Source organism: Cebidichthys violaceus, unplaced genomic scaffold (genome assembly GCF_023349555.1).
Source record: "Cebidichthys violaceus isolate CVI_PGR_0920_01 unplaced genomic scaffold, fCebVio1.0.p SCAF_26, whole genome shotgun sequence".
NCBI lineage: Eukaryota > Metazoa > Chordata > Actinopteri > Perciformes > Stichaeidae > Cebidichthys > Cebidichthys violaceus.
The window spans coordinates 1,238,723-1,368,319 of NW_027176439.1; the positions used below are offsets into that span (position 1 = coordinate 1,238,723).

At 42.1% G+C, this 129,597-nt stretch overlaps 4 protein-coding genes across 9 annotated transcripts; 3 read left to right on the top strand and 1 right to left on the bottom strand.

Moving 5' to 3' along the window:
- Positions 1-8,874: 8,874 nt before the first annotated feature.
- On the bottom strand, positions 8,875-102,204 carry wdfy3 (WD repeat and FYVE domain containing 3). 5 transcript variants are annotated; one of them, XM_068720771.1, is made up of 67 exons: positions 102,009-102,204; positions 85,129-85,339; positions 82,518-82,641; positions 80,843-80,952; positions 75,931-76,170; positions 75,413-75,605; positions 74,221-74,407; positions 73,958-74,124; positions 70,238-70,717; positions 69,497-69,607; positions 67,302-67,495; positions 63,767-64,038; positions 62,514-62,711; positions 60,476-60,559; positions 57,456-57,645; positions 56,958-57,172; positions 54,040-54,152; positions 51,763-52,000; positions 46,477-46,577; positions 42,829-43,047; positions 41,861-42,042; positions 39,089-39,320; positions 38,822-38,982; positions 36,440-36,551; positions 36,163-36,353; positions 35,913-36,065; positions 35,550-35,623; positions 35,277-35,438; positions 34,975-35,069; positions 34,699-34,819; positions 34,245-34,462; positions 33,191-33,387; positions 32,413-32,547; positions 31,608-31,787; positions 30,903-31,136; positions 30,703-30,802; positions 29,711-29,871; positions 27,577-27,806; positions 26,366-26,475; positions 25,118-25,300; positions 24,272-24,429; positions 24,098-24,175; positions 23,045-23,275; positions 21,415-21,583; positions 21,159-21,322; positions 19,953-20,101; positions 19,194-19,314; positions 18,723-18,808; positions 18,189-18,269; positions 17,856-17,910; positions 17,633-17,752; positions 17,424-17,541; positions 17,094-17,200; positions 16,268-16,421; positions 16,083-16,174; positions 15,794-16,006; positions 15,353-15,494; positions 15,031-15,185; positions 14,067-14,225; positions 13,797-13,976; positions 13,430-13,612; positions 12,658-12,751; positions 12,355-12,498; positions 11,522-11,788; positions 11,258-11,369; positions 10,901-11,098; positions 8,875-9,825 (listed from the first exon to the last, which is right to left on the bottom strand). In XM_068720771.1, the coding sequence occupies exons 2-67, from the start codon at positions 85,306-85,308 to the stop codon at positions 9,705-9,707; spliced, it is 10,698 nt and encodes a 3,565-aa protein (XP_068576872.1). In that variant the 5' UTR covers positions 85,309-85,339; positions 102,009-102,204; the 3' UTR covers positions 8,875-9,704. The 5 variants fall into 5 exon arrangements, with proteins under 5 accessions (XP_068576872.1, XP_068576871.1, XP_068576870.1 ...); XM_068720770.1 differs by lacking the exon at positions 102,009-102,204 and adding an exon at positions 94,356-94,536 and having other exon boundaries at positions 33,197-33,387; XM_068720769.1 differs by lacking the exon at positions 102,009-102,204 and adding an exon at positions 94,356-94,536 and having other exon boundaries at positions 26,366-26,472.
- Positions 102,205-112,884: 10,680 nt separating this feature from the next.
- On the top strand, positions 112,885-114,132 carry LOC137879959 (C-C motif chemokine 19-like). Of its 2 annotated transcripts, none has more exons than XM_068720948.1 (4): positions 112,885-113,027; positions 113,141-113,255; positions 113,438-113,502; positions 113,686-114,132. In XM_068720948.1, exons 1-4 carry the CDS (start codon positions 112,967-112,969, stop codon positions 113,748-113,750), a joined length of 306 nt encoding a protein of 101 aa, XP_068577049.1. In that variant the 5' UTR covers positions 112,885-112,966; the 3' UTR covers positions 113,751-114,132. The 2 variants fall into 2 exon arrangements, with proteins under 2 accessions (XP_068577049.1, XP_068577048.1); XM_068720947.1 differs by having other exon boundaries at positions 112,891-113,027; positions 113,438-113,551.
- A 1,159-nt stretch (positions 114,133-115,291) lies between these two features.
- LOC137879960 (C-C motif chemokine 19-like) lies at positions 115,292-116,487 on the top strand. Its single transcript, XM_068720950.1, has 4 exons — positions 115,292-115,438; positions 115,552-115,666; positions 115,792-115,905; positions 116,040-116,487. The coding sequence occupies exons 1-3, from the start codon at positions 115,378-115,380 to the stop codon at positions 115,898-115,900; spliced, it is 285 nt and encodes a 94-aa protein (XP_068577051.1). The 5' UTR covers positions 115,292-115,377; the 3' UTR covers positions 115,901-115,905; positions 116,040-116,487.
- Positions 116,488-123,641: 7,154 nt separating this feature from the next.
- LOC137879896 (monocyte chemotactic protein 1B-like) lies at positions 123,642-126,183 on the top strand. Its single transcript, XM_068720847.1, has 4 exons — positions 123,642-123,808; positions 124,993-125,116; positions 125,253-125,367; positions 125,793-126,183. The coding sequence occupies exons 1-4, from the start codon at positions 123,745-123,747 to the stop codon at positions 125,823-125,825; spliced, it is 336 nt and encodes a 111-aa protein (XP_068576948.1). The 5' UTR covers positions 123,642-123,744; the 3' UTR covers positions 125,826-126,183.
- The last annotated feature ends 3,414 nt before the right edge of the window (positions 126,184-129,597 follow it).

Genomic DNA, 129,597 nt, shown 5'->3' on the forward strand with positions numbered 1-129,597 from the left:
AGTGTTAATTTCACTTCAGGTTGATAGCAGACCACCTCAAGGTGTCACTCAGAGAAAACCAGGATATTCTGATGTAGCATTTCAAAATAAAAGCCCTTCAAAATTTCATTCATGAGACAAATTTGTCTAATTTCAGATTTGATGTTAGAGGAAATGGTGCATAGTTAGATCATTTCACTTCAGGTGTTAGTGTCGTCGTCGTCCCCCTACTAGGAGTATAACTTACCTTTGGTAGTCCAATGAGTGATGTCCAGGCCTGAAGTCACCACCACCAGTCGGGGGGGGAGAAAATCAAAGAAAATTTAAAAAAAACACATTAATATTAAGGGGAGAGGATTGTCTTTCAGTGTAAAGCTTGAGTTGTGTTTGCTGCTGCCTTTGATTGAACCAGATTCAAGGATATTAATCAATTTCTGCATTTTACTACTACTGTATTTTATTTCTTAAACTGCACTGCAACTATTATTCTGTTTTTAGCTTTTTAGTGTTTTAATGACTTTTCTTTTGCATCTTGTTTTGATGCTTTTAATGGTTTTACGTGAAGCACTTTGAATTGCCTTGTTGTTGAAATGTAATATACAAATAAACGTGACTTGCCTTGTGTACGGTTTAACTGCATTACTACCTCACCCGGTAACGGTTTGTGTAAGGACCGAGTGAGAAGACATAGCAGCAGTTGACACAAACACGCTTACCTTAACGTTAGCCACCATGACTTATACATGTGGCGCTTTCTCCAACATAAACACGAAGGCAGCCCCGTCACTGAGCCTTCACGCCTCCGTGAGGTTCCAGGGTAGTCCAACAAGTGTGACCGCGCGGACCCTGTAACTAGCTTCTTGGTAACAAGCTAATGTACGCCTCACCCAGCTCAGAATTGCTGCGCTATTGTGCTAATAAGCGACACAACATACCTCCGCGCATGCACGAGAGAGGCATTGTGTTTACATTGGAAACCACGCAGGTGGCGGCAGTAAAGTCAGGCTTTCTGAAGCAGCGAAGACACAATTTCACCTAACGTTACCACATCACCTTGAGGTTCTGGTGTCGTCCAAGAAAGTGTGACCGCGAAGACCCTGTAATTTGCTTCTTGGTAACAAGCTAATGTAAGCCTTACCAGCTCAATATCTCTGCGCTAATGTGCTAATAAGCAGCTACACCGGTACACAACATGCATACACAACTTTCAGTTAGAGCATTGAAGCACGACAGTCCCGCCCGCAAACATCTACGGTCTGCTAGCGAGCTACCAGCTGGTCTGATGTTTAACCGCTAGTTCAGGCTGCAGGCCCGCTAGCGATATGCTAACTGGCATAGCAGCAGGGCACTAACATTATAGACATTTTAATAGCTACTTGCCGGCGAAAGTATCTCTAGGCTGTTACTGTAAATCGAACACATCAGTGGATTAAAAATAAAGCTATAACGCATTTTTCACAAAACGAGCGAAATTAATCTTAACTGTTAATTTAAAACGCGCTAACATTAGCATGACAATAGCTGGTTTGGTTAAGTCACTTTACTAAATACTTAACTAGTAACTTAATACTTAACAAAATGTAACCAATTCAGGAGAATCATTTTACATCTAACATACTACATTATTTGTACAGACAAAATACAATTTAGCACTAGACTTACCTTCTATCCGAGTCACCTCAACAAGGGAAAATGTGGAAAAGATGCGGACGTCATGGCGTCACACGCATTCTAAACGTGATGTCATGACATATGTCTCGCCAAACAGTGCCTTTATGACGTCACTTCAGCAGCTTCCTAGATCAAAGCCACCAAAGGCAGAGCCTATAGGAGCATTGAACAGAATCCCTTATCCATTATACTACAGAGATATTTTCACATTATGGATACAACAACTAAAAGACAAGAAATGGCCTCACAATCAAATCATACTAATGATGACCGTTTTCAAATAGAAAACGGTCAAGTTCTGTCTGGTACATTCGGTCAGTATCGGATAGAAGAGTTTCTGGGGGAGGGTGTTTATGGAGAAGTGGCCATGTGCCTAAACTTAGAAACCAAGCAGAAGATGGCAGTGAAGTTTGTGCGGAAGGAACTGTACTTGCATGGCCAATATGAAGTGTTCATGCTTAATGAACTTAGAAAGCTTGACGAAGACAAGAATAACTTGGTCAAGTTAACCGATTATTTTGAGCACAAGGGACACCTTTGTCTGGCATTTGAAGTGCTGGACATGACCCTGGATTCACTAATGAAAAGCAGATTCGGCAAGCCACTGTGTTTTTCAGAGATTAGAATAATCACACAACAGATGCTGGTGGCTTTAAATGCCCTCAGTAGCATAGGTATGGCACATACAGACATCAAGCCAGACAACATAATGCTGGTAAATCATGACTTACATCCATTCAAGATAAAACTGATTGACTTTGGTAATGCCTGTGAGGTTTCACAGCTACTGCCTGGCACCCTTATCCAGCCCCTTTCTTACAGGGCCCCTGAGGTCCTCTTGGGCATCCGACCAAATGAGGCTGTAGATATGTGGTCCCTCGGCTGCATTTTGGCCTACATGTGCCTGGGCTGGCACCTGTATCTACCAGGCTGTCCATATGAGCACATGAGATTCACCGAGCAGCTGCAAGGTCGGCCCGCTGTTCACCTGCTGGATTCTGGGATTAATACCAAGAATTTTTATACCAAGAAGAAAAAAATGTGTAGGAAGAAAAACATGTGGAGGCAGAAAACACAAGCTGAATACAAGAAACAAACAGGCTACAAGTTCCAACGCACCCAAATACGTTTCTCCGAATTCACCAGTCTTGATGATGTGATAAAGAGACACCCAGAAAGGAATGATGTCATTAACTCATCAGCCTTTTTATGTCTCCTCAAACAGATGCTTCATGTGGATCCTGAAAAAAGAATCAGCCCCAGCGAAGCTTTAAAGCACCCTTTCATCACAATGAAACAATCTAGGGACACTAATGATGACCAAGATGCCACAGCTGATAGAAATGCTGATGGCGCCAAAGACGACCAACAAGCCACAGCTGATAGTAATGCTGATGGCGCCAAAGACGACCAACAAGCCACAGCTGATAGTAATGCTGATGGCGCCAAAGACGACCAACAAGCCACAGCTGATAGTAATGCTGATGGCGCCAAAGACGACCAACAAGCCACAGCTGATAGTAATGCTGATGGCGCCGAAGACGACCAACAAGCCATAGCTGATAGTAATGCTGATGGCGCCGAAGACGACCAACAAGCCACAGCTGATAGTAATGCTGATGGCGCCGAAGACGACCATCAAGCCACAGCTGATAGAAATGCTGATGCCGCCAAAGACGACCAACAAGCCACAGCTAATAGTAATGCTGATGGCGCCAAAGATGACCAACAAGCCACAGCTGATAGTAATACTGCTGGCAATAAAGATGAACCACCAGCCACTGCAGCTGGGACTTATGAGAAACCACCAGGCGCAAATGATGCTGCTGACTCTGTTACTCATAATTCAGATGGTGACAACACCAGCAGTGATGGAGGAACCAAACAGTCCGTTAAAATCAAAAGTCGGAAGAAGTCCATCAGGAGGTTCTTCTCCAGGATGTTTAAGTTTCTATGTTGCTGCAGAGTTGATGTTATTGAGTGATGACACACATGTCATCATTCAAATACGGTGGTGCAGCACTGTTACCGGGGTGACTCACTGTGGCTAAGTGGAGAGCAGGGTTTGATCCCCGGCTCCGCAAGTCACATGTCGATGTCCTTGAGCAAGACACTTAACCCCAAATTTGCTCCCGTAGCTGTGCTACGTGTGTGTATGACTGTGATAGAATCTGATTGGCAGGTGTCTGCCATCAGTATGGTGAGTGATGACAAGTAGTGTGAAAGCGCTTTGAGTGACCACACACAGCTAGAAGGCGAAGGTTGTTCCTGAGCCTCTCTCACTTTGTGTCCACTTGTGGTGGCAGGATCAGGGTTTCTCCGGTGTGCTCCGGTTTCTCCCACAATAATTGAAGGTGAGCTTCTCTCCACAATAATTGAAGGTGAACTTCTCTTTAAAAAAAAACCGTATGGTCCACACACAGCTAGAAGGCGAAGGTTGGTCCTGAGCCTCTCTCACTTTGTCTGTGTACTACTATGGTGGCAGGATCAGGGTTTCTCTGGTTTCTCCCACAATAATTGAAGGTGAACTTCTCTTTAAAAAAAAAAGTTGTGGTCCACACACAGGTAGAAGGCGAAGGTTGGTCCTGAGCCTCTCTCACTTTGTGTCCACTTGTGGTGGCAGGATCAGGGTTTCTCCGGTGTGCTCCGGTTTCTCCCACAATAATTGAAGGTGAACTTCTCTCCACAATAATTGAAGGTGAGCTTCTCTCCACAATAATTGAAGGTGAACTTCTCTTTAAAAAAAAACCGTATGGTCCACACACAGCTAGAAGGCGAAGGTTGGTCCTGAGCCTCTCTCACTTTGTCTGTGTACTACTATGGTGGCAGGATCAGGGTTTCTCTGGTTTCTCCCACAATAATTGAAGGTGAACTTCTCTTTAAAAAAAAAAGGTGTGGTCCACACACAGGTAGAAGGCGAAGGTTGGTCCTGAGCCTCTCTCACTTTGTGTCCACTTGTGGTGGCAGGATCAGGGTTTCTCCGGTGTGCTCCGGTTTCTCCCACAATAATTGAAGGTGAACTTCTCTCCACAATAATTGAAGGTGAACTTCTCTTTAAAAAAAAAACTTGTGGTCCACACACAGCTAGAAGGCGAAGGTTGGTCCTGAGCCTCTCTCACTTTGTGTCCACTTGTGGTGGCAGGATCAGGGTTTCTCCGGTGTGCTCCGGTTTCTCCCACAATAATTGAAGGTGAACTTCTCTCCACAATAATTGAAGGTGAGCTTCTCTCCACAATAATTGAAGGTGAACTTCTCTTTAAAAAAAAAAACTTGTGGTCCACACACAGCTAGAAGGCGAAGGTTGGTCCTGAGCCTCTCTCACTTTGTGTGTGTACTACTATGGTGGCAGGATCAGGATTTCTCTGGTTTCTCCCACAATAATTGAAGGTGAACTTCTCTTTAAAAAAAAAAAACTTGTGGTCCACACACAGCTAGAAGGCGAAGGTTGGTCCTGAGCCTCTCTCACTTTGTGTGTGTACTACTATAGTGGCAGGATCAGGGTTTCTCTGGTTTCTCCCACAATAATTAAAGGTGAACTTCTCTTTAAAAAAAAAAACTTGTGGTCCACACACAGGTAGAAGGCGAAGGTCTGTCCTGAGCCTCTCTCACTTTGTGTGTGTACTACTCTGGTGGCAGGATCAGGGTTTCTCTGGTTTCTCCCACAATAATTGAAGATGAACTTCTCTTTAAAAAACAACAACCTGTAATATGGGTTTCATCTTGAATCCAACAAGGAGCTCCAGTCCTGCATCACATCCGGGTCTGCTCCTCTGCCCTTCATCATAGAGGGGTCGAGGCCAGTGGAGCAGGAGGTTACAGATGTGGAGCAGGACTCGAGCTCTCAGAGCCACCTCAGTGGTCCACACACAGCTAGAAGGCGAAGGTTGGTCCTGAGCCTCTCTCACTTTGTGTGTGTACTACTATGGTGGCAGGATCAGGGTTTCTCTGGTTTCTCCCACAATAATTAAAGGTGAACTTCTCTTTAAAAAAAAAAAACTTGTGGTCCACACACAGGTAGAAGGCGAAGGTCTGTCCTGAGCCTCTCTCACTTTGTGTGTGTACTACTCTGGTGGCAGGATCAGGGTTTCTCCGGTGTGCTCAATTATCTCAATTACATCAATAAATAAAAAAATTAATTGAATTTGCTCATGTCACTATTCATTTTTCTGTAATATTTGGAATGCTGATTTAGCATGAAAGTGAAAAAGATTTGAAACCGAAATTATTATTTTTTTATCTGAAAATATAAAATCTGAAACTGAAAAATACAAGACCTCAAATATCAAAATATATATGAAAATTAAAAAAAATAAATCAAAATTATATTCAACCCATTCACTTATTTTTATTTTGTGAATACTTATTCAAATATTGTTATCTGAATCTTTATTGTTGGAATGCTGATTCAGCGTTCCAAATATTGTTCTTCACATCTTTATTCCGACTTATATTTCTATGGGGTTAGATCAGTCTCAATAATTACAAATGCATGCAGAACGATTCACAAATACATTCCATTGCACACATAAATAAATAATGATTGATATAAATGTAAAAAAAAAAAAAAAGGTATATATATATATATATATTGTGACGTCTTTGGGCAGTAGAAGCCACACTGTCAAAATTAGTAGTTATAGAATATGATGCAGTAGACAACTACCACTAATAACAAGAGTCCCAACTTAGACCCCTTTAAAGGTCTAATATTGTAAATATACGAGGCAAATAATTGTGTTGCTTTCAAGGGCTATACTGTAAAACACATTAACTGATTAATAGTTATAACATTATTTGAAGTAACAGAATGGGGTTACTTCAGATTAATAAAAACCTAAATACAGGTGAACCATAACTAATTTACCAATTCATTCGATTGTTGTATCTCACAAATTAAATGTTTGTTTGATAAATCCATTACTGCAACTAGCCATTTGTGATCCTGTTTTTATATTTTTATACTGTATTTCTAGTGATATTCTTCACATCCTGAAGACAACTTGCCCCAAAATAAAATGAGTGAGTCAGTTATTTGGTGGTAAACAGCAATTATTTATTGAAATTAAATTAAAAGGAATAAGTACCAGATCTATTGCATTATTGTAACATTTTGTTTCTGTAAGGGGGGGGGGGGGGGGGGGGGCGTTACTCTACTGTTTGTTTTTTTCACTCTTGTAGGATGTAGTGAACACAAATATACAAGGAACATTCATCTACCACAGATTGCACACCAGATACTGTAGTAATGCAGTCTAATACAAGACCACCAAAATAAATCCAACATTTTCTCTTTTTCTTCTTCTTCATCATTTGTCCTTAATCTTCCCATAAAGAGTACAAAAGTCCACCCAGAGTTGGGGACAGGATCTCCGGCTCTGTACACTGAACTCATCAGACAATGCCTCCCCAAAAGAAAAACAAAACAATGAAAAGACAAAAAGAACATAAAATAATGCTGAGAACATGTACAATGCACTGACACAGAAAGTCAGCTGTGTTAATAGACATGCAACAAGTAACACAACTTGCTGAAATCGCAATAATCATGAAAAAAAATAAATCTAAAACCAGTTATAATTGCATAAATACTTTGTACAGTTCATTTATCCGCTGTGAAATGCACCTTTCTGTTAAAATGACAACGTAAAACTGCATTCAATAAAATCCTGTGATTCCTCTCGACTTTTTTTTGTACACGTGAAGGTGCAAAGAGAACTCTTGATTGATAGAAGACGACTCCTTTTCAGTTTGATGGCATGATTGCGCGCTAAATTACAGTACATGAACGCAGAATGATATAAGGGCAATGACGAGAGTGCATATTATTATTATTATTATAACAACGTGGGGGTGAATATTTAAGTGTTTTCTATTCGTTTACATGTTTGGGACTTTGTGCAGAGCAGTGGGAGACAAAAAGAAACCAGTTCTCTCTGGGAAAGACAGGAAGGAAGGAAGAAAGAAAGAAAGAAAGGAAGCAGCACTTGAATGCACAGTTGTCCACAGAACCACCACCAAAACATCAACGCATGTGTGACGAGATAGGAGGGCAAAGAAAACGTGCAGACGTAACATTAAAAAACACTTCCTTAATGTCCAGCTGTTGAACCCAGCAGCAGAATAAAACACGCGTTTCATGGTGATAAATTATAAATTATCAACGGACAAAACCGTTGAGTAAGTCACGTTAAACGACAGAGAAACCAATGAAACGCCTCCCAAGTCAACATGGCCGCCTGGTACGGAGGTCAATCAGTGCCAAAACGAATGCGCTGTATACCGTTCGTAGATCTTAATGCGTGTTTTACTGGCGAGTTTAAAGTTTAACATTTGACAGGAAATCGGACACACAAGGTTACATTTGTGCTTGAATTTGAATATTTCGAACTGTGGTGAAAAGACATTTTTGGACTAACAAAAAAACATATGCAATCATAATAATTTGAAAGATGCTGATCTCACATATACATGTTAAACACGTCTTTCTGTATTTGCCTTGTCATTGTTGTGGTATTGTGTCTTTACTGTTGCCGTCCATCACAATTAGTGTTGCTTTTAGTTTTCTGACCACAAAATTATTTAATAATGAATGTCTTCTGGGTTTTCTCTCTTGGCCCATGTGTTGTTTTGTCTGTTCCAATATGAATTCATAGGACGACTCTAAAATGAACACAGCAGCAGGAATAATAACCAGGCGTTCTTACAACAACAAGCCTTAACAAGTGAGAAACGGTGAACCGTAACCTCATAAATTTATCCACAGATATTTGGAAAATCTGAGCTAAGGTGTTGTCCTGTTTGAGGGGATTTCATAATTTCATAAAGTGTGAATAAAACGGTTCAAATGATTATTTACATCTTCTCCCGTGTCTCTGATAACGTCTTTCTTAAAGTTGCTGCCAACAAGGAAATAAAAAAAAAACTCCACAATATACACAAAGAGTCCCTTTTTTTTTAGTGTGCATTCAAAAACACCGCTTTGACGCTGGAAAACAAAATGTGCAGCAACATTAAGTAACGTATCAGTATTCTCTCTCTCTCACATATGATGAACCCATGATGGCTTCTCTCTCTCACAACAGAGAACATCTTGAAATAAACGTGATATGGTTTAAAAATACAATTAAAATAAAATCTAGAGTGATAATGTGTCCAGTCTTCAGACAGCAGCAACAAAAGAAATCTCCAAAATGGGAATTCATATAAAGGACAGAATAGATGTAAAAAAAAAAAAAAAAATAGAACGTAATCATAATTGATACATTAAAAACATTTTGGCAAAACGATCTGATCATAAATCTCTCTGTAATGGCGATGGCTTGACACTGTGGGCAATAAACTTTGTAAACAACAACAAAATGATCAGGAAATGAAAAAGAAAATAAGTCATTTTGCATAACTAGACCCACGAGTAAAGTCGACCCACGGACATTAATTATTGACATTCATAAATCCCTTCCTCTGGACTCGCCGTGACTCGTGACTACACACACACCCACACACCCACACACCCACACACACACACACACACACACACACACACACACACACACACACACACACACAATCAATTTTAGTTTTTTCTCTTAAAGCCAGGAGTGGTTAGTCACATCGCTATATTACAGACAATTAGTTTTTCCGTATTCATATTTTTTTTTTGTTCTGTGTTTGTTCCTCGTAAAATGAAAAAGGCCATGGTAAGTATTTACAATATTAACAAGTTTGTTATGTGGCGAAAGTAGGAAGGAGTTCTCCCTGTTCTTGATCTCAAAGCGACAGATAGCGGGTGATTGATTGAAGCGTGCCGCGGCGACGGTGTTCTCGCTTTCTTTTTTTTCCCTCTTCCGGGTGAGTGCAGGTGGTAAAAGTGGTGATTGAGGTTTTTTTTTTTTTTTTTTTTTTTTTTTTTTATACACTTCCTTTTAACATTTCCTCGTTTTTTTTCCTCTCTCCCACCTCCTCCGCTGAGACAGTCTGTCAGTGTGTTACAGTTCATGTGTTTACTGGACGTACGACAGGATATTGGGGGGGGATGCTCCTCGGTGTGTTTCTCTTCAGTTTCTGCAGCCGTCCTCGGAGCTCCGCTCATGTTGAAGGTTGTAGTAACAGTTCTGACAAACGCGCACCGGCGACGAGATCTTCAGCCTTTTGATCTCTGATTGGAAGCGACTGCACCTGCAGAACAAGGTGAGACGAGGAGTCAGTCTTTTATTTTTGGGAGGTAGGAAATTCAGGTTGTCACAGGTATGGAAGCCCATTTCTGACAATGTGATGAGAAAAAACAAAAAAGATCCTGTATGTCATTTTAAAGATAAACATTCTCAAAATAATGACTTAGTACCTCATAATGAGAGTCGTTCTCAAAATAATGACTCAGTATCTCATAACAATGAGTCAGTACCTCATAATGACTCAGTACCTCAAAATAATGAATCAGTACCTCATAATGACTCAATATCTCAAAATAACGACTTAGTACCTCACAATAATGACTCAGTACCTCATAACGACGCAGTACCTCGAAATAATGACTTAGTACCTCATGACTCAATATCTCAAAATAACGACTTAGTACCTCATAATGACTCAGTACCTCATAATGGCTCAGTACCACAAAATAATGACTTAGTACCTCATAATAATGACTCAGTACCTCATAACGGCTCGACTAATGATGACTTAGTCATTATTATGAGGTACTAAGTACCTCATAATAATGAGAATAGTTCTCAAAATAATGACTCAATATCTCAAAATAATGAATTAGTACCTCATAATGACTTAGTGCCTCATAATGACTCAGTACCTCATAATGATGACTCAATATCTCATAATAATGACTCATTATCTCAAAATAACGACTTAGTATCCTCATAATGATGACCCAGTACCTCATAATGATGACTCAATATCTCAAAATAATGACCCAGTATCTCAAAATAATGACTCAGTAGCTCAAAATAATGACTCAGTACCTCAAAATAATGACTCAGTACCTCAAAATAATGACTTAGTACCTTATAATAATGACTTAGTACCTTATAACAATGACTTGGTACCGCATAATAACAAGAACCTCTCAAACAGAGAGATGACTTGGTACCTAAAGGAAATTAGAAACCTTCTCAAAATAATGACTGAAATAATGATCAGACATGCGGCTTCCTCACTAAGTGACATTCTTAGTAGAAGGAGTAGAAAAAGAGTGAAAGAAGCAGGAAAGCGTGCTGTGCTGCTGTAAACGACTCACTTTTGGCAGAAGAGCTGGCCGCAGTTCCTGCAGTGGTGTCTCCGCTCGGTGAGGGAGAATCGGACCGTGCAGCCGGAGCAGCTGTCCACCACCTCGTCCTTCACCCAGTGGTCGGCCGCCGAACGGCCCGGCTGGTCGCTCACCGACCAGCTGAAGACCCGACCGCGACCGTCGCCCACCAGGATCTTACTGTGGTCCCTGAGGAGACGGCGTCACAGAGGAGGAGAATGACTTTTCTAAGATGTTTATGTTCGATAGTGTCGAAGAAGCTCTCCACACGAATAAAAACAATTACAAATCTACAAAAGTAAAGAATTCGTCTTTGTTGGCCTGGTGCCAGACGCGCTGCTCTCTTACTTGGAGATGGCGAGCGACGTGATCTCGGCCGGTTGAGCGTTGTCCTTGCGATCGAACGCCGTGTGCATTGTGAGTTTGCTCCGGAAGACCAGCTGGCGCTCCCACCTGTAGCCTGTGGACCCACAGAAATAAAACACGTCAACACTGTGATCAGCGTACTTTTTAAGTTTTTGTTTTCTTCTTGATCAGAGGAGAACCCTCGTTGCGTCACTGACTTTAGAGCTAAAAAAACAACAACAACATGTTCAATCACTGGACACCCACCGGCCCTGAGCTGGTTGTACGTCCGTGCGTCCATTGTGGAGGGCTGTGGCACCGAGCCCTGACCTGGGTGAGCCGGGTGAGGGTGGTGGTGAGGGTGGTGGTGGTGGTGGTGGTGGGGGTGGGGGTGAGGGACCTTAGTTTGCCCCTCGGAGTAGTTGACGAACACGAAGCCGTCCTTCTCGTCGATGCTGAGGGTGTCCGACCAGCGGTGGGAGTCGTCAGAGCTGCTGTCCATCGACCACGAAGCTCCGGTTCGTGCTGAGGGACCTGGAAGGGAACGTTAGCGTGGGTTGAGGTTCATGCCTCGAAAAGGGAAGTCAACAGAATATGTGGTAAATAACTAGACAGACATCTGGCTCTGGAGCTTTACGGGCGTGTGTTGTCAACTGACAAATATCCAAATTTTCTTTTGTATTAGTGATGGAATCAATGTCTGTTTTACTCCTATTCTATTTCTATGTACAAAACATCAAAATGAACAGAAAGTGATGCAATATTAACATATGGTGCTTTAAAAGGTACTCAAAGGCACTTTACGTGGTAAAAATAAACAGTAAAAGCAATGACAGTTAAAAAAAAGCAAAAAAAGGATTGTTTTGTAGGTGGCAAGAGAAACTTTGTATATAGTCGGACGAATTCAGCTGAGATTCAAAAACATGACGAGTTAAATGTATCCGCGTCAGTGTTTTTAAGCCGTTTCTGCGTAACATTTGTGTTCAATTTCAGACAGCATGCTGCTCTCCCCACTTCTGCTCGGTGTATTCACTGTGAGCAGTGCACTCAGCTCAACCACAGACCGCCCGTGCTGGTAAGAGGAGCGCTTGGTTGCGTACCTCTGGGTCTGTGGACGGCGCTGCCCGGTTGGCTGCCTCCACCCGTCGACGGGTTGCGTGGAGCTTTGGGCTCCTGACTCAGACTGGGCTCGTCTCCGTCCGACTCGCTGCTGTCCTCATCGCCGTTGTGATTCTCGCTGCCCTCTGTGACGCCAACAAAAACTTTATGTTTTACAATTTCATAGTGAGTTTATTATGCAAAAACTTGAATCAAATATGAGCAGTTTGTTTTGGGACATGTCACTGTATCACTGGACAAAAACATCAGTTTAACCGTTACTTGATCCAGTTTTCAGGACTCACCAATCTTCTCCTCACCACAGCAGTCAGGCACATCTGGCTCTACCGGCTCTGGAGCAGGGGTTTCTGGGACTTGGAGGAACTCCATTCTCCAAAACTACAAGAAATATATAAAGACATAGTTTGGTTAAACTAAGGGTGCTTTTACAAGCCACAGTCTTGGTTTGTTTTCTATTTAGTTTGGTTAAAGTGGACCAAATTAAAAAAAAACTAAAAGGACTAAAGTTGTTCCGTCTGCACTGCTCTACTGTTTATCTCTAATCACTTAATAAACGCCACTATTTCTGTGGACTTTATTTAGCATCTTCTGTATGTTCTCACGTTAACTTGTGTCCATCCAGACAAATACCTGCACATTTGCTTCACTTCCTGCATTTGGGCCGGATCACGTTCTCACTGCAGTCAAACCACACTAGGGTTCGCTGGGAAACGGTCCGAGACCGCATCTCTGCACCGTCTCTGGACCGGTTGTTTCGGTTTGAACCAGAGTGTGATTACCGTGTTCACAACCGCCCAGAGTTTGATTAAAACAAGACTAAATATTGGCTTGTGAAAGCGACTGAAGTCACACAGCACAATTAAAAAGAGCAGGTGTTAAGTTGAGCTCCTCCATAACGGGTGTAGATGGATTTTCTCTATAACTTGGCAGGAATAGTGATAACAACAAAGTGCTATTCAGAACTCTTAATTGTTATAATCTTGTTTTTAAGAAGACCTACACACACGTCAGTGTGATACAGCTGATATTCTGTAAGATTGAAGAAGGCACAGTTACCCTGACCACGCCGTCCGAGTGGCCGGTGACGATGACGTTCTGCGTGTCCCACTCGTTCATCTCCGACACGCAGCAGCACAGGATCTGCTGGCTGCGTCCCGTGAAGGTGTTGGCGCTGGCGATGGGGCTGCCGTTGATGCTCCACACGTGGATGTAGGTTCCTGCACAGGACACAATGTCCCCCTGCGCACGCACGCACGCACGCACGCACACACACACACACACACACACACACACACACACACACACACACACACACACACACACACACACACACAACATGTTTGTTTATCAGCTCAACAGCTGTTGTGAATCATATATTACGCTTTCCGTGACTCCTCAGCTCATATTAGAACTGTGAGCTCACCGTCAGCTCGTTGATGCACAGAGCGGAGACCGGCGCTCGGTGTCCCCTGAGCTGCGTGACGAAGGAAAGCTTGTTGAGGTCCCAGATGATGCAGGTTCGATCCCGCGAGCCGCTGACAACGATGTGGTACGCCGACGACGCCGTCAGACACGTCACGGCGTCCGTGTGGCCCAGTAACGCCTACGAGGAAAACAGCCGAGGACAAGGACATGAGATCGGACTCAATACTTTAAAACTGACACTACATTGTTTCTTTTTGTTTTTGTTTACCTGTTTGAGCGTCAGGGACTTGGCCCTCTCCTTGGAGATTCCCGTCTCCCACACACAGATGGCAGTGCTGGTGCCGCCGGTGATGACCAGCTTCAGGTTTGGACAGATGGCACAGAGGATCTGACCCCACTCTGACAGACACTCGTACACCACCAACGCCTGAGGCAACATCCGAGGTTGGAGGTTGGTGTCAGAGGTGGAAGAATGAAAGTTTAGGACATTAACTTTGTCTGTATCTCAACAACACTTTCATCCTCATTAACACACACACACACACACACACACACACACACACACACACACACACACACACACACACACACACACACACACACACACACACACACACACTCTTCATTGACTGAATGACTTGAACTCCTACAAACAATTTTACATATTCAACCCTTTCCCCGATTTGAAAACTCCTCTTAAATTTGCAGACAAACTACATTTCTAATACAGCATTATATTACAATCCTCGGAGTGAAAGTGAGTACTGCTCACTGCATAACTTTTAAATTATTACATTTAAAAAACAGTATTCCTAATCAGCCTCGTTTCTAAAGCCTGATTTATTCATTGAGGTTTATTAAAAACAGAAAGTTGTCCTCCACATTTAGTAAAAATAAGACCGTAAAACTTCTGTAATGGCTGCTGCTGTAAAAACTGAAGGACCAGTGAGGAAAGAGCATTTTTATTCAAGCACCAGCAGGGGGAAACATTGTCTTTAATCATTTCTCACATTCACTTCTCAACTTCAAGGTGAAATAATTAAGGAAACCTACAGGAGTCCATGTTTTAGTAGAAGTAGAAGTCTGTAAGTAACTCTGGAGGAGGAAAATACTAATAAATATATCTATAAAATCAAATAATCCAGTACGTATATCCTGAAGATTAAAGGACTGAGTTTAAGAAAAGGAGTTGCAATTTGAAATCTCTGCGTTTCTGCTTTAATAACCGTTACCTTGTCAGATTCGTAGTTAGCCAGACGGCAGCTGAGGTCGGCGTAGCCCCAGGCGAAGGTCTTGCTCCAGGTGGGGGGAACCAGAACTTTGTTTTGCTCCACTGCAAGTATGCCCTTGTCGGTGCACATGATCTGTCCCACGGGCTCCTTCAGCTCTGGAGACACAAAGAAATGTGTGAGTCTAACGGGAGTCTTGCGCCGTCTAATGTACATGAGCGTGGCGCCGGTTAGGGGTTCAGTAAGAGCATGGTTGGGGCTTAACTGCTACTTAAGACTGCAATGGATTTAACACAAAAGACAGAGTAAGTGTGTGTACTTGTACCTTTAACTGGTGCTAGAGAAGGTCTGAGATTGTCCAGGTGATGGAAGAAGATCTTGTCGCTGTTGGAGCTCGGAGGAACGCTCGCTACGTCACCGTTGGCTTTACCGCGTACCCGTTTAGGAGGATGGGGCTTCTTAAACAGCTGAGACACAAACGCATCGACAGTCAGTGAGGATAGAAAAGGACTTTGACATCGACCAATAGCCGGATGCTGTGAAAGGTAAGTTTGTCCAGTAAGGGAAAGATGCAGAGCATCCTCACTGTGGATTAAAGCTCCACACACTTAATGTACTACTCCTGTCCGTCTTTCTAAACTAGTGGTGTTCAATCCCACTTCCAACAAATCCGGACTATCCCTTTAAACTAGCCTGGAGATTTAAGGTATCAGCATTAGTGGCGGCGGTGCAGCAGCAGCGACGTCATCACCAGCCAGTATCTGACCTGTTTGGGGATTTGCCCGAAGTTGTTGATGAAGCCGATGGTGGCCGTCTCTTTGAGCGGGTCGTTGATGTTGTAGATGTCCACCTGGCCCTCGTAGAACAGGTGGTGGAAGACGTTGACCGCCTCCACGGCCGGCGGACCCTGCTGCTTATACCCGAAGATCAGGTCGATCCATTCGTGGAGGTGGGCCGACACGTAGTCGCACTCCAACGCCTGCAGCCAGACGAGAGGTTAACGCATACTCACTGACAATCAGACCCAAAATGTCACAAGTGGGTTCAATTCTTACGTCTCTGTGGACTCTGATGAACTCCCGGGGGTCGCCCTTGGCCCACGGCGGCAGGATGCAGTCGCCCAGCTTGGTGCCATTCTGCTTGGCGCCTGGTAGATCCAACAACAGAGGGCAGACAGAACATTAATATTATTATATTAATATTCATGCACTCAGATTGACTCGTGCTTCCCGGTACTGACCCAGGTCGAAGTTGTTGGCGTTGAGCAAGAACTCGGGCAGGTAGAAGAACTCTGGGATGAGCTCCTTGACGTCGGCCATGTTGTGTTTGGAGGCAGAGAGCCAGGCTTCACGCACACTGTGGAACATCCTGTCGGCCAGGTCGAAGTGGCCTCCCTGGTAAGCACACAGACGCACAGTTTGACATCAAGTCCAGACACTTCGACGCGTCAGCAGTTTGTCGTCTAGGCTCTCACGGTAAAACGTCAAAATGCTGTTATTGTATTTTTTTTTCCCAGTGCGTTCTATTTTCCTTTGCAGTTGGACTAAAAACAAACCATCCATGTTCATATTTAATAAATAATGTATTACTCTCTGTAACTGTAACTTTACAGAAGCCCTGAGAGGTCAAGTCTGATCTAAATCATTTTTTTCTCCTGTATTTAGCATTACTATAAATATATTTATCATAAAAGAATGGGTAAAAAAAAGCACCACTACCACGTGTTATAAATAGAACTAAAAGCGTTCATGTTGTATTCCAGGTGAGTTTAAATTTACACAACTTATTACACAATAAATGTAATTTGTGTTTAGAGTGCATGGAAAAATATGGCAATATATATATATATATATATATATATAAATATATATATTTCCTTTACTTGTTCTTAAGTTATAAACACAGGGGAGAAAACTATTTAAATCAGATCACTAGCATTTCACTCCTCACTTGCCTCTCAGAGCTTCCGTTGTGCTTAATGTCAGCAGCTTCTAAAAAAACACACCCCTCTGGTTTGTGTTGACATTTGAGAAATGTCAGGGAGGCTGAGAGAGTTCAGATCAAACCTGAAGTCTGAGGAAGATCTGTGTGAAGGGCTCCATCCGGACCAGGTAAGAGGCTACGATCATGGCGGAGGAGTAGTGGGTGCCGTAGTGGTACGCTGGGGTTTCACCTGGTGGGACAGAAAACAACACTTAAACTGGCCCATGACAACATGTACAGTGCAGTCAAATGGTACATTTGGCTCTGGCTGTTGTGTTGTTTGACATTTTGAGTGTGACTAGCATGAAGTAAGAGCTAGCCGGTTAGCTGGATCTTTTTTTCTTAACTCTGTGTCTATTTTAACTTGACATAATGTAAATAAAAAGACTCGATCCTGTGAAATGAGGTCTCACCGGTGGGGTCCTCCCAGTCCTTGTACCTCTTCTTGTACTGCGTCAGTCTGTCATCGGTCTGAGCGCCCATCGGCTTGGCGAGGTTACGGAACGTCTTGGGGTTGTTCAGGTCCAGTTCCTGGTGACCAGACGTTACAGAAACGGGATCATTACAGGGGAACAGACACGTGTGTTCTTATCGCGTGTCGTCTCGAAAACCCCGCAGTCACCTCTGAGTCGAAGTCGGCCAGGATCCAGGGGAAGACGGGGTACTGCATCAGGTCGTTGTAGGAGCGCCCTGCTAACGTGTTCAGGTGCATCAGGTACTGGAAGTTACTGATCTCTCCTCTCTGGATGGAATAAACACATCAGTGAGGCTTACAGGAGCTTAAAGAACGACACTTCTATACTTTTGAGTTGTTTCACCGTAGAGCAGCGAGGCGAGGTTCTTACCTCCCATCTCTGAGTCACTGACTTTTCCCCGACCAGTGTGCTGAGGAGCCCAGATCTGACCAACACCAGGACGGAGAGGAGGTTTAGTTAAAACACATCAGTATTCTCTCTTTTCTTTTCTAGGTCATTCATGGATTAATCACTACAGCAGCCCACATCCATCATTTAGGGAGATACCATTAACACACAGATTAAAAACAAGTTAATAAATATGTATTCGCAGATCCCATAAATCATCTCACAACCTCTTGAAATGGTCAAACATTTCCCAGAGAACCAGTGGAGTTAAAAATGATCATGTCTGTGCTGGATGAAGCATAGAGGAGGCGTTACCCTTGTTCCACGCTGGTGTTGGGCCTCTGGCCTGAAACCGACTCCGAGCTGTCAGCCAGTGAAGGCACCACCGCCAAGAACCTGCAAGGAATTAATAACAAAATAAAAAATAAAACTTCTATCTGACTTTCTTTTTTTTTTTTATTGATTTTTTTTAAATCTATTTTCCCTCTGCATTTGTTTGCAGCATATAATAGAAAATGAAAAGCTTAGGACAGCTGCATTATTATTGATATTTTGAAAAACCTAACCCTCCCCGCTTGTCCCCGGAAGTCCAGATCTTCACAATGATCGTCTGTCTTTCTTTACGCTGCATATAAACCAGTGTAACCTGATAGATATGACAATACTGGTCTGTTATTGTAGTGACATGATGCTTTATACTCTCTAGGGCAGTACAAAGCTAAAAGAATTCAGTCTTTTTCTATTAAATTAACTTGATTTGATTCATTTTGTTTCAATACATTTTGACTTCATTAGACTGCTGAAATGGAGCAGCAGATCAAGCTCCGTGTTTCTGTTTGTATTCAGTACCTTTGGTAAACTTTGTTGCGGACTCCTTTCTGGAAGGCCAACAAGTAGTTTCTCCCATCTGCTGAGAAGACTTCCACCGCCATGGGCTGAAAGACGACGACATACACGACGTTCAATGATCAAAAAAACAAGGTGGTGAGTTAAACACTAAGAAACGCAAGAGGTAACTTTGGTATCTTTCAACCTGGACTCTAGTTTGAATGTTTTTGTGTCTTAGTGAATAAACCAATGTCAATAACTGTTTGACATTTGACTATTAGTCACTAAGACACAACACTAACATGGGAAAATAGCGTCCATGTTGAAAAATGACCATGAAAGCTACTCAATATAAATGTCTTCTAAGTGTCTAACTCAAAGATGTGTATTGGTTCTGCAGCTTGTGTGTGTAATGTGTGTATATATATATATATATATATATATATATATATATATATAAAAATATGTAAAGTGTGATATGTGCATGCTGACCTGCAGCAGGTAGCGTCTCTTGTGCACTTCCTTGATGTCCTCGTAGGCGAAGATGCTGCAGGTTCTCTTCAGCTGACTCTGTCCTTGTCTCGCTCCTCTGGGGATGATGGCCTCGTGCAAACTGGACACGGACGACAGAGAGCGAGGACTCAGTTCTACGTTACGTTTTCACCCAGAAAGCACTTGTGTCAACAAAAAAAAAAGGGGTTTATTTCCTCACACAACAAACATCTGGACAGTCCAGTCAAACCTTCAACACCTTCACCTGTCACAAATGTTTGACAAATTGTAATTCTAAGAAGTTTTGTGTTTTTATCTGATGAATGACAATTAATTGATTATAAAAATTGCCATCCATTCTATTATTATTAATTGACTTCTAAGCTCATTGAATCCTCATTTCAGGCCTCGCAGACACCACGTTCAGACTCAGTTTAACACCTGAGGGTGACACAATGAAATCAGAGCTGCAGCTGTTGCTTGTTTTCAACTGAGCGAGTTTCCTAAAAAAAGATAAATATGTCACATCTCTGCAGAGCTTCACGACACATGCTCTATCAGCAGCATGACATCATTCCAGCAGCAGAAACTCCCACTGCAGTATCCAGACAGCATGATGTCATTTTTATTTATTTTGTAATGCAGGGACGGAAAGAACGGTAACCGCGTCAGCCTCAGGATAAATAATGCAGCGCCGGTGTATAAGCGGTGATTCCAGAAGCGTGAAGCGACGTGACGGATGCAGAAGCCTGGACCTACTTGGGGGGCAGCGTGTCGATGTCCCTGATCTCCCTGGAGACGGTCATGGTGTAGCCGTCGATGACGTAGAAGTGCTCCTTCCCGAACAGCAGCAGACCCTCGCTGGTGTCCAGGCCCTGAACCCGGGCACAGCGGTACATGTGCTGGATCTGGAGCGGTGAATGTGAGGAACAAGAGAGCATTAATTACATACAGTTAAGAGAAAGAGGGTTTTTCTAATAAATAAATAGTCACTCTAGTCCTCCGGGCAAAAATCTGTTAACGAATGAAACGAGTGGGGAAGATGTGCTTTTACTTTTACTCAGTAACTGCTGGTGAAATGCAGCAAAGGACTTAATGAGACTTAAAGAGGTGAAAATATTCAGAAAACAGTGAACACTTAAACTGGTATTGATTCGTTTAGGAGTCTAAAATATACGTCCACAGCAGTACATTTCTCTGGTACTCCTGTCTGTTTCTCTAAACTCCATCTACTGTAGTAATACACTGTACTTTAAGTACTACAACCACACTACCAAACATCCACTTAACCCTTTCAGTGTAAAGGCCTGTTGCTAAATATAAGGCACACATCATAAAACAACAAACATCCCTCATTTTAAGTGCTTTATGACGTATCGTGTTTAAAGTCGTGATTGGTTTTCATTTTCTCACAGTATTTTTCTGAGGATTGAGGTCTTCAGGGTTAATAGATGCAACTGAAAGGTGTCACTTAAGAACACATATTAATAATAATATTGCAGTTTTTTCATGGAAGTGATGTTTTCATCTTTTGTGCCGTTCTCTCAATAAACTATTTGTGAAACAAGCTGCAGGAGTTTGGATTCATTTCTACACAGTAATCTAAATAAAACAAACAATGCTGCAATTTTCTCCACACTTTTGGAAAAACAACCAACGGCACAAAGATAGCGCTACACCATTAAAATGATCGATACAAAGTTAGTGCTTGTACTCTTCGATGAACTCCAATAAATTCTACGAAATTCACAGAAATACTAAGAAAATATTAAAATAACAGCAAGGGCAGTAGATAAGGTTATACAACAGATATATATTTCTGCACAGATAAACTAAATACATCTTCTCCACCATATATTATACAAGAAAAATACTGTATGTAACACTGGAGACTGATTTGAGCCCTGAGCCGTTCTAAAACTGGAGCAGGAAACGTGGTGACTTAAACAGTCCGGACTCGCTGACCTTCTCTCCCTCCTCCAGGAGGCGCAGCAGAGACGTGTTGTCCGTCCTCTGCTCCTCCTCGGGGCCTCCCGACTCCAGCAGCTGCTCCTGAAGCTGCTCCTGACTGTCCTCGTCCGCCCCGTCCGCTGTGGACCGAGACCTCTTCAGAGGAGCCTTCACCAGGCCTGGAGAGCACAGCGGAGCGTTAAGACACAGTGCACCAAGAAGATAAGAATACAAGGTAGGAACAAAGTGTTCCCTGGTGTTGCGTCTGTACCTTTGACTCTTGCGATGGTGTCCTCTCCGTGCTCGGGCTCATGCTGTGTGGTCTCTCCTTCGGTGTTGTGCTCCACGGAGTGCTGGTACATGCCAGGGTTTCCAGACAGCAACCGCACGTAGTACTCCTTACTGTCGTAGCTGATGGCTCGCCGGTAACGGAGAGGCTTCTGCGTATACAAAAATATATATATATACACAGTCTCTGTATACTGCATGTATATGTACAACTCTTTGTTCACATCTTCTTAATTTGTTTACCTACATAATAACTTACTTTACTCTGATATATCACCTCTGCTTACAATATCACAATATAATGTATCACAACCCCTCAATCATTATATGCATCTCCAGATTCTTGCCATTACTGGGATGATGCGCAACCACTTACATGCAAAAGACATAAGAAACGTCACTTCTGGTTAGTTTTATCACAACGATGTTCATTCTGATAAGGTGAACTTCACATAACGTGAGATCCAATCCACCAGCCTCATCTGTAGCACCAATAACACGGTGTTCATGTAGAACACGTTCACATGCAAACGCACATAAAACCAAACGCGTTCACAACAGCACAAGAGAGATTTCCTGTTCCTTAAAAACGTGGCAAAGCAACCCAATTCACAAACAAACAGCTGTCCTCCTGCCAGCACACGTCACACAGGGCCGTCGACTCCACAGCAGAGCGTTTACTGCAAGCGCTGCAGAAAAAGCCTTCGAAACCGTCAACTCACAGAGAGCACAGCTTCCTAATTAATACGATTTGTGTTACTATCATGCAGTCACATCACGCATCAACGGGAGCTCGGTTATTTTTTTTTATCCTGTGTGGCTCCAGGGAGGTACCTGAGCTCGGTCAAGGACCCAAGCCAGGGTTGAGGGTACCAGGGGAACCAGAGGGGGAGGAGAGGGCTGGAGAACGTGAAAAGAGGGAGGATGAGGAGGATGAGGAGGAGGAGGAGGTTTTAAATGTCACTTCAGATCCATGACGACATATTTGTGAAGTCTGTGCTGTAGAGATTAACACTGCAAAGGCCAGGGGCAACACCAACTGGTACCATGATTCTCAATATTGTCATATTTCCATAAATCCAGAAAGTATTGGCACTTTGAGCAAGGCAGGAAAGCCACAACTGCTGAGCTGAAACACACAAGTTGTACACAAGGCACTACACTCCCTGAGCCTGTTTAAATTATGTGTTATGATTAAGCCTCGAGGACTTTTGGAGTTAATTATACTTGGCCAATTTGATGAGCCAGAAACTTCTCCCTAGAAGGGTTTCTGCTGAATTACATGAACTCATGGGGGGGGGGGGGGGGGTAGAGCAAATGGGCACTACTCTTCAAAAGTTATTTCTAAAAATATATATATATATTTCTGGGGCTAATAAGTGTTTTAACTACAGGTGTTTGTGCCAGTATATCTATCACGTCACATATCTTCCTTTACTTTGCTTTAACAGTCTGGTTTTCATTTTAAAAATCACTTAAAACTCTCTTCTGCTGTTACCTCTGTTACTAACAACTAACAGGATTAGTGTGCTGTCACACAGACACTGAATATTGTTACTTCTACTGTAGGGGATCATGAGAACGTATTAATTGGGATTTAATGCTGAATATACCTGCGCTGAGTTGGTGTTTGGCTCTATCTCGGGGATGTATGGGTAGTGGATGTAGAACATGTCGTTGCGGACCATCTTCTTTCTCATCCGGCACGGCCCCTCCGTCATCTCCAGCACAAACTTGTCCAGGTGGGAGCCGATGGGCGGGCCCCAGAGGCCCCGTTCACGCAGCAGCTCGTATTCGATGCACGCCCAGTCCTCTGTCACGTACTTGAGGGCGTTCTGCTGTCGCTGGGAGATAAAGGGACGGAAGAGTCGCTTTAAAAACGTTGTTATAAAGCATACGTGCAGTCAGAACTGCTAGACCAGCTGGTGAAAATGTAGGTTACTTAATCTGTTGGCTTGTCTGTGTAAGTGTGCTGTAATAAATCATCATCAATAAACCAGCCTGATTTTCTTTGTTCAGCAACTGTGTTTGGAAGCATTAAATAAGTTGTATCTGCTTAAAGTTACTATGAGGAACTTTCACTTTGTGTTGATTTTGGCACCAGGCTCCCTTTAGAAAACCTCTCATTTTACTGCAGCAGGGTCTGACACTCTGCCCCGCTCAGTCCTGGTTCTCCCGTGCCTCTCTTCCCTCCAGCGGGTCCAACAATACGTCCAGGGTCTCCAGCAGCATGGTGTCAGAGAGGAGAAGCTCTGCTCCTGGAGGAGGAGGAGGAGGAGGAGATGCTGCTGTTGCCGGGAGCTGAGCTCTCCTCCTCCCTCCGGAGCTCCGACTACAGATCCAAGGCTGCAGGTGAAGCTGGATCTGGGTCTGTCCACGGTGGACCAGTCTCTGCTGGAGGATCTGGGTCTGTCCACGGTGGACCGGTCTCTGCTGCAGGAGTTTCTGGTGAACCTGCATGATGTCATCTGATTTCACCAGAATCCGACCCGGTGTCACAAATCAAATAACTACATAGAAACAGACCATCTTCTCTCTGATGGTCTCGTTTCCTGATGGAGGTCTGATAGAGGATCAGGACTAAACTGAGACTGGTTCATAATCAGTTAAAAGTTCCTCACAGTAACTTTAATTCTATCCCTGGAGGAACGATGGAAGAGCAGTACCTCCTGATATTCTTTGTACTGCATGGCCACCAGGTCTCGAACCACAGCGATGTGCGTGAACATCCACTGGAAAGTCTCCTGTTGGGTCAGAAAGACGGGATTGTATCAAAGCGGACTAAACACACACTTATATATACACTTCATACGCTGCGTCAGCTGCTTTAGTGTGTGTACCTGAGCCGACAGGCTGTTCTTGTTCAGGCTGTTCTCCCTCTTGTTGCGGCGGACGCCCGTCAGCTTGGAGAGGCCGAAGCCGCTGCTGACTCTGGACAGTTTGGACTGGGTCGCCGGCGCCACCGCCTCACCGCGACTGATGCACTTCTTCTCATGGACTGAGCAGCAGAAAAAGGAAAGAAGAACCAGTCACATGAGTGAATATATAAAAATGGAACCACGAAGCCATTTGAACAATCACACTCACTTTCAAGCGAGATAAAGCAGAGGTAAGATTCTGACAAAGTCAATACATCATGTTGAATGTTTTTGATCAAACGTATCTGCGTAAAAACACATAAAAAAAAATATTTGTCCCCTAGATTTCTGTCTAGCCTCCCCCAAAAAATAGTACCAAGAATATATAAACTCTTCTGTTATGACTTGACCAGATGTTTGCAAACTTAGAGAAAACTTCTAACAACATCTGGTGAGCTGCCAAAGTGTGTCTGGTTCAGCAGACCGAGTCAAAACTTTGGCAGGAAGTTGGTGGTAATTCACCGCAGAAGTACGAGACCGACGGAGTGAGCAAGAGACAGAGAGAGCACATCAGCAGTGGTGAGGCTGATTGGCGGGGGTTCAGTATTTCAGGAGCTCCCAAATAGCTGATCTAGGTCTGTAAACCTGGAGGAGCCACGAGGGGAAAACAGGAAACCTCAAACGCAACGCACACATGGCTCACCTCAAGTGTGCGTGGTTCATATCTCGGTGTGTGTGTGTGTGTGTGTGTGTGTGTGTGTGTGTGTGTGTGTGTGTGTGTGTGTGTGTGTGTGTGTGTGTGTGTGTGTGAGAGAGTGTTTCCCTAACCTAGGTGGTTCTGCCAGCTCTTCAGCGCCGGCTCCTCCAGGGCGGGCCGGGCCGTGGCGATGTCCACGTGGCCCCTGTCGTTGCAGGGCAGGGACACTTTGAATATGTCCTCGAGCATCTGCCGCTTGCTGTGCATCAGCTCCGTCCACACCCGGTTCACCGCCTTCAGCAGCAGCTGTCGCCCTGCAGCGGGAGCACAGCAAACAATTATTTATTAAATGGTAACTGCAGAAACACCTGTATGTGTATGTGTATGTGTATGTATATATATATATATATATATATATATATATATATATATATATATATATATATATTACCTGACATATTCATTGCAATCTTTCTGCCTCCCTGATTGCAAAACACCTCAAGCCTCCATGCAAACACACACCAACACTAAATGCAACATTGTTGCATTTTTTCTCATTTGTAAACGAATGTCTATTAGGACAGAATATCAGAGCGAAACTCGCTGAAACTTCCTGCTCTTAGAAAATATTTTAGCAACACCATATTCATGCGGTCTTGGGTTTTTTGATGTTGCTTTGGTGTCTCTATCAATAAAATATTTTTAGAAAAAGCTGAACTATATTCACAATAAACACTTGATAGTGAAATGAGACCCACATTCTCAGGCGGACCACAGTTTGGTTGGTTGGTTCGGATCAGAACTTTCACGTCATCTAAAACCAACCGGACTATCATACGAAACGCTCCCTAAGCTACGCAGACATACATATATGTGCACCAAATGTTGCTGAAACACATTCATTTTAATAAGAGTTAAACCCCTGACACAATTATATGGTGCTGAAGTCTGAATTTGTCACATAAAATAACTTAAAAAAAATAAAAATAACATAAAATGACAAATTATTTGAAAAATAGCCCATCCAACACGAGTGACCATGGAGAGAAATCCTGAAGAAAAATTGGAAGAAAATCCCCAAATGAAGGTGTATCAAATGACATAGACATATCCAAGAGCAATACATGTATTTAATGACAAAGACTGTTTCAAATGAATAGTTTATGTGAATATATATTATAATCTAATGTATCATTTTCTTTCTAAAATGTGTCTTTCTCTACAGAGGATATGTTTAGATGGTTGGATGAATAACTGGACACACACACACCCCCACACCTCCACACACACACACACACACACACACACACACACACACACACACACACACACACACACACACACACACACACACACACACACACCCCACAGTGTCTCACCCTCGCTGACGTCGTGGCTGTGCGTAGCGTCAGCCTCGTTCTCCGTGGGCATCATGACATGCCAGGTTGTCATCCTGGCCTCCGCCTCCAGACCAAAGCCCTCCACGCTGCTACAGAGAGACACACACACACACACACACACACACACACACACACACACACACACACACACACACACACACACACACACACACACACACAGCGACTTAGACAACCTGCCACGTAGACACCTGAGGGGTGCGGTGGCACAGGGAGAGTTAGGTTGTTTGCTCTCTGTAGTCGAACAGTGTGTCGTGTTACAGCATATTGTGTCCCCAGCAAGGTAGGAAACTCTCTCCCCACCTGCTGCACTTTTGGAAATGATCAGTACTTCTTGCAGGACACAAAAAAACAAAAAAAGAGCTGCCACAACTTCACTACAAAAAATAACAAATATATATAGAGATATTTCGAGATTGAAGTCATACATATCCAAGAAAAATATCTCACGAGTCACGAGTATTTCCTTATTACTTAATCCGATTGAAAAGTATAAATTGATTTCGTCAACCTTGCAAAGTGAAGCGATGTGGTTCCCCAAACCAAAAAAAATTATTTGTGACTGGATATCTCAGAGAATATTTTGTTCTTGTAAGTCTGTGATTTTATTGCTTGTAAATTTACGACTTTAATATCGGATATTCAGATTTTTAGATGCACCAACATTCATCTGCAATTACACATTAAAGAATTGAGACAAAAATACTTAGAATTAAACAAAACATGATAACAATATAGTGATGAATTTGTTCACTCACATTCAACTCACCTAAATAGCTGTAAGCTAGGCTAACCAGCTGAACTCCTAATAAATTATAATTATAAATGAAATGTTTCACTTTCTCCCTGTTTCATTCAATGTCCTTCAGTCGGACAAGATTTCACCAGGAAACAGCTGAAACATGGTCAGAAACATGTTTGCCCATCTTTTATCTCGTCCTTCATCTCATCCTCCACACTGATTAAATGTACAGCAGCCGTATGATGAGTCTGTTATGAATCATACATGTTTCACACAACCACATTTGACACTTGGACAGATTTGTATCCAACATAAAAAGAGCTTCAAAAGAGCTCATTTCCTGCTAAATGTTGCAGACACAAACAAACAAGTAACCACTGATCTTGATCTTTTAACCTGCCACCTCAGACAAAGCCTCACGTGACCTCACCTCCCGCTGTGCAGGCAGATGAAGCAGTGAGCCAGGCAGGCCACAAAGTCCTGGTCGTGGTTGCCCGGCCCGAGCACCAGGTTACGGTTGACGGTCAGGACCCGCAGGGCGTCCAGCAGGGCCACCTGCTGAGCGACCGTCTTGTGGGGTCGGCAGAGCTGGTAGAGCACCGTCCGGTTCAGACAGTGGTAGATGGTGTCGAGGGAAAGACCCTGAGAACGCCTCTTGGACTGGAGGAGGAAGAGGAGGACAACAAACAGGTGGAGGAGGTTAGAGGGAAGGTAAAACGGAGCATGTTGTTCGGCTGCTGCGCTCTGGATGTGGATAAAGCTGCTGTGGAAATATGTGTTTGAGCAACCGGGGGCTGAACTGGGTTAAGTCTTCAGGGGGTTGTGAGTGTTGCTTTGTTGTTTCAGAGTCAGAGGACTGCTGAAAGTTGAAACCTATTAATAAAAAACACAACAGGCTTCTTTCACTGAATGAAAACTAGTCCTGGTTTGTACACATGGACGGGATACTTCTATTTCAAATCACTTCAACGCAGTGAAAAGTAAATATTCCTCCTGTACGCCTCAGCGTGAAGTATCTGAAGCACGAAGCACACAGGGACAAACAAAAGGCGCATTATGGTTTGAAAAAATGAATTTCAGAACATAATCCTCCTAATCTTCTCACTTGCACAGTAGTGTGCACAGAAGGCGGTGCATAGAGAGTAGAATACAAAGTCCAGACACATGACTTTAAGTCAAAATAGTCTCTGTTCTTTATTTATCTTTTTAAACTCATTTTTGTCATTTTTGCATTCTGAAATATTGCAGTCAATCAGTCAAAGAATTACTAACCCAAAATATAAACTTGATCTTACATATATATATATGCATACAAATCATCCACATATAAAACATTTATGATACATTCATATATACACACACACAGACAGACACACAAGTCAGTCAGGCTCTAAATGGACTAACAGCTAAATTACATTTCTGTGAGTAAGTGAGGTCGCCTGCAGTCAGACGGATGCTGCTCATCTAATTTAATCCACTGGTTACATTAACTGGAAGAGAAGTCACAGACGCACTGTTTCATGTCTGCATCCGGTGCATTTAGCTGGGTGTGATACGTTTGTCTACTATAATTTGACCCATCAGTTCTGGTGTAAATGAGGTCTGGTTTCATTTTGCCTCCAGCGACTGTCAGTAGGTAGAGGAGGGGGAACCGTGGATAGCCTGAGAGAGACTATGGGTGTAGTTTGTTGTGGCGTGACCACACCCGACAATGGTGTCACCAGGTCCGTCACTGAAGTTCAGAGAAGCTAAACGGCTGGAGGTCAGCAAACACCAGCTTTTTCAGAGGGCCTTAGTTTACTCTTTCAGAAATAATAAGATTCCTTTGTTGATGGGATTACTCTGGTTTTAAACGCTGCATTTACAGTTTGAAACCGTTAGGGCCGTACTGAACAGATCGAAGCTTTACTCAAAACGTTGACATTCAAATTCTAAATTAACATTGGGATACTGCACATCTTGTTTTTGATTGTCTGTTCATTCTATTCAAAGCCTGGATTTCTGCACAGTTGCAGATAAAGATCAGGCACACTAATATCATTAGTGTTGTACTAGTTGTAGGATTGTTTACGACTCATGTGATTCAAACATTTCAAAAAACTGTAATGTAATTATTTTCTAAATTCACGACATGTTTTTAAGTAACGAAATATTCTGCTTCAATCCATATTTGTTGGCGTTGACCCTTTTAAAAACGACATTTTCACTGCGTCCCACACACAAAGGGAGGCACCTGTATTAACTGGGCTGGTCCAGCAGCAATCTAACAGCACAATAACTATTATCTATACACATCAAATTGTTTTCCTCTTATTTTAGGGCGAGACGTCATAAAATATGACGACAGACATTTGAAGCCTTATTGGAACCTTTGAAAGTAAAAAATGTAAAAATAACATCTCGCTAACATGGCCTTTAAATGTTATTCTGAGCTTGAGGAAATTAGGTTGTTACTACGAACTAGCAGCTGGAAGGTTGTGTTGCTGCCTCAACACAATGATATGTATGAATACTTAGTGTTTGGGCTGATTTGTCCACTCTGGCCCTTGGGTTTGGTTTCTCACCTGTCCGATGAGCTGCACGATGAAGTCCACCACCAGCTTGGAGTCCTTGTTGAACATGCCCTGCCACAGCTTGTCCACCACTCTCTGGGTGAAGTAGAAGACGTTGTTGACCAGAATCTGATAACTGCCTCCGCTGCTGAGGGGCAGAGAGGCGTCTTCGCCTGAAATAAAGAGGAGCAGCAAGAGAGGCGGTCAGCTGATTCACAACGTCTCCCTTAGGTGCGTTTCACCCAAATGTGACACTGAGGGATTTTACATCTTACAGTAGAATCACATTATCCAAATATTTACACTGATTTTAATTTCTTTGTGACTTGTAGGTGAAATATTCTCCCATAAGGATAAAGTGTGATGTCTTTATAACAGACATTACCTTCCATATTGAACAACGTAGCATGCTGATGTACTGAATTTGTTTGTTTTCTTATCGTGCTATAGATTATATGCTTTAAAAACATGTGCTAAAATGTAGGTACATTTAGAAATGAGGTCAGAGGTGTTCAAAAGACAATACTGTTTGAAATATACATTTATATTGTCTTATAATTCATATTTGGACCCCAAAAAAACAGACTAAAGACTAAATATAACACAAGCGGCCATGTAAAATGCTGAAGATGCTTGCTGCTTTCTGGGCTTCAGACTGTGATTTGCTGACTCATGATGCATCAGAGCATCTCACAGAGCCAACTCAGGAATCGGTCCAAGCTGTCCTGCAGCGTGCTCATCCGGGCCGCTTTCTGCAGAATCATCAGCTATTTTTGTTAAAAGCCTCTGGCCTCTGGAGGGTTTGTCTTCTCTACTAGTTTGCTACTCAGGTAGTGAAACATCGGTAAGCTGCATGAGGAAATGGTTTGTTGTTCTGTGTTCATCCTTAAACTATAGATCACTGGAAAACAATGAAGTGGGCAGGTGTGGTAGGTAAACAACAAACTGTATGAACTAGATAGACTGGGTCTCTCTGTATGAGAGCTTGAAGACTTGCTTCTCACCTAGAAGGACATCAGCAGCCAGAAGATGCTCCATGACGCCGTCCAGGATGTTGGACTGAAACTCCTTCTGCTGAGTTCTGGTGGAGCGCTCCGGGGAGGCCTAGTACCAGAAAAGGCACATTTAGGACCAGTATTTATTAAGGATTAGGATGAGTAAACGGGTCAGTGGGTTATCAGACGACGATCGGTTTCATCCTCACCTCCAGCAGCAGGTCAATGATGGGCGTCTGCTTGCTGGCCGGGGTCATGCAGAGGTTGTCCATGATCAGGACCCTCATGAAGTCAAAGACGTACTTTTTGGCCGGGTGGTTGGTCAGCGACGTCTTGGAGCCCACGTTGCAGTATTCGGACTGGCTGCGGTTCATACCCGAGTCCCCGGCGAAGGCCTTGAACTCCTCGGTGGGAGACCCCGCCTCGTCGTCCAGATCACTGACCTGGAACAGGGTTTTTATTTACAGGACAACACTTCAGAAAACAGACATATCTCTATTTTCCAATCTTACAGTGCAGCCAAGCAATTATCTTAATAAGTAAACTGTCTGAAAACACATTTTTGCTCTGAGGGAAACTGCAGAGTCTTGCACTTTGTTTTCTTGAAACTGCAGCAGTCGAGATTACAGTGCCAATGATTTCAAATGAGATTCCAAAGGGACAATAACTTACAGTTGTTACTGCCCCATAAGAGAGAATCACAATATATCTGCAGTAGGTTTCTAGGGTTACTGATCAATAACCTGTGATTACTTGCTCCGGTGATGAGATTTTCTGCCTTTAAACCAAATTACAAACCGACTGCGCTTTGATTTAAAGTCTTGAGAAAAGAGATTTGTGAAGGGGAAGTGCTATTAGAGTTGCTCAACATCCTTCTAGTCACAGGTTTTGTCCTATTGCTTCTGGAGCCTTACCATCTCAGAGTAGGGCCTGATGTTGAAAGGGAAGACGGTGGCTGCCAGGGCACAGAGGAACTCCGCACTGTGCCACATGGGTGCCAGGTCGGGCACGTTGTGGTAGAGATACCTGAAGAACTGCATGAGGGTGACCGGGTACTCCCTCAGCCAGGAGCCCTCCTCCTCCGACTGCCACGGCTGGAAAGAAAAAGAAACGAACAAATCAAGCACTGACTCGACACAATGGTGTGTCGTGAATGAGAGAGAGTGAGAGAGGCGTTTGGGTCCCAGGAGGTCGACTGAAGCTTCTCAGCAAGCAGCAGCGAGCGCCGTGAGATTCCCTGAGAAACTCCCCAGTGTGCGGATGGATGAGTGAGGATGAAAACAGCATGTGCGCAGAGTCATTTTTGTTGGATTAATTGGAGCTTAAGAAAGACGACTTTCAAAGAATCCGGGCAGCAACTGCTGTGAAATCAGACATAAAGAACCACTTAAAAAGGACTAATGAACATGAGAAAACAAGACGCGTGTTCAAAAGCAATCTGCTTTTGGGACAAGGTGTCAGATTTAATTAGTCAAATTATGGGTAAAGAGGTTTCTCTTCAGCCTTAAAGCAACTTTTTTTGGCTAGCTGTGAGAAGAAGCTAGCTCTGTACTCTCTGTCTGGACACCGTGGCAGAGGGGAGGAGACACAAGACGATGTTGAAGGAAGGGACGAGAGAGTGACTGAGAGCAAGAGGCCGCAGGGCTAATCTTGTAATTACAACAATGATAGATCTAAAAATGTAGTTTTTCACAGCGTCGGCTGGAGGCCGCTTCTCACCAGGTTGAGCATGCTGCGCAGCATGGCCAGCAGCAGGAAGGCCGCCTCGGTGTACACGTTGTGGATGGAGCCCACGACGGTCCCACTGGAGGCCGGTATGCCAAAGATGAACGTCCAGATGGAGTCCAGGTCAAACTGAGAAGGCAAACACAGACACTGGGGTAATATACAGTCAGATAAACACAATATATATTATTATATGTTACTGTTTTTCCTCCTATGTGTAAAAATATCTGTATATCTGCCATCTGGAATCTATTTCTTTATGTTGTTACAGTTGCAATTGATGCATTTCAGCTTTTTCTACTGATTGCTGGTTAATCATGCTGGATAACAGTGGGTTTAGTACTAAGAGCTGCAAATGTAAATTACCCTCAATATACAGCCTGACTCTGATGGCTATTGAGCCATCAGAGAACATTTTACTAAACGTATGTAATCTTAGTTAATGCCTCAAAGGTAGCAATGTCCCCATTTTCCACTGCATCGTTCCCACAGAATAACTATTATTTTTAAAGTGACTTTAATTTAAAAAGGAAGACAGAAATGAAGTACATTACAGTCACATTTTCTTATTTAATGTTTACTGATCTTTATGGAAGCCCTGAGAGGCCAATGAGAACAAATAAAACTGCTTTAAAGAACTCAGAAGAAGCAGTTTTATTTTTTCTCACTGGCCTCTCAGGGCTTCCATAACTATTAGTGTATAACACTCATCAAAATACTGCAGAACCATTAGCATACGTAGAAGAAGAAAGAAGGTAGTGGGTATACTAACATGTACCTGCAGGCTGTCCGGCAGCTCGGTGACGGGCTGCTGCAGGAACAGCGCCATGAGCAGAAAGTAGAGCTCCGGCACGTTGGTGTGTTTGGGCAGCAGCGTCTGCAGCACGGGCAGCCCCGGGAAGTGGCACGCCTCCCGGTTGATCTCTCGCAGCGTGGAGCGTCCACCGGCACTGCGGCCCACGTTGAAGCCTAGAGAGGAGGGATTGAAGAAGGAATAAAAAAGGTGTTTGTTTTTAGTTTTTTTACCAGACACGCCCTCTGACTACGGGCATCTACCGGCTGTTGGGGCGGGTTCATCAAGGAGGCGGTTATAATTGGAACCAAAAGACTGTAATTCTCTAACTGAGCTAATCAGGCAGGATTTAAAACTGGAAACTGAGCACTAGCAAAAATAATTTCAAAGAATAGGATTTGGTTGAATGACAAACTCCGAATCTATGGGCTTCATTTTGACAGCACACATTCTGACAATGCTAATGGTAGGCCATGTCACTACTCAGCGAGGTTTTCATAAGCGAGGTCAATGGTTCTCAACCTGGAGGCTGGTGAGATGAGGAGGTTGGGAAAAAAAAAAAAAAAAGGAATCTCACACACAAATTAGAGAGCACATCCTTCATTTTTGTCTTAAATCGTTAATAATTAGAGCTTAAAAAGTTCCTGCAGAGAGAAAGCTAATTTCCCAGGTTGACAACCACCGAGCTCAGGAGGGACTACGGTCGCAGCAGCAGCAGGGAGAGCAGGGAGGCAAAAAATGAGAAGACGAACCCTTGGCTGTGAGGCGCACAAACTGCGCAGCTTTCTGTTTACTGAACGACGGCCAACTCCGACGGAAAGCGTTGCCAGAGTGAGGAGAGGCGTCTGCTGAGCCATATTACAACATACAGTACATACGCTGCACATCATCACGGCATGCTTCTGACTTCTTGATGTGGGGAATGTTTCAATTTAAAGAATTAAAGAGTTGACACTGTGTCTCAGATTTTGTTTTAATGAAGTGCGATGCCAACGGCGGCCGTGAAGCCTTCCCCCGGGCACCGTGCACTCACCCAGCACTGTGCCGATCTTATTGGTCAGGACGGAGTCGGTGTGGTCCAGCCAGCCTCCTCCGCACAGGCCCTCCTTGAAGCGGTTGAGGATGGACTGGTTGGAGAGCAGCACCACCAGGATCCACAGAGCCGCCGTCACCGTGCTCGAGTGAAGGTGCTCCTCCATGAACATCAGCAGCCAATCGAAGCCCAGCGTCCGCACCAGCTCCTCACACGCCCTGCAGTAATTATTGTTTCATTACTCTCACAGCCATTTAAGATTAAAGTTTAGTGTTTAGTATTAATTAATAGCTGCACACTGTGCAAAGTGTCTGGTAGTGCAGAAAAAAAACAACAAAGTACACAGAAGAACTAGGAAATTTAAAACATATTTGATACACTTTTGTACATATTCAAGGTTTACGGTTTAAAGCTTTCAGGGTAAGCAGATACGTGAGGAGGCTTTTCGACTCACTGGGCGTTGACGGTGCACTTCTCTTTGGTGGTGAAGAGCAGTCTGAGCAGGTTGTCCAGCAGCCGGTTTCTCAGCAGAATGAGGTTGGCTGACAGGAGGCCGCCGAAATCATCGTCATTGCCTGGAGACACAAAACAGTTTTCTAAAGGGAAACAGTCGGGTTAACAGCCAAAATAAGCTGAATATGGCTAACAACTCGACATATATTTAGACATTTTACTAACCAAATTCAAAACACCTGTTTTTGTAGTTCCACATATGTATATTTATTGTTACCTCCATCGATCTTCTCCTCGTTATTGATTTCCATGATGACAAACTTCTCACACACGGCAAATGTTGGCAAAGTAGAGGAGATGAACTGGCCAAAGCTGAGCGGCGACAAACAAGAAGGAACGTTTTTTTTATTTGCCGTTTGTTCCTCAGTTTTCTGGCATCAAGCATACAATAAACGCAATTTAAAAAAATCAAAACTGCCTCTTGCAATTTACATGTTCCATTGTTACTTCATCCTGCGTGAGTTAGATTTAACAACAGGTTTACTCTTGGAGAACTAGTACGTGTAAACATGTGTTTACCGCAGCAGATCGTAAGGGTTGGGGAAGCCCTGCAGCAGCAGGCTGAGCACGTTGCTGATGGCCCCTACGGTCGGCTGGGACAGCGAGGTGTCCCTCAGGGTCAGCAGCAGTCTGGGGATCAGCTGGAACTCCCGCAGCAGTTTGGCGTTCTTGGCCGCCTCGCTGTTCAACACAGAGAGCGGTGACACGCGGGTCAGATCAGAGTTTGAGTCGCTTCACGATTCACTTTTTAATCATTTCGGGGAAGAAAAAAAAAAATGTTTGAACACTTGCCTGGATTCTGTCAGCAGTTCGATGAAATGCTCAAACAGAGACAGATGGAGCTCGTAGGGAGCGTGGAGCCAGACCTGAGGAGCAGAAGGAGCAGACTGAGACCTCAACGACACAAATGAGGTGGCATCTTGGCACAGAGGAACCCAGTTTCTAAAAAAGGTTCAACCGCCTTGTAATTACTTTTTTACCCCCTCTCATTCGGTCACAGCAGACTGTGCATCCCAAAGTACACCTGCAACTAAAATGGTTCTTTCAACCGCTGGACTGCAATAACGCTGTCGGATCGAATGGGTTTGGTGAAGAGTACTTTATTTCATCAGCATCTACTGGTTCCATTTGCCCCCCCCCCAACAAAGCCCTCACCTCGAAGTCACAGAGCAGGTCCTGGAAGGCGGTGGAGTTGGGGATGATGGAGGTCTCGTGTCCGCTGTCGACCGTCCCCACCAGAGAGAAAGTGAGGTGCAGGATGTGGCTGTTGAGCAGCGAGCGCTTCTTCTTCAGCAGCATAGCCAGCAGCTGCAGAAGGGACCGGAAATTGTATGTAATCTCATTGCATTGTATTTAATATCACGTCACTTCATCTTTATGCAAACTGTGCAGACTTGTATCTAACCTGGTATCCTCTGATGCGCTCCATCTCCTTACTGGCCAACGGGTTGCTTTTCACGACACACACCAAAGCCTTGACGGCAGCGTACAGCCCCTCCACGTCCGACGCCATTGCGACCAGGCCCAAAATGGCCGCCGCCCCACCCACATACTGCAGGTTGGTGGCTACGGGTTTGGCCACGAACGCGCGGACGCCTGAAGGGATGAGAAACGCAGTACAGCTGCAGTATAACTATGACAATTTGAAATGTGTGAGCTGCTGATTTTAGGAGTGTGTTTACCTAAATATCCGATGACAGCGGCTCCGATGGTACGCGCTGGTCCGTTGAGGTGGCCCGCGGCGTTGTGAATCAGCTTGACCGGAGTGGCGTTTTCATGAGAGGACACAGTGAGCTAGAGAGGGACAGAAGAAGATCAGTTAAGGCAGCAGGGGTGTCAGACCCGGACGTATGTACTGGATGACTCTGTGAAAGTGTGAAAAATCATTAATTCCAATTCTTCAATGGGGGGGGGGGGGGGCAGTGTGCTTGGTGTGTTCGCAGCAACTTTTAGTGCTCAAAGAAAATATACGGCGTTACAATCAGACTCATCGTGGTGAAAGATACAAGAACTTGCGAGGAAAACAGAGAAAATGAATGAATAAATGACGATTGAATTGTCTGTTTTTAGCATCGAGACATCTCATCTGTTCTGTAATGGATTTTTCATTAATTGTGCAGGTTTTCAGAATGTTCTTGTACTTCTTAACCCTAAAAGAAAGGAAAAGCTTTGGGGGTGTGGCTATTTATAGGTTATTAGGACATGGTTTTACTGGTCCCGCCCATATGAGATCAGACTGAACTAAAATTTGTTTCACACCCTAGAATAAGAAACCAAATAACACACACACACACACACACACACACACACACACACACACACACACACACACACATACTGTTGATGTGCTCGTCTCTATAGTTTCCAGATGTGTTTGTTTTGCTCTGAGGAGGGTTTGAACACAGCTTGTTATGGATATTGTTACATAAAGAGCATCAGAGTTTAGTGTTGAAAGCTGCAGTCTTGTATCAAGGTCTGACCTTTTTAAAAAGCTTTTTTTCAGCCAGTGAAAATGAAACATGGGACCAATTTAGCAAGTCGGGAGGAAAAGAAAGACGCCACACTCTGTTGCTCTACCGGAAAATACTCCATTTATTCATTTTAACTTCATTTAGCGAGTGACAAGGGTATGAAAAATACTATCTTTGTGTGTCATTTACCTCGTTCTAATGACAAACGAGAGATAAAAGTTACTTCTAAAACAAGAACACCGACGTATTTTGCTATGAACGACCCTCCTCCCGCTCTACAACACGTCCCTGCGGCAGCAGGAATGCTGCCTCTGCACTTCTTTCTTTGCCGTCTGCTTCCCGCGGGTCGCCGAGAGCCGAGGCTCAGCGGGGGGAGAGCAGTGCAGGCTGGGAAATGACTGGACAGGTGGGGAGAGAGATAAGGACGGAGGAGGGAACTCATTTGGAGCTCAAACACACAATAGGATGGTGTGCTAGCTGCATATATATGCGTGTGTGCGAGTGAGCGTTCATGCGAGTACTGACTGCATATATTCTGTTGAAGAGGGAGGTTGACCGTTGCACACTAGTATGTACCAGTCTCTGTGTGTGTGTGTGTGTGTGTGTGTGTGTGTGTGTGTGTGCAAACTAGTGACAGTTATGATCTGTTGTGATCAATCTTTACAATGGAACTTCAGGAATATATTTGTTGTATAATTTAAGGCTAGATGAAGTACATTTTGTTGCTAATATTGCACTCCTTGATATCCAAGAGAAGTGATACTTTCTGAAAACGTTACGGTGCTCGTTATCAGAAAGTACCTCAAGCACCGGCGACCAGGGCTTGAGACCAAGGGCGTCCCGTCACCCCAGAGACAGTAGTAAATGCTCCACTGAGAGCACCAAATCTGTGTCTAAATCAGCAGCAGAGCTATTAACGTTAGCTGTTAGCTGCACAGTCCTGCTTGGCTAAGTGACGGAGCTAACGGCTAACGTTAACGGGGGTTGCATTGAGTTACGTTATGATGCGTTCAAGCTCCATCATCATATGTTCAAATGTTATCTAGTAACATTTTGTTTCGGCGAGAAACTTGATTATTACCAGAAATTAATAATTGATTTGAAAAAAAAAAAAAAAAAAAAAAGAAGTAACAAATGACTGTTCAAGTAAATGGGATTTTTAGTTTTTTACCATGGCATGTAATTGGGTATCGAGAATCGTGGAATTCCACTGCTACTGGTATCGACTGCTGAACTTCATGTATTCAAGGTTCAACACCGGGGTGAGTAGTTGATATATAAATCTTTACAATAAACCAGATCATTACCTTCTAAGGAGAAATAATCTTAACTATTTTAAACAGCAGCTTTAGGGGATCAACCAGCATAAGTTTCTCCAATAATGATATTTAAAAAGTTAAAACAAAACTTTGTGTGGCTTTATTCAGGTGAAAACAGTCTATATTTTGCTTTCAGTCCATTCCTCTCAGTCTCAATGCTTTCTTTTGACAAAGTTCCCACAGACGTGCATTCTGAGATTCTCCACAGTGTCTTTCATAAAACCCAACACCATTACGCTGACTTTCATTCTACCGAGCGGTGGTAATGTCGGACCTGTTTGGCGATGGCTTTGCTGTCCAGTTTGTTGTAGACTTTCCTGATCTTGGCCACAGTGAGAGTGGAGACGGAGAGTGCGTAGAGACTGAAGGACACCTTCTCCTCTGGTACCAACGCCACGGGGGAGGCCGGAGATACCTCCGTCTTAGAGTCTTTACCTGAGGTGTAAAAAAAGAGAAAGAAAAGATAGAAAACAGGGAAGATTGGAGACTAAAAGAAAGAATATGAGGATTGAAGGGTGAACTTTTCAAAGGGTAAACTCACAGGGCAGGTAGACGGCCTGGAAGCTGCCCACGTAGATGGGTCCCAGCTCGTAGATGGCGGCGACGCTGGCGGCGGGCAGGACCTCCTCCAGGAAGTGGCTGGGCCCCAGACGCCAAACCAGGCTGGAGAGCTGGCGCTGGGCCGGCGGCGTCCCCACGTACCCGTAGACGGTGCTCAGCACGGGGGGGTTGGTGGAGCCGGAGCCGCCCGGCGCGCTGTGGACGTAGTGGAGCTGGAGGAGAGGGGGGGAAGACACAGGTGAGCCACTTCTACAAAAAGATTGAGAGAGAAGCTTTTTACTCTCATGTTTTACATACACTACGTAGGAAACATTTTGATTCATTATATTATAATTGCAGCAGTGTTCATTTAGGCTGCTATTTTAGATGCTATTTAAATCGTCTTTAGACAAAAATGCTTTTTAGTTTTTGTCACATTTTAGTCATTTAGTCTAGTTTTAATCGACAGTAATTACATTTCATAAAATTTTTAGTCAAAGTGTTTCCTCTTAATTACTTTTTAATTTAGTCTTAACCTTGTTTCAAAAGTCCTTCTTTAACATTATATATTTTAGTCAATCTAGTGTTTTACAAACACTTTCTTTTTCATCAACAATATTGCAAGTTTGATATCGTCTCATGTGTTTAATGACATCGTCTCGTCATCATCTCGTCTTAGTCATGGAAAAAAAAAAGCATGTTGACAAACACATTTCGTCATAGTTTTTGTCAGAAATGAATTCTGTTGCAGCAGCAGGAAGTCTAAAAATAAACACAACTACCAATGTGCAACAAGTAGAGTAACTGCAAAATAAGAATCCAAAAATCAAAAGAATAAACCTTTTATATCCGTTTTAATAAAAGTGATTGATGTTTGTGATGTAATGATCAGTTAATTCATCAGGTGACAGATGGTTTATAGAATGCAAATTTAAATTTTTTTGTTTTAGGCTGTTGGTCGAACAAAAATACGACATTTAAAAACATTACGTTTCACTTATTTTCTGTCATTTCACGACCAAAACCATGAAATTACCAAATCCACTAAGCCAAAAAAAAAAGATTATAAGACTAAAACATAATGAAATTAGTTGTCGGTTGCAGCCTTTACTGATACACAATAGATGGTTAATATAGAGCACTGATATATAGCTAGTACTGTGCAAAAAGGGTTCAAATTTAATTTAACGGATCTTTCAGCAAACATCCATATGTTCTGAAATGTGTAATTGATTAATGAGTAGTCAATAGAAGCTACTACTGTCCCTGTTGTTACAGAATAGAAACTAGTGGGAGAGAAGATTTGTGCTTTACAGAAACCCATTCCCAGAGGGAAAGAAACAAAACCACAAGTCCCCTCTTACATGCACACAGACTCATAAGAAACGTATGAGCGGCTTGTTGTTTCTTGTGCGACGACCTCAGCAGGAAATGAAGCCGTTGTTATCAGCAGTGCTGAGAGGAAGCTGATGCTTGTGGTGTCTGGTCGCGCTCTAATCTCAGAGGGGAATCTGAAGTCACTAAACCAGATCTCAGTCTGCTGACTGCGAGGTTACGGGTTTAACCCCTGGTTCAGAAATGAGTTTCTGAGCTGCTTCTGCATCCGAATTCCCCATCAGAGCAGCTGGACCCGAGGATTCTTTAAAAACAGAGTTTATGTTGTGTTGTTTCATTTCACCGGGACAGAATGCAATTAAAACTAACTGCACCAGAGTTAGCGAGAGGCTAATTAGCATCTGTCCCTGGAAAGATATTTCACTATATGTGAGATCGGTCAGCTATCTACTCTGTGGTTCTATTCATATGCCCATCTACATTCTGTGGTAATGAGAAGAGCAAATGGTAGCGCTTTATATTACAGCTCGGTAATAACATGGTAGTAGTGTGGTAATAAAGGTTGGTATCATCAGTGGGTATATCTGGGTAATGTTAGACTGAAATGTGTGCAACAGGGTACTAATAGTGAAACACATTTAAAGAACTACGAAACCTTTTAGCAATAGTGGAGTAATATTTTGGTAACAATATGCTAACCTGCTAACACTATATGGATTAAAAAAGGGTAATATGCAATTACCAAGGAAAGTGTTATGACGTGTCTGATGCAAATAAAGCAAGGAGACGAACAGGAAGGAAATATTTCCACATTTTTTAAAATTATTTTTTATGTGCGACCCCAAGTATTGATACATGGTGCTCCCTTTATTATTTATTAATTTTATTTTTCACTTGTCTCCACATTGTACTGTGTGGTCTAGCATTTGTGCCATTATGTTTGTATGTATTGAAAAAGTAAAAAAAACAAAACGTTAATTACAAAACAATAGTAATATGGTGACATTAATGAGTTAATAACCTGTACTATATAATAAAGGTTTACTATAGACTACTAACATCGATTAATCATTTAGCTAATTTATCAAGAGGAAAATATCAAATATTCACTAGTTTAAAGATTCTTAAATGTGTTAATTTGCTGCTCAGCTTTAAATTAAATATCTTTGGGTTTTGGACTGTTGATCTGGAAAATTTGAAGAAGTAGTTTTTAGTATTCCGTCGTCGGCCATTTTCACTTTTTTTGACATTGTATGGACTAAATTATGAGCCGTTTACTTGAATAAATAATGTAGAAAACCCCGTATAAAATCATGAGTTGCAGCCCTAAATCAATCAATCAGACAGGACCCAGGGTCTATAATAAATGTCGGTGTTTCCATCATATGCTCAGACTCTTCCTGACGCGTTGTGCACATCCCTCAGTGTGTGACTGTACCTTGACGGTGTTGATGAGCTGGCCGTCGATGTACAGCGTGGCCATGCTGTTCTTCAGCATGCCTTTGCTCATGACCAGCACCAGGTGGTGCCACTGGCCCTCCAAGATCAGCTCACCGCAGCGGAAACGAGCGCAGCAGGGCAGGATCTCATAGAAGGAGGCTTCTTCACTGGACTCATCCGCTGTTTGAGGGGGGGGGGGGGGGTAAGAACATGACCTCTGGGTTACTGACTGAAACCCCAAAAGAGACAGCTTCATAGATAAATATACAAACTAATAAATAAAATGGACCAAACCATTGAAATGCCACATTGTGTGCGTATGTCGAGTTTACACAAACATACTAAATGTCTTACTTCAGGCATACTCACACAGAGCCATGGTGAACATGCCTTTATTCGTTTAGGGCTTAGTTAAAAGGTCAACATCGACCCACACGGGTTCTTCTTCAGGACATGCTGGAAAGACGACTAGTGGCCAGGAGGCTAAATAACACCAGCATATCACACAATGAATGTACCACAAACAGGCTAGGGAAAGAAGTTAATAGTCAGATTAATGACTATAACCACAACAATAAAGTAACCTCAATAATAGCAACAGAGCCTAAGCCTGTTCACAAAAAAGATCTAAAAATCTTTTTCCTCATTTAAGACCTGGAAACACCACAGCATCAAATCTAAAAATGTCTCTCTGAATATTTTGATAAACCTTTGATAGACTGCTCCAGAAACTCCATATTCTTCACTTTAAAAGCTGTCGTTGCCTTTATGACAATTATGAAAGTGGTGTTCCACAGGGTAATCTACATTGTTGGTTCTTATGATATATTCATGTTCTGTTAGATTAATCTTAATAGCTCAGAGTTGCGTGTAAATGTTGACCTCCCTCTCGGTGGCCGATTGAAGTATAAAAACACTGAAGCAATGAAGAGGACAGGTCGTGATATTTAGCTCCACTGTACTCACAGTGGGACTGCAGCAGCTCCTCCTTGGTGGAGACGGTGAGCGAGCGGTCTTTGGCGGACAGCACCACGGCCAGGCAGACGTAGTGCTGCTCGGAGGACGTGGCCCGCCGCACGACGGTCAGCAGCCGCACCGGGTGGGCCTGGGGAGCCGCGCTGAAGCGCTCCACGCAGAACCAGGTGGAGTAGCTCAGGCCTGACGGGGGCGGGAACAAGCGCTCCCCTGGAGGTGTGAGAGAGAGAGAGAGAGAGAGAGAGAGAGAGAGAGAGAGAGATCAGAGGAGGTCCGACCATTTCATGAGTCAAACAGGACACTCATTCTTTTTGCCTACAGGGACCATTGGTGTGTACAAACACTTTGGGTTTCCACCATGTGGAGCTCTCTGGGAAAACTTCCCGCCCGCGAGACATCTTCATTTATTTACCGAGTGCCACAGACATTGTCGTTTTTGGACAGACCGCATGCTTACTCTTGTTTAGTTGCTGCAGGCGGCGACTTGATATCACAGACGAGATGGATAGCGGTAATAATAAGTGAACTGTGAATATTATTCATGCGCTACAGCTGCTTGGATTTATTTTGCTTTTATATTGTCACTCTCATTTTGTCTTGATGTAGTCTATGATGTTGAATGCTTTGTTTACTTCTTTCTTTTTGAGTCATTTTATCTCATCTGTACAAATGAGTCTATATTTCATCACTGCAGTCATTCATCTTTTTAAATCACTTCTAACCAAACGAAACGATGTCAGTATTCATACAGAATTGAAAAATCTGCCCCGTCTCAATGTCGTAATTATTATATTTCAACACAAACACGCCCATGATGTTCTGCAGCTGAGTGCAACTCGCCCCGTTTCTGTTTTTTTATAATAAACATGTTTTTCATTCTTTTTTTTTTTCCTTCTTGAGTATTGCAGGGCAGCTTTATTCGTTTAGTTGTCATGACACAGCTGTTATTGCATCACAAAATACATCAGTTTGACCGGAGCGTGACGATGACGTCGCCTGGCTCCAATCACTGCCGCCACGATCGGTGGAACGTCTCGCTGCGACACCCCTAATGAATGCACTTCAGTCACCATCAACTCCCTGAAGAAGCTAACACTTTCACTGTAACTGCATGTGGCTGTTGGCGCTTTGTGTTTGTAATGAGGCTCATTTGCATAGAAAAGGGACAATTTTTGTGCTAAAATGTCTGCAAATGACTTAAAAATATATACTTGATTAAGTATAAATAGCACAGGAGCACGAGGCTATATTTGATTGGTAGAGGAGTTCAGGCTTTGAGAATGACTCGGTTTCTTTTTGGTCTTTTTTTTTGTGCAGGTTTAGCGGCCCGCTAAAGTCGCTCGATCCTCCTGAGAATTAGCCACTGGGTGCGTCGAATAAATCTCAACACTCAGCCTTAAAAAAAAGGAGCTGACATTAAGGAGTGACACTATGTTGGACCGAGCCTTTGAGCCTCACAGGATTGCAAACTCACTGTGCCTCAGGACCAAGCTGTCACTCAACAGGTTATCAGACAGAACCAAATTAAAACGGACCAGAAAAGCCATCGTTCACCGTCTGCTGCAGCCACATAAGCTAGCATTGATTTTTGTATTGGGACTTAGGAGGAGCACAGACCAAACTACCAGCTAAATGCAAGTTCACTGATCCAATACATTACTGCTTGTTGGTGTAGAAGGAATACAGACTCTTTGGAATAACAGGGGAAAAAATGCATTAATGCTGCAAGAACAGAGGCAGTGTGTGAGGGAATACATGTATTTCTTATGTGTATCAGTCGATGGCTGACACAACAGAGGGGCTGTGAGTTCCTGAGCACACCGAGGATATTTTGATGAATGATGTCCGATGATGTCATCCAAAGATATGGGTCAGATAGGAGTGAGATACGGGAGGGAAGGGAGGAAGGGGATTGAGACAAAACGAGGCAAGAAAGGAGACAAGGAAAAAGTGACAATAGAAGGAAGGATGGAGGGAGAGAAAAGAGAAAAAACAGTAAAGGAGGAACAAGTAATGAGGGGAGGAAGTAAGACAAAGAAAAGGATTGTGGGCTGGAGGATGAGAGACGAAAAGGACGGAGAAAAGGAAGATGTGAGTGACAAGAAGAGACGAGGGAGGGAAAGAGAGAGGACTATAAATAGTGTTGTGTGACTGGATGGAGACGACGAGAGGAAAGAAGGGTGGATGAGTGGAGAGAGAGCGGATGAATAGGTAAACAGATGGAGAAATGATAGTAATGAGGGAGAAGAGGAGGAGGGAATTAAGAGAGGAGGAGAGGAGAAGACAAGAGAGGAGGAGAAGAGAAGAGGAGGAGAGAAGAGGAGAAGAGAAAAGAAGGGTGGAGGAGTGCAGATGAATAGGTAAACAGACAGAGAAATTATAGTAATGAAGGAGAAGAGGAGGAGGGAATTAAGAGAGGAGGGGATGAGGAGAGGAGAAGACAAGAGGAGAAGAAAAGAGAGGAGGAGAAGATAAAAGAGGAGGAGGATAGAAGAGGAGAGGAGAAGAAAGGAGGAGGAGAGGAGAAGATAAGACAGAAGGAGGAGAAGATAAGAGGAGGAGAAGGAGAGAAGAGGAGAAGATAAGAGGAGGAGGACGAGGAGAGGAGAAGTGGAAGAGAGAATAAGCGAAAAGTAGAGAGGAGAGGAGAAAAGAGGAGAAGAGAGAAGGAGAGGAGAAAAGAGGAGAGCTGGAGAAGAGAAAAGGAGATGAGAGGAGAAGAGAAAAGGAAAGGCGAGGAGAGAAGGAGGAGAAAGGAGAGGAGAAGAGAAGAGGAGAGGAGAAAAGAGGAGGAGAGAGAGAAGGAAAGGAGAGGAGAGAGAAGAGGAGAAAAGAGGAGAAGACAGAAGGAGAGGAGAAAAGAGGAGAGCAGTAGGAGAGAGCAAGAGGAGGAGTCAGCTAGCTGTGCTTCATAAATACTAAACGAGTCTTCAGACCAGAAAACCGATAACGTCACATTAATGTGAACTCTGCCTCCAGCCCTTTGGCTGGTTTGGGTTTCAAGTGTCGTAGTTAGTTTTTCTTTCACATGAACAAATGATGGAAACTAAAGACATGACAGCGAACACACACTGTGGGTGAGATTAAAGAAATCCTGAGAGGTAAAAAAAAACACAACAACTGTGCTCCAACAAGAAGAAAGAAAGTGAGAATCAAGAGGAGGGAAACAAAAGGAAGCCATGAGGAAGATGGTGCACAAATAAAACACCACAGATGACACAAGCTAACACAAATATATGAGTGTGTGTGTGTGTGTGTGTGTGTGTGTGTGTGTGTGTGTGTGTGTGTGTGTGTGTGTGTGTGTGTGTGTGTGTGTGTGTGTGGTTAAACATTGTTAGGAACAGGTGGGAGGAGATTTTCACACATTAGAATCTTTTCTTACTCTTTCACTGCTTGAGTACAGAAATATTTTTATACCTCAGTCCTTTCTGAACAGTGAGGGAACATGTTAATACTATGCAGGCAAAGAAAAACAAATAGGTAACAGATATTGGCTGTGGTCAGATTCTTTTTTTGGTGCTTTTCTTCCCGTTGTTTGACAGTGTAGCTGAAGAACGGAATGCTTCTCGTTAGTTCCCCAACTCGTCCTTACAGTCGTCGATACGTCTCCATATTCTAACTGATATGGGCCGTCCTTACCTGTGCCCATCCCGCTCAGCACCGCTCCGTCGCTGACCCCTGAGGCGTTGGTGTTGTTGGTGGGGGCGTTGTGGGGCGCCAGGCTGGGCAGAAACAGGCACCTGCACGGGACGACACGGGACAGACGAACGTTACAAATCGGGTGAAACAAGCTGGAACGGATACAAAACAAGCTGACACGTGTAGTAGTCGGGTTTGCTGAATTAGTCTGGCTCCCTGAGATAAACTATTAGAGAGAACAGCCTGGTAATTCAAGCGATGGAGACACTGGAGCTTTGTGTTATAATATGGAAATCTCTACTGCCTGATACTCGAGGATTAATTATGTATGAGAGAAGGATGAAAGCGTACATTCAGGCCCAGTTTTCAAAAGGAATTGGAGTTGCATCTCCTTGCACTTTCGCTGAGGTCAGTGCTGGTACTGATTATAATGACAATATGAAAAGGTTTCAAAGTCTCCAGTAAGCTTCCTGCTGAAACGATGGACCTTTATTTCCTTTGATAAAGATTTAAGAGCGACGTCTGCGTACGCTGTCCTCCTCTTTCAAGGGCTTCTACAGCGGACAAAGACTGACAATCATTCTAGCAAAAAAAAATGACAGAGGATTTGACTGGTGAGTCGGCGCTGTGTTCTGCTGACTCACTGCCTCTCGGTGAAAGGTGCTATTTTCTGCTCTCTAATCATCCTGAAACAGCGCTGAAGACACTGGTGCTCTGGGAAATGAACATGGGGATTTTGGAGGGGGATTTGTAGGGATTGAGGCCTGAACCGAAATACACTAGAGGAGAACCCTGATGACGGCAAGCAGCTTGAATCACTATCACGAGATGTCCACACAGATATATATATATATATATATTCCTTTATTGTATGGTACTTTTTGAATGCTAAGCACTAAAAACTAAGTTTATCTCAAAACTTTGGATATTTGTCTTATTTATTTATTTCTAGGAAAGAAAGCCAAGCTGCAGCAATAATTCAGGACAAATCGGAGGAAATGAGCACAATTCTGGAAAGAGCTCCTGTAACGTTGCATTCAGTGATTCCACTACTGTCAAAAGCTCGGACAAACATCTCTAAAGATAAAGATGAAGAACTTATAACTGGTGTTGAAACAATTAGTCAGTTAACTCACTGGTTCCTACTGAACCAATCAGCTTGGGGCTTTAAAAATCTTTTAAAAACGTCACAAAAATATTTCCATTTTAAAAGCGACTCTTAAAACAGCTGGAAATGAGTGCATTTATAAGTCATTTTTGGGAACAACCATGGAGCTCTATGGCAGAGACGGCTTTGGAAACACTGCCAATAGTTGGTGGTAATGTAAATTCACTTGTTTTGGCCAACAAAGAAACAAAGAATGTCATTGTTGCCTCATCTTGTATTAAACAAAGTACCAAATAATTCCCTGGTTTCATCTTCTCAAACCCAAGTAAGTAAAAACATCTTCAGGTTTTGGACGGTCGGCTGGACAAAACTAATTTGAAGACATCCCCCTGGACTCTGGGCGGATTGACAGAAGCATTTTTAAAACTCATCTGACATTTTATATCATTAATAATTGATTATATGCATTAATCGAGTGACTGTTGTTAAGTCACAGGGTATAATATGCGAGTATAATTTATGAGTATGAGAAACGAGAAAGTCCACTGAGGGCTTGTAGGAATAACAGGACTCTGACGCAGGAGCCCGTTGTTTGTGTCCCGTGTGAAACCAAAAGTAAACGATAAAGTCGTTTAGTTCAGTCGTAAATAACTTTTCTATTTGTGGCAGTTGCATGGTTACAAATGTTATTTTACCACAAACCATGATCTTTTTTTAAATACTTCCTTTAAATGAAGTAGTTTCGTTGCCTAAACCTAACCAATCGTTTCACAACATTACCCACAAGGCATTATGTGTTTCTGCAGCGTGACACGAGGCTGACATGAATTGTAATTTAGGTTCAGAACCGTCGGCTGCGTTGATCTTTTTTTATTCTTTGTCTACAAATTATGCATTTTGAAAGAGCCGCTGATCGAAGCTCCAAAATGACCAGATTGTTTTTGTTTGGCTCTCTCTTTGTATCCCTCTACCTGGACAGGAAGGTCCCGGGTCAGGGTCAACTCCGGGACAGCGTCTCTGAATCTGGCAGGAACTCAATGACTCATTCAAGGACACGTCTCAAGGACAGACAGGTCCTCAGTTTAACAAACAGACTGTCAACAACACCACCACCACCATCCTGCTGCTGCTTCATAGTAACATGTATGCTGTATTTTTAGTCCTCACCTAGATTAGGTTAAACAAAAAACAAAAAAACACTCCAGGGATTTCACCAGCTTGTTATGCTAATTCTTTCCTTTCCCCTCCACCCACACTGGATGGGGGGGGTGCTTGTGAGGCGGCTGGCTGCGTGGCTGCGTGTGTGTGTGTGTGTGTGTGTGTGTGCGTAAGCATGTTGTTAAAGATAGAGAGTGGAAATGTGAACGTGTGTGCAAGAGAAGAGAGAGTGCCTGTGTGTGATTCCTAATAGCAGCAGGGGCATCAATATTTCATGGTGACAGATGGGAGAGGAAGGAGGGGTCTGGGTTTGTGTGTGTGTGTGTGTGTGTGTGTGTGTGTGTGTGTGTGTGTGTGTGTGTCCTCTGTTGATGGTGAGGAGAAAGTGGGCCAGTGCCTCGTCGCCTGTGTGCTGCTGCTGCTTTGCCGTGTTTCCAGGAGAAACTCCATGTTCTATTCTGAGGCGGCGGCTGCGACGAGTCAAATGGGTTCTTGTGGGTAAAAGAAACCGGAAAGCTGAGAAATTATGAGGCAGGATATATGGTCACTGAGGGGGTGAGGGGGTTCTAAAAGTGGTGAGCCAAAGGGAATTGATCTGGCTGTTGTGTTTTTTTTGATACTGAGGAAAGATGCCTCATTATGTCTCGTATGTTTTCACAGGAGTTTGTTCCGTTCAGTAGTGAAAGTAGAGAAAGATGAGGATTAATTATTTCCTTATAAACATGAGGACCTGAGCTGCTGGAAAAGCAAACACAAAGAAATGACTTTAGACACGATCTATTGAAAACTAGTAAATTTTCTCATTTATGAAATCTTTGTATTGGAAAGAAAGAAGGAAATTACATTCGAGGAAATTTGGGAAAAGTGGAAAATGCATATAGATACATGTCCTTTGTTTATTTAATTTTTTCTTTAAGAAAGCAACACCCTATGTTGTATCTTGTGTTCTTTAATTACATGGAAAAAAAGCTGAAAAGATGCATCATTCTGCAAAAGTATCTCACTAAAGATGATTTGTGAACTGCTGCTGTAACGTGATCTCAAATAAAGAAAAAAAATGTCCCAAAAAAAACGAAAACAAAACATGGACGACGCCTTGAATTTCACAGGACGCTTATGCATCTTGAAATCAATCAATAATCGATGATCCCAAAGGTCGCATTGCACTCCGAGTGAAAGCTCAGTGTTGACTTTGGCCAAAAAAAATAACTCTCGGTCCATTAACTGTGAGATGTTGGTTGAAAGCTCAGATTATTTCATCAGAAACGTCGCATCTATTTCAGGACGACGTGATGCATTTACCTTCATAAGTATATTCTATAACGAAACAGCACTGAAAACAAAAAACAACAACGCTACGTTAAGCTCACACCTCAGGGAAGAACAAAAGAGAAACCACAGAACTGTAAGTGGAGCACAACATTGAGCAGGAAGAACATGATGACAGGTGGCGTAAGACATGCATCAAATCACCTACAGTCTGCCGCGGGCTATGGTATATTTCATGAGCAATCTGACACACTGGTGGTGTTAGACGCAGTATGCTGCCTAATGCTACATTAACATATGCCACCGTTTCATCTCCCAGCTCCAGCAATCTTATCAATTTAACTTGCCACATCTCAGATTCTGCGTGTGCGGCTGTGCGGTGTGTGTGTGTTGCTCTTGAAACTGCGTTTGAAGGAAAAAATGTACAAAAGATTCAGGGACATCTGAGCATAAAGGTCTAACAGACTAGTTTATATGAAATTCATAATGTATCCCTTTGCTGCCTTGCTCTGTAACAGCGTCACACAATCAAAGAGACGCTACGTCGCTGTTCAATGCTGGTCAGGTAGTCACAGGAAGTAACCTTTGGCACTTTGCCGCTAAACTGACACAAAACGTCTTCAACGACCTTTCACAAAACGTCCGCCCTTTTTCTTAAACCTGCCTCTTTATGAATATTAATGAAGAATAAAACACATCAACAGTCGTTTGCTGCGTGTCAGCGCTACAGTTGCGCACGTATATGTTGCTAAAAGTGTGTGGGCAAAGCGCCAAGGTCATATTCCACGCGCCGTCCTTTCCACTGACCCCCGACATTCACCGAGCGGCTAACATACAAAGCGGCAGCAGCAGCCACAAAGCGCGGGGCGTCGTGTGACATAAAAGGCGGAAAATGAGCCTATTTGTATGCGCAGCTCCACAACTGGAGGCGACTAACAGCCTCCTGCTGAGACAGTCGCTGCAGAGAGGTACAAAAAAAAAAACCTCACACACAACCTGTTAGATTGCAGGGTTAAAATAACATGAGGCACCCTGAGGGGGGGTGTGTGTGTGTGTGTGTGTGTGTGTGTGTGTGTGTGTGTGTGTGTGTGTGTGTGTGTGTGTGTGTGTTACTGGTGAAAAAGACTTCTTGAAGACAAAGATTTTTTTTTTAGAGAAAATAAGTTTACAAAGGAGAATATAATCATCTGTTGCTGCAACAGCTTTTTAAAGTTATGATGATTGGTGCATTCATGGAGTTCTAAAGTTCCTCATAAATATGTATTATATTAATAATGGATCAACAGACTAGATGTAATGAATGGAAAAATGAAAGGTAATGGGATGAACTCGGTGCTGCGATTCTCCTCAGCTTTACGCATGTTTTTAGCCTCTTATTGCTCATTGTTTTACAGCACCATTACTGTCTGGTTCAGTCTCAGCGCTCTCATATTAAAAAATGAAAAGACTAGCTGGTGGAGAAAGTGGAGCATTTAGCGGCTAAAGAGCCAGATATTATTCTCACGAATTGGTGGAGACCAAAACGGAGCAAAAAAAGGAGAGAGAATGTTGGACTTCGACAGAAGCACAACTCGAAATAGGAAGATGGGAAAAGTTGGCCAACATATTAGCAATAAGAAGAATAAGTTTGTGCAGTTTAGATCAGGAGTGTAGAGCGCATGTGACTCCGCCCCCTTTCTCTTGGTAACAAAAAACTAAAGAGATAAATAAATGCATATTATATAGACCAGATATGTTTGGTGCAGACTAACCCGAAGCCCTCCAGCGAGGTGTCAAACTCCACGAACGCCGGCGTGACGGCCGACCCGTGCAGGCGGATGTCGTGGGGCGTGGTCATGGACACCAGGCACTTGACTCGGGTGAGGGGCACGGTGCTGCCCTCGGCGGAGCGCACCAGGCTGCGGCTGATGCGATACTGGCCGTTGTCCTCCGCCGGCGTGGCGAAGACGCTGTCGGGACCGAAGCCCTCCATGGACATGGTCATACTGTCTGTGAAGTCAGGACGGACAGGTTCAATTCAAACTACATCCAACATCTAGTTTAGCTGTGGTTAGTTCACATGTTTTCTCTTGGAACATGAAGACGCCTTTCCTTACTGCTGCCTGCATACTTAAGTATTATGTTTCTTTTCATATTTATCCCAATATAGAAATAGCAGAGGTTTCTCCATCTTGTTATGGCAGCAATTACAGCTTAAGTCATAACTCAGTCCCGTGTTTATCAGTAGAGATTCTTTATGGTCATATCCAACATTATGGAAGCCCTGAGAGGCCAGTGACAGTCCTGTGTTTATGACTTCATAACATGTAATAAAAAGGACAATCTATCTCAGTTCTTTTAAAGTGTTTGTTGTTGTAATACTACTTTTGGCCACATGAGGCTAAAATGCACCCCAACCCCATGTTCTAAATAGGACTAAAGGCATTCATGTTTTCATCCAGGTGAGAAGGAAACATTTAAGTTTAGAATTTTGTTTCACCTGGTAATATATATATATATATATATATATATATATATATATATATATATATATATATATATATATATATATATATATATATATAACATAACATAACATAACATGTACCCAAAGGTGCCAATTCTTCTTTCTCTCAATTCTGTACCGATCACACATCTCCCTCTGCTCAGGCACTACAATGATCAACTGCATTTGTTTTGAACGCATAATATGAACAGTAGATGCATAAAAGAATTTAAAATATATATTTATTTTTTCATTCAGAAATTTCAGGTAAAAAGGCCTTTAGACTAACTGGATAACAGGAATAAATCAAGCCTGGGTCGTTATCATCCTAGAAGGACTAGAATTAACGTCGCTGCTGTTATTTATTAGGAGCACATCTGACAAAGACAAATTCGATCAGCGCAGGAACTACAACACCGAGCAGCGGCGGCTAATAAAGCATGCTAGATAGCAGTGTGTTCTAACAGTGGCAGCTTGTAAAGGAGCAGTAATTAGTCATGACTCTGAATTCATTCGCAGCTGGGAGGAGACACAATAAGCAATTAGGACATGCTGAGGAGCCCACGAAATTACAAACATTAACGGCTGTAAGTAGAAAAACAAACCATCTGCAGTAGACTCTCAGTGGCAGGACGAGCTTTGTTTAAACGGGGAGTTCAAACTGTTTCAGCTGCAGATTAATCAGAGGCTGAAAGGACTACTTTGTGTACAATTTGCTTAAAAATTACTGTTTACCGTCAAATGTAAGAGTCCTACATACTAAAGTCAGGTTGTTCCGCCGACTTTGCAGTAATCTGAACCTTTCTGAAAAAAACCTACAGCCAAGCCGGTAATTTCAACTGGCAATTAAACGGCAATCACAGCCTTTTCACTGGAGGAATGGTGCCGGTGAGCTCGCAGAGAGAGCGAAGGAGAACAAGAAGCAGAATTGTTTGAAGATTGATGGCCTGTTGCCAAGCTTTTAGCACAGAATGAAACTTTCTCCCAGGAGGAAGCTGCATCACTGTGGCTCCCAAATGACATTATCATTTCATAAAACGTACTGGAGGACGGCTATGGACTAAACTCCTTCATTCTGGGCCGTTACAAACTGAGAGGTTCACTTGTAAAGACACTTCGCCCACAGGTTCAATGTTTGCTCCCTAAATTCTTGGTTTGTACAGAATCTACACTGTTTTTTGTTATTCACTAGAAAATGTTAAAGCAGTTTTAGAGAAGGGAAATTCAAAAACTGCCTTTTTTTTACCACTTATAACATAAAAATGTCTGACTTTTATTCAGCAATTAACCAATAGTTACGGTACAGGCTTGTAAAAATCCGCTTTGACAATATTAATTTGAAAACTGAATACTTTATATGGCATTAAACTCATTTATAGAGCACTTGAGATGTTCCTTTAAGTGGCCCCTGGCTGTTACGGCCCCTCAGTCAATCTTTTTGGTTGTTAAACGGGTCTGATACACGGCGTTTCCTCAGAGCCCCCCCCCCCCCCCCCCCCCGGCACAGTGACGTATCGTGCGATGAGAGCCGTTCTCGTCTTACTTCTCATCTCAGCATCGTAGCTCAGAGAGCTCGGTTTATGAACCCGGTACTGCTTCAGCAGCTTCTTGTCCCAAGCGCCGCAGTTCAGAGGGTTTCCGAGACGCAGGAACTCCCTGGAGAGGAAGAAGAGCAGGGAGTCGGGATTAAATATACAACCAACGAAGAAGAAAAGACACAGGAGGAATCAAATATAATAGTACTTTTCCTCTGTACTCATAGTGTACAGTATGCATACTCCAAATGTTAAATAGTGTATGAAAAATGTGTTGGTTAAGTTCATATTCACTTAAAATACTTCAAACTACAGGGACAGTAGCTACAAAATTAAGAAGCGTATGTGACAGTAAACAAATCATGACACATCCGGGGATAACACAGCTACCTTTACATCAACAGCTACAGAAAAAGAGAGGCGTTTTGTTACATTTAATGGAACGTTATCCACTGAAGATTAATGCATCAATTATTTAAATCAAACACTTTTTTATTAATTCCATAACTGTTGAAACGCTGGATTTTTATGGTTATACCTTTCCGAGTTACCGTACAATCCTTTTGAGTATAATTCACCATATTTATGTGAAAGTATTTGATCAGCCCTCATTTACTGCATTAATTACTGCCGTTTGGTGTTACAGCAAACGCAACATCCACCTGTATCAAAAACCTTTCAGTGGCTTTAAAGTGGAAGAACTTGTTGAGCCCAGGATTTAAACTAAGCTTGACCACACTCACTGGAACAAAACAGCCTGCAGAGGAACCAAATGCATGCGACTTTTGGATAGCCAATCGTGTAAGCAGTCCTCTATGTTCTCCTGAAGCTGTGAAGGACTCTGGATAAAAGCCTCCATCTAACTGTGTGCACATGTTCAGTCATTAGCTACATCGCAGGTTGACTCCTACTCCTCAACAGCTGTGGTTAAGGGCATGTTTGAGTCTGTTTAAAAGTCAATGATGAGGCTGACTTGAATGTAAAGTGACGGTCGGTGTCAGCCGTCAGTGAGCGACACCGACGGCTGGAACAAGTCCAAACAGAACGACTCTGGAGATTAGCTGGGGCTGATGTTAGCAGAGAAAAAAAAAGAAACGCAGGAAGGAGGAGAGGAATTATAAAGGAAGCGGAAGACTGACAGCACAAGATTGAGGCAGAGAGACAGGAGAGGACAGATTGACAGCTACAGATATGTTAAACTCCAGCACAATGATAGGGGGGGATCAGCCAGGGATTTACATATAAAAAGAACCGACCATGAGCACGTCAAATACCCCCCCTCCCCTCCTCAATCTCCCATCTCACTTAACTAGTCAAGCGGAAAATGAGAAGGGCTCAGTTTAGTTTGCATACGTAGCGTTTTTCTTTCACACTGTCAAAGCAGATTACACTTCTCAAACCGAAAAAAAACCCCTCTGTGCATATCTCATTAAGTAAAACTAAAAGTTAGCATGTGACCATGTTTAGATGCTAGCAAGATGCTAAATATTGTACTGTATACATGTTGGCATTAGCATATTAAAGAGCCGGTTCCCCAGTGGCAGAAGAGAACTTTGGTTCCCATCTTCCTATGCTACGAATTTTCCTGTCATCTCTCTCCTGTCGACCAGCAAAAAAAAGGCATTGAACGCGCCCAAAAATAAGAATATTTAAAAAACAGCAACAAAAAGCATGCTGCTGAGCTACCATTTAACATTTTATACTAAACATTAGCAATTTCAAAAAGCAAAATGTTGTATGCCAATGTCCCGTTTTTATCCATGTTAACATGTATATTAGCGGTTTCCTATTAGCATGCTAACATCCCTTTTTTAAGCATGTTTATCATTTATATTTGTGGTATCCTATTAGCATGCTAACTTCCTTCTTTATGCATGTTTACATGTATATTAGACGTATCCTATTAGCATGCTAACATCCCTTTTTTATGCATGTTAACATTTATGTTTGTGGTATCCTATTAGCATGCTAACTTCCTTCTTTATGCATGTTTACATGTATGATAGCAGTATCCTATTAGCATGCTAACATCCTTTTTTATGCATGTTAACATGTATGTTAGACATGTTAACATGTATGTTAGACATATCCTATTAGCATGCTAACATCCCTTTTTTATCCATGTTAACATGGATGTTAGACATATCCTATTAGCATGCTAACATCCCTTTTTTATCCATGGTAACATGCATGTTAGAATGCTAATAGGATATGTCTAACAGTAGCATTCAGCTCAAAGTACAATAGAGGCTGCCAATGGAGGAAGGTGAGTTTTCTTGTAAATAAAAAAGGTTATCTTTACATGAATTGTTACCAAAAACACACTGTGTATTCTTGAGGCAAAACAAATGGGGTGAATTATTTTGTACCTCGTAAAGCATTTGTAATTTGTGACATTTTTTTTTTTTTTAATCCTCCACTGTTCTTTTTTTATTCAAATGTCTTTGTTGAATTCCGAAAAAATGGCCACTATACAAATGACCAACTTGATAAAATTAATAACATTGTTTTTCTTCAAGCGCTTCTCTCAGGCCAAATGTTTTTGAGTTTTTTTGCTGGAGCTAGGAAAGTAATGTTTGGTAATTTTGGTAATTAACGTGATTAGCTAATTTAATATGGACATCAGAGTAGCATTATGATTGTATAATAAATGTATGCACAAAGACCAGCTGCACAGTGTTTAGTGTTTGTATCAAAATGCAAATTTTCAACACCAGTCCAAAGGAGGCTTTAAAAAGAAAGAAAATTGAAAGAAAGTACATACATCCACAAGATACCAACTGCAGGTGTGTCTACAGCGGAATAAGGTGTGAGAACAATGTTGGGTCCCTTTCAGCCATGATATAATACCTCCATTAAAAATGGATGTCTTAAGGGTTGTAGTGACCCAAATGAGAAAGCTTCAAATCTTAGCCAGGTCCAGTACCTGAGCGCCATCGGCTGCAGGGCCTGAGAAGCCAGCCTCTCGAACATTCTCTGCAGCGGCGGGTGCAGCGGATGGTCCTCGTCGCCCAGGGCCTGACTGCAGCGCTGTAACAGCCGCTGGTGGAGGCACGCCTCACACAGCACCTGCTGGTTCCTCTCACTGTTCACCAGCAGCTGGAGGATGTTGGCCACGGCCAGCTGCAGGTCCAGGGCGTGCTGGAGGGGAAACACAAGGAGGATTTCAGTATTTACTATCATATTTGATTTACAGGATTGTTGTGTAAATATGTTGAAATTACCTCGATTTTTCAGCCATCATAAACATTTCTAAATTCACTACCAGTAAAACGTAGCATATTATTATTTTTGTTTAAAGACACACGCACATGGCTCAATATGTAAAACCCCGGTGTCTGACATCCCTGCTCTGCACGTAACCCCTTCACCCGCTCTAACAGGAAGCGCATGTGAGCACATTTCCTTGCCCGCGTTTCCTCACCTCTGGCTGGCTGTCTGAGCAGACGGAGGGCAGCAGGTCCAGGATGGCCAGCACGGCCCCCGGGTGGATGACCACCATGTCTGACGAAGACGAGGAGGAAGCCGGGTGGGAGGTGTTGGCCAAGTGGAGCTTCAGGTCTGTCACGGCTTTGACTGGGGCGGGGGGCCCCGACGTACCGTAGTAGCCTTGTCTGGGAGCGCAGAGAGAGGGAGAAAGAAGGTCACATTTAGTTCAGTACAGTTGAGTCAAACCAAAGATATTTATAAAAAGGGTCGGCCATTAAGTGCTTTCCAGAAAACGCAGATTCATTTATTTTTAGGGGTCTTTTTGTCGAGCAAGACGAGGCAACACTAGTATAATTTTAAAATGAGTTTAGCATTTTGTTCTGCCACGGTGAACCCAGCTGATCCCCGTTAATAATGGTTATGAGAATATGCTAATTTAAGGAACATAAAATCCCCTACTTTCAGTTCAATCTGAGGTGGGATAAAAAACACTTGCTAGTCTGTTTACCCTCAAAGCCTCCACCTTTATTTCAGAGGCCCGACTTTACTGTAAAATATGCATCTGTGGCTGCTAACTATTCAGATTTACAGCTACAGTGTTTCCCAGAAACCGTTCAAAGCTCGGTGGAAACATCGTCACAATGAGGACTGAAATAATGGCGTCACTTAATCACTTTGACTCCAACTTTACATAACGCGAGTCCTCACACGTCAAGAGATCGAGGTGTCAGTCGGCGACGGTTTGATCTACATCACTGAGCCGAGAGCAGGAGATCTGCCGGGGCCCGCAGTCGGCCAATTAGACAAAAAGGCTTGTTGCTGCGATGCAAATTACAGAGCGGCAAATCCCCCCCACCCCCCGAGGAGAGACGCAGAGCTGGAAAAAGGCTGGAGTCAGCAAGAAGTGCTGGAGGGGTTGGATGTGGGGCAGGAAACTAACGTTCACGGTGGCTGGAAGCCTCTTCGGTTGTTTTGTTTTCAGTACAACTGAACCTCTACATTTGTGTCTTCTTCAGGACAACGTAGACGCAGCTGACGTGCGATTGGCTGCTGCTGGTGGAATACGTGAGGAGCTCCAGCAGTAATTCAACGCGGTGGTAAAAGCTTGAGAAAGCAACGAGCATCGAGTCTGGATTCCATATAACATACATGCATGCATACATATAAAGTCTATTACTAAGTACTAACTGACTCGTCATACTGGTTTTTGCAGTTAGCATAAAAATGTAAAATAAACCCAGGAAATGATACAATACGTGAGAGCCTGGGTACTGTACTTAAATCTTAATTTGGGAATCTACAGCTCTGGCTGCATCACCGTCACAACTCTGATTGCTGCAATTTGCACGTCGCAAGCTGCTGCTGCTGCCATGTTGTTTTGAGGCAAAAGCTCATTCATCGCACGAGGCGACAAGGAGCCGGCGAGCATCATTTGGACGGAGATTAAATCACGGGAGATGTTTTCATTTGAATCAAACCAAGCAAATCCTGAGCAATTAGCATTGCGCTTTGCTCACATTTTGAGTGCTGAGATCATTTAGAGAACAGAAAACTGTTTCATAATCCACACAAAGGATACAAACATTTTAGGTTGTTGAATGATGGCAGTGAGGTAGGAATTGTGGTTTTGGAAAAAAGGCAGAAAAAAAGCAATTAAGTCCACAAAGAAGAGCTTTAATTATCTATAATTGTCACATTATTCCAACCTCATGAATATGCAGTGGGTCCAGACTACTGAGAGCAGATCACCAGTTTCACCTTCACAGTCATTGTAGCTCACAGAGGCAGAGTACATTTAAAACGTTTTCCTTTTAAATTAAATTCTAAGAGTCTGGGTTGAGGTGTGAGAAACGTCAGCTGAGAGGAAAGAGAAGAAAAAGGAAACGGGAGGAGGAATGTGATGAGAAGGAAAATGCTTCTTCAGCCTGAGAGCAATTTAACTGATTCTGTTCACGTTTCGTGCTCGAGAGAAGCGGTTCACATCGAGCGTTTAGACAGGAAACAAGAAGATCCTTCACTTTAGTCTATCATGTGATACCGTAGCAGTATTAGGAATTAGAAGAGATCAACACAATCGAGAGAGAATAGAGTTGAGCTTTTTTAAGTGTACAGCAAATTGAGGTTGACGAGTTTATAGTTGATGAAGCCAACTAGTCATTAATGAACTGGTTGATCAACAGAAAATATATATTTTTGTTGAAGTTATTTATCAGCAACAATGCACAAGATCATTTGGTCCCAGCTTCTTTTAAAATATAAAGATTTGCTGATTTTATGTGATTTATAGGCTGCAACAGCATGTAGCATTTGGGGGGGGGGGGAGATCTATTAGCAGAAATGGAAAATAATATTCAGAACTATGTTTTCATTAATGTCTAATCACCTGAGACTAAGAATCGTAGTGTTTCCGTTAGCTTAGAATGAGTCCTTCACATCTACATATATGAAGCAGGCCATGTTGCACCGCCATGTTTCTACAGAGGCCCAGCTGGGACAAACCAAGCACGGCTCTAGAGAGAGCCTTAAACGTTTTTATGTTTCCTGAAGGCCGAACTGAAAACTGTGGAGCGGAGGGGTTTCAGTTCATGTAATCTGTGACCTCACTGCTAGACGCAACCAAATCCTGCACACTGTCCCTTTAACCAATAACGTATTCGTCTTTTTGAGACCAAAAAAAAACAACAAAAAACGATTACTGGATAAAAAAAAACAAAAAAACACAGGTGCTGATTCATTGTACATACAAGTTTCGTAGATCAACTAATCAATCTACTGGCTAATAGTTTCAGCTCTTACTTCATGTAGTTTGAATCTTTGACGTTCGGACTGGTTGTCGCACAAAAAGCGCAATTTGAACTTTGGCTTCTTTTTTCATTATAGTTTGACATGTTATATAATAAATGATAGATCAGTTATTCTTATTATTCAAAAATACAATTAATAGATCATTTTTTGGCCACTAGTGACTGAAGGTGAGGGGTGAGGGTGAGGAAAGTGGCAGAGTGCTGTAGCTACCTCTTCCTGGCGAGTGCTGGCGTGCCCCACGGCGAGGGCAGCGAGGTCTCATGAGTCAGGCAGGGAGGCACCTGCTCCGCACGACTGCACCGCGCACGCACGCACACACACACACACACACACACACACACACACACACGCGCGCACACACACACACACACACACACGCACACACACACACACACACACACACACACACACACACACACACACACGCAGCCGCGCAGATGGACCAGGCCGAGGATGAACAGCCAGACAGCATCAGAGGTTAGAGGAAGAAAAAGAAAGAAGGACAGAGGGAAAGAAGCTGTTAGTGGAAAGCTGAAAGGAGAAACAGGATCAGAGCTGCAGCTGGAGAACATGCAGATAGAGCTACACATGAAGCCCCACACGCGGCGTTGTGCTGTTTCTTTGCGTCACAGTAGTAACGCATTTCTAAATATCCCTCATTCTGCCGTCATGAGAGCACCACCGGGCTGTGCGGCTGAATCAGAACCAGAGTGGAAGCGTCTGTATTAAATCTCTTCTACGGTTCAGCCATGTGCGTCTCAGATGGAGAGGTCGACTGAGCGAGAGCAGTGACCACGAGGCAGGACACAGCTGTGGACCTGACTGATCTGAACCTACAAAGAGAACCTGGATATATATTAAAAAAAAGGGTTTTTGAAGCAGGATTCACAAGCATCTTTGTCTGCTTTAGTACTAGATTGGTAATACATCACATTTTGGGACGGATCTTCACTGTAGCTGAGAATAAAGCTGGAATAAGATGCAGTAAATTTAAACTTTGTGTCACAAATAATCTACAGGAGGAACAGCACGGGAGCAAAGCAAGCGAAACGGAGTTTAGACGTTTAAGTGGACGCTGTATTTAGAGCTTTCACTGCTTAAGCGTGCTGTCAGACAGCAGCCGTTATATCCATCTGTTCTCTCTCCAAAGCCACAAGACTCCTTTGATTCATTTTACATTGCAGAACGTAGAAGTTGCTGGTCTACCGCCGCCTCCTTCGGTTAGCTCGTTTGTGTTGTTGTGGGACTTCGGGTGATTAGAACTAACCCGTAAAAAACACCAACACCAGCCAACAACACAAACAAGCCCACCGATCGAGGCAGCGGTAGACCAGCAATAAGCGTGTGCTGCGAAGGAAAATGACTGTTTGTCAATGCAGTCTGTTGGCTTTAAAGAGAGCATAGATGATGCTTCAGTTCCCCGTCAGAAAGGGCAGTCTGACAGCAAGGTAAAGAGGTGACTATATTCTACATACAGCATACAATTAGACTGATATTGATTCTTTTAGCTGTATAAAATACATCAGCAGTACATTGCTTTGCTCTCGTGTTTCTCTAAACTCCATCTTCTGTCGGTAGAACTCTGACTAACATCCAACCTATCCCTTTAAAAATGACCATTTCTCACTTCAGTTTTTGTAGGTCATCTGAAAACACTGTTCTTCAAACAATAACTCCTCTTGAATGTTCCTTGAAAGGTTTTCTTAAGGTTCAAAAGAAGGCCAAACAAGACGTGGATCCTCGTGAGGAAAAGACACGTTTCATGGAGAACATCTTACAGGCTTGTGGAAAAACGTGAGGTTCTCGTTCTACTTGAGAAATGTTCTCGAGGAACATGCGGCTGCAATCTGCTGAACTCCAACCAAAAGGCTCCTCGAGAACCCACTGACCCTCTCTCACACAATAACTCATTCAGCATGACAAGTACTATTAAACTGTTGACTTATTTAAACAGTAAATATAAGAATAACGTGTTGACAGTGTTATTTATTTAGTAGCTCAATGGCCTGACTATCAGCAAAGACATGCACTTGACCTGATTTATGGTGCAATATATTACTGCAAGTCTCCTAACTCAGTAAAAACACAAGATGTCTGCTGGATGTTGGTGAACAGAGGAGAGTGAATTCCTACTGTACATTTTGGCATTTAGCTCGAGGACAACACCACTTTAGAGACATGGTAAATGTATTATCTGCAGAACAGAATCTCACACTGTGTGCGACATAAACTGGTTAATTCCTCTGACCTGTCAAAAGAGTCGGTGGCCATCTTGTACAGGTAGATGAAGAGCTTGCTGCAGTGTTTGAGCGTGGGACAGACGCTGTCCCCCGCGCAGCCTCCGGGGGCGGCCTCGTCCTCCAGCAGCCTCTGGAAAGGCTGAGCGTTGGAGGGGAAGACGCCCGTGGGACCGAGCTTCTTGGTGTCGGAGAAACAGCCCAGCAGCCTGGTGGCAGGGAGACAAAGTGCTTATCACGAGGACAGTTCGCTTTTAAAAAAAGAGCCGATTACGTCATATGCTGCTACAGAAAGCAGAGAACAACTAAAGTGAAAACAGTTTTTCCCATCGCAAGAAAAGTAGCAACAACTTCAGCCATTTTGGAGGTTTTTCATGCGTTTTCGTGCCTCTATGCTGCATTAGTCTGGTAGTAAAGTATCACTACATAAAGCCCAATCTGCACTGATCTTTAACTATTTGAGAACCCTTTGTGATTCAGGAATTCATCCGCCATATTTATGTTTGGTGAAGTGGTCCACAAAGCAAAATCTGAATAGAATTCAAATATAAATTCTTTAAAAAGTTAAATTTTTTTGATTGTAAAAATATAACTAGCAAAAAATCGAATGTTCTGTGTGTTTGTTATTGTTAATAACACACAATACTATTTTAATCATAGGCCTAATCTGTGTTTAGTGTTGGGGAGTAAATAGTTACATGCAACAATGTTACGTAGTTAAATTACAAAATAAATGTTTCTGTAATCTGTTACAAATACTGACAGTTTCAAAATGTTGGTTTTGCCATCTCTATTTTTTATCAACCAAAGGCCAAGAAACGGTTGCCGATTTCTCAATATTGCAACAGCTACTGCCGCGCCTTGAGCTTCTATGTAGAATATAACATTCATTCTGTTGCTTTGCATCCTTTGGACGTGCAGGAAGGCCTTCTTTTTCAACAACACCGGTCCGCAAAGTCATTGGGACAAATTTGAGTCCAACACCGCAGGATGACGGGACGTTAGGGTGACTTACAAGGAGCCGTCTCTACGTCCAGACAGGCTCCATTCTTCTGGTAGTATCAAATTATGAGCGCCATTTTTGATTGGCTCTCTAGTTTGAATTTGCACCTCCTCTCATCTGCCAATCAAATCAAAGCATGTGGCCAAGAACGCCTTTCAATGCCGTTATATTCAACAATATCTTCCATTCTGAAATCAGAAAAGAGCTCCAACCTAACTTGTATTTTTACCAGTTGCCACGTTTAAAATCAGCCCTCTTTACCTCACGGCGTCGGCCAGCTTCTCGTACTGGATCTCGGTGCGGAAGAAGTGCGAGTTGGCGGGCTCGTAGCGCATGGCGGCGGTGAGCGTGCAGAACACGGTGTGCAGAAGCTCGAAGACCTGGTTCTGGTTGACGCGCTCCCAGCCGTGCCGCGGCGGCTGGCACAGCGAGCGCTCCATGGCCACCAGCAGGGACGTGAGGTAGACGAAGCCGCCCACCTTGCGGAACACCGTCCGGGTCCGGTGGCTCTCGCGCAGCACCGCTAACAAAGCCTAGAGAGGATGGATAGAGAAGAAATAGATGAGATTCATACAGTTCAACTTCTTTAGCTCAACAAAAAATAATGAGCTGTTTACAAAGACGTTACATATTCTGGGTCGATATAATTCATCCTGAAGAAGTCACACATCCTGTTTCACCTTCTCTGCATTATCTCTGGCTTATTTTACATTTTGTTACTAAATCATTCTCCCCGTGTTGAGATTTAATCATTTGGTTTTTGTCGCCACATTCAGTCACACCTCCGTTCTGCGTCGAGACATATTTATGAGCCCCTTTGGGGAATTTCTTTGTCTCTCAGCGCTGACTGGATTTTTTTCTCTCTCTCGCTCTCTCTCTCTCTCTTTCTCTCCACTAAATTATTCCAATTTTTATGATTCGCGTTTGCGAGTGAACCTAAACTGAACCATCAAACCGTAACCTAGATATGAGTTTTGGGGACCTAAAAAAAACAGCCTGAGAGCATCGGAACGACTTTTGACGAGCAGAGTTTTTAATTAGCGGCGCCTGGCATCGTGGGACAGGAGGATCTTCGTGTGAAGTGCAGAGTCGGCGCACGTCAGGGCTCACTACCGCTAGGGGCGTTTCACTTTTTTAGCTATTTTAAATCCTGCGTCTGGAGGAATATATTTCAAACTTCTCTTGTTGGAATGACATATTGTATGACTGGATAGTTATAATATCTCAACATGTACAGAAGCCCAGATAACCGTCAATACTTCAGTAGAGAAGACAACAAAAACATTGGTACAGTCCGAAAAACCTCAGGAGGGAATTCACAAGAGGACCGCGCAGCTTTTGCTGCTGTTAACCTGCACAATACGACAAAAAAGGAACCGCGTAATCCTCAAATTGAATGTCTGTCGTCATATTTAATGATGTTATCACCAGACTAAAGTGAGGGGAAATCTGATTGTGTTGTTGTGGTTGTATAGATGCAGGCTCATTTATGGGAAACAGTTTTAATGAGGACCATTTCTTCAGGAAAAAGGAAGTTCTAATGAAATCTGTCAACAGGAAGGTCTGTTGCATTATGGGTACACTGATCCTGAAACATTGTGTTGCTGATGAATTTTAAGTCCCAATAAAATGATCCCTGACCTCCTCTCTATTGAAGCGGCAACATAAACCTCAGAGATGGATAAAACCAGACTAATAGCATATCTACACACCAGTAGGAGTGAATGAGAGATTTAGTTTTGTAATTTGGTGAACTTTAGGATGTCACTTTAATATGCTACAAGTACAGGAAGTAGTAGTACAAGTACTATGTGTGTGGGCCAACGTGGGTAAAGTCAGTGTGTAAGACTGTTTGTCCTACAAATCCAACAAAAATATTGGTATTATTCCTGCATTTTTTGAAACATTGTGATGATTTTTCAGGTATTTTGACTGGAAACAGACGCATCTGTCAGTTCTTTTATGTCAATAAACAATTTGTCAACAAGAAAAATAAACAGAGCACCTTATTAGCAGAATGGTTACAAGATATATACATTAACTGCAACGTCCGACGGATTCGATTCCGCCTTGGGATGTTGGTTGCGTGTCATAAATCTCTCTCTCCGCCATCAAAACATTCTTTTTTTTTAAAGCTTGAAACTTAGAAAGCTCTGAATAAAGCTAGTACCTGGACTTTGAGTTAGGATGTATTTGCTAAACTACTATTTCTAGGGTCGATAATGAACTTCCGAGCACAAGATTTATAACTAACTGTCATGATTATATCAGCATCACAATATGAACTTATAACTCTATACCTTGGATTTCTTTCCCTTTTGCCCACTTCTACATTGAAATCGTTCATTAAACCTACACACTACATTCAGATGTAATGACGCATCCCGGTGGAGGAAGAAGGCATAAAGGAGAAGTAAAAACAGTGAGATGCTGCACAGCTGAGCCAGCTGTTTCCTGCTGCATTAAAATTCTGCCTGACTCAGCACAGCTATTTTTTCTTGTTTTAAACCAATCACAGGATGTTGAATACATCCTCTTCCTGTCCTCCCAGCTGGGAGATTACCAGCAGGCTGTGTGCTGGTTAAGTGTAGGTTTTGGGTGCTTTACCAGCCATAAGGAGACCTCGAGGATTAGACTCCACACATGAGGGTCTGACTGAGAGATTACAGGGTTAGATGTACACTTTTACAAGGCTAATCAGCTTAGCTTTAACATCCGCTTGTGTGTCTGCAGTGTGCTACTGTCGACGCCACATAAAGCCTGATGACGAGCGAGGAAGAAAAAATGATTTTTATTCAAACTGGATTTGATTTAAATTCTTTGCAGTCTTCTTTTTTTTTTTTTTTTTTTTTTTTCCTCCAAGGCTGGTAATTGAAATTTTTGATTGGTGACATTGGGGAACAAAGTGCTGACGGGTTAATCCGGCCGAAGCCTTCAGAAGGCGTGAGAATCACATCGTCTGGAGGACTGGAATTTAAAAATGCAATTATGCTCCAGAAAATGAGCTGCCACCCTCTAACCCTGTGTGTGTGTGGGTGTGTGTGTGTGTGTGCGCGCTTTTATGTGCACCTTACACTTAGCATGCCAGATTTGAAGCAATTACTGAATTGCACATTGATTTTTTAAAATGATATACTTTTCCTTTCCTCACTGTGTTGTCCTCACCGAGGCTGAAGGCTTTGTTGTTTTCTTTTTCTTCTTAGCTTCAAATCATAGTATTTGAGTTGACAAATTCTGTCAAATCAAAGTAGTTGTATGTTTCCAGAATAAGTTTCAAGTAAGAAGTATTGGTCCAGTATTATGTTTGGACCAATAGTGGAGTTATCATCCTCTTATACTCTAAACTGGCTGTAATGTAATTCCCTCACCGTCAATGTACGTCCACTAAAATGACTCGTTTTTACCATTCGTTATTTTTAAGTTTCTGACAACACTAACAGAATAATACAACATTTTTCTTTACCTTTCACTTCATCGCGTATCTCACTCAAGGAGAAGTCTCTTTCTAAATATCCAACGGCCTCGTCCACATTGTCAAAATCATCTAAATACTCAGCCATGACATTTTAAAAATCGTACACTAAGCTACACTTTCTGCATTCTCTCCAACTCTCACCCATGACACAATAACAAGCATTAAGTGAAAGATAAAGAGAGACGATATGATAGCGGCGGCCAGTTGCAGCATTCTACCTCAATACTGGACCAATTAAATGAGAGTGTGAGTGTGTGTGTGTGTGTGTGTGTGTGTGTGTGTGTGTGTGTGTGTGTGTGTGTGTGTGTGTGTCGCTGTTACCCGCAGTATGTCGGTCTTCAGCTGCAGCTCACTGGACGGTGCAGAGTGCATGAGGCCCAGCAGCGTCCCCATGTCGTCGTCTCCGCTGGGCGACAGGACGAGCTGCTGGATGATGAGCAGGGCGTGTTCCCGGCACTGCCGGTACTTCACGATGTTGTGAACGCAGCGGGCGCCGCCGAACTCCCTGAACAGAGCTGAGAGACGGAGAAGTTTAAATGTTTTTAACTGGACACCAGGACAGGTCATAATGAACGCACTGCTGTCGATCTGTGCGTTCAGTACGCTCCAAACACTCAAATAGTTCCTCCACAACACAACTAAACACACTGCATACACGGTGCACTGTACCCTCGTCGGATTTTTTTAAGTTCAATGTGGGAAAATATTATTAAACATTATCAAAAATGTCCTAGAGTCTAAATGATGTCTTCAAATCGCTTGTTTGTCCAACCAACAGTCCAAAAACCAAAGATATTCCATTTACAATCATATGAAGCAAATCCTCACGTCAGAAGTTGGAATCTATATTTTATATCTATGAACAATTTAATGTTTGGACCAATAGTGGAGTTATCATCCTCTTATACTCTAATGAGAGAACTGAAGCCATTATCTGAAGCTCTCTTCATAGGCACCAGACTCCATTGACAAAAACAATCATTTTACCCGTCAGAACACAGGATTTGCTGGTCTACCTCTGCCTGGCTGGTTTCTTTATTTATGTTTTTGTGTGACTTTTGGTGAATCCAAACTAACCCTTTTAAAAACAGACAATAACACAAACTAAGCAACCGATTGACGCAGCAGTAGACCAGCAACGACTGTGTTCTGCGTGGTAAAATTACAGTTTTCTGTCAATGGGGTCTTGTGGCTTTGAAGAGAGCATAAACAACAGCTTCAGGTCCCCTGACTGACATCAAGGTAAAACATTGAACATATTCTATAGATAGGGTGCACTTAAAGTGATATTGATCATTATGTGAATGTTGTAACGGCAGTTGATGACGATGTAGTGATCAATGGTTTCTCGTGATGTTGCCGACCTAAATTCAACAGTTCAATCTGTTCCCTGATAAGCTGATGTGACTCTGCACCTTTAAAGACCTGCATTTGAGTGACGCATTGAGCTTCCTCGCACTAATTGCCTCTCTAGATACGACCGCCTGCTGAGAGCGTCGTGCACGGAATGTAATGTAGTCCATGTGTCACAGAACATCATCCCGGGCTTCTTTTTGTGTTGTTTTTTTTGACGAAAGCACAGAGTCATCATCGAGGTGGAAGAGAGCTCTGAGCCGTCTGTTGGTTTGTCTTTGTGACTCATCGCATTTCTACGACACACACACACACACACACACACACACACACACACACACACACACACACACACACACACACACACACACACACACACACACACGGAGAGTCAATGAGGGGCTGAGGGAGGAGAGGGAGGCAGGTTTAAGGAAATGTAATAAGACACTTTATTGATCCCTGGAGTCAGAGGCCAGCGCTCAGCGGGATGGAGACGGAGGGGATACGTGTGCTGCTAAAGGACACTTCGGAGAGGCAGACACACACGGACACAAATGGACGATTGGACTATTTTTTCGGCAGAATTAAATCAGATTTTATACTTTTGCGTCATTAGCATTCAAGGGCAAACTTGACGCGGATAATTAAAGCCAAAGAAGTACAATTTGTGTGTCACCAGTAGCTCTGACAGTCACCAGTAGTGCGTGGTTCTTCACTTCATGTGGTGAACTGTGGGTTTTCAGCTCAATACGGTTCCTCTGCTGTGGAGAAATATTTACACCATCCAACCTGACAGAGCCTCAAAGATGAGGGAGACCTTTTAAAAGGGAGGTTTCCCTCCAAAGCTTTTCTTTCCTGCTGTTACTATTAATTGAATTAATAAAGTTCTCACATTAAGACAGAAAAGTGTACCTGAAAGTTAATTATTGAGGGACATTAAGGCCCGCTGTGTCTCCTAACCCGCATTAATCTAGAAAGAGTATCATTACTGTCATCACATAATTAAAACAAGATCCTCCGCCTGGATTTAATATGCAATTTAAGATTCCTCCCCACCCCCGTCGATCATGTGTGTGTGTGTGTGTGTGTGTGTGTGTGTGTGTGTGTGTGTGTGTGTGTGTGTGTGTGTGTGTGTGTGTGTGTGTGTGTGTGTGTGTGTTTACCTGCATTGGTGTTGGTGGTGTTGGAGCCCTGCAGGAGCACAGTCAGCGTCTCCATCACCAGCCAGGCCAACTGCTTCTGCTCCTCTGCTACGGTGTTGTTTTTACTGTCGGCTGGAGAGAAGGGAGGTTCGGGAGCGTGAGACGACATCATGACTGCATTAAATCACACGGCAATGACCGAAGAAAGGGAGATTTTTAGACATCATTTTTGGTTTAATCTGTTCTCGATTCAGGTTAGTGCATTTCAGGTAAAGGCCTGTAGATCAGTTGGGCTTTTTAAACGGTGTATTCTGACATTTTTTGCCTTTTCTCGTGGTCTCAGTCTTTACTGCATGTTGTTGATTTGACTGAAGACATAAGAATGATTTGTGCATTTGTCCTTTGCACAACTAGTTATTATAATAATTCCAACCCGAGTAAACAATGATCTTTGAAGAGCAACTTAACACCATGACATCACTGTTGTGTGTATGGGTGGTGTTTTTCGTCCTGGTGTTGTGTATGAAATGATATGTAGTTATAAGAATCATCTTTGCATTTAGCAAGAATTTACAGCATTAAATCCATTTTATATTCTGTAAAATTATGACTTATACTTTCAGTTTGGATCACTAAGTTCCCTTTGTGCTGTCTATCTGTCTATGACAACCCACTTGAAGAGAAGTAGTAACAAATAAAAGTCAAGGAGGCGTGATCGATGCTGCAGCCCTGTAACAGTCCACTTAAAAAAAAAAAACTCACCTTGGTCATTGTTGTGTGGTTGCTGCTGCGTGGCCGGGTCCTTGAGCAAGGCGGCGTACTTGTGCAGCAGGTTGACCAGCACCTCCAGCAGGCCGACCTCCCGCAGCACGTCGCTGAACACGGCGTCGTGCCTGGAGAGCTTCAGCAGCGTCCGGACGGCCGTGATGCTGCAGGCGTGCGACGTGCTGGACTTGAGCAGCACGCTGACGCTGAACAGCTCTTTGCACGGAACGTAGTTCAGGCTGAACACCACGAACTCCAGCAGCTCAAAGTACTTGGTCTGGGCCTCGGGGAGCTTGGCCACGCGCTCGGCGAACTGCGACAGGGTGTGCTGCGACTCCAGGATGAAGTAGTTGGCCGGCTCGGCGGAGTAGATGTTTCCGATGGCGTCCAGCAGCATGGAGGCCAGGCGGCTGGTTTTAGTTCGCAGGAAGGCGTTCTGAAGCACCGAGAAGGCCTGGATGTTACGCACCGTGTGGCCTGGAAGAGGAGGAAACAAATAGGATTGTCTGATCAGAAAGTGACATGAAATTATAGTAATGATCCCAGTTGAGGTAGCAAAAAAAATACTGAAACTAAAAGAAAAATGTATAAAAATGTATTAAAATGAATAAGAATTTAAGAAGATAATTTCAGCATGAATACAACCAGTATTAAAATATTGCAAAACATAATATGATCTCAAAATATACCAAAATCACGGTCAGACTCGCTCTCCATGCTGTATTTATACCATGATCTTGGAAAACACTTGTTTTTTGACTGGCTTCATGCGTCCATTCAAATCTTGAGGAAACCCCAAACATACTTCAGTTAAACTGCAGGAAGCCACAGAAATACTAAACTTCTCTTAAACTCTCACTGTCCCAGTCCAACTAGAACATGACAAACATCGCTCTGCTTTGTATCGTGTGAGCATTTAGTGAACAAAAGGCTGGTTAAGTTAACAAGAGTCTCACGATACAAAACGAGACCAAACATTAACACAGTGGACAGACGGAAGACGAGGACGTTAACATTTCTCAGACCAGGTCTCCATTGAGAATGAGGCGCCAACTCTCAATGAGATTACCTGGATACATTACATTAAACAAATATGACCGAGCTGGTCTTAACCCAGTAGTACAGATGCCTCGAAGGTGAGTGAACTCCACAGAGCAGCTCCTGCAGGAGGAGAGACACTGAGAACAATGATCACGGCTGGTATGGAGAGGACTTATGCGTCCTTTCACAGCTTAGACACCTTAGATGGATAACACACAAACACAAAGTATTTGATTGTAGAGTAGTATGAGCGAATGCAGCTTTAAGACACTTCCACTTTTTAGAACTGGAGATTGCCGCTTGATAATCACACAAAGCAGCTTTTATCAGGCAAGATGTCGTTCCTTCAGATTTTTCTGAATGACTCCAAATACTAAAATAGAGTTTTTAAATAAGACTTCTGTCCTTATCCTGAGATCTGATATTTTAAACATCGGAGTTGTTTACTTTGTCAACTTGGTTTTTGAGCAATAAAGCATTTTGGGAATAAAATCCTTATTAAATATAATAATTCCCTTAAACTCTGTAAAATAAAAGCTGCAGAGAATCACATAAAATGTTTCAGGTGGTCGTGTGAACTAAGGATGGAAAGTCCTACACACACACACACACACACACACACCCTGACCTCCATCCTGGGGGTTGAATATCTAACACATACCACAAACGACTCACACACACACACACACACACACACACACACACACACAAAAAAGTCACGCTGACATGCGTCACCACACACACACACACACACACACACACACACACACACACACACACACACACACACACACACACACACACAGCCATTAAGTGACTGTGGCGGGCTAATTAGGCGAGTAAGCGGACCCTCGCACCATGATGGCTTCTGGTAATGACTTTGCACACAGCTGGAGCTGTCATTAGGGGGGTAAACACGAGCGTGTGTGTGCGTGCGTCTCTGTGGGCTCTAGTGTGTGTGTGTGTGTGTGTGTGTGTGTGTGTGTGTGTGTGTGTGTGTGTGTGTGTGTGTGTGTGTGTGTGTGTGAGGTTTTCTGTGACTGTGTGTGTTGTCATGAGGGAGCTGAGGTGACAGGCGTCTTGAAGTGTTAAAATCTGACACAAGGAAACATTTCGTCATGTGTGTTTCCCTAAAAACAAAAAAAGTCACCCAAAACAAAGACTTAATAGTCAGAAGCTGCAACGTCAGAATTAATAAAGACTAATAAATGAAGGAGTGAAAGGAAGAATGTATTCTTCTTAATTTGATGTCACACTGTATTTTTTCCCCACTTCCTCTGATTACCATATTATAGTATATTAAAAGGAACTCATTAACATAATAATAACAACATTAGCGCTGCAACTACGGATTATTTTCTTTATCAGTTAATCGTTTATGTTTATGCCTAAAGGGATTATAGTTCATCGTAATTCTATATGAAACATTTCCCAAATGAAACTCCACAAAGCAGCGTCAATACTCATAATACAAGAAAAAGATTAAAGTTTAAAAAGTGATCCCTCAAATACAAATAGCTCATAATAACTATAATATCCTAAAATGCACCCATGTTTAAATTGTTTATTTATATAAGAAGATATCAAGTTTTTGGAATAAAATCTTTAACACAATAGAATCCTTTAGTTTTTTCATATGTTTAGATGTTATTTATGTCATTTATTTAGTTTTATGTATTGACGATCTTTAAAAGAAAAGAGAGTGAAAGTCGAGGGGCCGACGGGTTCTCTGGAGGCAGAAGTGAACGTTTGGCTCCAGACGATCCTCTGAACCACTAAAGCCTCTCTGGACTCCAAAGAGCCCATTTGTATGCAGGAGGCTTCGGGCGTTCGTCTCCGGCGGTGTGACAGGCGGCAGAGTTGCCATGGCGTCTGTCAACAGGTTAAGCCCAGTGGAATCAGCCAAGCATCAAAGTCATTTCATGGATTAAGATCTGTGGGAGCGATACGGAGGCCGAGGTACACAGGGAGACTTTTTCTCCAAGTAATTCCTCTCGTTTTAAGGCTTCGGGGCAAAAAAAAAAAAAACCCCCGGTTGTTGGGATTGTTTTGGATTTAAGAGGTGAGCCAGTGATCAGAACAATCTCTGGGTTGTGAGAACATCTTTAGCTCCTTTAACAAATACTGTCAACATGTCCCTCAGTTCTTCAGATGATGACAATAAACGCAGGATTTAAGAAGTGAGAGGCGCCGTTTTTTTGATCTGACACCTCATCCATTTCATTTACCCTTTTCTGATTTATATAGAGATGGTTCCAAACAATGTCAACCGGCAGAATTTATTATTAACCTCTTCCACCCCCACCCCCCTCCTCCCTCCTCCCTACCATAGATTCATTTTCGTCTCTTTGAGGGAGCACAGGGGATCTTTAGGAGGAGACATCAGGCCAACAGTACACGCCACATAGAGGTGATGTACATCGTCTGAAAGCTGACAGCCTGAAGATTCATTGCAGGAGCAGCCATGTTTTACTAGTCATGAATCTTTCAATCGTGTCATTGAATGTTTTTCTGTATTACCAGCTAATTATCTCCACCAGGTGCAAGCCTGTGAGGAGATCATGTATGTGCGTGTGTGTGTGTGTGTGTGTGTGTGTGTGTGTGTGTGTGTGTGTGTCAAAATCTCTTTAACTCTAAACTCTGACTAACTAGCCACAGTTGGCCCCATGAACGCACCTTTCCCAGAAGGCAGCGGGAGAACAAAGCCAGGCAGCAGGAAGGGGGCTCCGGTGGTCAGGCCGGCGGGCTTCAGCTCCGTCACCCCGTATGTGGTCAGACAGGTGACCAGGTTGACCAGGTCCTTCAGGGCATCTTTCGATTCGTCCTCCTTGGCTTGTTCCAGTCTGGACACAAGACAGAGAAGCTCGCAATGAAATGATCAGAAAACACTGCTCCCGCGTCGGACGCGTCGGCCGTGAGAATGGAGCTCCGAGTCGTACCTGAGCATGAGGTCGCACAGGAAGGCGTAGCCCTGGCACATTCGGAAGTCGTCCAGCAGGGTCTGCGACACGTCGCTGGAGTCCTTGAGGAAGCAGGAGAGGCCGGCGAACATCTCCACGATCTCCAGCGGCGACAGGTCGTCCGACTGCTGCATGTTCTGAACACACGTGCCCAGACATTCCTTCTCTGGAGACGGAGCGGAGTGAGGGGAAACACAGTGAGACTGATGAGTGACAGAATGTTTGGAAACGACTTTGTAGGAACAAACACGCTGTGCTCTCTTTAATTCTTTACAGTGAAGGGAGAATTGTGGAAAACAAGTGTTATGTGATGTGTCCAACAGACCAATGCTCTTTAACTAAAGGGCACATTCAGCACAAATCAACGTCATTGACTGGACACACTTTAATAAGATGAAAACTTTAGAATGCTCTGATTGAGGAAATCAGCACAAAAGGACATAATGAGAACCCAAAGAGCAGCAGCTATACGACAATTAGTTCTGATAAACCGACTGGTCAACACGAGATCACAACCCGAAACCTCAAATCCTTTAATAACCACGCGCTTTACAAATAGTTTGGCTAGGCAGCACGTCAACAGGCAACGGAAGTTCAAATACACTCAAACAAAAATAATATTAATGTTTTGAATAACTTTGTTTTAAAGCATTTTATGAATATAAGTTAGTTTGTTACTCACTGTTTGACAGCTGATTTTGTAAAGGATTCAAACATTCAAAACATTATTTTTTTAATATGATATTTTTATTCTGTGTTTTACCCAAAACAAAACAGGAAATTAAATCGAGACCAGATTCTTTGAGGGTACCCGACCCGATGCTGGGCGTCTTGTCTCCCATCTGATCAAATGAACAATGATGCAAAACCTTTTGTATATCCTTCTATATGAGTTTTGGTAAAAATGTGATAAACTCGTGAGTTAACCGACGGCTTTTTTAGAATGTCGCCATGATACTTGAAATAAATAACATTTAAAGAATATATAAGATTATTCTCATTACTTTAGTGACAAAAACTCATTGTATTTTTCAAATTGTGAAATTGTGCAACCCTTTAATTTATTCCCTTTCCTGATTTTTGGGCTCGTAACGGCATGAACACAGTCTGTCCCGACCACGACTGAACGAGACGTCCGGCACACAGACACACACTGAACAGTCGTATTTACCGTGAATGTATTTGACCACGTTGACGCTGAGGCCGTGTCGGGAGATGGTGGTCAGCACCTCCCCCGCGCTCCTCCTCCAGGGCAGGTTGTGGGGGGGGCACCAGGAGGTGATGGCACTGAACAGCAGCTGGAGGTCGTCCTTCTGGGCCAGCTCCTCCGCCGGAGACACAAAGGTGCAGAGCTTCACCAGGATCTGGAGGAGTGAGAAGGGAAGGAAAATTGAGTCCAGACGAAAAGGCATCGGCCTGAAAACAGCTGGAGAAGTCTTTCATGGTGGAGATAGAGGAGCGTTTGATTCATGGGCCTTTTGTAAGTGACGTCATTAATATGTGAAAATACGAAACATTCAGGGAACAAGTTCAGAAAGGCAGTTAGAGAAAAATTAAGTAACACATATCAGGCCAAATGTCCCACCATGATTTTGTATACGTCCTATAAAATATCGTGAATTGGTAGTTGTGGCAGTAGAGACAAGAACAGAACTAGCTGTGGATCTTGTGTAGTTGTTGTCTTTTCACCTGGACGAAGACTTTCTGGAGCAGCACCCTGCGGTCGGCCAGGGGCAGCTCCTGCTGGGTGTGGCCCTGAACCGGCGTCTTCTCCTGGCCGGGCGGTGGCGGCGGCGGAGGTGGCGGCGGCTGCTGCTGCGGGGTGGGGCCTGCTGGGGCCTCGGCCATGTGAGGCAGGTCGAAGAACAGGTACAGACATTTGACCAGCGTGGAGGGCACGGACATGGTCGTCATGCAGTCCACCGTTTTCTGGAGGCGGGGGGGGACAAAACACAAGGTAAATTATAAATGTTGTACTTTATTATAAATAAGCATTCCTTTTCATAGAAGAGACCTAACAAATAACTTAGGGGACCATCATTTTGTTGAGATTTAATTTTTAAACTATGCAGCATGCAAACCGCATGTATCACGATTTAAATGGAAATTATATTAATTCATTTTACAGCCTTAACAGCAGAACATCTACTGAAAATGAGTCAGTTCTCAGTTCAAGTTTGGTAAATGGGTATTTTTGTTGTGTTATGATTCATGGTCGTGTTTCTGTGAGGATAAAAAAAACGACAGGAGTAGCTGTGAGGGCTTTACGTGTGTGTGTGTGTGTGTGTGTGTGTGTGTGTGTGTGTGTGTGTGTGTCTCGTCACGGCGAGTAAAGGAAAACTGACTGGAGAAAGAGATGGGGTTTGTGCTCACTGAGGCGAATGATTCAGATAATCAAACGCTGCCTCCTACACACACACACACACACACACACACACACACACACACACACACACACACACACACACACACACACACACACACAGCAAAGAAGCTCACTCTGACAAATTACCTCGTTTCTTCTTTCACTTCAACCCAGGAGCTCTCATATATGACAATAACCCCACACACACACACACAGACACAGACACACACACACACAGACACACACACACAACACACACACACACACACACACACACACACACACACACACACACAATTTCGAGTCCATCAACTGATCGATGGAGAGAAGGAGTGGGGGAGGGAGAGGAAAAAGAGCAAAGCATTGACAGTGGAAGCAGGTCTACAGAGGATTCTTAAGTTAATACTGAGTCACTATAATGGAGGATGAACCTGTGAGGTCCAGTGTGTGTGTGTGTGTGTGTGTGTGTGTGTGTGTGTGTGTGTGTGTGTGTGTGTGTGTGTGTGTGTGTGTGTTTAAAGACTGGCCCTGCTGCAGCTTTAAGGTCAAGGTTACTGGAGCAATCAGTCAGATAGAAAACCCAGAGAGGCAGAGACATCTTACTGTGTGTGTGTGTGTGTGTGTGTGTGTGTGTGTGTGTGTGTATGAGAAGGAATGAGATAAAGAAAGAGGAAGCATCACAGTGAGAATGCAGAGCGTGAAGGGCATCCTGTAAAAGAAGAAGACAGCTTGTAGAGGTAGACAGACTCCGCTACGAACAAATATTATTGCAGTTTTATCAGCGGGAGGTGAGAGAGAGAGAGAGAGAGAGAGAGAGAGAGAGAGAGAGAGAGAGAGAGAGAGAGAGAGAGAGAGAGAGAGAGAGAGAGAGAGAGAGAGAGAGAGAGAGAGAGAGAGAGAGAGAGAGAGAGAGGGGGGAGGGGGGGGGGGGGGGGTGACGTCAGGTTTACGGGAGGCTAGCTGTCAGGAGAGTCCTTTGTTTTACGGTGTGAGACACCAGAGGAAAGGCACACGGACCCATTAAACCCAGTCCCTCCTGCCCACTAACAGCACCGTGAGCCTCCCTGCTGCTGGACGGCAGGTCCTTCTGTTTCCTGTCAGTTCGTCCGTTAACGCGGCCGCATAATGGGGCCGTTGCCCGGCTATCAGCAGCGACACAGAGGCAGGGTTGGGAGTTTCCCAGTAACAGAAAAATGCTGCTAAATACCGACTGTGGTTCATTTACTCATGTAGGCCACAAAAATAGAAGAAGAAAAAAAAGAAAATACAGAAGCGCCCCTCATTAATTTAAATGAAGCCACTGCGTTGGCACAGTCAACCGAAAATGTGCACATTTCCGTCAGATTTATTTGTAATTTGAACGGCATAATTCTACTTATCATCTGAACGCTGAAATGTGGTTTGTTTGTTACATTTGTACGGTTCGAAGATGTTACTTTGCCATCTCTTGCTAAAAGCAGGAAATGATCAATTTATGGCAGCTGCTGCTGAATTTAGTTTGCAGTAAAAAGGCAAAAGAAACGGCAACAGACAATCTAAAGCCGTGTTCTACCAAGAACTTTTTGGAAAAGGTTCCTTCAGCCAACTGGTGTCTGCGTTTCCAAGACTGGCCGAGATCTTTTTAAATGATTTGGGAAGCCGACAGCAAAGCCTAATTTTACGTTTGATATTCTAAAACAAAGAGAAATGGTCCCCCCCTCGCTCTGATAAGGTCCTACATCTGCACTGAAGTACCTTGTTTAATGAATGAAAGGGTAGACGAGCAGACCAATCATCGACCGCCATCCCTGCAAACCCCTCCCCAAAAGTTCTTGTATTTCCAAAAAGTACTATTCCCCTTCCAGGGCCTCATTAGGAGGTAAGATGTCCCCCCCGGAAAATGTCCCTAGAACTTAATTTAGGACCTGGTCCCTGCTGTCCTAACGCATCGGGCTCCTCTAAAAGGTTCCTAGTCCCTGGGGAGAGTTCGTGAGGTCTAGAAGGAGCTTTAGAAGTTAGTTTTCATGACATCTGACCTTCTGGGTAACGTCAAGCAGAAACACGAGGATAATTGTGTTTAGCATGAATGAAGGATGGAGATCAAAAACCAGAGTGGACACAAATGAGAAAAACAAAGGTTTTTATATCTTATATCGCATATCATCTGCAATATTTATGGCAGCAGCAGCCCAGATGACACAAAACACTGAACACTGAGTTTAAAAAGGATGATAATGAGTTGTGTATTTATGTGTATGCTATGTTTGTTTTTAATGAGTGGAATGTCTGAGAGTTGCTGAAATAAAAGCTGTTGGTGCCTCATTTCATTAATGCCATCAAGGTTGCTTTAAAATAAAGGCGTTTAAAACCCAGGCGCTCCAGTAAACACTGTAAACATGTTTAAATCTCTCCTACCCTAAAATACAATATGGTCAATCTGGCTTTACTTAGAACAGACAGGATCCTTCAACCAGCTGAAATGTTACAGGCTGACTGTGCTGAAAAAAAAAAACGGAACAAAAGAAAGTTAATTTCAGTGACATGCGAGTGGTTTAAATCCTGAGGTGTTAGCTGTGGGCACTGGTGAGGCCACCCACAGGAAAAGGAAAAACAAACCGTGGTTGTATTTTCTGAGCTTTCTGCTTCCTGCATGTGTAAAAGCCCGATAGTGTGTATTTGTTAAATTGCTCCGTACACAGAAAGCACTTCAATGTACCCCCTTTAAACTTAAAAGGTGAAGTGTACATAGCAGTGCATGCATACAATGAATACTGTCTCTCTGTGTGTGTGTGTGTGTGTGTGTGTGTGTGTGTGTGTGTGTGTGTGTGTGTGTGTGTGTGTGTTTGTTTTGACAGAAATAGGAGCAGCAGAGTGGATTCATGTGGTTTTAAAACATGTCTGCAGACGGAGAGAGGAAGTGTCGGACTGGGAAACAACATTTCTGGAGTGCAGCGGAGCAGGAGAAGCAGCCAGCCAGCCAGCTGACAGCAGCGCTCCTCCTCAAGACCTCCAGGAGGAATGCGGGCCGAGAAAGTTCAAAGGATGTCTGCTGGCCGCGGTGCAGGAGCAAAACAGACCTGGACGTCTAACCTTTAAACCAGGAGCCCAACAAGCTGCCACGGTAAGACTCTGTCACGTGGAGTCGTGCTGCATGGGGACCAGATGCTCAATCTCACTGCATGCAATTATATAAATATGACGATGATGCGATACATGTGGCATAGAGAAGCAGCAGTAAAATGAACTGTAAGAAAGAAATATGAGGAGCATCAACTCCTTCATTCTGGAGATGTTTGGATATCATTAGTGGTAACTGATCCGTCATCAGTACAGAGTTATGTTTGCTTTTTTTCCCCCTGTTTATCTGATCCATGAGTTCTGCGATCCGTCGCAACCCTAGACACACACTTTTTCCTTCCCAATACTGATTCTGATACCTGAAATTGAGTATCAGCCAATACAGAGTACCAATCTGATACCAGTGCGTTAAAAAATCAAAAGTTCATGGTTCCCTCTCTAATATCTATTTTATATTGCAGTGAAAACATCTCAAAAAGATTTCAAGGTAGCATTATAATTCACCTTTTACCGATGCAAATTGTTACTTAATAAAGCTTGAACTTATGCAACATAATGCAACCTCCGTACGTTAAGCTGTAAGCTCTGTTATCAGGCCACAAAGGGCCCACAGCTGCCGTTAACTAGCTCTCCTCCTGTCGATTTCAACACAGATTTGTTGTTCACAATGCAGCATTATCAGGGGAAAACAGGTTGCTTTGAGTGTGTTTTACCACAGGCGTGAAGTGCTAGTTTGCACATGTGCAGTGCCGATTGGGCAGGGTGCAGAATCGGGTATTTTTGGGTTATTGTTCTTTTAAATATCTGATTGGTACACAGACTTGTGTGCTCTGATTCAGCATTCGAGGACAGTAACAGAAACAACGCTACTTCACTGGGCGCAGTAAAGCAGACTTAACAGACGACTGTGTTTGGGGAGGATCAGCTGGGGTCAGGTGGGAATTTGTACTGTTTCCCGGTTCTTACAGGGCCTGGTGCTATTTTCTGCTGGGAGATCAAAGAAGGGAGATGCAAATGGGTCAAAGAGAGGCAGAATGTCGTTTCCTCTGATTTCATCTACACTCGCATGTATGAGGGCAATCCTTAACATCACAAAAACACAAAACTCAATGACATCAATCGCACAGAAACACAGCAGCGTGTCAAAAAGAACACGGTGCTGCTGTTCACTCTACCGACCTGTCCGGAGGAGGCCAGCAGGTTGATGGTGGTCAGAAGCATCCAGCCACGACTCGCCTCCTCACTCTGGTTCACCTCCAGGAACTGGACTATGGCTCGACTGGCTGCCTCTGGAAAGGCAAACACACACACACACACACACACACACACACAAACGGGAAGATGCCGTTCACTAGATGGAAGGTGACAGCTCATTGTGGCGGGCAGATGGGCTGCTGGAACAATGATCAGTTATGCAACGAATAAATCATCTCGGGGAGAAGTGACATGTGTCTCGTCCACATGTCGTAATTTGATGTGTGATTTTCCAGGTTATATGATGTCTGTATTCTAAAACGTTATGCACAGTGAAGGAGGAGAAGAAGATGTATATTCCACACGTCCTGTGAACCTGACGGAGGAGACAGAGAATTGGACTCAGCGTTGGAGGCGGCGCCCCGTTCGTTCGTATGAAAGTTGCTCAACGGCGCATGAAGCCAAAGTAGAAAACCAGCCGATCTTTAACACATCCCTGTCGCCTCTCAAACCCAGAGGTGCTCACAAGTCCTAGTCCCCATCTCTGCTCTGTGGTGAGCAGGACAATTGAGATTTGGGACATGTATTTCTTGTCATCATTGTGCGTCATCACTGACAGTTGCTTTTAGAGCAAAAAAAAAAAAAAACAGTTACTCCCTTGCAGTGGATGATTCTGTCAGCTTTATATTTGGAAAATGTTTGCTTCCAAAACCTCCCTACAGGATGATCTACACTCTAGTTGCTCGTTGCTATTTTTATATTTGAGCAAATCAAAAGCACTTGTTTTTGATGATGACAGAGCACTGCAACGTCAGTCCAGAGCCTGAGTCAACCACTGACTCAATCTACAGAGGCCTGCTGACCAGCTGGAGCAGTGTGTGATCAGACCGTGGTGTTCGGGAAAAATAAAATCTGAGCGTCTCTCTCTCTCTGCTTGAAAACAACACATCACATGTTCAGACAGAGACACGAGAGAGACAAAGAGAGAGAGAGAGAGAGAGAGAGAGAGAGAGAGAGAGAGAGAGAGAGAGAGAGAGAGAGAGAGAGAGAGAAACAGAGAGCGACAGAGAGAGAGAGAAACAGAGAGAGACAGAGAGAGAGAGAGAGAGAGAGAGACAGAGAGAGAGACAGAGAGAGAGAGAGAGACAGAGACAGAGAGAGAGACAGAGAGAAGGAAATCAGAGTCTACTTCAGGTCTTTCCTGTGGGGAAGTCGTCACAGTCAGAGCTTCTACTACTGTCAAAGCTTTGAGGAGACGTGAAGAGTGAAGGCAGATTAAACTCACAGTGCATTATTAATAAGTAGAAGTGGACATGTATGTCGGTTGCGTGTATGAACACTGTCCTGATTGGATGATGAATGCAGGTCTATCCTTCTGAGCACCAAATAGAAAGTCTTTCTTGCTAAATGTATTGGCTGCAGCCTTAAAGCAAACTACAATAAAGATCTAACTATAAAATCATGAGAATTGATAAGGGAAGAAGTGAAGGGGAAGAAATCCCTTCCAACATCTAGGTCTATATCAGCAAAGCCAAAGGGCGAGAAGCACGGCGGTTATGGGAAATAACCACAACTGATGCCAAAGGGATGATGGATGGAGGTTTCCACGTACTTCCTATTACATCTTTAGCGTTATAAATGGGTGTGTTGGAGGGCTCACCTGTGGATTTATTGGAGGCTCTTCGTCTGATCTCGGTCACCATGAGCCGGGACACCTGGGTGGTGAACTGCAGCAGGTCGGAGAACTTCTCCGTCATGGTGCTGGGCGGAGCGTTCCCAAACACCTGAAGCAGACAAGATCAGCTTTGGTTCAATAGGGAAAGCTAAATAAAAGAAAGCTTAAGACAAAGACATAATATGTGTCACCCTAAAACAAAAAGAAGAGAGGCTACTTCCTTTGTGACACAGGTTAGAGACATTTTACTGTTTCTTTAAGAGAATATAAAATAAACTGACCCTTTGCTAAACTCTCCATCAATCTGTGGAGCCCACACTGTCACTAACTGCACTCACCGCATGCATATTACCAAATTTCTCGAAAAAACAAAAAAGTCATTTAAGAGAGAAGCAGACAGAAGGGTCTACAATAGTGTCTGACGGATAAATCCAGGATGTGAAACTGTTCCAGCAGTGAATAAAAGGTTAAAAAGATAAAGATAGAAGCTAAAGCTACAGATCAGAGAGTGAAAGTGAACCAACACATCGAGACAGAAGACCACGAGATTAAGGAACAACACTGTTCCTCTTTATTCAGTTACAATCATTAAAATACATTCAGTATACCTTCAGTAGCTAGCTAGTGCTAGTGCTAGTTGGACACGCAGGAATGATCAGAGTGGACTTACGCTGGTTGACATCTCGCTGGCTTTTTCTAAATTCACAGCCACAGAGCTCACTGCAGCCCGAGCCTTTAGATAAAACTCCACTCCACTCCACGACGACTCATCACGGATTTATCTACCCGGCAAATGGGACATGAAAGTGGGCCCGGAGCCCGGAGCCCGGAGCCCGGCGTCCCGCTGCACCGGGACTACTCGACTTCTGAATCCTGACATGAATTACAGCCGGCAGTGAGTGAGTCACAGCCAGCGCCGGGTAATTAGCCAACAAGTCAAGAGACCCTCGGTAAGGCCCTCCAGTGAGATGAGAACACTCGGCAGGGAAACAAAGAGCCACATTACTCCATCAGAGGGATATGAAGATGGACTGTAGATATTAAAATAATTTCACCGAGTCCTGTTTTCACTGCTCTGTTGGATAAACGCGTGCAGCCTTATTAATCTACGCCGATTCCTATTTAAAGCACGACTTCTTACTCTAAGTATCTCTGCATTAAAGCATGTCATTAACCATACCGCTCTAGTTATTTATGCATTTTAGCTTTAAAGTTACATTCTAAGATGAATTAGTCAATCAATAGAAACTTCATTAAGAACAAAAGTCATTTATCAAACAAAAGAGACAAATATACAAAATATGTGTTTCTTAATTAAATTCTAGGATTTAATTTTCTCTGCTTTACGTTGTTATATAATTCATACTTCAGGTTTTCTATTGCTGTCTGAAGACGACACTTTGGGCTCTCAAGGTCTTCATATTTAAAAAAAGATAAATCAGTTAATCAGAAAGGACAAATCATTATGACAACACGCATTACTTGCAGCACTAATTATCAAGATTTTACTGTGAATAAGTGACTTATTCAGTATTGTTCATTTAGTGTTTACACTTCTTTTTTCATTGGTTTCTATTATTTTCTACGAATGATGAACTTGCCAAGTTAATTTAATATGCAGCCTCAAGTATAAAGATGTTGTATGTCGTGAGTTTGAAGCCTGATAAAGGCCTCTGATCAAAACCCGGTCTTTATCTTTCTCTATTAAACTTGTGTTGACAGTGTGAGGGAGTTCACTACCTCTGCATGACTCCACCCGTCTGCCAGGTGAGCATGAGACAATATTCTCTTTGTCACATGCTTTTAGAGTTCAGGTAGCTCACAGTGACATCAAGGAGCTCAAGCTTCAAGTCAGTGTCAATATGAGAAGTTATTATAAAGTACCATTCTATATACAGTAGATTAGTAAATAAACTGCATCGTGTGACCCAAAGCTAGACTGAAAACATCTCATCGCGCTCTAGTTAGCTGAACTTAAAAGGTATAGTTTGGATGTTTTAAAGTATTTCTCCATAGTCGTTGTATTACTACAGTAGATGGAGTTTAGATAAACAGACAGGAGAACCAGCTAAGGAGCAAAGTAAAGTACTGCTGTGGACGTATTTTAGACTCCTACAAATATCATATATTAACTACATTTACAATACGTTCACCACTTTACCTTGCTGCTTGGGTTATGGTGTGACTTTGGTAAATTCAAACTGTCCCTTTCAAAACACCAAAGTCACACAATAATACTAACTAACTGATCGATGCAGCGTTGGACCAGCGACTCCCGTGTTCTGCAAGGTAAAATTACTAGTTTTGTCAATGGAGTCCGGTGGACTTAGAGAGAGCGTAGATAACAGCTTCAGTTCCCCAACAGAAAAGGCCGTCTGACAGCAAGGTAAAGAGGTCAAAACATTCTAAATATAGTGTAAATTTATACCAAAATTGATATTTTTGGTGTCTAAATTACGTCCACAGCAGCACGTCAATCCATTCGTAGCGTCTATTAATGTTGAGGTTTAAGAGGCATCGAGTGAGTTGTTCGAGCACCAACTTGTCTGTAACACGAGTCCAATAATTCATCTACTTCGGGTGTGTTTGGACTCACCCTGTTGAACACGGGGAGCATCATGTAGAGCTTCTCCTCCTGCTCCTTCTGGGTCATGTGGCGAGGAGGGTGGCACAGCTCGGAGAAGAGGCGTCGCAGGTGCATGAGGCCCAGCGCGTTGTCCTGGGGGCTGCACTCCTCCTGCCTCGGCCGGCCCATGATCCTCTTCACCATGTTCATCTTGAGCGGCTTCGTCAGGGCAAAGGCAGCCCTGCAGACGGAGGAGAAGGAGCTTTAAAGACCAAATCAATACTGGAGTGAAAATCTTTACACCTTCTCTGGTACCAACTAAACACTGTTCACAGAATCAAGTATCAAAAAACACTCAAATAACTCGGATTTGACTCATTATTTTGCCAAAACAGTATAATAATTAGCAGGAATTATCACACGGCTGCTTTGTCTTTTGACAACATTCAACATTTCAGAAGTTTGGCTTCTTTTGATCAACAAAACAAAAGGGTTTTGTTTGTCGAATAACTTCCATATTTCTCAAATTATTAGTACCGTTCTTGCATCTGTACCAAAACGTAGGTGTCGTATCAGCACTATTATTGGAGAAACACAAAGATGTCTTTTAGGAGACATAACTTGACTTCTACAAACTTAATTAAACAGGCTCTTAAAAAAAACTTTATGCACTTTACTCTGAACGGTATTTAATTTATCTTTCTTCATAGCATGCTATATATATTAAAATATATATATATGTAGCCATATATTTCCACACAGATAATTCTCCAGACTTTCTTTAAGCTAGTTGCTAGGAGACTTCACAGAATGGCAGAGTCTCCACACACACACACACACACACACACACACACACACACACACACACACACACACACACACACACAGACACACACACACACACAGACACACACACACCATCAACAGCCAGAAATGCTGCAACCCATCTCAAATCATCAAATATAACTGCACATCGGCTCTAAGCCTGGACTCTTTCATGCTGTGCAAGGTGCAGATTTAGCCGCTGCTGTAATTGACTGCATTGTATAAGATCACCTAAACACCAGGTAGAAGTACAGATGTTCTGGCCATGGTTACATCCACTTTTTGGATCTACGCTGAGGTGAAGTGAAGCTAAAAAGCACAGACGGTTCAGTTCCTCTCAGAAACTCAGTGGTGACGGTTAAGAGACATGACATTCTGCCGCGGAGGACATAACCTTCTCACAGTGGAGCAAGTAGTGGTCCGACGTGGTAACAGACACAAATCACTGGACAGCCCGTTTCGTTTTTAAAAGGCATCACTCTGCTTCACATTTATGCCTCGCATTCCCCGAAATCTGTCAGGATAACCACACGTTCTCCAACATGCTGCACTGTAAGGTCTTTGCTCAATGGCACCTTAGAAGTAGGGCTGCAACCAACGACTATTTTCATTATCAATGAATCTGATGATTATTTCTGGATAAATTGATTATCATTTGGTCTATAAATTGTCAGAAAATACCATCACAATTTCTCAAAGTCCTCGGTGAGGTCCTTAAATGTCTGATTTCTATCACACTACATTGAAAATCTTTCTATTTTAGATTTACAGAACAAAAGAAAAAGCAGACAATCTACATATTTGAGAGGCTGAAAACTGCTCGTTCTGCCATTTTTGCATGAAAATGAAATTCTGACGGATTTTTCCGTCAGACTAATGGTTGAGAAGTAGCTACTGAGGACTGAAGAAAGTGGTTTTCATCTTTTCTCCTCGAGCACTTCTGGGAAGTCTAAACAAATCTGGATTCAAACCAGCCACCCTCAGGGCCGGAGCTCCTCCAGCTAATTCACTCTTGGCAAGCGTCTCCGTCTGTTGGCTGTGTATAAATTTGATTCTATTGTTGTGATATCACGAGGGCTGGAGATATTAATGTGTATTTTAAAGCAGTTTGCAGACTTGACTTCATGCCAAACAGATTATTTCACATAATGTGACGGAGGATGCTCTTCCTGGCTGTCGGTTCCCAACGGTGTTCTGTTCCCGTGACTTAGTTGTGCACATTTTTACTTAAACGTTTGTTGTTTTTAGCCAGAATTATTATTCCTAATTAGCACCATTTTCTTCCAAATCATCGCCAGCCAATCAGTCGATATATTTGTGACAAAGCGGTATCGATGTTGAAATTGAATCCGAGTCGAAATCTGCAGGAAGAGAGCTAGTTAACGTTAGCGGCTAGCACAGTCCAGCGGAGCTAACAGCTAACGTTAGCGGAGGTTAGATTGAGTTTCATTTTGATGCGTTCAAGCTCTATTTAGTAAAAATGACTTAGGTTAGGCAAAAGGCAAATTATAATGTTATCATATGATGTGTTCAAATGTAATCTTGTAAAATGTAGTTTTTGACAAGAAACTTGAATGAGGAGATGTTTTCACTGCAACAGAAAATGGATATTAAAGGAGGGACTTTTGTTTCTGCTTTTTTACCATGGTATCAAGTTGGGTATCAAGAACCGTGGAATTTCAATGGTATCGTCATCAACTACTACATTTTGTGACATGCCTAGTTGACGTAGATTGTTTATTAGTTGTTCCCAGAGGTCTGCCCTTCATTGAGCACTTTCATCTCCAAGCTCTGCTTCGCCACGACCGGCATCTCCACAAAACCACATCCATGCTCTCCTCGTCCCTCTCGCTCCTTTAAGAACCGTCTTAAAAGACATCCAGAACACGATGGCAGAGACAGACGGCTATAAAGACACTTCAGAGTGTTTTGTCCCGATTTACAGGAACACGGCATCTGTGGCACTAACACAATCACTCCGAGCTGAAGGCGCTTCTAACTCATTTTGCCCACACGGCAGAGCTGCCCTCTGCCTGAACTCGCACTCAAATGGCACCGTTTGGTCCACTTTTATCTGAAGTGCCTTTTCACGAGCGTGAGCACATGTTTTTAGCATGCGCACACAGTCTCAAGAGACGCTTTGCTTTCTAACAGCCGTGCTCTGAGTTACATAATCGGTTCTGTCACATCAATGTCTTGGGCTTTTCCCCCCCCCCAATTTGTGGTTATTTTCCAGTTTTCTTTCGATGGAGATCAAAGGAGACCTGAAAGGCTCAGGGTTTGACATTTACAATGCAGCTCGTGTTTGGCAGCGATGAGCTCCACGGTTCAGTTTCTACTCAGCACCAGCTCTGCCTGTCCGAGATAAGGCCTCAGAGTTTATATCCTCTCCTAAACAACCACATTACACCACCACCTGCTGCACACGCTGATAAAGTTTGGTGACCATGTGACATGGAGGGCTTTGTTCTCACTGACGGGCCTTTTAGATGCACAAACTGTGAATTACAGCTCACCGATCCCGATTACACACAAAGGCTGATTTCTAAAAAAAAGGGATACGTTCCACTTTTACAGCTACAAATGTATAGTAAAAAGAGTTAAAAGATAGATCTTCATTATGCTTTAAGTTCGAAGGCTAGAAAACAACACTTCTCTATGTATTGCCTGGTAACACACTACTGGAGCGAAAGTGAAGTCCACTGACGAAGAGGAAGTGAGTGTTTCCAGCCACAGGAAGCAGGTTTTATTAACTACACTGCTGACAGATGATTTCAGCTAATTCAGAAAGAAAATGAAAGCAATATTACCGTGGGACTGATTCATCAACAGATGGTTACAGATGTTTACAACGGCTACCGCTGTTCATGTGCCGGCACGCAATTAAATATTTATTCGGGTTTTGTCGCTTTTAATGATGGCAACCTGAGGTGCTCAAAATCAACTAAATAACACCAAAAAGTTTTCAATCAGTCTTCCACAGAACCAGGATTTTGTTTTCAGAAGAAACTGACTTGTGATTTTTGCATCATTGAGATACAACCATTGCATTAATATGAACCACGTATTAGCGTGTCTTATTAAGATGAGCTTCATAAAAGGTTTATTGCTATTTTGACGTGTGACGAGCGGATCTATTCTCAGCAGTCAAATCAGCTCTGCTAACATCCTTCCTCTTTCTGCGTGGACACACAAATCATAAGCGTCCACTGGCTCTCGTTCATCACGTAATAATCCACGGCAAAATGACCATTCGGCCGCAGATCTTTTGGCTTCCGAGGGGATCGAGATGTAACGTTCTCTGCAGCATCAGCAGAAAAAGCCTCCAGCTGTTGGCGGACATGGAAACTCAAGCCGAGCAGCAGACGAGCCGGCTGAGAAGCTGCCAGTCCAGGAGAAAAACTTGCTGGATGTCAAGAATCGAGAGAGTCCAAAAAAGCAGAAGCGGTTGGTCTGCGGCCGGTTTATAAATATGCAGCCCGGTGGGGAACAGTTCCTGAGTCATTGTTTAAAGCTGTGAGTTTCACTGGCAGGAATGCTGGCTTCTTTAGATACATGTTTATTTGTCTCAGTGGGGAACGCTCAGTGAAATGTGTAAAAATAGATCTGACTCTAACCAGGACAACTCTGGGGTAAGAGGAGCGATACATGATGAATTAAGTGCAAATACATCTTTGCTGCCTCTAGGCTCATTTCAATGAAATAAAAACAACCATTGAACAGCAGTGAGGCTCCATCACACAGCAAGGGCAATGGGATTTGTTAGAGAATATAATATAATAAAATAATTTAAAAAAAAAATCAGGTTGTAAAGAAGCTACCACTTAAACTAAAAGTAAGCACTCCCGACAACTTATCCCTAACCCCTCAAACAACGGTTCGTATGATATCTTACGAAAAGTCATTTTTCGCGCGTTTTCCCCACAAAAGTCCAGCAACACGTGTCAATTGTTACATTCATACGGTCTTTTCATAATAATAAACTTCTTAACCGTCTGACCAGGAAACTCAGTTTGGTTTAGGCAAGAAAACCACTTGGCTAGGTTTAGGAGAAGATTATCATTTGGGTTAAAATAGCTGAATTACCCAAGTTACGTGAGAAAAACATCAACGTTGACTTCCAGTTCCACATGAGGAAATAACAGTGGTCTGCTGTTTGTTGGACCTTCCCCGCCGCCCGCCCTTTGTGTGCTTTTGCTGTCTTTACACTTCCTCGTTTATGATTCCATGACCAATATAATTGTGTGCGATATCTACAAGTTACAGGCTTATTGTTTGTCATCCGTTCAGCTACGAATGCAGGATGAGACCAGCCTGCTGCTGCTGAAATGTCAGGAATAAATCCATCATACTGTAAGTACAGTAAGGCACTGAACCACAAAGCTATGATCTGTGATGCTTATTTACAAAGGAAGGCTTGTAATAACGCTGCTGTCGGCCTTCAGAATAGGTTTGGTGAAGCTGGGGCTTTGTTCAAACAACAGAGAGTAAACTATGAAGAAGCTTTATTGAAGCCGAGACAGCCTACCAATCACGTGGCCTTACTTCAGCTCACAAGCCAGCGCTCCTCTCTGGACAATGCCGACCGCAACGCTGCTGCACCGGGCCCGCGTGCATCAGAGAGTCACTGAAGCAGAGACGAAGGACGGCAGGGCCGGAGCTCAGCGGGGTCGGGGGACAGCAAACTGGGGCGAACACATGTCACAGGACTCGGCATAAGGCCGGAAGATCAACAACAAAAAAAAAAAAAAGGATTACAACCCACTCCGCCCAGTTGGTAAGCAGAGAGAGCGTCACGAGAGCACACAGGACACTACGGAGTTCTGAAGCTCAGAGACAGGGACGTTTAATTTGGGGCGACAAATTAGCGTCTAGTTGCAGCTGTGCTTGTTTAATACATCAGAGAGGAGAGCATAGCTTTACCTCAACGCTACATTCTGCTTTTGATTGGCTTCCTGAAGCTTCAAGATAACTTTAATGTAAAGTTCCTCCACTGAAAATAGCAGACATGCTAACCAGTGGCTGGACAAGCTCCATTAGTCTCAGATGTGTATTAATGTACAATGAAAGATAGAATTAAAGTTGCTAAGGTTGATACTTGTCCCCTTTGAGACATTGTACTATAATACCTAATAATATTAATAATGATAATAATACACATACTGCTATTTGATGGTTGATGTTTTAAGGGTTCTGCATAGAAAAAGTGTTGGATATAAAACATATCAGCCGGGTTTAGTGAACGTTTGTCTCTAAATGAACATGATCCAATTCTAATTTCAGATCTGGAAACACCGCCAGGAACAACAACAAGAAGCGCGCACACACACACACACACACACACACACACACACACACACACACACACACACACACACACACACACACACACACACACACACACACACACACACACACACCTTTGGCAACAGATTATCTCGCTTCCTTCGGAGATATTACGAGGCGCACCTCATCTGTCGGTCAAAAAATGAGTTGTGAGAGAACGGACGTAGCTGAAGGAGGAAGCTGGAAACGCTTCAGAGGGACTCAGAACTGCGAGCTCAAGCTATTTAGATTCCAAACACCGTCGTCTCCACCTCCAGCTCTCCGTCTGTGACACAGAACTGCTTTTTTTACTTCTGAATAGAAGCAAACACCTCGCTGGTCCATCGCTTGTTTTTCTGCCCCGGTGTGAGTTTGAATGTCCAGCGGTTGACCCATGAAACCAGACAGCTCACCAGCATACCAGGGAGGATTAAGAGGGCCGCTTTGATGAGGATTAGAAACCCACAGCACCATCATCATCATCATCATCATCATCATCATCATCATCACACAGCGTGATCAACAACTTAAAGCTAATGACCCTTTTAAGCAGGAGTCGGCTGGGGAGATGGATTCATGGAAGAAAAATCCAGATTCTTAAATTGTTCTTGGAAAATGTAATATTCTAATATTAATATTTGATAGTGAGAGAAAAGCAGCACTCTGCCTCGTGAAAACTGAACGCATCGCATGAACGCAGTTCAGACCAAAACATCAAGTGTGATTTGTTGAAAAATCGCTCATAATATCAGTCTTACAGTGCTGTTTTGTGTGTAATCTCCTTATAAAAATTGGTAAGATCTAGAGCAATAACAAGACAACTAGCTAACTATTTTTATGTTTTGTCTGACTTGAACTTGTTTCTCTTTAAGTCACTAAGAATTGAGAAATACTATACATTTTTGTCAAAGTTTAGCATGAATAAATGTCACCTTTGTGCGTTTACATCATTCCGATCAGTTGATATGACTTTTACCACATATGAAAACTCCATAATCTTACACACACTTTACTCTGCTTTCATGCGATCCTTTGCCACACCGGCTCTATTGCGCACAGTGGACTGGAGTAGATCCTAAAACTAGCAAGCCCAAGTACTGAATCAAGCATATATTGTGAATCGGGAACAGATTTCAAATCGAATCGTGAGACACTGAAAGATTCACACCTTCTACTTGCCTCCCTGATGGTGCTTTTCTATATTCACAACCAAGCCCGTTTTACAGGAAAACCGCATCAAACCACGTCTCGCCTCGTCCAAAACCAAAAGAAAATGAGTCGACTCCCGTTCAGCGAGGAGCTGAGGCCACTTCCCTCGGCCCTCCGGTCTGTTTTCAAAGCTTCTCTCTTTAAGCGGACGCCAGCTTCAATGAACGTCTCACGGAGGTCTCGCACCGACTCCGGGGGGAGACGAAGGCAGCCATGGCCCTGGAAGAGCCGAGCTCTTCAAAAGGCTTGTGTGGTTGTTCCTCTGGAGGAGGTGATGTAATCACAGAAAAGCCTGGTAGGTGGTAGCTGGGGAGCTCCGCAGAGAAGATAGAAAAAAAACTAACTTTTAACACATTTTAAGATAATAAACGGTAGGCAGAGCGGTGAATTCACACCAGCCAAATGCTGCCATGTATTTTGACAGCGGGTGATCTCCTTTACAAGCCATTGTGAAAACACAGTGGCTTTTAGAGCATTTAAAACACCTCTATTAGCTGGCAAACCACTAGAAGACGTAGAGAAGATCCTCACACCCCCCCCCCGAGACATTTTAAAACCTTCCCTATTAAAAAAAGCACTTGAAGCATGGTGGATTTAGAGCGACAGAGGAGCAGCTTCTAAACTGCTGAAGTGAGTCTTTGATCAACAGCTGATGCGTGACCTGTGTGAGTGTAACAAGAACCAGAAGGGCAGGAAATCATCTCGTGCCAGACAAGTCCGGACAGGACCAGATCCAACAGCCGCCCCGCTGGATATACCTATCCAGGCCTTCAGCGAACAAGGTCTGAGGAGTCATCACCACGGCCTCATGCTGCTGAATTATACTTCCAGATGTTGTAAGCGGTGAATGTTGAGGTGCAGCGGCTATTGTGACTGGAGGAATATTAAACATTTCTATATTCTTGCCCTTTTAAATGTACGTAAGAGCTACAACCCCGTTGATAAGTTCTCACAGCATCTGAAGGTCTTAGAACAACAATGATTCGTGTCCAGTTTGACACCTATAGGTGTTAAAACGTGGTCTAATGTGGGCCAGGCTGTTCTCCGCCATCTTGCTCTCTTCATTATTTATAATGACGGTCTGTGAAATGTTTCTCTCTCTCTTGTCTCTCTCTGTTCAATCAGAGGCGTCTACTTCGACTTTGTTCACTTGTTGTTTGTAACGGAGGCATTTAATAATCCAAAATGTGAGTTTTGGAGTGTTCCAGGAAAAGGAAAAAGTAGGACTTCAATTCAAACATCATTAATCATACATTTTATTCTACAAGAAGTTTTGACAGATATTGCATTTTGCTATATACATCATTACCCTTTTCATCTAAAAATATATCAAAGATCTATCCCAAATAAAGATATCTTCTGTCTAATATACTCATTTTAAAAATGGTATTTTTACGCATATTTTACCTCCTGTGATTTGTAAGATGCAAAAGCCGTTATGCCATTCAACATAATTTAGAATAATTAGGAAGTCCTATAATTCAGTTTCACTGGATATTGAGCCGTATGGTGTTTTTAAAGATTCTCTATACCGTGGCGTTGCAGCAACAGAGATAAAAGACTTTAGAACATGACACAAAAGGAATCAAATGTGTTAATAAGTCAGCAGTGACTGTCCTGATCATCACACTTGTTGTAAAGTTAAATGTAATCTCTTGTATCCTGCACATTAAGGCTCGAGAGACATCAGGGTATTATTATTTTACATACAGTAGCTCCGACTGTTGCATCCCTCACAGCTCCATGGTGCTAATCGAAGCTTATTACGCGACCGCACTCAGTCACCGAACTGCCTAAATGTTGAGTATTCATGTAAATGAGTCCGTCGCCGATAACAGTAAACAAACTCCCGGTCACCAGAGACCGGCTCAGCACCCAGCTCTTGTTTTTTTTCCTACCTGCTGTTCTCTCTGCGCTCCGCCAGCATCTCACAAAAATAAAAGAAGATAAGAATATTCCACTGTGTACAAAGACCGACTCCTGTTCCCCCAAAAACGTCCTTCTGATGAGGAAACACAACGACAATGGTGTCATGCCTTCCCTCTCACGGCGGCGTGAGGAGAGGAGGAGGCTGAGCGAGGAAGCTCGTCTTCATCGGCAGTGCCAAGAGGGCTTTGTTCACCAGCCAGCAGCGTACTGCGAGTGTGTGTGTGTGTGTGTGTGTGTGTGTGTGTGTGTGTGTGTGTGTGTGTCTGTGTATGTGTGGCCTGCCGGGACTGGCACAGCTGATCCCCCCCTGACACCGGGTGGGGTGCACAGGGCTTTGGAGGAAGGCCATCACAGCAAGAGGAACGAACCATTTAGACCAGAAAAGGAGGGGGGGGGGGGCATGCATACACCAGAGTAGTAAACACCATTAAAGATCCATCTTATGGGGATTCAGGCATCATTATTTACATCCATTCACATTAACTTTGTATTGTTATAACTTCAGAGCCATAGAGGAGATGGAAAGAGTCTTTGTAAAGACGGACATGTTGATATCGGAGAAAACGTTTCATAAAACTTAAAAATATGCTATACTCAAATTGACATTCACCGCTGTTTAGCTGCTGTGATTAGGATCACCTCCGAGTTCAGAAACCCTCTCCCCGAGACGAGTGGTGGAACATCCTGAGACAGTGAAGTGTGGTTTCCAGCAGGGCCACACTGGGCCATATGGAAATGAGGCCAGCGGGTGGAAGCGGATCATCCACCTCGCTGAATGAAGCCTCCTTTACGACAACCTCCCGCTCGACACAACCACCGGCGGCAAGGTTGAGTGTACACCAATGTGCAGCAGCAGAAGCTTGGCTGCAGCCAGAGAGACCTGTTGTGTTAAAGGAGCCTCAGACACTTCAATCCCTCTAGTTTCAGATTTGAGCTCTTCTCTGTGTCCGAAACGGCATTCATTAAGCCAAGTTCACGGCCGCTTATCATGCATCACAATTTGAATCTAACATTTGTGAATAATTCAGTAAAAATTGTTTTGTTGATCAACACTAACAACCGTAAAGCGTTATAAAGAGTTAGCACCATCCAGGGCCGAGTGGACCAAAGTCTTTGATAATCACGAGTAATAAAGAGAGCTGTGAAAATGTGTCTCCTTCAGTCTGTACAGTAAAACACAAGGACCGTTAAAACATGCATTAAATAAGACGTAACTATGCTTTAGTATACGATCTGATCGTAACCCTCCGACACAACCAGCTCAAACAAATGATACTCGTTTTAATCGATGTAATTCACACCAATTCTGAGGAAATGCTACAATATATCCTCCAAATGGTCAATTTAATTGTATTTTTAAGAGCGCTTTTCTAGTCTTCTGACCACTCAAAACAGAAACACATTCATACCCGATGACGGCGCAGCCTGCACACGTACTTTGGGGTTTAAGTGTCTTGCTTGAGGACACATGGACGAGCCAGGGATCAAACCGCCGATCTTCCGATCGGAAGACGACCCACTCTACACCTGACCCGCTCTACCTCTGATCCGCCCCAAAAATGATGAGGCCTTTGGATGAACTGCTGTAAAAGTAATACCTGAACTACAGCACATGTAATAAATAAAACCATCAACGCTGGCGTCGCTCTAACTGTTTCTAACATGACGTTTGTCCGTCTCTCAATACTTTCCCACTTCCTTACATCCTCTGTGTCTCCCAGCCTGAATGTCACATATGTAGTTTTTATATTTAAAAAAAAAAAAAAAAAGGCTCAGTAATTTCCTTAAACAGCTGGGCACTGAAGTTTTAAGCAAAAGTTATTTGAAACAGGAAGGAGTACTGCATTTGTTGGGGACTATTTTCAGTGGCGGATTGATATACATTGGATGATCTAGTTAGTATTCAGTAGTTTACTATTTAGGAAATAAACTACAGTGCTTACATGTTGATTGTAATGAAGGAATATACCACAGAGTAGCAACAGTGTGGCTCATTGATGTGTTTTTAATAGTTTAGTAGGACAACATGGAGCACTATGGCACAAAGGAACAACAACAAGCAGCTGTTTCACCAGGATCAACTCATCGTTGGTTGGATGGATGAAGGACTGTAATCCCTATAATCCAATATCCCAAAAAAAGAGCAGAAAAGTACTGCATGTATGTGTCTGGTTGTGTGTATTCAGTAGACAGTCACAAAGTAATTGTGCGTACTACAGTATGTGTGTGTGTGTGTGTGTGTGTGTGTGTGTGTGTGTGTGTGTGTACTGGTGCTTATTTTAGAGCTCGAGACCATTTCCTCCAGAGGCTAATTAAGAATGATCCTCTCCTGGTTTATGACGGCGCGCTGCTTCATCTCAAGGACGACAACCAATAAAGTGAAACTGAAGTCTGGTGTGTGACAAAGCATCTTTAGTAAGAAACAAACAAACACACACACACATACACACACTTAGTGCATTAAGAGGGGGGTTAGCATTGGCCTTGAGCTGCATTACACCATTTTAATGTAGATACACTTGATCAATAAAGCAGAGATTCCACGTTGTTGCTCTCATCTCTCCACAGAGAGGGAAACGCATCGATACAAACATAATCCCTGGTTTGTCTGCATACATTAGTATTTGTTGATTAAAGCTTTTTATCTCGTAATATTTTATGAGAACCGCTGGATTTATACGAGTCTACGAGATGTTTTTTGTTTTTTTTCCTATTTGGCCTCGGGTGTAACACTCTTTAACACCGAGAGCAAACAGCCGTTTACTTTTGTTCCTGATCGTTCACACTAACTACTCTCACACTGCCTCCTCAAGCAATTAGTTATGTATCATTATAGTTTATATATTTTGAGATTTTTGACACTTGATCTGACAACGTTACCACTCACTGAGGGTCCTGATTACGGCCCTGGTGAAGCAACCGTTAGCTGTACAGGACCGGCTGCTTATCTGACAAACCTTGACATGTAAATATTGTCAAAATCTGAAGCTATGAAAGGTCACCAGGGGCCTGTTGTTTGAAAGTAGAATAAAGACATCCAGGATAAGTGGGAAAGCCAGGTTGGACAAAGTCTCATAAGTTCATCCTGGCTTAATTGGTTGTTCGAACGCCGAGCCAGGCTGAGGAGGGGCGGCTTTGTTAAGCCAGGTCTAACTAATTTGAGTAAGTGCGCGGCCACGGCTTTCTTCAGTAGACCACAGAGCTTGATCACAGATTCACTGATGAGACGACAGGTGTGGACACTTTCCTCCAATGAACAGCGGATGTGAATGCTGACGTAAGGTGACACACCTCTCATAAAATGAAGCACCGCTGCTGTCTTGAAGTTTGGAGACGGACTGATTAAATGAGTAGTGTAATTAATTGCAAGCACCTTTGCAAGTGCAGCCATTTCTAATTACTGGAATGACTGCAATAAAATCAGATTTGAGCTGGCAAACAATATGAAGGGTGTTTATTTACAATGACGAACACACGAATAGGCCCCAATTATGAAAAAGAACTATCGTAATAGGCTAACGTTATTTCTTTTTTTAATTTGATCATGTTTTGTTTTATTTCTTTTTTTTTAAATAATAATTTAGCCTACGTGTTGTTTGTTTAAAAACGAGGCCAATGCGTAGCCTTCATCAGAACATGGAATGATTGTATAAAACACATTCATTTCTGATCAGCGCAGCCGCTGACTCCAAAGATAAGACAACAGAAACAACTAAGCTAGGCATTTAGCCTGGTCTGGAGCAGGCTAGCTGCAGAGAATAAATCACCATGGTAACTTGACCAGGATAAAGTTATCCAGCTTTCGAACAACCGACTGCAGGCTAAATTCAGCCAGGATAACCAACATATCCCGGCTTAATCCCTGATCTAGGTTTCGAACAACAGGCCCCTGGGCTGCAAAATATTCTTTTGTTTACCAGGTACTAGGTTGATAAAACTCCCCAATATTCAGCAGGTGCTTCTTTTCTTTTTTTTAAATTTAATATCCAAATAGCTTTTTAAGAACCGAGTCAGATCTTCAAAAAAACCCTCAGCCATGGGCATCATTCACCCGCTTTAATTAAAGTGTCAGCGAGGGAATATTATATTGCTGAACTGTTTAGTAATCTTCCACAGAACCGTGGCGATGTTTAATCACAAGCAACTGTCATATAAAGCAGCTGGTCAACGTGATGACACTTCATAAAGTTATTGCTGACATTCCTAAGACATAAAGAACGCTGCAAGATCAAAATAATCTGTATTTATGTGAAGTCACACCGACTGGACTAACTACCGTATCTTCCCTGGTAACAAATAGCAGAAATATACATGACGATAGCAAATATAACGACAGTTTTAGATGTCGGGACAGTGAATGTTGTAGCTATAAAAAGTGCGAAAAGATTTTTACTTTTTTTTTTGGTTTCATGTCTTTGCTAACTAATTGTTCTCCATCTACAATGGATATTTAATTGTTATTGTAGCCCAGGAGAGTAAACACAGCCAAATGACTGATCGGGTGCTTTTCACAGTTTCACTGCCTGTTAGCATTAAAAGGACGTTTGGAGAAAAGCAGAAGAGGCTACAGAGACACGACTTCACTACGTCACACCAACAACTGGCAGGTTTCTCACTAAATCACAGCAAAAAATGGGAACTCAACCGAGTCCTCGTTGTACAAAAATACCCCACGTTCATTCCAATCTTGACCTAACATATTGTGTGACTTTGGAAAATGATATCGTCGTAACATATGAATATTTGGCGTTCACAAACTCAATAGATGTAGACATTTTGTCCAATAGTTCATGAGAAATTTCGTGTGACATTATAGCTTCTTTTTTTTTTTACTGCATATCCAGAGTCTTCGGAGCCTAAACAAAGTGAAGGGGCCATTCTCTATGTTCAGGTAAAGAGTCACCAAAACATTAATTATCAATATGTGTCAATGTGTCACTTATTACCAGATGTGATGATGTCACCTGGTAGCAAAGATCAGCGGTTGGCAGTATCGTGTTTTTCTACTGTCGTGGGTTTGATGTTTAGTTTAGTGTGAAGGAGATCAGTCAGATAAAGTAGTGTTTTTGTTGTAAACGAGCTGAGGGCTGTAACTCCCTGTTTGGACGAGCTTATCAACAGAGTTGAGTCGATATTGATGGTTAGCATCTCTTTAGCCTTTAGCGATTCTTTAAATGTGATTAAGTTTCATGAATACTTGTGGTTTTGCTGATATGAAAACATGAAGGGTGGTGACATCCTTTGTTGACAAAAGGAGTAATCTGCCTTGTTTTTATTGAACATTTTATTTATTTTTGGTTATGTAATAATGTAATAATGATTTCACCAGAGCCCAAGATGACATCTTAAACTGCCTTGTTTATTCCGGCCCGCAGTTCAAAACCAAAAGATTTTCAACCTGGTCAACCAACTCTCTCAATTCAGCGGTATTTATGACTTATTGCCACCTAATTAGCTTAATATCTAAGCCATCTTAACTTTCTGTACACGCTGCAGTACATAAATTCAGAGCCTCTTGCAAACAAAAGACCCTGTGTGCAAACAGGAAACTTCATTCCTGCAGCCCACACGTCAACAGCTCCTGTAACTAATCAGGTTTTTATATTAGATTAGGACATTCAAACGATGATCGGTGCGTCTTCAAAGGGCGGTTGATGGAGCAAACAGACCGACTACACTCAACCCTCAGTCTACTTGGGGCCTGTTCTTCTTTGAAGCGCTGGTGTTGACGTGCCCGATTAGCAGTTAATATGGACAAATATACGGAAATAAAGTGACTGCGACAACTGCACCATCCATGACAATTTAATCCTCACAGTGGCTTGGGGGTTGTTGCTTTTCACCCACATAAAGTACCGGTTCAGTCTGGATACAAAGATGAGCAGCCACCAGCATTTATGGGGCGTCTAAAGATTTAGGATCATTCATTTCTAATTTGGAAAGTGATTTTTAATGTCTATGTTAAACTCTATGAAATTGCCCCTTTTTTTTTTTTTTAAATAATGACTTAGTAGACTTCTCTACAGTATAGATAATATATTATTTCTTACATGTGCTGCATGTCTGGTCATTGTACCGGTTTAATTACCTGTTTGTCTGCAAAAAAAAAAAAAAAAACCTTTACATTCTATTCTTTGGGACAAACAAAACAGAACGAGGTTCTTACAATGCAGTAAATATGAATTTGGTCACGCTCATGAAGCTCATAATATTCAGTTTCTGTTGTCAGAGGTATTTTTAAACCTGTTGGAAGGAAATTACCATACAAATGATGTGTCTGCGTGTCAAAAGTAGTGTGATAGTGGGCACGGTGTGACGAGACAAACAGGGTAAACAATTGAGCTGCATGTAACATCTATGACATTACTATCGAGTGTGACTGAATAAGGTGTCAAGTAGTGTGACTTGTTGAAGTAAACAGGTATGTAATTGTTACCCACAGCTGTTGTAGAGCATCAGACTTACAACAACCTGATAGTGAACATTAAAAAACACACATCTCAGTCATTCTAATGTCTGCCAAGGTGGGGAAACAGGTACATGCTGGCTGTGGCTGATTAATTGAGAAGATGATCTTAATTATATGGACTATGTCGGCACTGGATATGATATGTATTCAGGCACAAAGTTATTACACCATGGGAGACAATAACAGCAATACCTGGATTACACAAATGACAGAAGCATGAACCATTTCAGTACTTTTCGGTAATTCAAGTAGATAACACACATTTTCCAATCACTAGCAAGGATAAAACCTGCAGAAGTAAAACCAAAAACATTTATATCATGTGATCGGTGTCTATCCGGGTAGCTCACCACACACACACACACACACGGAACAAGAGCATGACACAAGTTTTCGACAACACTAGATGTAACACATTTAATCCCAGACTGAGCTGCTGTTGGTTGTTTAGGTGACTGTACAGGGTGTCAACCATGTAATCTGGAACAATGCACTGGTCAGTGTCAACACACACGCGCGCGCACACACACACACGCGCACACGCAGGTGACTAAATTGCACATCAGGAGCACATCTGAGTCTATGGGCACGAAATGAGGCCGATGTAATCGCACTAAAATATGCCAGTCATTCTGACTTTAATACTAGCAGACCTTGGCTATAACTGGCCGGTCTCATAACGTCACAGCCACCCTGCTTTACCCCGTTAAATAACGTTAATGTTCAGTCATAAATCCTCCTAGCTTAACGACATTAGCTTAGCTAACACCACCAGCTGATCGCACCTAGCATCGCAGCATCTGAACGACTGAACTGTCATAGCTAAACGGTGACGTTGGCCTTCAATAAATAAATACGTTGCAAATAAAGAGGGTAGGTTTATATTGCAATATAACAAATGGCACGCAAAGTGTAAAGGACGCTGCTGCTGACATGCTAACATTAGCTCTTATGCGGCTGTAGTTGAAAACTGACCATTAACGCGAGCCGAGATGCTACACATTCCTGTCTATGTTAGCTAAATAGATGCTAGGCGGCTAGCTAGCACTGCGCTGCTAGCTACCTAGCATGCTAGTTAGCAGCGCAGTGCTAACGCTAACTGGTCGCTCCAGAGACCCACAGCGTCTTTTCGCTGTATCCGTCGTCCACTCACCAGTAAGCGGCAGAATCCTTCGGCTAGACAGTCGATGAAAACCCCCCAATATGTCAGTAACGTGTGGCACTCCTTGCATATCCATATGTCACAAACGATGCTGTGTACTCTCCCCAAAAAAGTGGTCACTGCTTCCTCTCCTTCCTTCTGGAAGCCATCTTTCTCCTCAACATCCAAATAAACCCGAGCTCGTCCCAGTGATTGAGCTCCAAACAGCATCCTCCTCTCCGAGGCCACGTGTGAAGGACGAACCTGACATCTGTTGGATGAATGGAAGAAGACGCTCCACTTTAAACACATATATTGTAAAATGATAAATATTGTAAAAAAAAAAATTATTGTAAATTTTTCTGTTTTAGTTTTGTTTCTTGGATTGCTTTTACATTTTTTTAAAGTTATTATTATTTTAATTATTAAGCATCAAAGCACCATTCATATATATTCTTTGATATATTTCTATTGTACATAAGAGTTAAACGTTAAATATGTATAATTAGTTTCTCTGTTCTACTACTGTCTTTAATGTCCTTGTTTTTTTAAATATTTTTCTTGTTTATTTGTATATTCCATGTATGTACGTTGAGAGCAATGTGTAAACCGGTGTCAAATTCCATGTATGCGTACACATAAATGGCCAATAAAGCTGATTCTGATTCATATAAAGTATGAGTAAACCTGGCAATAAACCAATTTCACATTCTGATTAAATTGATTTAAGGGACACATTAATTGAATTAGATTTTTCTCTTTTATTAGAACTAACATAATAGTGTGAAGCAATTCTTTTTTACAAGGCTTTCATTTTTACACCAAAAGCTCATAAAATATGATGTATTGCTTTAGTTTTAAGGTATATTAAATATCCTAGAATAACACTTTTTTCTACTCCCAAAAGTTGTTGTTGTTCTTGTTTCTGGCTCATCTATATATTTATATATTTGTTAGTTTAATTGTTGTTTTTCTGTTATTTATCTTGAGTAAGAAATGGAAGAAATCTTAATTTCTACATAATTATTTTTTTCTTTCACATGCATTAACTGTCTTTCTTTGCATGAATTGCTCTTTTTTATATATAAAACCAAGGTTTGCTAATCAAATATTCTTATTATTGTTTCTTCTTCCCGAAAGGTTTTGCAGATAGCAGAGGATATTGAACAAAAAGTGTGAAAAAAATATGAAAATAGATACAAAGTCAAAGAGCAAGAAAAACAGTTTATCTCATGTAATAAACATTAACACAATGACAGCTATCATTTTAATTTTAGTTAAAAGGTAGATGCCCTGAACACCTGTTGGCTTGCTCAGCTTTGAAGCACACAAATTATAACTATTTAATAAATAATAAATAGAAACTCAACGTACTGTCTTCTCATGTGTCGGTTGCTTAGACTCAACGTTTGAATGAACTTCAACTTGCATGTGACACATATGCCAACAAAATAACTTTTCTGTCACATTTCTGCTTTGTATTTGCACTGATGAGGGCCAAAGTTGTGCAAAGCATTTGTGCCATATTTTAGTTTAAATAAATACAATATAACATCAGAAATTCGTTTGTATTGTAAGGAACTCATCTTTCATTTGCTGTAGTGTGGGTCACATGCAATTTGAAGAATCACTCCTATTATGTATGATGTCATTTCAATTAAATTAATTGTCAATGGAATTAAATTCCACAATCCCTTGTAAGGAGGCACCAAGGTTCATTTTCCGAATGTCACCTCCTGCAGAAAGCTCCAAAATTTGACTCAATAACGTTGTATTGTCAAGAATGGGGCACTAGGTGACAGCAGTTCTCATTTGATGCATGAAAACACACATTCAATCAAAGCCACTGTGTGTGTGTGTGTGTGTGTGTGTGTGTGTGTGTGTGTGTGTGTGTGTGTGCGGTTGTGGTTTCCTGTGAGACATATGAAACCACACACCACAGTAACCTCAGGCAGTGAAAGTGATACTTTGGTGTCATTACCTGAATAGCTTTATGATAATTTTTCTTCAAAAGCAAACAGTTGACTGCTGCATTGTCTTTGAATGATAAAATTAAACAAGACATTCTGGCTATATTTTCCACCCGTCCCAGTGGAAATAATGACTCTTGTCAGTTGGACCTTTTGTAATGTCTTATGCCTTGTAATCAAAAGCTGAATCTATTGTGTTGTTTTAAGGTTTGGGCCTGGATATGTTCCATATTGGGAGATTGTTATTCAATAATCAAATGATGTCAGTGCATGTCAGACCTGAAAGTCTACCTCACACTGGCGGTTGGGGATGGAGTGCATCCTTTGTTGCTCAGTCCAGGTCCCCCCCCCCCCACCCGGATGAAAAGAAATAAAAATCGGCGTTAAGTTTTGATTCCTCACTACCGATGCATGAAGAAAATAATATATAGGGTAGGGAAGGGACATATTTATAGTAATAAATAGACACGTCTAATAAAGAGGGCAACAAAACCACAAAGCCTCCTCATCTGTCAATCAGCCACATTGGTTACACAAATTTCCACTTTCATATTTCATTCTTACATAGTTTTAATTAGCTGCATGTCAAAAGACATCAACATGTAAAACTGGGCTCCATTTCATGAATTTGATTTTCGAGGTGACTTAAACATTGCTACAGTCAGTAGATGTGCTCATGCATTATACATTGAAATATAATTATTTAAAGCCGTCTTGAGTACTTTTTAAAAAAAATGTCTGACTTTGGCCGATTTCTAGTGGTAGTATCAGAAAATGCACGGGATGCGGAATGCACCAATTTCCACCAGGATTCTTTAAATTTCTCCAAACTAAAAGCCAAATCGATGCTTAGTGGCATTTTTTAAACTGGAACAGGGCCTTCCAAAGTTGCTGACAGAGTAGTCCCACCACCTGCAAGTGCTTTAGTCCAGAACGACCCCCTTTCTCTTCAAAAGGACGAGCTGCAGGTCTAACCTCCTTAAATTCTTTGAGTGCTGAGAGGGAGGAAATGCCCAAAGGTTGATAAAAGTTACAGGTAGTAGCTTTGAAAAATGTATTTGTGATGACCAAGACTGGGGAAAGTTCATGCAACAACAAGTCAAAGACACAACAGACCTGCACTGATTGTGCTGCAGCACCGCCAGTTACAGAACTTTTGGAGGTGATTGAGTAAACACGAAGAAAAGGAACAGCAAACATCACCGGGAACCACTGGCCATACTTCAAACGTCTAAAACAAGCCGGAACATGAAGCTTACTTACTGTAAGTAAGCCACATTGATAAACAATTAGAGAAAACGAAACTTTAGGCGTTTGCATGGACGTCTGTGGAGATGCTACAACTGTTACCTGTCAATCGCGTGCCAATACCCTAAAATTAAAGAAAATTATGTCGTCCATGTGTTTAATTGCAGAGTGGCTGCAGAGTGGATTTCTCATCAGCAGACAACAATGATGTCGGTTTAGTTCCTCTAGTGACTCAGAGTGTGAACAAACTCCAAAATACATCAGAGAAAGTCGATCGCACTTCCAACGAAAAAGAGAGTGAGACATGAAGAGTTTCATTTCAACATTTACCAGAAGAAAACAATGACAGTCATCTGTAGACATGTACAAAAGGTTTTACTAAAAATGGCTTAAAGGTATGAAAACATTGCCCTTTTTAGAATAAAACATTTGTTTTCAAAGGGAGATTTGTTGCCTTCTTGGTGTCTGGACGACTGTCCATCACAGACTGAATTCTTGTCCTATAAAATACCGTGAGAGCTTCACAGATGCGTAACATAACAAATGTTATGTTCATGTAAACATAACTTGGTGTTTGTGTCTTCCACTGTCCTTGAAGAATTCCCCCGAAGGCTACGTTCCTGCGGGATGGGTTAGACGTACCTTTATGCCTTTATCTGATTTATATTTAAGCTGGTTCATAAATCATTGCATTGTCACCGTCCACCTTTAGATGAGCTGCTAACTGATACTAAAGGTACATTTTCTTTCTTGCTGATAGTTAGATGCGATGCCTGATGACAAAACCAAACATTCCTTCCACTCTCCCATGAATAGTGGTGGTGTATTTTATGGTTTTGGTTTCATGTATGACCTGTAAACAATGGGGCACTTTGTTTATATTTTGCTATAATTTCAACAATTTGATAATTTTTCAAAGTAACTTTAGTTAATTAACCAAAGTAGATTTCTGCCTACGATTGCTTGGTTCAACTTCTTCCAGTGTGAAGTAGCTTGCAAAGCTTTCAAAGTAGCTTCGCCAACACTGTTAATATGCATGTTTAATCTGCACAAAAAACAAGAGCAAACACAAGTTGATGTTTGACCAGGGGTAAGTCACTGCTCCCGGCCAAGACGTTATACACATGACCTGCCATAAAACTTGTTGCTTTTATACATCGGACTTATTACGGATTATAACGAGACATAAGCTTTCTTTTTTAAAAACCTTTGGAGAGAACTAGGCCAGCTGTTTTCTGCTGCTGTCAGTATTTATGCTAAGCTAACTGTAATGCTCTGCAAGAAAGCAAACAAGCGTATTCACCAAATTGTCAAATGATTCCCTTATCCTCTTGGACCCTTGACCATTTTTAGGCCCTCAGCTCGAAAATAGCATGCCCATACGATAATGAGTGTAGCGTTGCAACAGTGTTGCATCAACCCAAATGAAAGCAAGCGACATCCCTACTGAAGTGCCCTTGAGCAATCTCAATTGTTCAAGAGCAGTTGTTCCCAATTGGGGTTGGAAGCCGCTGAACGGGTTCGAAGGTAAATATCAGCGTTTGCAAGATGAATACCAGGATAGGAAAAAATATAGTTTAATGCAATGGGACATTTTCTCTGTATTAGAAGTCACAAGCTAAACATTTTACTGTCAAAGAACATCAGGATAGGTAAGAGAGAAAGCATTAAAGTAAGATTGGCGTTATCCTATCTAAGTACTGCTTCCGACACTTTCAGCTCTGCAGGGATGTTTGGCTGCAGTTGTGTAAGTAACACTAAAACACATATAAACCATTTGTCTGCACACACAGCTGTCACTCTACCAGCCCTGCAGCAGAACAGTTAGAAATCCTCTGAGATAAGTTATGATTTCTTGTCAAATGGTTGGGCAGGTATTTACGACAGCCCCAGGGGCCTTGCTCCCTCGTCGACACAACATGAATTTCTTCTCGCCTGCTTCCCTTTTTTTCTTCCCAGATCTTTTTGCGCTTAGAGTAAATCATACACTTGATATGAAGTCTGTCCCTGTGTTTCCTGAAAATCACGTGGTTCCCCCAGACTTGTTTACACTCCCATTCAGGCCCTTTACCGCAGTGTGAGAACTGTATTCATGGAGGGTGCCAGCTGAGGAGGTGGTTGTCCTCTGGGCGTGTGAGCAGTAAATTGCATCCATGGATCGGGCCAACAAAGAAGGACTTTGTGAAAATATTTCTTTGTATAGAAACATGAATACAAAAGCTCCACTTATTTTCAATTTCATCAACAAAAGAAATCATTATAGCTGCAGCAGCAGCTGCACCTGTTTTCAGCTAAAAAGCTCAGATAAATCCAATGTAGGCTGCATGCGCGGCACCAAACAGCAAACAGACAACATTAGCGTCAAGCTATTTAGCTCTTTAGCATCGAGCAGCTAAAGCACATATCATTTTCAGGAGCTGGTGGAAACTAAACCAGAATGTGCTATATAATTGGACTTATATTTAGGTGAACAGAGAAATTAATGCTAACGTTGCTCTACTGCACTGTTGCACTCGCTAAAACTTTAGCAATAACAACTTTATATATGTTACTGGGTTTGTCTGCTTTTCTGGGGAGATCGATGCAGCTTTAAAGTGATAACGCATGTTTTTTTAAACAAATAAGATACATTTTCCACTAACTGCTATGAATTGGTATCATAAAGTAATAGTTAAACAAAACTAACAGTCTACAGCCACGCTAGCAGCTCTGTGAGGCTGTGCGACAGCACGCTAACATGCTCAAAATGACAATTAGCTAACATGCTAACATTGACCTGGTGTAGTGTCAACCATGTTTACCGTTTAAGTTTAGTATGTTAGCTATGCTATGTAAGTTATGCTAATATTTGCACTAAGCACAAAGTACAGATGAGGCTGAAAAGTTTTGCAGTTATTTTGTCAGACAATTTTAATTTTGACCTGGTGATGGCATAAATCAGGGGATCACTAAAGTTATTACTTCATCCTGAGGGGGGATTTGAATGTGCGCCAAACTTCATGGCAATCAAGTTCATGGTGGTGCTACAGGAAAACTCAGGATCACTTAAATCAGGAAGATTCATCCTCTGGGGACAACAAATGACAAAAAAATTAAAGTGAAGTGCAGTGCAGAAACTAAAAATTGAATGGTGACTTATGCAGATATTTGCCAATCTTTAAATCTTGTCTTTCATTTCACCCATAGATTTTTTTCTCGGGTTCAATATCTCAGTTTACAGGTCAGTTTTTTACTCATTTCTCCACAGAGTCGCTGCTCGTGTCACGGGAAAAGTAAGATGTTGGTGTGATTTCATATCCAAATAGAGAGATGTGGTAATAATGACAAGCCAAAAATTCATGAGAATTTGGATGGAGTTGCTGTCTGCATATTTGGTGAAATCCACTTGTGGGCAGATTTCTGAAGGAATAAAAGATCATTTGTAATTTTAGTCATTTCTTCCTTCTTCCTTTGAAAGTGAACAAAGCTGTCTTCTTGGAACTCAAAACTGTGGCTCTCAGCCAGCCATCTACCAGAATCTTCTGTCAAACTCACCACGACTGAAACAGGAGCACAACTTGCTTTCTCCCAACTGTTTTATTTGGAACTGAGCCAGAAACGAAAATAGGCGATGAGTAGAAAAAAGAAACTTAAAATTAAAGGGAATGTGCTTCACTCAGTTTTGCTTTGATTCACATGGTTACCCTCCATCTACAGTTAATCCACAATCACTTTGCCTCATCTTGTATGATGACATAACTGACTGTTCAGGTGGCAGCTGACTGCTGGATGCATGAGAGGCCTCGAGCCCTGCAGCTATATGTCTGGATCAAAGTTTCCAAGAGACGAGAGGTTAAGATGACAGAAACATAAGTGGGGCAACGAGGGAAGGATCTTTAATGAGCACTTAAAGGGAAACTTTGTGTTGATGGTAAATGTAGTCAATTGAAGCAATAGACTCAGTGCGTGCTTTATTGACCCAGAAAGCTGAGTTCTCCCGCTAGTGCCTACATGTATCAGGATGCATTGCCTGCAGGCGAGCCTCTGACACGTGGAGGATCTCCATCGGACTGAACCTCTCTCACAGTTAATACAGGAGCAGCCTCAGAGCTGCTGCATATCTTCAGCTGTTTACTCTGGCTCAAATAAACACGACATGAATCAGAGGCACAAATGTATAGAAAATGCAAATATTTAGAAGCAATCTAAAACAAAATGTTATGCTTCATGCTATCAAATGAACAATTTCAGATTTTCTTTATTCTTATTCTTTCTACTTTTGTCATAAACAGATATGCAATGATGATTGCTGGGTAATGTCTGTCAAAGCACTTTGTAAACTCTGTTTTTAAAGGTGCTATATGAATAAAGGTATTATTGTTATTGTTGTTATTATTATGTATGTTGATGTTGCCCATAGTGCTCTAATCGATCATGAAGACGATATGATATTCAGTTTTGTAGTTTAATATCTCTAAATTCTCTCTTCACTCATCCCCCCTGTACAGAATAGATCCATTGACCACTACTAGTAACCCATACTGGTATGGAAATGGTGAAAACAACATATCACACGGAGCATGATTTAAAGTGCGGAGCGTCTTTAGCTTTACTGTAAAGTAAAAATAATGTCAGGATATAAAGTAACGTTATTGTTACATGACAAAAGGAACTTCTATTCAAGTTATTCCTTTTTTAAATGTTTTAGACGAGTCACTAATCACTTTAAAATAGGGATTATAGCTGATTTAACTTGCAGACATGATATTGATATTGATTTTCTCATGTCACTCTCTTTATAAAATGATATAAATCCATCCATGTTTTATTGATATCTTACAAAAAGTTACTCCTCATTTTCCTGCAAAAGTCCAGCAACAAGAGTCCGTTTCTGCTTGTTACATGCATACTGTCTTTTCAAAATAAACCTCCATCTTCACAGGAAACAACGAAGGTTTAGGCGATGAAACTACTTTGTTACGTTTAGGAAAAGTTTGTGGTTTCCGTTATATCTACGGAAGTGGCGTTGCTTAACTACGGAAGTCACGTCACAAATAAATCAACATTGGCTTCTCGTTTCACACACGGCACAAACTGCGGCCTGCTGGAGGAAACGCCAGTGTTTGTTTGACCCATCCACCTCTCCTCATCCTACCCGTCCTGTGTGTTTTTTTTGTGATCTTTAAACTTCCTGGTTCACGACTACATTCTATTTCCTGGCGTGGGATATCTACGAATTACAGTGCATTCATTTGTATTGTAGGTTTAGCGACAGTCTGCTGTAGAGACAGTGGAAACAGACCATAACTGTAGGACAGATAGGAAATAAACCCAAATTAGTAGAAGAAGCTTCCTGTGAAATATCCTCAAATGCCCCATCCCTCAAGGCGTTACTGGAGGTTGCATCACTCTTGGCAGAACCCACTCCTGTTGCTCAACGACTCCCACACTCACAGATTGTAATCCAGTACTTGCATGCATGCACACACATGCATAAACACTCACACAAACAAGAAGATAAACATAAGTGGTTCAGTCCGTATGCATTCCATGAAAAATCCCCAAACCACACTGTAACTGAAAAGACAAGATAGAGATCAGATAACTTGGTTTACAAGCTTCCACTTACTGACACTTTAAATTCAGATTTATCTCTCACTCTAGATGTGTTTAAAGGATCATCCTCAGATTTAAAAAACAACAAAAACTACACTACTTAGATTTATGTATTGTGTGAATATTTGCCTTTTATTAACAGATAACAGAAATGATAAACACTCGGAGCTCACATAGCAGCTGACACTTCACTGCTTAGAGTACTGGCGCTTCAATCATCTTCAGGGCCACCACTTCAACTTCCAGCGATACTGACAGTACTAGTACTTGCATCGGACTGTTCAACTGACACTTCATTTAATTTCTTTTTGACTGACGCTTCGGCTCCTTTCAACACTGACACTTCAACGAACACTTCAGCTCATTAAGTGCTTCAACTTCGTGCAGCATCTCTCAGGCCAAGTTTTAGACAACATAAGAACTTTATTAATCCCAAAGGAAATTCTTGTGCCGGAGATTGATAAAAAATAAGAACAGAAGAATAAGAAAAGCTCTTCACTCTCGCAAGGATCCTGGAGGGGGCTTGGGAATACGCCCATCCAGTCTACATGTGTTTTGTGGATCTGGAGAAGGCGTATGAGCGAGTGAGGGAACAATGGAACGTGAGATTGGCCGGAGAATCGGACCAGCTGGGAGGAGACCCCGAGGGAGGCCCAGGACCAGGTGGAGGGACTATATCTCCAAACTGGCCTGGGAGCGCCTCGGGATCCCCCAGTCAGAGCTGGCTGATGTGGCCCGGGAAAGGGAAGTTTGGGGTCCCCTGCTGGAGCTGTTGCCCCCGCGACCCGATCTCGGATAAGCGGTCGAAGATGAATGAGTGAAAGATGAATGAATGAATAAGAAAAAGCAATAGAGTAAAAACTATAAACAAACAGTAGAGTAGTAAGTATTAAGTCTATAAGAAGTAACACCAGAATAGAATAGAAATAAGATTTAGATCAATATCATAAAAAATTATAATTAAATAGAAAAAGTAAATTACAACAACATAGGATTATAAAAAGTATAAAATGCATCAGAAGTGATACTAACACTAGGGACAAATAGAAAATAAAAAAGTAACATTGTGCATGATATTGACAATAGTATTGGCAATCATATTGAATCGTAATCAAAAAAGTACTAATGCACGTAATATACTTAAAGTATTATTGCACACATCATTTTGGATATGATCGTTCTCAGTGTCCGATATTTCAGCTGCCATCTCTTTTGCACTTCCGGTTCCCTCGTCTCGAAGTTAATGTTTTTCTTTTGTAAGATGTCTGAAATAAAGTCTGTGGATTACAAAGGCTTTAGATATTTTAAGGTTTTCTTCTAAGATCCCATTGGCTTTTTGTTGAGAGAACCAGTGCGATGCTACCTGGTTAGTCCACAAAAATTCCTCATCCTGCAGCACTTTATAGATACACACTGGCCCTTTAACGTTTGAGACATTCTATAGTCAAATTATTATTAACTATCAAGTGTCGTGTCTTTATTCTATCCAGACAGTTTTCACTGGATTGTAAAACAGTGAGGTGTAAAGTGTTCATCAGTATGTTCTTTTAGATGTAACTTGTATCGCTAAACTCTGAGTATTGTGTGCATGCAGATGTTGCAAAAGCAGAAAGAACAAAGGTAGCCTCTGTCTGACCTGCTGTTACCTCAACCTACGCCTTTCTCACAGAAGCAGAAATAGTATAGCACTTGTTAAGGCCATGACATCTTAGCTCCATCCGGGAAGGGAGTATGTCTATTTTTTAGTAGCTGATACACAGTAGAATATAAAGAACACAGATTTAAACTTTGTGTTAAAATCTCATTGTAATGCATGCATGGAAGCGTAGGAGGTATTTCTCATGAAAGACGAGTGCCCTGATAAAGATCCACCTCAGAGAAGCTTCTGGAAAGACACGTTGGAAAAACAAAACAGTTGTCAAGAAGCCAAAAGAGAGAGGAGGGGTGAAGAGGTAATTGTCCAGCAACGTGCGAGGAGTCGGTCCCGGAGCCAAAACCTTTTCATCCCATTTCCAGTCAATGAGCAGCCATCACACTTTCACTTTCCCTCCACAGCTGTATAAATACACCTGCAGCTCTCCTCCTCTCAGCAGCACCTTCACACTCCTGAAGAGACTCTCTGAAACCTGAGCTCAGAGCTACGAAGACACCAGAGACATGGCCTCTACGACTGCACTCCTCCTGCTGCTGGGAGTCCTCTGTGTTGGCTTTGCATCAGGTGAGACTCATCCATCCATCGTGGCTTCTGTAGATAAATCCACCTCTCTGTTAGTTTCATTCTCCAGTTCTACATTCTGTTTTTGATGACTTTGTCTCTCCGTCCTCCTGCAGCTGAGATCGTGGTGGACTGCTGTCTGACGATCGCTGAGAAGCCCATGCCGCTGAAAATCATTCAGAGCTACACCATTCAGGAAGCTGGGAAAGGATGTGGAATCAGTGCTACTGGGTAAGTGACAACCACGGCTCACATGTTTACATATAGTGTTATAGCAATAAGGCAAAGGGAATGTTTCTTCAGATCGTTTGGTTAACGGTTACAGTGGCTGGTTTATCTTATCTTCACTACATCCTGATTTGTTTTCCAGCTCTGTCTAATCTCACTTCTCTATCTCTGATCTGCTTCAACAGGTTCATCACAAAGCTTGGAAGGACGCTGTGCGTCTCCCACCCTAACGATAAACAATGGGTGAGAACTTACATCAAATATCTGGATGAGAAAAGATCAAGATCTCAATAAATCAGGTAAATATTAACAAACACCAAAGGCTTCATGCATCTTTTAATTTAGTTTTTCCTCCATTCGTCATCATTCCAACAAAACAGTGTCACTTTATATGCTTCAACCTTTGGCTCATCACTGCACTTCCTGTCTGCAGGTGTGGAGAGGAGAGGACTCTGGGAAAAGATGGCTGAAGATCAAGAAGGACCGACTCCAGACTGAGAGGAGAGAGAGGTTCAGGATCAAAGTCTCAGAATGAACCGCGCTGTTCTGAAGAAGATCAAAACAGTTTGAGAAGATCTTATTTATGATGACTCATCGTTTGAACCTTTTTCCCTTTTGTTTGATCTGTTAGTGAAATAGAAATAGAGAGATTTGTCTTGAACTAACGGTGACTTCCTGTTTGTGTTTTAATCACAAGACTGTAAAGTGTTTGAGGTAAATTTACCCAAATGATGTTTGATGAGCTGTGTTTATGTTTTATGATCATGTTCTCAGTGAGTTTGCTGTTTTAGTGATAACTTGTACAAAATGTTGAGATGATATTTGTGTTCAAACTACTGATGAGAGTTATTCTAAAATAAAGTTTTATATTATTTTTCAACCTCTAGTTGCTTCCTTTCATTTAAACTGAAACACATCTGCATCCTCTGCAGAGTTTCTCCAACAAATATGAAAAGATCAAAACACATGAATCTTTATGAATGAACCATATTTTAAATAGATGCAGTCACTTTTTCAGCAGCACTTTGTTGTTGGTGTTCTTAGTCGTAATGGTGGAAATGGTTCTACAGTTATGAACATTAAATATTGTCACAATGTGGTGAATAAGATGACAGCAGGCTGACAGGATCAGTCCAGTGGTTTGTTGAAGGAAGAAAGGCTTACTGGCAGCTGAAGGCCGTGAGCGTATATTTCTACTTCATGTTGTCGTCTCAGTACAACAATAAAGTGGAATCTAATCTCAAACCAAAACCTGAGCATGAGCACATCAGCAGAGTAACAGGAAGTGTTTTCAGATCACACAAATGATGCACAGCCTCAGACGCACCTTTCAAACCTGCAACTGACATTTCAACAGCTTTCAGTCTTCATTCATCTTTTCAATAATCCAAAATCCAACAGAAACAAACCTTTGGCTTTTTGTCCAGGGAACCAGTGAGATGAGAACTTCCTGGTTGGTCTCCTAAAATACATCATCCTGCAGCACTTTATAGATCCCCTGAGTTTCTACACACTGACCCTTTAACATTAGAGACATTATATATTCAGATTATTATCAACTATCAAGTGTTATGTCTCTATTCCAAACTAATAACTAATTAGGTCATGTTTATTTTATATTAGTCACTGCAGCTTTTAAGGTCATTTTCACTGACAAGACGACATTTTTTAAGGGAAAAGGTTTTAGTAGCTGATGCACAGCAGAAGATAAAAACACAGAGTACTTGCTGATATATACTTTGTGCTAATACCTCATTGTAATGCATGCATGGATTGTATGAAGTGTGGAAGGTATTTCTCATGAAAGACGAGTGTCCTGATAAAGATCACCCTCAGGGAAGCTTCTGCAAAGACACGCTGGAAAAAACCCCCCAAAAAACCAGCTGTCAAGAAGCCAAAAGAGAGAGGAGGAGTGAAGAGGTAATTGTCCTGGAACGTGCGAGGAGTCGGTCCCGGAGCCAAAACCTTTTCATCCCATTTCCAGTCAATGAGCAGCCATCACACTTTCACTTTCCCTCCACAGCTGTATAAATACACCTGCAGCTCTCCTCCTCTCAGCAGCACCTTCACACTCCTGAAGAAACTCTCTGAAACCTGAGCTCAGAGCTACGAAGACACCAGAGACATGGCCTCTACGACTGCACTCCTCCTGCTGCTGGGAGTCCTCTGTGTTGGCTTTGCATCAGGTGAGACTCATCCATCCGTCGTGGCTTCTGTAGATAAATCCACTTCTCTGTTGGTTTCATCCTCCAGTTCTACATTCTGTTTTTGATGACTTTGTCTCTCCGTCCTCCTGCAGCTGAGATCATGGTGGACTGCTGTCTGACGATCGCTGAGAAGCCCATGCCGCTGAAAATCATTCAGAGCTACACCATTCAGGAAGCTGGGAAAGGATGTGAGATCAGCGCTACTGGGTAAGTGACAACCACGGCTCACATATTCACATGTAGTGTTGTATCAATCAGGCAAAGGGAATCATTATTTTCTTTTTTCCGGCTCTGTCTAATCTCACTTCTCTATCTCTGATCTGCTTCAACAGGTTCATCACAAAGCTTGGAAGGACGCTGTGCGTCTCCCACCCTAACGATAAACAATGGGTGAGAACTTACATCAAATATCTGGATGAGAAAAGATCAAGATCTCAATAAATCAGGTAAATATTAACAAACACCAAAGGCTTCATGCATCTTTTAATTTAGTTTTTCCTCCATTCGTCATCATGCCAACAAAACAGTGTCACTTTATATGCTTCAACCTTTGGCTCATCACTGCACTTCCTGTCTGCAGGTGTGGAGAGGAGAGGACTCTGGGAAAAAGATGGCTGAAGATCAAGAAGGACCGACTCCAGACTGAGAGGAGAGAGAGATTCAGGATCAAAGTCTCAGAATGAACCGCGCTGTTCTGAAGAAGATCAAAACAGTTTGAGAAGATCTTATTTATGATGACTCATCATTTGAACCTTTTTCCCTTTTGTTTGATCTGTTAGTGAAATAGAAATAGAGAGATTTGTCTTGAACTAACGGTGACTTCCTGTTTGTGTTTTAATCACAAGACTGTAAAGTGTTTGAGGTAAATTTACCCAAATGATGTTTGACGAGCTGTGTTTATGTTTTATGATCATGTTCTCAGTGAGTTTGCTGTTTTAGTGATAACTTGTACAAAATGTTGAGATGATATTTGTGTTCAAACTACTGATGAGAGTTATTCTAAAATAAAGTTTTATATTATTTTTCAACCTCTAGTTGCTTCCTTTCATTTAAACTGAAACACATCTGCATCCTCTGCAGAGTTTCTCCAACAAATATGAAAAGATCAAAACACATGAATCTTTATGAATGAACCATATTTTAAATAGATGCAGTCACTTTTTCAGCAGCACATTGTTGTTGGTGTTCTTAGTCGTAATGGTGGAAATGGTTCTACAGTTATGAACATTAAATATTGTCACAATGTGGTGAATAAGATGACAGCAGGCTGACAGGATCAGTCCAGTGGTTTGTTGAAGGAAGAAAGGCTTACTGGCAGCTGAAGGCCGTGAGCGTATATTTCTACTTCATGTTGTCGTCTCAGTACAACAATAAAGTGGAATCTAATCTCAAACCAAAACCTGAGCATGAGCACATCAGCAGAGTAACAGGAAGTGTTTTCAGATCACACAAATGATGCACAGCCTCAGACGCACCTTTCAAACCTGCAACTGACATTTCAACAGCTTTCAGTCTTCATTCATCTTTTCAATAATCCAAAATCCAACAGAAACAAACCTTTGGCTTTTTGTCCAGGGAACCAGTGAGATGAGAACTTCCTGGTTGGTCTCCTAAAATACATCATCCTGCAGCACTTTATAGATCCCCTGAGTTTCTACACACTGACCCTTTAACATTAGAGACATTATATATTCAGATTATTATCAACTATCAAGTGTTATGTCTCTATTCCAAACTAATAACTAATTAGGTCATGTTTATTTTATATTAGTCACTGCAGCTTTTAAGGTCATTTTCACTGACAAGACGACATTTTTTAAGGGAAAAGGTTTTAGTAGCTGATGCACAGCAGAAGATAAAAACACAGAGTACTTGCTGATATATACTTTGTGCTAATACCTCATTGTAATGCATGCATGGATTGTATGAAGTGTGGAAGGTATTTCTCATGAAAGACGAGTGTCCTGATAAAGATCACCCTCAGGGAAGCTTCTGCAAAGACACGCTGGGAAAAAAAAAAAAAAAAAACAGCTATCAAGAAGCCAAAAGAGAGAGGAGGGGTGAAGAGGTAATTGTCCTGGAACGTGCGAGGAGTCGGTCCCGGAGCCAAAACCTTTTCATCCCATTTCCAGTCAATGAGCAGCCATCACACTTTCACTTTCCCTCCACAGCTGATACACCTGCAGCTCTCCTCCTCATGGTTCTTGGTCTGCAAATGAACCAAAAGAGGGAACAGGTGTGTAGATGAGCGGGGCAGTTAGGTGAAAAGGAGCAGCAGAGACCTGGTTAATGCATGGGGAATGGAAACAAAGGGGACCTGGGTCATAGTGGCTGGAGGGGAGGGACAGAAACACAGGGACCCGATCCCAAAAATCATGGCATGTTTCCGCAAACTACGTGAGGGTTTAAGACTGTCCCACTGTTAAATCATTGAGTGTTTTAGGGCTCTCTCAGGCATTTTGAGGCCTGTTATGAACACTTGTGTTCATAACAGGCCTCAAAATGCCTGAAAGACACTTTCGTGTTCATAACAGGCGTGTCTGCAGACTTTGCCTGAGGGAATTACCCACAATTCCTAGCGTTGTGACGTTAAACACAGGTTTATCAGGGGAAACCCAGAGGCGTAAAAAAATAAAGAAAGGTGAACAAAGAGGACGGCACATTAATGTTTAGCCTGACGTATTAAAGATGGTACATAATACACACGTTGTTTATAGATGTTTACTGTATTAGCTGGTGTTTTGACTACATGCGGGTGTGTTTTCTTCAGCTGCAGAGTGTTGAGATCTATCAAACCCTCCTGTGATACTTTGCCATTTAGGGAATTGCCCGGCACATCAACAGCCGTCTGCTGGGAGTCGCAGGGAAGCAGAAGCCACATGCAGGAAGTACAACAGGATGCAGATTTATTTACTTTAAAAGTTGAAATGACCATAGAAAGACTGTAAAGCACAAAACAAATGAATTTGATCTATAAAAGACATGAGTAAAACCAAACATTTAGGCAATTCTCAGTAGTAAGCAGCCAAATTTTGTTATTTAAGGGAAGTTTGAAGAATTGATGTAGAGATACGGAGTTGATATTAAGGGCTGCGTGTACATATTTTCCCAGAAAAATGTAGCCCTAATTCTGCTTTATCATCTCTTTTATTTAAGGTCAGACTTAAGGTAGCTTTACCCACTTTATGTTTTGAAAGTTTGTGTATTTGTTTGTCAAAAAATAACCAAAATAGCCTGATTTTGGTGTAATAACTTGATTCTCATTTTAGGGTTGTTTCCTTATCTACACATATTGTGAGTGATGAGTTGATGTTAATTCCCAACATTTATGAGAATAAGCTGTTATTGAACGATAACAGGAAGTCCTTCCAACTTCATTTGACTACTTGACCCTGTCCTGACCAGACAGCGTCTCTGGGCTCACAGCCACAAATTGTCCTCGGGGCCAAAGTCCTTATGTCCAACAGCATCATGTGGAGTTTCCCACAATGCATGTGGGGCTGCGTTAGGTCACCACAGATCAGCCAAAAATAAGACACAACTATTAGTATAGTTATTTAGAACTATTGTTACCTGGAAGAGATCTGCTACGGAGGTCCTTTTTATGCAAACTACAGCAAAATACACTGCCAAGAACTAAAAGTAAAATTACTCATTCAATTTTTCAAGTAAAATATTTAGTATGGAATATTATGACTGATGACTCATGACTGACTCATTGTCATGAAGTAATATTTTAATATTGCAGCCGGTTGAGCTATGTTATGTACTGTTGGTTTATTTTGTTTGTAAAACCTTATAATTAGAGAGTATAAAAGTACAATATTTTACATTGAAATATAGTTGAGCACAAGACATAATGTCTCATTAGTTGAAGTGTAGAAGTATCACAAACTTGTACAGTGCTTGAGTACATTACAGTCATTTAGCAGATGCTTTTACCCAAAGCAACTTACAATAAGTGTATTCAACATAGGTATTCAAGAGAACTACTAGTCACCAGAAGTAGATGGAGAGAACTTTCTCTCATATAGTCGAACTGTAATTGAAATAAATATATTTCATACATAATGAAAAAAAGGTTTTTAATACCTTTCTATAATGGCTGATTTCCTACATGATAATATAATAACTCAAGACAACATGAACAAAAAGTAACTTTTAGTTGGAATCAGAGCTAATGTTAGCAAGCTAGGCTAACTAGCGAGCTAGTTGGCCTAGCTTGCTAACATGAGCATTTTCTTGCTAGCTTTGTGAGTTGAACAGAAATTTAACAACACGGTGGATCTTCACAAATGTTGAATGTTGTAAAAAGACAGATGTCCTGAATCCCCAACTCTACATAACCAATGCTATTTGTGATAGCTAGATAAAGGGGCCTTGTTTGTATGCTATACATGGCTTCGACCACCACAGAAGTAGTTTGAGCATCTGCCAGCTCTCAGAAGTCAAACACTGCGGTGGGAAACAATCCCTCTGTCTTGTTGTAAGTAGAGGTTGTAAAAATGTGAATAGCATGTGGAGCCCCATTTTTATTTCCAAAATTGGTAACACTTGTGACAACTTGGAAAAACTTGTTGGATATATATATTCCACTGTTCCCAATTTTTGTAAAAGCAATGATCAAAGAAATTCAACTTGCATTTCGTTGTTTTTTAACTGTGTTATTCTGCACAAAAGACATTTTTGAGTTCTCTCTACTTTTAGTCATGATTGGTCTTTTTCTATTCCACTGTTTGTTTGTTTGTATCTTTTCACAATTTTTTAGTTAGTTCATTTAATATTATTCTATTTTATTGTATATATTGTGCATTTTTATATTTAATATTTTTTACTCTGCTATTTGTATTGCATACCTGTATGTATAAATGCTGCTGTAGCGGAAACATTTCCCCTTGTGGGACTAATAAAGTAACTATCAATCTATCTATCAATCATAGAGGTGCAGGACTTTTATGTTGCAGATAAAGTTAAGGTCACACAGAGGAAAATATGACAGAAGTGAAAAAAAATCCCCTGGAATGACTTTGGTCAAAGTCTTTAAAGACACTTTTGGGGAAGGTAAAACATGTCCTTTCCTGTCACTTCAGGATGTGGTTATGCAACGACATGCTCGGTCTTAAAACACTCGACGAGGACCGTTGTCTGGATTCCTGCCAGATTTTCCAGGCGACACCTCAGGTCCATCAACTTTTTTATTTTCCCGTAAATGCTTCAGCAGGGAAAGTCCAAGAGACTAAATACAGCTGACAGAGAAAGGTAAACATCCAGCTAGTGATTTACAAGGAAGAGAAACTATAGTGAAACTAAATGCTCCATTGGTACACACAGCGTGTGAGTGAACAGTTGTGGCCCTGATGATGCAAGGTCAGCCAGAGAAATAAATCTGATAGCATTCAGATTAAACAATGGGTCATTTTGTAGAGCCCAAAGCACAGTCCGACTGTGGTCAACTTCTGCAGAACAGTATGGTGGAGGAAGAGAAAGTTGCTCTTCACAACATTTGCTGGTATCAGTTTCACTAGAATGAATGTTTGCAAGGGTCTCATCTTTTGCATGGGAATAAATCAACAAAGGACGTACAATCAAATTGTGTAATAATGCAAGTGTTTCTTCCTACTTTGGGTTTGGATTTATTTAAATAATAAGCACTGTAGTAATATCAAATGTGCTGTGTAATCGTATCAGAATCGTATGTGTTATCTCCAGTGGAAAAATGTTTTGTGTCAACACGTTACTGTAAAGTTTGTTGTGAAACATTGACTTATCTTTTATCTGTAACAACATGAAAGGGAAATCCCAACTTATCTTATTACAGTAAGACACTGTTTGAGGAAATTCATTATTTAATTTGCTGGTAAATTGTAAAAAAAGTGAGTGCTGCTGTAGAAATCCTCATTTTCTTTTGGGGAACAGTGACTTGAAGCAGAAGACAGAATGCCTTCACTTTATTCACATTTAACCTAAACCACAAACTTATCCAAAGTGGTTTTGTTGCCTAAACATTGTCTCCGTTGTCAAAGTCCTACGCTTTATACAACCACTATCAAACCCGAAGACCTCCCCTTGACTTCCATGCAGTACGAAAAAAAATTGTACATCCTGTACTTGGAAAAACTTTACTAGTCCAGTAAATAATCCAGGCAGCAAAACACATTTGGCAGAACTTCATTTGTAAGAGACAGGTTTACTTTCTTTTCCGTAAGGCGTCCCTCAAGGAGACATATGGGATTCACTCCGATTGTATTTTTTTTTCCTTTTTACAATATTTAAGATATTATAGTTCTTTAGTTAAATTTAAATGTATGGAGATGGACAGGAAACATGAGGAGAGACTCATACTGTTCTTGAAGGACAAGGTGTAAACTGGAGAAAATATCATTTAGTTTTGGCCTGTAACAAAATAAAATATATTAAGGTTTTTTTTTTACTGGAAGTATTGTTTTCATCTGATGCTGCCGCCCATATCCCAAGCACTAGAACCACATACCTCACTTTGCTTTTACTAGTAATTGTAGATCCAGTATACAACCTTATTGCACATGTAAATGTGTTCTGCAAACTCATATCAGTGTAGCACACTTGAGTTATGGTACAATTTGTACAACTGCTATTATTGTAAAACATATTGTAATTTTTATTCAATCTGTTTTATATATTTAGCCAAGTGTGGACCAATAGACTGTGAACAGGAAGTGGACGCAGTCACATGACGGCCCCCATATATTTATGTGCATTTAACCTTTCATGTGGACCTTCCCCTTGACTGCAGCACCCACTCGATTATATCTTAAAATAAAATATGAATCTGGGGTTATAAAAAAAATTACGTTCCCTTGCTATCCCCAAAAAGTCAGACTATACCTTCCCTGAAGCAAATAAGAACAAATAGGTAACCCTCCCTATTTCCTGTTCCCTCTCCCTTGTGTTGCAAGAGTAGAACACAAATAAAGTATGTTGTAGGTGAACATTTTGCAGATATATGATCAGGCTGCGTTCAATAAAAATGTGTTCTCATGATTTTGGTAAAAAGAAAATGTAATTCAGGTGTAGACCTGGTGGTCCATTGGTGAATTGGAAAATATGTCATTGTGAGAACTAAGCTGCTTCCTTGATTTTGTTGACATTTTGGAGACAGGAGCCATCAGCAATGTGCAGATTATTTAAGAAACTACGTTGTTTTTTGTGTGTGCAACAATCACTATGGGGTTTAAAGCATCGCCACATTCTTTTCGTCTAACCAGTTGGCTTCCTGTATGAAATAATAGAATACCATCTATGTTGAGTTCAGTTATGTTTGCAGCTGACATGTGAAAGGAGAACCAGATTCTTGAGAACTGAGTCAAGTTTACAAGACAAACGGACTTTCAGTATCTCTATCACTGAAATGATTTTAGGTGCACTGTACTTTAGCTGTAGTTGAAGTTTTTTTTATCAGTCTGAACATGGATTGTGAAAGCTTTTCCATATGTTTTTACTATGTCTCTTGTTTGCACTATCCACTATGCTGCTGTAATCCTGTACATTTCCCCGCTGCGGGACTAATAAAGGATTATCTTATGTTATTTTATGACTTACAAAAGAACCCCAGGACACAACACTTTATCATATAAGGCAAGATTTGAACGCTTTAAACAAGGTTTATTTTTCATAAATACTTAAATACTTCCCAAATGCTCCCATTGGGCACATAAAAATAACATAATGGTTATTTTATCTATTTTTTTTAAAGCTTTTCTACAATAAAGTATACACTTTAGTTAATATGTCAGAGCCATAAGCCTCAATAATGATTATATTTCCGTTTCACTGCTTTTTCTTTGAGGTGTAGATGTGGACCATTGGTTGTGTGAGGGTTAAATCACAGAGAACTAGAGATTAGAGAAGTGTGCCTGGGACCGGGGGGTGGCCTGACTAAAAGTGTGACAAACTGTTCTCCTTACCTTGAAAGGAGAAGGTGTGAAGGGTTGCTGGGAAATGAAGAAATAGCTGGTAAAATATATAAGAGAGGGGGGGGGGGGGGGGGGTTGGGAAGTAGGTTTGAGATACTCAGTTCATGATGGACTCTGAGTGGAGTGACCGAGGGGGCGAGACAAGGAGGAGGAGGAGGTGGGGGAGGGGAAATGGAAAGTGAAAGTGAGTGGACATCATCTTCTCAGACTATATAAAGAGCAGTCAGTCAACACAGAGGCAGTATCCTCACCTCCTTTGTCACAGCAGGTGCTGAAAGAAAGAACAGGCTCAGCCAATCAGCTTCCAGACAGACGAAGAGACAGCGACCAGACATGGCATTGTGGGGTGACACCAAGCTCTTCTTCTGCCTCCTCTTCATCACCTGCTGCTGCACAGGTGAGTTTTTCATTGTTCCTCACACTGCAACAGTGATGCCTTTAATCTTCCATCTTGTGAAATGAGTCAGTGAAAAACACAACAGGATGTAATTTATCAGAACAAATCCAACTTGGAACGGCTCCAAAGAGAAAGTAGTGGTTTACAAAGTGAGCAGGGAAAAAAAAAGAGGAAATTCCTCATTGCAGCTACGTTTGAGTTAAATACACACTCTGTGGGTTTTTCACTTGACTGGAAAGTTCAGTTATCCGTGTTTGACTCCAAAAAATCACTCATCAATTTCTCCTTGTTATTGGTTGTTAATATGTCTGAAATCACTTTTGTGTCTGAGGGAGGTTTACAGTCTGCAACAAGTCATTAGACTGTTAATCCAGATAAGGAAACGCTCCATTAAAAACCCTTTAAAACAGAATGACATTAAGTACAATGTAGAGATATGATAAAAAAAAAGTTATTTAATAACTCAAGTGAAGTCAATTATCTGCTTTAGTACTGACAGAGCGAGGTTGTGTTGAGGGCGTGCTGCTGGTATTCCCCTCTCCTCTCCTCCTTTCCTTTGTAGTAGGTTAAAGAATAACTGCTGGAAATCCCAGTCAGGTGACAAAAGCCAGTGAGGCTTTTGTCACACAACAATGACGACAGCGCTATGTAGTTGTCACTCCGAGAGTAGTGATAAGTTGCCCTTTCAGCCCTTTGTTTTTTTCTTTTATGAAGTCAAGATCCAGGGGGCTCGAGATCATTTCTAAACTTTATTGCGGGGTTGAATTTCCATTTGCTTACACGGCAGAAAGTTTTGTATTCTTAAATAGAATAGATTAACCCTTAGCCACACACACACTCTAGTAATAAACAAAAAAAGACAGCAAATTAAAACCAAAAATGTAGCAAAGGATCATGGGAGCTTCCGGCCTCCGTAGTCATCATTTAGAGGAGGGTGACGGCGCCGCACTGAAGCCGTGTATTTTGTCACATTGTGGCGATGTGATGTTTGGGACACCGTGATAATATATGCGGACGTTGGAGACATTTTGATACTCATTTCCTGCTATAAAAAAAGTGTCATTATTATAATTAATTGTTATTGACATGCATTCAAGCTGTGGTCTGAGAAGAAGTAGACTGTATTTTATAAAGTCTGCAGAGAAAAGCCACGTTATGCTGAACTCATCTTTTCTGTCTTTCAGTGACGTTGGCTCAGATACCCATGGACTGCTGCTTGAGCGTCGTCAACAAAACTGTACACAAACAAAGGATTATTGATTACCGTCAGCAGATCAGGGGACAAGGCTGCTCTATTGATGCCATGATGTAAGTTCAGGTGGCGTGTGTGTGTGTGTGTGTGTGTGTGTGTGTGTGTGTGTGTGTGTGTGTGTGTGTGTCTCAGGATGAACCTTTGCAAGTTCTCGTATCTCGCCCTGACCCAGATGATTTGGTGTTCTTGCAGTTTGCTGACCAGAGGTGGCAAGACACTCTGTGTGACTGCTGGCGAACCGTGGATCCAAGATGTGGTGAGGCATGTGGACGCCCTGGGGAAATACTGCAAGAAACACAACTACAAGGTAACGCGTCTCTAGATAACTCTGCAGCTTAAAAAGGTTTTAAATGGTGTTAATTAAAATGTAACTCTCTATATCAAACTATTCCTTTAAAAGTTCATGGCGAAATCTGAGAGTTTGATGTCTTGACTTGTGCAATGTTGGAAACTTGTAGGACAGAATTGAAACTAAATTAAATTAAAAACATGACGCACACCAGCCAACTGATCAAAGTTTCGTAGTTTGTTTGTACAAAAACCTCAGTCCATTTCAAGCCTCATTAAGTTGAAGTGTGCCGTAAACCATTTAACTGTGAAACTGACTTTGAGTCATGAGGCGTACGGAGGCCTAAAGCAGCCAGAATCATGACTCAGGGCCAGGAGCTTCTGTTTGAAGCACTGACGACATTATTATTGGCTTTCGTTTCTAAAATATTTGTGTGTCCACAGCCCAAACGCTGCGACAAAGTGAAGCGGGTGTAAACATGACAGCGACCTGTGAACCCTTCAACAACGGAGCCGGAAAGGAAGCACCGCCAGTCAGGGAGGAGAAAAGAGGGATCAAACCAATAAAATAAATAATTATAGAGAGTCCTATGACTACAGACAGCTTTATCTATTCTACCATTATATTTTATAAAATTATGTTTGAGTCACAATGAAAATTGAAGGATTTTAAAATATATATATATATATATGTTTTAATGGGGTTTCTGTTTTTAGTGGACCAAAAATGTGAAAGAGTGTAACTGCTCACTAAGCTAACTCTGAACAAAAGTTTGTTTGTTTGTTATATGGATTTTTGACCTTTTTCAAAAATAAAGCCTTGTTTTTTACTAAATCCTGAGCACATCTATCATTCTTTGTTGACGACACCTTTCACTTCGTTGGGAGTAAAAATGAGTAAATCATCCATATTCTTCTTTTTCAATCCCACCACAGATGGAAAGAATTATTGATTTAATTTTTATGTTTAGTTTGTTTAGGTTGACAAACATCTTAACATGATTTTTATTGGACAACGTTTCAGTAATTTGTCATGCTGCCATGACGGAGATTTGACAACCACGATTGGAGAACAATCTAAAATTCAGGTCCCTATAAACTCTTCATGATTGTCTTTGCTCTTTATTTTAATTTCAGTTTTTTCTTGTTCAGAAATAATTAAGAAATGGCTAATAAATATTAGCATCAGCCCACACTTTAATCTGAGCATAGGGAACTAAATATCAACATAACATCTGTATAGTTTAAAGGTTGAGTAACATAACTAATGTAGATTTGGGGGATTTGTATCATGCATGTGGCTTATGTATTCAGTAGATGTCATGGTTGGTGAGTGTGAAGCAACCGGGATACAATCCAACTGATAATGCAAATGCCAAAATGAAGGTATATAGAAACTTACATGCAGGGTCACGGTTAAGCAAAGTTACAAAGCACACGGCAACTTTGACGAACTGGCAAGTGAGTGTAGTGTTGCAACATGCCGGGTAAATATCTGCAGGGCTGACGAGGAAAGTGGGAACAGGTGAGCTGGTGGGCGGGGAAGGTCAGGTGACTGGTTAGAGTATTGGGACTGGAGGTAAAGAGGTTATCGTATGTAGGGCAGAAGGAAGTGGCTGGATGGGAGTGTGAGGTCAGTGAGTCAGGAGCAAAGGGACAATGAATGGATTTAATACAGTTAAACTCCATAAACCAACAATGGCAAACAACTTATGTACAGTAAGCCACATCATTTTATTGTGTGGTTCATATCTCATAAAACAACAAATTTAACAAAACAGATACTTTATACCAACCCAATACTTTTCAGTTTGGACCAGTAGGAAATTCCCAAATTTTGTAGGGTTGATTATTGGCTCATTTATGGTCATTCCAATGAACGTGTGTGTTTTCAGTCAAGGCTTAAGGGATGGTAATGTCGGTCTGTTAAAGAGTCCAGAAGTAGGATAAGGGATGAAGGGAGGAATGCTTGATGGATGGATGGAACAGAGTGATTTTGGACTAGGGAGGAGAGAAAGGAGAGACAAAAGTTAAAGGTGTTTTGGGAGGTAGTGGGCATGTGAAAACTGAGTCAAAGAGGAAGTCAATGGCTCAGGTGTGCTTAAATACTTTTGTGCAGAAATGTGATGTTTTACTTATACAACTTAATTTTGTCCGATTCTTTGGTTCATGAGCAAACCTGTAAAACTAACAACGTTCCCATCAGCCCCAGCTGCACTTTGTGCTCAGTACTACTTAACAAATGTTGACATGCTAACACGCTAAACTGACATGGTGAAGCAGGCAAACATTATACCTGCTAAGCATCAGCATGTTAGCATGCTGTGTGCATTATGAGCCTGTTAGTATGCAGACTTTAGCATTTAGGTCAATGCACCACTGTGCCTAAACAAAGCCTCATCATGGCCTCAGACTCTGGTTTTATAAGGAGTGTTAGCATACAGCCGTTAGCATTCGGCTCAAAGCACCACTATGCCTAAACAAAGCCTCGTCATGGCCGTAGAATGTAGTAATATTTGACTTTGAACACTTTTTCTAGCCACAATTTGTATGCAGTGATTTGACTTTGAACACTTTACTACTTTCTGTCATGAACAAATTAATATATAAATTAAATTTTACGGTACGGCCATTTCTAAGGGCCGATTTAGTTTGCATACTTAAACTGGGTTGGGTGGGTGAAGCTTAGTCCTAAACCTTTAGTGAACTGGGAAAAGAAAATGTTGTAAAAGATCCATCCAGATCTAATTTGCCTGAGCTTTTTGTGGCTGTTGAAAGGCTGCCGAGTTGGCATCTTTTGTGAACTTGCACAACTCTCCTTTCACAGTAACTCAAAACCTTTTACAAGCTCAAGTGCGTGAGACACTAATTGTGCGTTGACGTGGATTTGTATACATAACATGCAGAAAAGGACAATACATGGGTTGAATTTCAATAAAAGCACATTTACAGGCCGCTGAATGTAACGTAACCTTGATATTTGGAGGAGGTGTCATGAGGAAGCCAAGTTGAATGCGTTGCTCAACAATTTTTAATTTTTTTTAATTTTTCAAGAGCAGGCTGACCTCCTGGACCTCGAGGTTCCCGGCGCTTCAACGCACCTATTCATCCAGGTGATCTTTAATCTGAGAAGAAAACAAGGAAAGTGTCACCCATTCACTTTTTAATCCTCCTATACACTTTCTGGATAAATAAAAAATGACGTTTCACATTTCTTTTTTTTTTTGGCAGAGACGAATGTGCCAAAATGATTGTCTCTCTTGTTTACTCCAGGAAGTTAGACGTACCTGTCGAATGGAAATGATCAGGAATGAATTATAACAAAGGTGAGCGGGTTCACATGAATGAATGGAAAAAAAGGATCCTCTGTTTTACCTCTTTGATGTCAGGGAGGTGCTTTCTAATCGCACAGTAACTCCCCCACATGTTGCAAAATCCCTCGACAAACCCGCTCCGAATCATGCAACTCACCTTTTTGGATTTTCATGGACAGCGTCTTCACTGTTCAGAGGAAATCCAGCTTCTTCTTCCCTGTGATGAATGCATGAAAGATGAGAAACTGTGACGCAATTCGCAGAATAGATAGAGATAATAGGGATAAGGCAGGTCTGGATGAGAGGGATTCGTGGTAAAATCGTCATGTAGCATGATATGATCTTTATATACATGGCATGGCCAAAAGTATGTGGACGTATGTCTTTGTTGAATGTGTCTTTTCAAAACGATGGGCATCTGCAGATATTTACTCCCATTCAGCCACAAGAGACATCAGCGAGGTCCAACACTGATGATGGGGGATCAGGTCTGGTTCTCAGTCAGGACTTTGTGTCCAGTTCTTCCACAGCAAACTGACAGGAAAGGGTTCTACCACAAGCTATGTGTGGATCTGTATAGTTGCTGTTGAAGGATTGAATGCTCTGTGGTGGTTCCACATATTAGGCTCAATAACATTCTTACACAACCAACTGGATTATCTAAAGAAAAATGGATTTACACGTCAAGATTGAAACAGGATTGTTTTTGCAGTTTCTCAAAAGTTTGAAAATTGGGGAGATGATGGCAAACTGCTCAACACTGGTATTATTACCCTTCTTGGTTTTGTCAATGAAGTGATGAAACCTCAGAAGAGCGCTGGTTTCCCCTAAAAATTGTGTCTTCTAAGTTCATTTCAGTACATTATTTTCCACATAAACAGCAACTTTGACAAGATTTTTTTTTTAATTTGTCAAGTATTGAGGCACTGAAAGGT

Bases quoted from the DNA above. Each gene is read 5' to 3' on its own strand.
- LOC137879896 (XM_068720847.1), top strand. From the start codon at position 123,745: ATGGCATTGTGGGGTGACACCAAGCTCTTCTTCTGCCTCCTCTTCATC. The intron at 123,809-124,992 runs GTGAGTTTTTCA...TCTGTCTTTCAG, and splicing joins CATCACCTGCTGCTGCACAG to TGACGTTGGCTCAGATACCC. The intron at 125,368-125,792 runs GTAACGCGTCTC...GTGTGTCCACAG, and splicing joins GCAAGAAACACAACTACAAG to CCCAAACGCTGCGACAAAGT.
- LOC137879960 (XM_068720950.1), top strand. From the start codon at position 115,378: ATGGCCTCTACGACTGCACTCCTCCTGCTGCTGGGAGTCCTCTGTGTT. The intron at 115,439-115,551 runs GTGAGACTCATC...GTCCTCCTGCAG, and splicing joins CTGTGTTGGCTTTGCATCAG to CTGAGATCATGGTGGACTGC. The intron at 115,667-115,791 runs GTAAGTGACAAC...CTGCTTCAACAG, and splicing joins TGTGAGATCAGCGCTACTGG to GTTCATCACAAAGCTTGGAA.
- LOC137879959 (XM_068720948.1), top strand. From the start codon at position 112,967: ATGGCCTCTACGACTGCACTCCTCCTGCTGCTGGGAGTCCTCTGTGTT. The intron at 113,256-113,437 runs GTAAGTGACAAC...CTGCTTCAACAG, and splicing joins TGTGGAATCAGTGCTACTGG to GTTCATCACAAAGCTTGGAA. The intron at 113,503-113,685 runs CTTACATCAAAT...TCCTGTCTGCAG, and splicing joins CGATAAACAATGGGTGAGAA to GTGTGGAGAGGAGAGGACTC.
- wdfy3 (XM_068720768.1), bottom strand. From the start codon at position 94,384: ATGCTGGCGGAGCGCAGAGAGAACAGCAG. The intron at 31,788-32,412 runs GTGAGAAGCGGC...TTTTCTTTCCAG, and splicing joins TGCGCAGCATGCTCAACCTG to CCGTGGCAGTCGGAGGAGGA. The intron at 15,495-15,793 runs GTCAGATACTGG...TTTGTGTCTCAG, and splicing joins TCGGGCAAATCCCCAAACAG to CTGTTTAAGAAGCCCCATCC.